The following is a 144,179-nucleotide window of genomic DNA, read 5'->3' as shown; positions in this document are numbered from 1 at the left end:
GAGGTGTTCAGTGAATGCCATTTAGCTGGAAAAGTAGATAGCCAGATATCTTGGGAGCAGAAAATGGGCGGATTAGGGTAGGGCTACTTATCAGATTACCTTAACTGGATAAATGCCGATATTCTGACTTATCCAGTTAAGTCAACCGAACAAGTTAGACCTGCTTGATGGCAAGTCTAAAGTTAGCTGGCTATAACGTATCTAACTAACTAGAACGTATCCAGGTATATTCAGTGGCATAGATGTGCTGGCGAATATTCCTTCTAAGTTATTTATTTATTTATTTATTTTTAGTTTTTTTATACCGATTTTCCTGCACACGATAGAAAGGTCAGCATCAGAGCAGACTCCTCAGAAACTTCGCTGACGGCGAAAAGGTAAGGCCCCATATTGCCGCCAGTAGCACGCCCAATAGCACCACCTTTAATGATGGTGCTATTGGGTGCGAAAGCCAGCAGCGATAACAGCGCAGTGGTGTGATTGCTGATGGCTTTTGCAAGCCCACCCCCCGCTTCACCCCCCTGTCCCCCGTTACCGCCGGGATTCACAAAACATTGCAAAGAAAGAAAATCGAGGCCTAAGTTAGATCTGGCTAACTTAAACAGCCGGATATTTTTGAATATTGGGCCCAAAGTGTTTAATTTGTCCAAACACCAATACAAAGGTGACAAGAGGCAGATGGCAACTTATAGACTAACCAATTTTATTCAGGCATGAGCTTTTGAGGACAGTCTAATGAGTCAGATGCATGAAGTGAAGTATAAGAGGTGGACAAAATATATAGGGATGGGGGGAAGGATACAGAATAAAGAGAAGGCACTGAATTAGGCAGGCAGGGTGTGGAAACGGAGTGTTAAAAGCATTGCAGTCCAGCGTAATAAATCTATTACCACTCCGTTACCACACCCTGCCTGCCTATAGTAAATTTACATGTGGCCACATGCATGCATATATGCTGCTGTGCACAGCCGTGTGTGAAAGTTATCCTCCCTGCGAATTACAAAAATCTGATGCATTTTATAACATTTTTATGTGAATATCCTTGTGTCCATTTTAATTTGTCTTTCTTTCTTCACCAGTGAACTTACTCTATAAAGAAGAAATTTGCCTCCCACTGTTCATATGAACTGTTTTACATACTTTGCCAAGAAATTATATTGTGAAAAATAAACACACTTATCTTTCTCTTTGACTTGATCTTCAAAACCATTTCTTGAAGGAAAGCAATATCGGGTTGTTCCAACAAACATGCTTATCTTTTCCACTGACTTAATCTTCAAAACCTTTTCTTTGAAGAAAAGCAGAATCAAGTTGTTCCCATTACTACTACTACTACTTAACATTTCTATAGCGCTACACAACATACGCAGCACTGTACAGACATGCAAAAAGACAGTCCCTGCTCAATAGAGCTTACAATCTAATAAGACAAACATACAAGAGAAGAGACTTGGGGTATTTCATAAAGCAAGACAATATTTAAAAGGAAAAGAGAGTTAGTTAACAAGACTGAGAGCAGACAATCAGGCTCACTGAATGGAGCTGCTTCAGGGAACAAAACTTACGCCAAAGGAAAAATAAATTTAGTTTGAACTTGCAACAAATAGATCTCAACAATTCTATTGCATATAAGGGGTCATTTTCTATGCGGATCGCACGTGGTAAGGGACGTTTCGCACACGAAATGTCCCTTATCGCGTGCGATACCAAGTTCGGGGCGGCGTCAGCCCCGGAAGAGGAGGAGTCGGGGCGGCACCGGGTCCGACGCCGCTTCGTCCACAGCGAAAGGTACGCACCTTTATCGCTGCCAGTTTCACGCCGAATAGCTATACCTTTTATGGCGCAGGACCGCCCCCCCTGCTTCGCCCCACCGCCCCCGGTTACCGCGGGATTCAAAGAGCCCAGCGGTATTAGTAAATCCAGCCCAAAGTGACTAAAACACAGCCTACGGGGATTCTAATGGTCTTTCCTGCATCTTTTGTTAATGGATTCAAATTTCAAACTGGGCTATCCCAGCCAATCAGCTTTTATCAATCAGTCATGTCCTTATTAACATATTGAAACTTAATCAATGAACCTACAATGGATTAATGAATCATTCAGTTTAGTTTATTAATCATGATTAATCCTCTTTCTGACAAATAGATAATCCCAATTTATAAGGTAATTAAGAAAGGGCATAACCATTGATGTTCTAACTTAAAAGAATGCTCTCCAATCAGTTGAAAAATTAAGAACTAAAGATTCTGCAGACTTTAATTTAAAAAAAATCTGTTTTGGTTCTCTCTGTAGAAGCCCACGATTCCAGTCTCCCCCACATTGCCTGCTTCTACAAGGAGAACTTAAATAGAAAGCTGGGTTGTTGGTTTTTTTTGCCTATATCTAGTAAACATCAACCATTGCTTTGTCCACAAAATTAAAAAACTGTAGTGCAGGCTATGGTGTTATCATGCCTAGATTACTGTAATTCAGTCAATCTGGGTCTCCCAAAAAAATGTGCTGGGCAGGTTACCTATAGTTCAAAACATGGTGGCAAGATTTATTATGTGCCGCAAACAATGGGAAAGAGCTTCCCTGTTATTGGAAATAGGAAACCCTTCATTGACTTCCTATTTCCTCACTAATTCATTGGCTGGGATTGGTTCCAGCTATTTGATGGAAAAGATTCACTGGTATTTACCATCCTGATCATTAAGATCTAGTCAAGAGGTTACACTCCTTCAACGAGGATGATTTTGAATGCTAAGACTAGGGCTCGATCTTTCACAGGCATGGCGCCTGCTCTGTGAAACATGTTACATGTTTCTCTTCAGAATGTCTTCAAATTATTTGTGTTTTTTAGACAAAAAATTAAAATCTGGCTCTTTAGCAAATAATGCTAATGGTGATAACTGTGTGTGCTGTAGAAGTCAGATGTTTTGAATTGCGGTTATAGGGTGTTTTTATGCAATAGCAGCAGGGGAGGATGTGTTTTTAGTTTATGTTTGCTGGTGTTATTTTTGGGTTGGGTTTTTTTACTGTATTTTATTATGGTGTAATCTACTTTGAAGGGGACATCTTCTCCATGGGCAGGAAATTATAACTTTGTAAATTAAATTACGCCAATGAGAAAAATAAGTAGGTTTGTTTTTTGCAACAGTGAAAGTATGTAAAATATTTTTTTGGACTAAAATGCATGAAATAGTCCATATCGACCGCTGCTTTTTAGAGTAAGTTCTTTGTCGAAGAAAGAAAGACAAATGAGATGGACACAAGAATTTTCATCTATAAATGTTGCGATCCCCCCTGTTGCTGCACTACAGGAGGTATCTTACCTTCCTCCCGGAGGCCGCTGCGAAGCCAGGGCCTCTCCTGTGCACCATCCAGGACTTGCTCCAGGGCTTGGGAGGCCTAGCTGTTCCTGTGGCCTGCCTGTGGCTTGCATGCGTGCGTTTGGACTTCCTGTTTGGCAACGCCCTTCTCCTAGGGGCCGGCCCGCAGCTCTCTACCCCACTTATAGGGCCAGCGAGGGGCAGTCCTGGCAAACTCCTCCCAGGGAGTTGCCTACAACCTCCAGTATATAAGGACTTTCTTGTCACTTGCAACTTGCCTTTGGATTGAGTGCTACAGTTGCCTGTACCTCTTCCTCGATCCAGGTCTTCCGTGGTCTGCCTTGTATTGATGGCTCCTTGTCCTGTCTCTGTCCGGATGTTTGCTTCCTGATGTTACTGACGTCTGCCTTGATGTGTTCCTGATGTCCTGATCCAGTTCAGGATATCAGGAACACATCAGGAGCATCAGGAGCCAGACAGCCCTACGTCCTGTCTGGCTCCTGAGCCTTCTGGCCTGTTGGGCCCTGGAGTGGCCAACAGGTGGGATTCTTCCCTGTGCTCTGGAGCTTCCCTGCCTGCCAGCCAAAGGGGCTTCGGATGTCAGTATCCCAGCATCGGAGTTCCTGCTCGCCTGGATCTTCCCTGCGCTCTCCTGTTCTCAACGTGGTCCACGACCAGCCTTCCTGGGCTGTGTAGGGCGCGTATGGGACGGGGTGGTCCGCGACTCAGTCCTGTGGGTGGGCTGAGTAGGGTGCCCTCAGGGACGGTGCCCGTGTCTCCTTCCAGCCCTCATCTTCGATGTCTGCACTAGCCTTTGTCTACGATGTCTGCACCTGCCTTGTCTACGATGTCTTCAGTGTAAAGGACACTGTCTGCCCTCGCCTCTGTCCGGCCTGCTGCCCATTGCCGTTCCCAGCGGCAGGTCCGAAAGGGCCGGGAACAGTCGGAGGAGCGTTCATCAGTCAACTTCCCAGTGTTGGCTACCATGGGCATGCAGGTCCGGCTGAGGGTCGGACTCCCTGCTTTTGTACCCGCCTGGCTCCCCATGCCTGCTCAGCTCACCTCCCTCGGTGTGGCTTTGGGCTCCTCCTTGAGTCCTGCCGTGGCCCAAGGGCTCACCACCCGCTGGAGACGACCGCGCCCGCGCGCGCTCGTAACAATAAAACTTTATAAAGTTTATAAATTTTTTGCAGTTCAAGAAGTTTTTTGAAAAGGTGTAAAGGATATTCGCTTTTTTTATGTAATACAGAAAAGTTGTTTTTTTTTACAATGATGACAAGCGCAATGACAGTTAATATTGTGTTGGTGTTGGGACAACTTAAATACCTTGTTTGTTTGAAGTTTTTCACTTTCTGATAAATCATAAAACATTTTTTTAAGACAAATGAGAAAAAAGTCTTCATTCCTGTTGATCATCTTACTAAGACCTCTTGTTTATAAAATGTAATAATTGGGTGAAAATGGTTTTGATTCTTTCATAAGATTTATTTTCACTAATATTCCCATTTTGCTCTGAATGTTCTTATTACCATATATACACAGCGTGCAGCTACTTTAGATATAAAATATATTTTATGATGCATGAATTAAAATGATTGAAGCATCTGGAAAACATTAAGCAAATCAGTTTTTTTTGTAACTAAATGCATCATGATTAAAACATAAAGCAAGCTGTTAACTTGCTATTAATGCTTGCATCAAAGTCCAATTTTTCCACAAAGGGATAGATACAATGCATACTAAGGGTCTACATAATAAATATCAAGAAATAAACTGATGACACTATTCCATATGAATCTTATTTCTAGAATTTATCAGGAAATAATTCTGCTGATACTAGTTTCTGCATTGCAGAATCTTATGGATATAAATTCTATGTGTAATGGGGTAAAAGGTGAGGGTATACTACCATCCACCTAGCCAGAATGAACAGACAGATAAATAAATGCTTTCAGAAATGAGAGAATCTAACAAATTTGTCAACACAATAATAGTGAGAGATTTCAATTATTCCAATATTGACTGGATAAATGTCACATCAGGGCATGTTAGGGAGGTTACGTTTCTAAATTTTTTATTTACTTATTTATTTGACGAGTTTTATATACCGTCGTTCGGTTTCGCCATCACAACGGTTTACAAATCCAAATGTTAAAACATGATGAAACATAAGTTAAGAGACTGCTTCCTAAGCTGGTCCAGAAACCAGGGAGAGGGGGAATTATCTTAGACCTAATCCTTAGTGAAATGTAGGGTTTGGAGCAAGAGGTAACAGTAGGGAGGCCACTTGGCAACAGTGATCATAATTTAATCAAATTTGACTTAATAAGTGGAAGGAGGACATTAAGGAAAACTACTACACTAGTATTTAACTTTCAAAAGGGAGACTATGATAAACAAGGAAAAGAATTAGAAAAGAATGAAAGGGTACAGCTGCAAAGATTAAGAGTTTACATCAAGCATGGACATTGTTAAAAAATACCATCTTGGAAGCCCAGACCAGATGTCTTTCATGCATTAAAAAGGTGGAAGGAAGGCCAGATAACTTCTGGCATAGTTAAAAGGAGAGGTGAAAGAGGCTAATATAGCCAAAATAATATCTATTAAAAATGGAAAGAAAATCCAAATGAAGAAAATAGGAAAAAGCATAAGCACTGGCAAGTTAAATGCAAAACTTTGATATGGCAGGCAGGAAGAGAATTTGAAAAGAAGCTTGTTGTAGAGTCAAAAACTCATAATAAAATTATTTTCAAATATCACCGAAGTAGGAAGCCTTTGAGGGAGTCAGCTGGACCATTAGACGGTCAAGGAGTAGAAGGGGCAAAGAAGACAAGGCCATACCGGAAAGACTACACAAATTCTTTGCTTCAGCGTTTACCAAGGAGGATGTGGGGGAGATATCTATCCTGGAAATGGCAGTTAATGGTCTTGATTCACAGGAAATGAAACAAATCAAAGTGAACCTGGAAGATGTAATTGGGTAAATTGACAAATTAAAGAGTAGTAAATCACCCCAGAGTACTGAAAGAACTAAAAAAAAAATGAAATTGCAGACCTATTACTATTAATTTGTAACCTATCATTAAATAGGCCCTGAAGATCGGAGGGTGGTTAATGTAACACCATCTTTAAAAAGGAAACTATAGACTAGAGAGCCTGATACCAGTGCCAGTAAAAATGGTAGAAACTATTCTAAAGTCCAAAATTGCTGAATATATAGATAGATATGGTTTAATGGGCAGGGCCAACATGGATCTATCCAAGGGAAGTCTTGCCTCACAAATCTGCTTCATTTTTTGAAAGGATTAATAAACATGTGGACAAAAGGTGAGCTGGTGGAAATAGTCTATCTGGATTTTCAGAAGGCATTTGTCAAAGTCCCTCATGAGAGGCTGCTAAGAAAATTAAAAAGTCACAGGATAGGAGGCGATGTCCTTTTGTGGATCGTAAACAGTTTAAAAGGTAGGAAACAGAGAGTAGGACTAAATGCTCAGTTTTCTCAGTGGAGAAAGAGTGAAGTGCTCCAGGGATTTGTACTGGGAGCAATGCATTTTAATATGTTTTATTTTATTTAAAAAATGCATTACACACTCATGTCCATGGTTTAAGGCTGGGTACAGGTTAAAGAAGCTTATCACATAAAACTCATACAAAAGACATAGAACTGCATAAAAGTAACAAAGATGGATCAAGTTATACCTCCCGCTCACCAATTGTTAATTGTGAACAAAGAAATACAGTTTAATGAAACACAAACTGCCCTCCTAACTGATTGTTTGTTAAGGCAAGTGCCGTAAACACATATCAATCAATCAAAGACAGCATAGTTTTAAACCTTAAAAAACTGGGGTGACATCCACAAATACCTCCCAATCTAGTTGCCAATCTCAAATGCTTGCTGAAATAGATATGTTTTAGGGTGTTTTCTGTCGCTTGAGTACCAGCCAGTCAGCACGATTGTTCGGGCAAAGTGTTCCAAAATCAGTGGCCTGTGACTGAAAAGGCATTCTCTGTGGCCTCTGTGAGATGCGCCTTGCGTGGAGATGGAATGTCCAAAAGAGAGCTCCATGGGCAGGCCTCAGTGTTCGAGGTGGCGTGTAAATGTGCAGCATCGCACCTACCCTTGGTAATGAAGAGCCTCGCACCAGCTTGTGTATTAACAGGGCTAGTTTACATTTGATCCACCACTGGATTGGCAGCCAGTGGAGAGAGGACAAAATGAGTGTTATATATTCGCAACACCTAGTGCCTGGTAGAAATCCTGCTGCTGCGTTTTGCACAAGCTGCAAAGCCCTTAGTACAAAGCCCTTAGCCCAACATACAAAGAATTATAGTAATCCAGCCCTGTCCCTGCAAAGGCCTGGAGTACGGTCTGAAAAGCAGGAGGAGGTAGCAATGGCTTTAACCGGCATAAGATCCATAATTTATAGAATGCTGATCTTACCACAGATTTAGCCTGGCCTCGCAATGACCAATTGATTTCCATAATAACTTCAAAGTTTCCCACCTGACATCATGCCCTTCAAAATGAAAAACAGCGAGATCATTTTTAGATGGAAGTCTTTTCAAGATGATTACCTTGGTTTTATTCAGGTTAAGGGCAAATCTATTAGGAAGTAGCCAAACCTTTATCACTGAAAGGCAGTCAGAAACCATGCCCAATGTTAATCCTATAATATTTTAAAGGGCACAAAGAACTGAATATCATCGGTGTGAAGGTAACAGCCAACCTCAAGGCCAGATATAGATGTTGAATAAGGCAGCTGACAAAGCCGATCCCTGTGGCACCCTCATTTTAAATGAGCACCATGATGAAGTGAATGTTCCTTTAGTTATATGTAAACCAGCATGATGTACCCACGAATGTCGGTATAAAAAAGCTAATAAATAAATAAATGTTCATTTCTCTCCTGGAAAGAGCGTCAAAGATAATGAAAACCAGCCAAAAACGGTGCCAGAGATATCTATGGCCTTCTATCAAGATAATAATAATTAATGATTGGGAGTGTCGAATGCTGCCAATATGTCCACTAAGACCAGGACATAACTTTGCTCTCTGTCAAATCCTCACTGGAATAGACCAAAACCTAACAACAGGATCTTTGTGCTAAGATTTGCATGAAACCCAAATTGGTATTAATCGAAAAGTGAATGCTCCTCAATAGATTCGTCCAATTGCCACAGATTATCTTTTTCGATAATCTTTGCATGAAAAGGCAAGGATTAATTTTAGAGACATGCAGCATCCAGGGTAGGTTTTCTACAAACTGGACGCGTGGAGACACTCTTCAGATTGACAGGTAGAATGCCTTCCTCGAGTGAAAAATTAATAATTGGGCTGCTGAGGCTTTTAAGAAGAGCCTTGATTAGGCTGGTTCCACAGGAATCTAAAGGACAAAGGTGAGCGTTAACTGCGGTTACGATATTAGCAACTTCCGGACTGAATACAGGAGAAAACTGGTCCCATTTTGATGATAGTTATTCAGATGGAAAGATCAGACCAGAAGCATTAGGGCCCTGCTAAAATCTGTCAGAGATTTATTTTTTAAACTTTATCAGTAAAAAAAAAGTCTGCAAATTCATCACAATTAGCAGGACACAGAATGCTGTGGTTTTCCTGTGTGCCAGGTGTTTGAGTTAGCGCATGTGGGTTTTTTCCGGCTAATTGAATCTTATTGATAAAATAAGCTTACTTGGCATTGTCCGTTGCCGTTCTATATTTGCCAATTCTAGGTTATATACTTCCAAATCACATGAAGATTGAGATTTATGTCAGTGTCGCCCTGAGCGCCGTAGTCTGGACATCCTTGCACCAGCATTGCGTGATGTAAAGAGACAAGTGTAAGTCCCGGGGCTTGAAAAAATGGGCGGTCTGGGGGTGGGGCGGGGCATGGCCAGAGGCCTCTCCACGGCCGCTGGGCCTAGGCATTGCGTGCCAGCTCTTGGCTGGCAGGAGTAACTTCTGGGATAAAGGTATGGGGGTATTTTTTTTTTCGGGCTGGGGGGCAGGACAGGTAGGGGAAGGGAGAGAAAGGTGGGGGGAAAGCCATCAGGGCTCCCCTAGGGCTCGGCCATGCAAGGTGCACTAGTGCAGGAAGGGCTCCCTAGAATGGGTTGGCCCCTAGAGTGGAGCACGAGCCTTCAAAGTGTGGCGAGTTGATGTGGAGGAGGTTTCCATGTGAACAGCGGTTCAACATGGGTGGGCGGGTACTAAGAGATAGGCTGGCTACACCCGGGGAGAGTTCCCTTTCCTTTGCGCAGGAAAAGGCAACCTGGAATGAGTTTGCCCTGAAAGTGTGGTGGTTCCATTGGTGTCTAGTGAATACCCAGAAGCTATTAACTGCTTATGCACTGCAGCTGATGACAAAGGAACTTGAAGAACTCTCAGAAATAAGAAAACTGCTACTCAAGTCCAAATCTACAATATCAACCTATGTTGACTTTGTACCCTAACAGTGCCTCCGTAAACTATGGGAACACAGAGGATGAACTAGAGTGCAACTACCACCAATTTTCTATAGTACTAGAAACATTAATGTTGGCACCTAAGAAAGATTTAGGGAAAATGGCCCATATTACGAAGGTCATGAAAACTATTGAGCATATGAAATATGCAAGCTCCAAACAAACATCTTAAGTCAGCTTTTTATGTTCTTACATTCCAAATGTTGCAAAACAGGAAAAAGAATATTCTGTAAAGAAGTGATGCACAAATACATGAAACTGAAATTAGAAATACTAGAACTAAACTCAGACAGGTACAGTGTTTGAGGTCAGGCCCTTGTGTCGTAAGGGCTGGACAGTGGACAGACAGGCACAGCATTTGAGGTCAGACCCTTGTAGTGACATAAGGGCTGGACAGTGGACACTGCAGACAGGCACAGCGTTTGAGGTCAGGCCCTTGTAGTGTCATAAGGCCTGGACAGTGGACATTGCAGACAGGCACAGCATTTGAGGTCAGGCCCTTGTAGTGACGTAAGGGCTGGACAGACAGGCACAGCGTTTGGGGTCAGGCTCTTGTAGTGACGTAAGGGCTGGACAGTGGACACTGCAGACAGGCACAGAGTTTGAGGTCAGGCCCTTGTAGTGACGTAAGGATTGGACGGGCAGGCACAGCATTTGAGCTCAGGCCCTTGTAGTGACGTAAGGGCTGGACAGTGGACACTGCAGACAGGCACAGCGTTTGAGGTCAGGCCCTTGTAGTGATGTAAGGGCTGGACAGACAGGCACAGCGTTTGAGCTCAGGCCCTTGTAGTGTCATAAGGCCTGGACAGTGGACATTGCAGACAGGCACAGCATTTGAGCTCAGGCCCTTGTAGTGATGTAAGGGCTGGACAGACAGGCACAGCGTTTGGGGTCAGGCTCTTGTAGTGTCGTAAGGGCTGGACAGTGGACACTGCAGACAGGCACAGCGTTTGAGGTCAGGCCCTTGTAATGTCGTAAGGGCTGGACAGTGGACACTGCAAACAGGCACAGCGTTTGAGGTCAGGCCCTTGTAGTGTCGTAAGGGCTGGACAGTGGACACTGCAGACAGGCACAGCGTTTGAGGTCAGGCCCTTGTAGTGACGTAAGGGCTGGACAGTGGACACTGCAGACAGGCACAGTGTTTCAGGTCAGGCCCTTGTAGTGATGTAAGGACTGGATGGGCAGGCACAGCATTTGAGGTCAGGCCCTTGTAGTGTCATAAGGGCTGGACAGTGGACACTGCAGACAGGCACAGTGTTTTAGGTCAGGCCCTTGTAGTGATGTAAGGGCTGGACGGGCAGGCACAGTGTTTGAGGTCAGGCCCTTGGAGTGACGTAAGGGCTGGACAGTGGACAGACAGGCACAGCGGTTGAGGTCAGGTACATGTGCTGATATTATCTGGAGCATATGAGGCAATTGGAGCTGCTGCAAGGCTTTAAATTGCTTTTATTCATCTTGCCATTCACAGGGAAAATTTGGAAACCCAAGCAAAGACATGTTTATTTTCAAAAACACTAGCATTTCCATCAACTCTGGTGCCAGCCTTGAACAGTGAGGGCTCATGATATCCCCTGTCATTGAAAATACATGTTCACTGGGCACACTGGTGGGTGGACATGACAGATATCACTGAGACACTTTGGATAGGTGTGGCCAGACAGTAGACTTGTGTGCCCAATATGCCAGTGGATCTGCCTGCATGTCCTCTATAGGCTCTGTGAAATACCGTGTCACTAACATTTGTGCTGGTGTCTCCTTTGCTTGGGTGGGCTGAGAGTCATTCTTGCCAGCTGCTTTCGCTCTAGCCCATTCCAGAACAGATGTTTGTTTATGGGCAACATGGCTTTGGCGTACTGAAGTGGAGGAGGAAGTTCTAGCTGTCGCTGACAGAGTGCTGCTCCTGCTTGGGCTTGCACTACTCTCTGAAGTGCCCGCTGTTTCCTCCTCTGCTTCATGCCTAATCTGTCTCTACCTATGGCGCTCCTGTTCACGGACATTTACTTACAGCAGGTCCTTCACAAATGTGAGACAATCGGACTGTAGTGCGAGTTTCCCTTTCATACGGGGATCACAGACTGTGGTGAGCATGTATGGTCTTTTGTTAAAGGTCTTAATCTCTCTTGCACCTGCTTCTGCAAAATGTCCACACAATGCAGCACCTCTGCTGTCATTCCCTCTTCCTGTTTAAAGCCCTCCAAATTTTCCTCCAGAAAATTAACTATAGGGATGATGTCAGCCAAGGTGGCACTTCTGGAACTCAGCTCCTCTGTGGCATCCTTGAAGGGCTGCAGGATTTTTACCAGCTGACTCATGACTAACCAATCATGATGCCCTAGGGGACTCTGCACACCTATGTCCATTGCCACAGAAAGTTCATTAAGGGGTGTCTGCTGCTCCACTAACCTCTGAGGCATCTCCAAACCAGTCTGCTTTTGTCGGAGAACCTGCCCTGCCTTCACACTTCTGTGAAAGTGCGCTGCTATGTTCCTGTACTTGTGTATTAACATATGCAGGTATTCATTCTCTTGGTGATTGGACTCCAACCCCAACGCTGACTTCAGTACCAGGTGCAGAGTGTGTGCAAAACATCGGATGTTCTGAAAGCACCCGTCGCATATTGCCTTTACCATGTTTGCACCATTGTCTGTGACAAAGAACCCTGCCTGAAGATTCCTGTCTCGCATCTGTCTGATGCATGCTATAATATTGGCTGAGGTATGGGCCTCGTTCGTCAGGTGGGTGTGCAGTAAAGCCCACCTCCACCCTGATACTTGTTCACTAATAGAGCTGCTGCCTGCCCCTGCCTCAGCCAGGTCCCACCAGTGTGTTGTCAGGGAGAGGTAAGAGTATGCAGCATTCATGGTGGTCCAGATATCACCGGAGAAATGCACACTCCCCTGTGCCTTAGCTAGCAGCACTTGGATGCGACTGTGACACTGGTTGTACAGGCTGGGGATGACTTTTCTGCTAAATGTAGTTCTGGAGGGGACTTTGTAATTTGGAACTAAGACCTTCAGCAAATGTTCGAAACCCACATTCTGTACTACCTGCAAGGGCTGGTCATCAAGGGCAATCATTTCCTCGATGCTCCTGGATACAACTTTTGAGGCTGCCTGCCTCCTTCCCCGGGATAGCATTACCAAACACCACCCCATTTCCTCCATGGTGGGTTGTTGCTTCTGACACATGGCAAGGGGCTGCTGGCCTGCCACCTGACTGCTAGAAGGGGCTGAGGGCGTGGAGTGAATCTGATCCTTTTTAACCACTTTACGCTGCCTGGAAAAAGGGGTCCCCTGACTAGTACTGCCACCATCCCCAGATGGCAGTACTGTTGGGTGTTGCTTCTGCATATGATGCATCATGCCAAAATTAGTTAGATGTCCCATTTGCTTGCCTCTGCTAATAGCCCTGTCACAATAATTACACTAGGCAAAATGCGGGTCCTCCGTCACTTTAAAGTGGCTCCAGATCACAAATTTATTTCTTGATCCCTTCTCTATAGCCTTCGGGATGGATGCTGGCACTGGAGTTGAAGTAGTGGGTGCACCCTGAGAAGCAATGCCAGGGGCATCAGTCACACTCTGTGCCTGCGCTGACTGCTCTTCCTCCTCATCATCATCAGTTTCATCTCTCCTCTGCAGCACTGAAGTGGAGGCTAAGACAGAACTAACTAATCCTCCTAAACTTCTTCAGCTGTTATTTCTTCCATTTCTGATGATGAGAATCCCACACAAGATGATTCTTCATTGGAATCAGAAGCAAACAGTGTCTGCGCTACATTTTCAGCACCAAGTCGAGTCTGCTGTCGCACTGCTGCTTTTGGGTCTCGCCCTTTTATCTTGTATGATTCAGCCTCCCCTTCCCTCACCTCCAAAACTACAGGGTCAGAAACAGGTGGTGGCGGTGCATCATCTTTAAATTTCAGTTTTTTCCAGATGGAACTGCCTGCCCCTCCAGAGATTTTAGATTGGAAAAGTTCCCTTTTTAACTTTAATGGGGGACTGGCACTGCCTTTTGAAGTGCCTCCTCTGCAAGTCCCAATCACTCGACCACGTCTACCTTTCCCTGACATCATGGATTTAATGTCACTGCTTACTAGGGATTTCAAGAATTATTTCTTTATTGGTGAATGAACACCTCTGTATCAATATATGTGAGTCTGGAAAACTGCCCACAGACGCACGGTGCAGTGCCTTGATGTACACTACAACTGAGACCGCTGTATGTGCACACAACAAACTTTTAATTACAAAAGTGGCCTACTGGGGATTTGGCTTAAAAGAGCACTGCTGTACCAATATAAGTGAGTCTGGAAAACGTCCCACAGATGCAATGCAGTGCCTTGATGTACACTACAACTGAGTCTGCTCTTTGTGCACAAAAAAATGAAACAGCAGAGAAAAGACTTGATTGGAAGCCTGAGCAAGCACAATTCCTAGTGATGCTGCTTCTTGTTTGAAAATACCAACCCACACTATCGCCCACCCACACCCTGCCTGTGCCTGCACCAACCTACCCCAGGGGGGTAAGATAAGCAGCAAAATTCCATTGCTGGCAGCTTGTCTCAGTGAGAGAGATAGAGAGACCATCTGAGTTCAATAAAAAAAAGTGAGGTAAAAAAAAGCCTGGCTGGCACTGCAGCAAAAACGAACAAATATCTTTTTCAATGGAAAATTCTATCAAAATAGCTAGCAATTGAATTTGAGACTCTCAGACTAGCTCTGAGTAAAGCCACTTCCCCCAACAACACCTGCAAAGAAAGAGCGTGGCACACCGCATGCTTAAGGTATAAATAGTACAGCGTCATCAGGAACAGCGTCACAGAGCACTGAGTGAGAGCGGCGATTGGCTGCATTAGAAAAATGCTTAGCTCTGATAGGTTGCATTCTCGTCTCCTTGCCAACCTGTCTGACCCACTCTATGACAGGGCTTGAGGTCACTTATGACTCACAGGAAAGGGCTGGTTTTTGCTATGGATACTCCCACATGGCCTTCTCCTATTTCAAACAACTGCTAAGAAATCACTGCGAACCAAAAGAATGAAACTAATATAATATGTTTTATTTGTGGGGATCGCCATGTGTTTTGCGAACCCACAAATCAAACGAACAGGGACTTATGGGTTGTGGATTGCACATTCGTTGAAAACGAATGCACATCCCTAGTATATCTATGCTTTTGATTTTATTGTTTATTATATGTTTACTGAATGATCTTGAAACCATATATCATTGACAGTTTAGGGTGGGGTGCTTTATAAAGGAAATAAATAAATAAATATGTTAAACTGCACATGTGGCAGGCAGATCCCTGTGGTGTTCCAATGATCTTTTTTTTTCCATTCCCTGTCTTTTAGCCAGTTACCAATCCACAACAGGACACTGCCCCCAATTCCATGACTTTTTAATTTCCTGAGGTGTGTCTCATGGGGGACTTTGTCCAATGCCTTCTGAAAATCCAAATACACTATTACCAATCAACTCCCTTTTATCTACATGTTTATTTACACCTTAAAAAAAAAAATCTAGTAGATTTGTAAGGCTAGACTTCCCTTTGATAAAATCATGTTGGCTCTTCTCCATTAAACCATGTCTGTCTGTCTATATGCCCAATATTTTGTTTTTAAGAATAGCTTCAATCATTTTAGCCAGTCCTGACATCAGGCTCAACAAGCTATAGTTTTCTGGAAAAAAAATCTGGAGCCCTTTTCAAAAATCAACCTTACACTGGCCATCGTCCGCACTTCAGATATTGCAATAATAGGCTTGAGTTCTTTCAGAACTCCGGGGTGAATGCCATCCACTCCTGGTAATTTGTTATTCTTTAGTCTGTCAATTTGATCTATTGTATCTTCTGTTATCAGACTTTTATTTTAGTTGTTCAGAATCATCACCATCAAAGAACATGTGCGCCCCACCCGAGGTTGGATGCGTCTGTTGTTAAGATAATTTGAGGATCTGGAGCCTGAAATGGAAGGCCTTGAATGAGATTGGAGTGGTGCATCCATCAGGCTAGTGACAGACAGAGCTGTTTGGTAACCTGGATAATGCTGGACATTGGCTGACAAGCTTGAATCCACTGGCATTTTAAGGTCCACTGCATTACTCTCATGGCGAGGCGAGGCATCGGAGTGACTTGCACCGAGGCCATGTGACCCAGCAGTATGAGGAAGTGACAAGCAGTTGAAGATACTCGAGTCTGTAGTTGATGCACTAGAGATGTTATGGTGAAAGCGCGATCCTGGGGGAGGAAGGCTTTCGCCTGTATAGTGTTTAGGTTGGCCCCTGTAAAGGATATGGTTTGGGATGGAACTATCTTGGATTTGGGATAGTTGATTAGAAACCCTAAGGAAATCAGGGTATTGATAGTGAGACGCAGGGAGATTAGTGCGCCCTGAGTTGTAGCTCTTATCAACCAATCGTCGAGATAAGGGTAGACATGCACACCCTGATTCCTAAGGAAGGTTGCGACCACCACCATGCACTTGGTGAATACTCGTGGAGCAGACGCCAAGCCAAATGGTAGTACAGGGTACTGGAAATGATGGGGGCTGACCAGAAATCGCAGATACTTGCGATGAGATGGGGTAATTGAGATGTGTGTGTAAGCATCTTGGAGAACTAGAGAGCATAGCCAATCTCCTCTTTGTAGAAGAGGAAGTAGAGAGCCCAAGGTTACCATTTTGACTTTTTCTCTGTGCAAAAATTTGTTTAGGGTGCAGAGGTCCAGTATCAGGCGTACGGCACCTGACTTTTTTGGTATTAGAAAATACCAGGAACCTAATCATCTTCGCCCTGGACGGTCATTAGTAGAGGCCTATATCCTACATAGCAATTTCCTTAAAGGCTCCATTTCTAAACTATATCAGCTATTTTTTCTACAAGGGCTAGAACAATGCTCCTTTATAAAACGCTAGGAAGCAGATTTGCATATACAGCTGGGTGCTAGAGCGTGGGGGAACATTATGTGTAAGGCCAGAACATGCTCTATTTCTGCCACACTGCAAGAGAATTGCTATAAAATGATTTATCGATGGTACCTCACCCCGGATAGGCTTGACAGGATCTAAGCTCAGGTTGAAGATGCCTGTTGGCATCAGTGTGGAGCCAAGGGTACCTATATGCATATTTGGTGGGACTGCCCCAAGATAGAACCTTATTGGAAAGCTATTTTTGCTTGGTTAAGTGACCTCTTGAAGGTGGAAATCATACCATTGGCCGCTATGGCATTATTAAACGTTTTCCCTGACACAATATCCAAGTTACATCATCGATTCTGTGCTCAGCTTTTTATCGCTGCTCGCAGCTATGTGGCTTTACGATGGAAATCAGAGAATATCCCTAAGCTCTCAGAGGTCAAGGAACGTCTACATTATTACCATAGATCGGCTTCCTTGACAGCCACCAAGTATAACAGAATGGTGTCCTTTCACAAAACCTGGAAACCTTTTGTGGATTATGTCACGGATAACTTCTAGCTATGACTTGGGGCTTTCTATTTCCTTCATATTCTTTACTTATATTGTTGAGTTGAACAATGCTGGACATGCTCCTGGCTTTATGTGTGTGACCTTTTCAAATTTTATGGCAATATAGTGGAGTAATGGGATATGGAATGCATATCTACTTTAGTGGTTTACTCTTTTTTGTGTTTTGAACTTTAATGGACTAAGAGGCACAAGTTACTGCATCTCTGTAAACCTGCATTTGTGAGTACGTGACTTGGACATGGAAGGGGAGGGGGGTACCCATGTACCTATTTGTTTATAAGCCTATGTTCGTATGGGTACTACTGTACTATTTCAGTTGCATATGTTATGACTGTTTCTGATTATGTTTATGATGCTGAAAAACTGAATAAAAACTTTAAATTGTAAAAAAGAAAAAAAGAAAATACCAGGAATAAAAAACCCTTGCCCCTGCTGGGAGAGGGGCACTGGTTCTATTGCTCGGGATTTGAGGAGGGATGAGAACTCCTGTTCGAGCAAGGGAGAGTGGTTGGATGATCCCCATAGCAGCAGAGATGGAGAGTCCGCTGGAACAGTCAGGAAATTTAGGTGGTAATGCTGAGTGACTACTGCCAGTACCCACTGGTCTGTGGTGACCGTATGCCAAGCGCTGTTGAAGTGGCAGAGCCGACCGCCATGGAAGGAAGAGGAGGTTGGCTTACACTCTCTAGGAAGGAGTCAAAACCCTGAAGCTGGTCCAGGCTGAGAAGCTGGCTGAGACTTTTGAGTCCGAGTCTGCCTGGATTGACCTTTTTGGTAAGGTCTGGAAGGTTGTCCTCTAGAAGCCGGAGGATAAAACTTCCTTGGCTTGTAGGCTGGCCACTTAGAGTCACGTCTGAAAGTTCTCTTAGGGGCAGATGGGAGCTCAGACGGCACAGAAGAAAGCTGGCGCAGAGTTTCATGGTGATCCTTCAACTGCGCCACAGTCTCTCAGATCTTTTCCCCGAAGAGATTATCGCCCACACAGGGTAGATCTGCTAACCTGTCTTGGACTTCTGGTCTTAAGTCTGATGATTTGCGCCAGGCCCATCTTCTGGCACTAATTCCCGCTGCAGACACTCTAGAGGCAGTGTCAAAGATATCATAAGCAGAGCGGACCTCGTGCCTTCCAGCATCTAGACCTTTCTGAGCCAGAGTATGAATTTGAATCTGGAATTGCTCTGGTAAAGAATCAGAGAAGTCCTGGATCCTTTTAAAAAGGTATCTGTTATACTGTGTCATGTATAACTGGTAAGAGGCAATGCGAGATATGAGCATGGAGCCATGGAAGACACGCCTGCCAAAGGCATCCAGGGATTTTTGTTTCTTCCCTGGAGGTATGGAGAAATAAGGTTTTGAACGTCATGCCTTCTTCTGGGCTGATTCAACCACAGAGTGATGATCCAATTGTGATTTTTGGAACCCAGGAGCCGACTGCACCAGATAGGTGGCATCTGTCATGCGGTTAACCGGTGGAACCGAACATGGGTGTTCCCAGTTTCTCTTCAGGAGATCAAGCAGGATTTCATGGATAGGTATAGACATGATTTCCTTAGGAGCATCTAGAGATTGGACTACTTCCAGCATCTTGTGCCTAGAGTCCTCTTCCATCTGAAGCTGAAAGGGAATGGTTTCAGACATTTCCTTGATGAAATTAATAAAAGACAGATCTTCTGGTGGAGAGCATTGTCTTTCATCTGGGGGAGAGGGCTCTGATGGTAAATCATCTGAATCCTGGGACGAATCATTTATTTATTTATTATTTTTGTTATACCGAGTTTCATGACAGATATCACATCAACCCGGTTTACAATTAACAATGTGTGTAAAGCATAGCGTAACGTAATAAACAATATTCCCAATAAACTGTGAAACTTTAAATACAGTGAATCAATACAGTGTGTGAGAATCATCGGTCCAAGGATTATAGGGCTGGTCTCCAGCAGGGAGAAATGGTGCTAATCCTGAAGGACCAGACTAGGCATCGATGGAGGCACAGAAGGGACCGGTGATATCGATGGATGAGTCTGTGGTAAAATCCCAGACGGTGGAATGGGCAACGGTGTTTCCTCATCATCCAATGATAATAGAATCGGTGTGGAAGGTACAGGACCCACCGGTGCTCTTGGTTTCATCAGAGGCAGGGCACCGATCAACGCATCCAGTCTACCCAGCAGCGGTGCAAGCGCTATGGGAATCGGATCGGTGACCGGCTCAGGGACCTGTACTGGCGTCGATGGAGGTTGGAAGCCCTGAAGTGCTTTACTGATGGCCTCTTGGATCATCCGATCCAATTCTTTGCGGAAGCCCGGGGCATGGAACCCCGGCACTGGAGTAGGAGGCAGCACTGGCATAGCCAGAGGGTCCACCGGTGAAGGTGGAATCGCGGATCCCGGCACCTCTGAAGGTGGGGGAACGACTTGGTGACCCAGTCACAGAAGAGGATGGAGCCTTTTCTGGACGGGGTTTTTTTGTCGGTGGCTCTGTCGACTTCGATGCCGAGGACGTGTCTAGATCGATGGACTGAGCCTTCCGATGCCGGCGTTGACGCTTTTCATGATGTTCTCCTCGATCCTTTTCTTGAGGAGGCAATCGACACCTTTAGAATTGTCGACACCGGTCGAACAGCAGCGGTGTACCGGTGCTGGCGAGAAGTCAATGGTACCGGCTCGGACGACATCGAGGCTATCGATGGAGTCGGGGTTTTTAACTAAAAGAGAAAGTCCATTTTCTCTAACCGAGCCTTTGGTGTCATTTGAGCACATTTGGTGCAAGTTAGGACATCGTGGCCGGACCCCAAACACATACCACAAACCCCATGCGGGTCAGTGATGGACATTGTTCGAGTACAGTTGGGGCACCGACGAAAACCCGACACCATGACTCAGACAAAAATTTAGCTACAGTGTAGTCACTGGCCGGTAGGCCCCGAAGGGATAACTCGAAGGGAATCGACCGCAATAAGGGTAAAACCTTACCTTTTGACCGTAGAGTATGGATATCGATAGGGGGATCCCTCTGGGGTAGAAATTTTTGAAAATTTTAACAGAAGTTCCATGAGGAAAATTCCTGTCAGGAATCTCCAGATCTCCTTAACCTGCATGGCTACTGCTGCGTGGAAAAAAGAAGACTGAAGGGGAACCCCTGCTGGATGCAGGGTCAGTGCATTGCTGGGCATGCCCAGTAGGTGCCAGTCAAAGTTCTAGAAACTTTGTCAAAAGTTTTCTGTGATTGGGCTCCATCCTGATGATGTCACCCATATGTGAGGACTACCATTCTGCTTGTCCTGTGAGAAAATAAGATCCTATGACATGAACTGCAAACATATGCGGATGGTATAGCAAATGTTGCTTACCTGATGTAACAGGTGTTCTCACAGGACAGCAGGATGTTAGTCCTCACGAATGGGTGACATCGAGGATGGAGCCCACCACGGAAAACTTCTGTCAAAGTTTAATAGAACTTTGACTGGCCCCTACTGGGCATGCCCAGCAAGGCACTGACCCTGCAGCCAGCAGGGGTCTCCCTTCAGTCTGATTTTCAAAGCTACAGGCAGTGCCTAAAAAAGTAAAAACTAAAACGAACCCAACACCGCGGGGTGGCGGGCGGGTTTCGTGAGGACTAACATCCTGCTGTCCTGTGAGAACACCTGTTACCTCAGATAAGCAACATTTGCTTTCTCACAGGACAAGCAGGATTGTTGTCCTCACAAATGGGTGAGTACCGAGCTGAGGATGTCCTGGCTTGCACCAAATGCACCCAATGACGTGCAACAGGCACAACAACTGGGGTGGAATTTGGGAAAGGGCATCCGCACCCTACTGGGAAGGTGGAAGGGTGTTGGTACATCATGTTGGAAAAAGGTTACGCAAGACAGATTGGCCGAAGATGGAGTCCTGTCTTCCAGCTTTGTCCAAACAATAGTGGGCTGCAAAGGTATGGAGAGAACTCCAGGTTGCAGCCCTGCAGATGTCAGGAAGCGGCACCGATCGAAGGTGTGCTACTGAAGTCACCATGGCCCTCACAGAGTGTGCTTTTACACGGTCTTGAAAAGGAATGCCAGCTTGCTGATAGCAAAAAGAAATGCAGTCCGCCAACCAGGAGGAAAGAGCCTGCTTACCCACAGGTTGTCCCAACTTGTTAGAATGGAAGGAGACAAACAATTGAGTGCTCTTCCTGTGAGCAACTGTACGGTCTAGATAAAACGCTAGAGCTCGTTTACAGTCTAGGGTATGCAGAGTCTGTTCCCCAGAGTTGGAATGGGGCCTGGGAAAAAAGATAGGTAGTATGATGGATTGATTGATATGAAACTCCGAAACTACCTTAGGTAAAAATTTAGGGTGAGTGTGGAGCACCGCCCTGTCTTGCAGGAGTTTAGTGTAAGGCGGATAGGTGACTAAGGCCTGTAACTCACTAACCCTGCGAGCTGAAGTGATAGCCAATAGGAATAATACTTTCCATGTGAGATACTTCAATTCACAGGAGTGCAGAGGTTCGAAAGGTGGTTTCATTAGACGACCAAGAACCAGATTAAGGTCCCAAGATGGGGCCGGAGGACGTAAGGGTGGCTTCAGATGGAGCAAGCCTTTAAGAAAGCGTGTCACCAGGGGTTGTACTGAAATAGGGACACCTGCTATACCTTTATGGAAGGCGGCTACCGCACTGACATGCATCCTAATGGAAGAGGTCTTTAGACCGGATTCTGATAGGTGCCATAAATAGTCCAAGAACTTAGAGATTGGACAGTAAAGGGGATCAAGGGACTGAGAAGTGCACCATGATGTGTACCTTTTCCATTTATATGAATAGGATCTTCTGGTGGAGGGCTTTCGTGAAGCTATCAGGACACGAGAAACCGAATCCGAAAGGTTAAAAGGCTGAAGGACTAACCTTTCAACATCCATGCCGTCAGGGACAAGGCTTGGAGGTTGGGATGGAGGAGGCATCCGTCGTTTTGAGTGAGCAGATGCGGATCCGTTCCCAGAGGGATGTGCCTGCGGATGGAGAGATCCTGGAGTATGGGAAACCACACTTGGCGTGGCCAGTGGGGAGCTATCAGGATCATGGTTCCCCTGTCCTGGCGTAGCTTCACGAGAGTCCTTGACAGAAGAGGAAGTGGAGGGAATGCATAAAGCAGACCTGTCGTCCACTTGAGGGAGAAGGCATCCCTCGGCTGAGAGTGTTGGCTCCGAATGAGAGAGCAATAATTGTCCACTTTGTGGTTCTGAGGGGACGCAAAGAGGTCTATGTGGGGAAAACCCCACTTGTGAAACAGAGAGGTCACTACCAGAGGATCGAGTGACCACTCGTGTGGCTTGAAGACACGGCTCAGCTGGTCTGCCAATACATTGTCTACTCCCGGCAAGTAAGTGGCCTTGAGGTACATGGAATGGGAGAGGGCTTCTGCCCAAATCTGCGCAGCTTCCTGACACAGAAGGAAGGAGCCTGTGCCTCCCTGCTTGTTTATGTACCACATGGCCACCTGGTTGTCTGTCTGGATTAAGATTATCTGATCTGATAGATGATCTTTGAAAGTTCTGAGCGCGTAGCGAATTGCTCGAAGTTCCAAGAAATTGATCTGGTGTTCGGCTTCCTCTGGCGACCACAACCCTTGGGTTTGTAATTCGTCCACATGGGCCCCCCAACCGATGTGGGAAGCACCTGTGGATCTGGGAGGAGAAAGGGTAAGCCCTGAAGGAGATTGACTTGAGTCGTCCACCAGGTTAAAGACAGGCGTAGCGCTTGAGTAACTGTGACGATGTAGGACAGAGGCTGGAAAGCTTGAAGCCATTGGTGTCGCAGAGTCCATTGCGTTACTCTCATGGCTAGTCGGGTCAAGGGAGTAACTTGAACCAAGGATGCCATGTGTCCTAGGAGGATGAGGAATTGGCGAGCTGTGGCAGTGTGTTGAGACTGGAGCTGGCGAGCTAGAGACATGAGAGTTTGGACTCGTTGAAGTGGAAGGTAGGCTTTTGCCTGTAAGGTGTCCAAGTCTGCTCCAATGAAGGATAAGGTCTGAGATGGGACCAAGCAAGATTTCTCGTAATTGACAAGAAACCCTAAGGAGAGGAGTGTGTGAATTGTCAACTTTAGGGAGGATTGCGCAATTTGAGGGGTGGAGGCCCTGATTAGCCAATCGTCCAGATAGGGGTAGACGTGGACACCTTCCTTCCTGAGAAATGCTGCTACTACTACGAGACATTTGGTAAAGACTCGTGGAGCAGATGCCAGCCCGAAAGGTAGTACCCGGTATTGATAATGGTCGTGGCCTATCAGAAAACGCAGATACTTGCGATGAGATTGTGTTATCGCAATGTGGGTATAAGCGTCCTTGAGGTCGAGAGAGCACAGCCAATCCCCCTTTTGCAACAGAGGGAGCAAGGCGCCCAGGGTTACCATCTTGAACTTCTCTTTTTGCAGATACTTGTTGAGGGCCCGAAGGTCCAGAATTGGACGTAACCCCCCTGATTTCTTTGGTATTAGGAAGTATCTGGAATAGAATCCTTTCCCTTGTTGACAAGGAGGGACGGGTTCTATAGCATTTGATTGTAGAAGAAGGGATACTTCTTGATGTAATTGAGTCAAATGGCTGGTTAGACTCCATGCCTGAAGGGGCGGGGAGTCTGGCGGAAGTGTTATGAAGTTGAGGTGGTAACCCTGTGCGATAATTGCTAGCACCCACTGATCTGAGGTAATCTGTTTCCAACGGGGTAAGAAGTGGTACAGCCCACCTCCCACAGGGATGTGTGGAAGAGGGAGTTGGCATGTGCTCAATACAGGGAAGTCAAAGGCCCGCCGCAGGCCCAGGAGGTGGGGCTACAGTAGGTCTTTGCTTTCTCGGCTGACGAGGCTGAGGCCTGTTAGAGGACCGTGCAGGACGAGCCCTAGTTGACTGAGGGTAGTAGCGGCGTGGTCGAAAGAACGACTTCTTAGAGTCCTTCTTTTGCGGTTGCTTGGAGGTCACCTCAGGTGGGACAGATGAGAGTTGTTTCAACGTCTCATGGTGGTCTTTTAACTCCGCCACAATCTGTTGAATTTGCTCTCCAAACAAATTGTCGCCTAAGCAGGGCAAATCAGCAAGACGATCTTGGACCTCTGGGCGAAGGTTGGATGACTTTAACCAAGCCCAACGTCTGGCTGAGATGGCTGTGGCTGAAACCTTCGTGGAAGCATCGAAAATGTCGTAGGCAGTCCTAATCTCGTGCTTCCCTGCCTCAAATCCCTTGTGAAGAAGGGCTTGAAGCTGCGGTTGGTATTGGTCCGGCAACGTGTCAGCATAGTCTTGCATCTGCTTAAGGATGGCTCTGTTGTATTGAATCAATTAATTGCAAAGTGAGAACTAGACGTTTGTAGTTTTAACTGTATCGGAAATAACAACGTCACTAAGATAGCCAATACTAGTTCACCATACCCATTATTTTAGACGCTTCAAGTAGTGTATTTAATTCTCACACAAGTAAATTTTGACCTTCATAATAGGCATCATCGTTTTTGCTTGCGCGTTTTCCAACTCTGCCTTATATTTAATCATATGGTCAATTCAGTTCATTTTTGAAAATTTTTTCTTCTATTTTTCAAGATCTTTTCTTATGCATTTAAAAATTAGCTTCATAAAAATCTTGTGCATAAATTAGCACTTATCTGAAATGTACTCGATCCACATCCTTTGCTGTCTTGCTATGATAAGCAAGAACCAATGACCCGACACTGGACCGTGTTTCGGACTGCTGGCAAGATTTGTCAGTCCTTTCTCAAGGGTTACCAATTCTGCGTCAAAAGAATTAAATTTAATCAGTCAATTATTAACTTTCAAAATAATGAGTTCATTTGTAGGACTTACAGTTATTCCATAATAACAAGCGATATTGGTGTATACCCACTGTTCGATCTTGCTCCATATTGCTATAATCACACAATGGCGACTCGGCGTTTCTTTAGCTTTTTACATCCGGCACCAAACCGGAACCCTCCTATATACTTCCACAACCCAAGTTCCGCCCCATCTTAAGTTGACGCTACGTACAGCTGCGTGCATTATATCAATGAGTACCACTCAATGCAGGCGTTTAATCCATTGGGATTGACAGTGTCAAGCCTGAATATCCACTGTTGTTCTTTAAAATTCAAAATTTTGTTAATGTCTCCTCCTCTCGGGTGCATCAATACTTTATCCAAAATCCTCCATCGTAATTCTCCAAATGTATGATTATATTGCTTACAATGCACCACTAGAGGGGCTGTGATCTTTTCCGTAGTTATGCAGCTTTTGTGTTCAATGAGTCGTGTTCTAATCATCCGTTTTGTTCTTCCCACGTAGTGTAGCTTACATGGGCACTCAATCAGATAAATTACATGCGTGGATTTGCAATCAGTATGCACCTGTAGTCGATGTATTCGTCCTCCTACATTCGTCCAAGTCTCACCTTCCAACACTTGCTGACACATAGCACATCCCTTGCATGGCCAACATCCATTCACTACTGTAGAATTTTCTAGCTGTGGTTCTTGTAAAAAGGAATGTACAATATTGTCCCCTATGTTACGTCCACTACTTGAAGCGTCTAAAATAATGGGTATGGTGAACTAGTATTGGCTATCTTAGTGACGTTGTTATTTCCGATACAGTTAAAACTACAAACGTCTAGTTCTCACTTTGCAATTAATTGATTTACAAGGTTGTGACAGAGGGGAACTAAAAAAGATAAATAATGTGGACTAATGTATACAGTTATTCGGAACAGCAGATTGCGGCAGCACTGCAGGGTACTTTACTTTTAGATGAAGAGAATGACGTACCGGAGAAATATACTTGGGAACAGTTGTTGGAGTTACAAAAAAGAGTTATTAGGTCTGAGCTACATTCTGCCACATTATTACAATATATTAAAAATGAAAGGATACCTCGGGGCTTAAGGGTGAATTTGGAGCCCTCTATTTATCCAGACAATGAGGAGTTCATTCAAAAATGGATATCCATTTTGAATAAATGTGCCTTAGATCTTATGTTGCTATTGGTAGAGACAACTAGCCAATTAGCAGATAAGTTACGTCCGGAATGTGATTTGATGAAGTCCACGTTACAACAACAGGATACTATGGAAGAATATGATAAACAACTACATGAATTCAATGTGAATGTTGAAAAATTTAGAAAAGAGTTAAAGAACAGTAAAATAGGTAAACTGAAGCGTGATGAAAAAGATTATCACACTGGAGCAATTTATCCGTGGCAAAGAAGAGCTTACAATCCACCAAGGAGGGTAGCGTTTGCGGGTTCTTCAGAAGACTCGTCTGGATCCGAGGAAGAAGTACCTCAGGCAAGTAATAATATACAACAGCAGCGTGGCAGAGGAAACTTTCGGTCTTCAAGACCACAACAAAGGCGGTTTTTTCGCCAGTCACGTCAACCTATGGCACCAGATTTAGATCAGAGACCTCAGACACGTTCCCAGAATCGGAATACAACATCATAAATCTGTCACACATGCAACTAACATCAGAACATCTAAATTTATTGCAGAAAGGATTATCATTTATCCCGTTTCACCGGCATGATTCTTTTCATTGTAGAATTGCCCTATACCGGTTTTTTCGGAAAATTCAACTTCAATTGTATTTTTCTCAAAATGTTCCTGTATTAGATTGTTCAATATTACACCCGAAATCAAGTTGGCTACCTGGTGGTCCTGTGGATCCCATAATTAAAACATATATTGAGTTAGTTTTGTTGGATGTTGGGGAGATAGAATCAAGAAGCATAGCACCGAAGTTTAATCTTACCTATGGTGAATTTCAAGCCCTACTATCCTTCAAGAATGCGCATTCAATTGTGATAAAAAAGGCTGATAAGGGTGGTGCTGTAGTATTGCAAGACAAGCAAAGATATATAACACAAGTCTTATCTCATATCCAGGATCCCACCAAGTATCTAATGTTGAATTCAGACCCTACAGATGAATTAAAAACTCACATTGCGAATTTGGTTAACCACCAGCTGACATTAGGAACCTTAACATCAAGAGAAGCTCGATATTTGTGTGTTGAATATCCTAAGGCACCAACCATATATTTTGTACCCAAAGTACATAAAGATCGTGAAAATCCACCTGGACGCCCCATTATTACCACAATTGGTTCTATTTTGGAGCCGCTATCCACTTTTGTTGATTATTTTTTGCAGCCTTTTGTATCGAAAAGTAAATCCAATTGCAAAGATACAAAGCATATGTTAGTCATTTTGGAAGAAATTGATGATGTGGCAGATTCATTGTTGGTCACAATGGATATACAATCTCTGTATACTTCCATACCGCAATTCGAGGCACTAAATATTATTGAAAATACTCTAAATTTACGTGAACGTCCACAAAAAATTCCTACAGAGTTTTTAATGCAACTTACAGAATTGGCATTATGCCAAAATTTCTTTCTTTTTCAAGAACATTGGTACAAGCAAATACATGGAACTGCGATGGGGGCCACTATGGCCCCCAGCTTAGCCAATCTATATGTTGCAAATTTTGAAAATGTTTATATATATAATGCGGTTCAGTTCCAAAATATTACCCATTATACCCGTTATATTGATGACATTTTTTTCTTGTGGCACGGTAGCATAGAACAGTTATTGGAGTTTCATAGTTGGATTAATACTCTGGATAGCAACTTACAGTTTACCATCGAATACCATAACTCTCATATTCATTTTTTAGATATTTTTTTGGAATTAGAAGGCAGTAGAATTGTGACGACTTTGTTTCGAAAACCTTGTGAAAGTAATAGTCTCCTTCACTATTCGAGTTTCCATCCGCACCACTTGCGAAAAAACCTACCAATCGGACAATTTTTGAGGTTAAAAAGGATATGTAGTGATCAGCACCGTTTTCAAGTACAAGCAGAAATTTTAGCAAAACGGTTATTGCAAAGAGGATATCCCAGTTATTATATCAAAAAAGCGTGGAAGAGAGCCGCAAATGTGGCACGATGCTGGCTGCTGTTGGATAAACCATCAGACAATAAGCCCCCTTTAGTATGTTCTATTCCTTTTTCAGATAAAGCTGCACAAATTGCATCGTCTATTCATCAGCATTGGACAGTGCTGAGACCTCATGCAGAAGTATTTATGGATCGGCCGATAGTGGCATATAGTCGAGGACGTAACATAGGGGACAATATTGTACATTCCTTTTTACAAGAACCACAGCTAGAAAATTCTACAGTAGTGAATGGATGTTGGCCATGCAAGGGATGTGCTATGTGTCAGCAAGTGTTGGAAGGTGAGACTTGGACGGATGTAGGAGGACGAATACATCGACTACAGGTGCATACTGATTGCAAATCCACGCATGTAATTTATCTGATTGAGTGCCCATGTAAGCTACACTACGTGGGAAGAACAAAACGGATGATTAGAACACGACTCATTGAACACAAAAGCTGCATAACTACGGAAAAGATCACAGCCCCTCTAGTGGTGCATTGTAAGCAATATAATCATACATTTGGAGAATTACGATGGAGGATTTTGGATAAAGTATTGATGCACCCGAGAGGAGGAGACATTAACAAAATTTTGAATTTTAAAGAACAACAGTGGATATTCAGGCTTGACACTGTCAATCCCAATGGATTAAACGCCTGCATTGAGTGGTACTCATTGATATAATGCACGCAGCTGTACGTAGCGTCAACTTAAGATGGGGCGGAACTTGGGTTGTGGAAGTATATAGGAGGGTTCCGGTTTGGTGCCGGATGTAAAAAGCTAAAGAAACGCCGAGTCGCCATTGTGTGATTATAGCAATATGGAGCAAGATCGAACAGTGGGTATACACCAATATCGCTTGTTATTATGGAATAACTGTAAGTCCTACAAATGAACTCATTATTTTGAAAGTTAATAATTGACTGATTAAATTTAATTCTTTTGACGCAGAATTGGTAACCCTTGAGAAAGGACTGACAAATCTTGCCAGCAGTCCGAAACACGGTCCAGTGTCGGGTCATTGGTTCTTGCTTATCATAGCAAGACAGCAAAGGATGTGGATCGAGTACATTTCAGATAAGTGCTAATTTATGCACAAGATTTTTATGAAGCTAATTTTTAAATGCATAAGAAAAGATCTTGAAAAATAGAAGAAAAAATTTTCAAAAATGAACTGAATTGACCATATGATTAAATATAAGGCAGAGTTGGAAAACGCGCAAGCAAAAACGATGATGCCTATTATGAAGGTCAAAATTTACTTGTGTGAGAATTAAATACACTACTTGAAGCGTCTAAAATAATGGGTCTGTTGTATTGAGTCATGTAAAGTTGATATGAAGCTATGCGTGAAATCAACATAGCTCCATGATACACTTTCCGTCCCACACTATCCAGGAACTTGTTGTCCCTGGTAGGTGGGGTAGAAGAGTGCGGCTTAAGACGCTTGGCCTTCTTCTGCGCGGACTCAACCACAACAGAGCGATGATCCAGTTGAGGTTTTTGGAAACCTGGTGCTGACTGGACAAAGTATGTGGAGTCAGCTTTCTTGTTAACTGGTGACACCGATGAAGGAGATTCCCAGTTTTTCTTGAGCAGATCCAAAAACACCTGGTGTATAGGGATGGAAGCGATGATTTTTGGAGCATCCAGAAATTGAAGTAGTTCCATCATCTGGTGTCTGTCATCAGCTTCAGATTGTAGTTGAAAAGGTACAACTTCTGACATCTCTTTCACAAAATTAATGAAAGATAGATCCTCAGGAGGAGATCTTTTTCTACTCTCTGTAGGAGATGGTGGCGAAGGCAAATCTGTGTCAGAAGAGGTATCATCATCATCACCCCAGGTATCGTAGGGATCATGTGGGGCTTGTAGCCCTGATGGACCTGGCTGAGGCTCTGAAGGCATCGATGGAAACCGAGGTGGAATCGGTGCGGTAGGTGGAACCAGAAATGGCATCGATGGCTTCGGTGCTGCCGATGGAATCGGTGCCTGGCGCGGAATCGATGGAGCCGAAGGATAAATCGGTGGAGATATACCAGAAGGTACCGATGGAACTACCCCGGAAGGGGGAATTCGAAACGGTGTTTCTCCTGCCGATGAGAAACCAGTCGGAGACGGTGGTGTTGTCGATGGCACTGGAATCACTGATGGAAGGGCCGTCATGAGTGCCTCCATGCGGCTCAGTAGCGGTGCTAGCGCTTGTATCAACGGCTCGGTGGTCGGTTCTCTCCTCGGTGGCGAAGCCGGTGCCGGCGTCGGTGCCGGGGGCGGCACTGGAACCGGTGCCGGAGACGGTACCGATGGAGGTTGTAATTTCTTCATCGCTTTCTCGATGGCCTCCTGGACCAGCCGGTCCAGTTCTGCCCGGAGACCAGGGGTAACCATACCCGGCTCGACGGGAGAGGGAGGCTGAGGCAGGGCCGGAGGGACCACCGTAACCGGTGGGATCACGGCCCCCACACCCCGAGAGGGTGAGGGTTTCCTCGATGCCGGCGAACGAGACGTGGAGGGCGTCCGGTCTGTTCGCGGCTTCTTCGTCGGTGGCTCGGCTTGAGCAGAGGTCGATGGCTGTGGATCCTCGACAGGCCGAGACTTGTGCCGTCGATGGCGGTGCTTTTCCTTCCGATCCCCTCGCCCATCCGGGGAAGGGACGGGAGTCGACGGCCGAGAAGCGATCGATGGCGGACGGTCACCGGAGGGTTGACGATGATGGTACAACTTCGACGGTGCCGGTTCCGATGACGTCGATGCTATCGATGGCGTTGGGGTGGGTGCATGGAAGAGGAGCCCCATCTTCTCCATCCTGGCTTTGCGACCCTTGGGTGTCATTAAGGCACATTTGGTGCAAGTCAGGACATCATGCTCACTACCCAAACACATTACACAAACCCTGTGGGGGTCTGTGATGGACATAGTCCGGGTACAATCCGGACAACGACGGAACCCCGTTGCCATGGCTGGAAGCCAAAATTTAGGCTGGGGATCGGTAAGTGCCAACAGGCCTCGAGGGCCAAATTCGACGGCAGTCGATGGAAGAAGGCAAAAAACTTACCGGGTTCCGTAAGATGACTAAAAAATTTGTCGAAGGGAGACCCCTGAGGGGCAAATTTTCTTAGGAAATTAATTTCCAAATTCCTGTCAGGAACGTGGTTAGAGAGCTCCTTTCACCGCGTGGCAACTGCTGCGCGGAAAAAAGAAGACTGAAGGGAGACCCCTGCTGGCTGCAGGGTCAGTGCCTTGCTGGGCATGCCCAGTAGGGGCCAGTCAAAGTTCTATTAAACTTTGACAGAAGTTTTCCGTGGTGGGCTCCATCCTCGATGTCACCCATTTGTGAGGACAACCATCCTGCTTGTCCTGTGAGAACCAGCTGTATGTGTCAGTTGGAAATACAGTTAAAAAAAATGCTGTTAGTAAATGTATTAAGGGAATAGAAATGTGGATGTTAGATTAACAGCTTACTTGTTCTCCAACAAAACAGAAGTTTCTTGGACAAGTAAACAGGTTAATCCCTTGCTATAGCCATATGCAGCTAAGGTTTGGAATTTGGGCTCTTATTGATTCAGTTTTTTTCTTATATTCTCGGATTAAACTAGTATGAAAAAGGGCTTTTGTAAGTTAAGACTTTTATGTAGACTAAAACAAATGTTCTTTTAAAAGAAGATTTTCAATTAGTAGTACAGGCACTGGTGTTGAATCTGCTGGATTAATGTGCTTTATGTAGGGCTCCCCAAGGGACAAGTGCACATTTTGCAACCGATACAGAATGCGGCAGCCCATTCGATCACAGATTTCCAACGTAGCGAACATGTACCTCTCTGAGGAAGTTGCAGTAGTTTACAATAGCCTCAAGAATGCACTACAAAATATTGTTGGTTTATAAACCATTGTATGAGGGAGCAGCAGTCTACCTGAAGGAACTCCTGTAAAGTTATGAACCCCCCCCCTGTTCTATGGAGCACGTCTGCTCAGGCTGCCTCCTCCCTCCTAGGGCCTAGCACTGGTCAAAGAATAAGGAGCTGTGCCTTTTCAGTCAATGGGCCTTATAACTGAGAGATGCAAGACTCGCTCTCCTCCTTCATCTTTTCTCTCCTCTGGATTCCTCCCTCTTCCTTCGTATTTAATTTTCCCAAAAATACTCGGACATCTTTGCTTGGGTAATAAAGGCCGCAGTTTATTATAAGACCCGAGCCCTCCAAAATTAACACAGTACAACAATTTTACCCCCCCCCCCCCCCCCCATCATCTCGGCACCTATAGGGCCTTCCACCGCTTCCAGTGGTAAAGCTCCAGGTGTCGTAACCTATGAGCATCAGCCCCCCTCTTGCTCATTGTCCATCTCATGTAACAGCCCCCCCGCGTTACACTAGATTCCCCTTTTTCTGATTTTCACCAAACAATCCAATACAAAACATTTTCTGGGCTCGGGTTTTCCCGCTCACTGCGACAAGTACAACAGATTCAACAGAACATTATCAACATCAAATGGGAGGGTGGGCGGGAAAGCTCCACTTGCTGCCTGTGCCGCTCCTCACCCACTGCTCCCCTAACGGTCACAACATCCCATAATAACCCCATCACCCTGCCTCCTTTGAATTTCCCTCTCCTATTGGGTAACCTATACTTCAACTTTCTTGCCTCTTCCCTTACCCCCCCCCCTCCCCCCCCAGCCAACGTTCCACTCGCTTGCCTCCAGTTAAAGTCGCAGCGCGAGACTAGCTCGCGCTGCTTCCACTAACTGAGAGATGCAAGACTCGCTCTCCTCCTTCATCTTTTCTCTCCTCTGGATTCCTCCCTCTTCCTTCGTATTTAATTTTCCCAAAAATACTCGGACATCTTTGCTTGGGTAATAAAGGCCGCAGTTTATTATAAGACCCGAGCCCTCCAAAATTAACACAGTACAACAATTTTACCCCCCCCCCCCCCCCCCCCCCCCCCATCATCTCGGCACCTATAGGGCCTTCCACCGCTTCCAGTGGTAAAGCTCCAGGTGTCGTAACCTATGAGCATCAGCCCCCCTCTTGCTCATTGTCCATCTCATGTAACAGCCCCCCCGCGTTACACTAGATTCCCCTTTTTCTGATTTTCACCAAACAATCCAATACAAAACATTTTCTGGGCTCGGGTTTTCCCGCCATAGAACAATAACAACTCCGTTGTCATTGTTCCCCCCCACTGCGGTCCTTGACAGGAACAATGATTCTCTCCAAGCTTTCCTGAATTGTGTTGTTGAACAAGTCAATACCAACATCGGATAGATGTATCCCATCTGATCTAAAATATCCTGGAATGACTTCCCAAGCCCACTCGTGCGTAACCCAGAAACCTCCCTGTCCTTCCAACCACTTCCCTATTTGTTTGTTTAACTTCTTCACCCCTGTTCGCCATAGTGTCCATTCCACAAATTTCAAACGCAGTATGATATCCGACCATCCTAACCGGGTCCCCGGCAGTACATTCAGCAGCCTGCTGAAATCCTTTTTTATTTTCAACAGCAACTCTTTACAAGAACCTTCCCCGACATCATTCCCCCCCAAATGAATCAATAAAACTTTAGGTAGTCCATTCTCCAAAACACATGTCTGCAGAAAAGGCATCAGATTGTCCCATTTCATCCCACGATGACTCAACCATCTGATGGTCCAATTATGTACATCCAGTCCGAGATTCAGCCCATAAGGCCTGTGTTCCGCTCTGATCACCGCCCAATGTATAAAAGAATGGCCCGTTACCCAGACACATTCCTGCTCCCTTTGCAACACTCCCGGTTCTGCAAAATAAACAACAATTAACAACAGCACCCCCTTCTATGTTTAATTTTTTTTTTTTTTTTTTTTTTGTATTAGGGTTAAGATTTTTTTTTTTTTTTTTTTTTAATCTTCTCACATAACCTAAGAATGCCTTTGACTTCCACCTCCCTATATGTTGAATCTCGCTGCTCGACATACCCCTCTCTACCGCCGACGTCGCCGCCCCGATTCTGAAGGAATGGGAAGTAAAACGTTGAACATCCCAACCCAATAACCACACCACTTTTTTCAAAACCTGAACAAACTGGTACACGGTCAAAGGCGACCCGTCGCTGTGTAACAAGAATAAACCTCCTAACCGAGGCCTCCATTCAACAAAGCGCTGTACAGTTCGTACCGGGCATACCTCTGGGTCGCGTGCCCGCACCAGCCGCACGTAGTGTCCTTTGCCCATCTGATCCACCTTGGAGCGATGTATGCAGATTGTCACAGCCCCACTGCCGATCCATACATTCTCCGCCTTTAATCCTGAACCTGCCGCATTTACCTTAGAAGAAGCTATCAGCTCTCTGACCCTCATTGCACCGAAAAAAGCTAGTACGAACGCCGTCCGAAACAAAAGTGCTTCATAATCAGACCAGCATACCCGAGGTAAACCTATAACGAGCATCCGCAGGTCTTCATAACGGATCGGCAGCCTTCTATCAGGTGATAAACCGTTATCTCTCCGCCATCCCCCAAGGATTCGTTTAACTAGAAAACTGGAAACCGCAGAACCCCATCCCTCTAGTTTTTGAAAGAAGGAAAATCCGGCAAGATGCGCCCGCACTGCTGTAAGCGAATACCCCGTACTCCTTGCCCACAGGATGAAACTTACAATTCCGTCGGCGTTAACTTCACCACCCCTCCAACCCTCCCCCTCCAAATACGTGACAACGACTCTATGACCTCGAACATAAGCGTTCCAAGTGGATGGAGCCACCGATTTTCTGATCAACGACCACGCTTCCCCCGACCCAGCTGCCACAGGTGCTTCGGAAACTGCTCTCCTTCCAAATTCGCTTCCGGCGCCACTTCTCGGAATTCCCGCCACTTGAAACGAGAAAGAGCGTCCGCGATTATATTCAGTTCCCCCGGCACGTGCCGTGCTCTAATGGTCACATTCAGCCCCAAACACCTAAAAACCAGGTCCCTCAACAACTCCGACACCCGTGGACATTTAGCAGATTGTCTGTTAATGACTTGCACCACTCCTAAGTTATCACACCAAAACAATACTTTCTTATTCTCTAACTGTCTCCCCCATAAGTACAACGCCACAACTATTGGGAATAATTCCAAGAAATTAATGTTCTTAGTTAACCCTTCCAATTCCCAATCCTCCGGCCACCGTTCTGCGCACCACTTCCCCTGAAAGTACACTCCGAAACCCAGACCCCCAGCCGCATCCGTATATAATTCCAACTCCCGATTGGACACCTCCACCGATTGCATGATACATACCCCATTAAATGACTCCAAGAATGCCTCCCAAACTCCCAACTCTTCCTTTACTCTATGAGTCACGCGAATGAAATGATGCCTGGCCCGCACCCTCACCGTCGTGCTGGACAACCTCCTGATGAAAGCACGCCCCATTGGAATTACCCTACACGCGAAGTTCAGGGCTCCTATGAGGGACTGCATCTGGCGCAACGTCACTTTAACCGCCTGCCGAACGGTCCGCACCAACACCCGCAACTGTCCCACCTTCTCCGCAGGTAAACGCGCTTCTAGGGTTACTGAATCTAGTTCTATCCCTAGAAATACCAGCCTGGATACTGGTCCTTCCGTTTTTTGCGCCGCAACTGGGACCCCAAAAATATCTGCCACCCTCAAAAATCCATCTAATTGCCTTTGACATAAATCGGATGCCGCCGGCCCTACAAACAAAAAATCGTCCAAGTAATGTAAAATCCCTGAACCCCCTGTACCTTGCTCCACTACCCAATGTAAAAAGGTGCTGAATGTCTCAAAAAAGGCGCACGATACTGCACACCCCATCGGTAAACACTTGTCAATATAAAACCCTCCATCGAACGAGAAACCCAATAACGGAAAACACTTCGGATGAATGGGCAATAACCGAAAAGCTGATTCAATATCTGCTTTTGCTAATAAAGCCCCCCGGCCCGCCAACTGCACTAAGCGTACTGCGTCGTCAAAAGAAGCATAGCGAACAGAACAAAATTCTCGCGGTATGTAGTCGTTCACCGACCTACCCCTGGGATGTGATAAATTAAGAATGAAGCGAAACTTACCCGGTTCTTTCTTGGGAATTATTGCAATTGGGGACAAGTGCATACATCCGTACGGCTGAGACGCGAAGGGTCCCGCCACCCTCCCTAATCTGACTTCGGCCCCGATTTTTTCCCGAGCAATAACCTCATAGTCCCTTACCGAACTTGCATTTCTCCCCTTCTCCCCACCTCCCGGTCCCTTATAAGGGATAACAAAACCATCCCTGAACCCCTCAAATAAAAATTGGGCGTCCCTTCTCCTAGGGTACCGTTCTAACCAAGTGATCATTGCTTCAAGCGACACTGGGGTCTCCGCTAACCCCAACATCTCACTGTGATTTCCCCCCTCTACCTTGTTGTCCACTGGCTCCTTGCCCACATTTAAGGGCTGCATGCGCTCCTCCGCATATGGTACAGGCGTGTCTGAACTTGCAAATCCGGGAACAAACATACTGCCTTATTAAATCGCCAGCAGGTGTCGGTTCCTCCCACCCGAGTCTTCCCACCCTGCATGGGCTTACCCAACTGACCTCCCGTCCGAAAGGAATGACCCCCACCACCACTAGTACCTAGCCCCCCTCCCATCCCTGAAGCCCCGCTACCAACCCCGGTCGCTTTTGTCCCACTCAGCCCTTTATACGTCATTTGTGTTAACCACAAATTAATATCCTGACCCCCCCATGACATCCCTTTATTCCCAGCCATCTTGTCTCGGAATTTCTCGTCGTAGTTGAGCCAAGCCCAACCCTCGTAATCCCGAAACGCCCCCAAGATGCTGTCCGCATAGGACAACAACGCCCCGTACTGGGATGAATCATAATGCCCCACGACACTAGCTAATCTTAAAAATCCCCGTACCCAGTTAACAATATTCTTAGCAACCTTAGGACTCCCTGATGTCATGTGTTTCTTCCTATCCTTCTTTTTGCCCTTCTTGACACGTCTCCTCCCTTCCAACAAGCTAAAAATGTTAACGTACCGTCGCTTACGAATTTTTCTTCGCAGCTTTCGTGGCACCCCTTCCCATAGCTCGGCTAATATAGCACTGGCGGAATGTCCCGCCCCATGCAATGGACCGACCCCCAACCCGGACTTGTACCTAGGGCTGGACGTCGATGAATCCGACGATGAATCTGACCCACTAGATGAAGAACTAGAAGATGTACCCCGCTTCCTCTTCTTTGCCTTATGTGCACTACCCCCTTTCGTTAGAACTTTCTCACCTGGACCAATCGAAACTTTAAGCCCCTGATCCACAGCCACCTTCCGACCACCGTCATTCCTTCCCACGCGTTCCTGACTATCCATCTCCTCCGTGACCTCCCTCTCTCTCCATGCTTCTTGTGTCGACGTACCGGGACCATCGTCTTCATCGTCATCTGCAAAGCAAGAAACCTCCCTACCTCCGCTGTACAACTTAAGTTGTCCCCTGTTATCCAGATACTTACCAGTAGGTCGTGACGCCCCCTCTAAATCTTCCCATGTAGGCTGATCCCGGAGTGTGAATACAGCCATATCCTGCTCCGCACCAAAACCTACCCCCATGCTAGAAGCCCTGTTCCGCCCCAGCGAACGCCCACTCAGCCCCTCACGCTCTGCCCATGGGTACTTCCCCTCACCGGCCATCCCTACCAGCTGCCTAGGACCCTCGCTGCTAAACTGCCCTGCCCCCTTTAAGCTGACCCCGCCGCTATTCGGCAATGCAGGAGGCTTTCTGGGCATAGCTGATAAGGACCGTACTCGCTGGGTCCTACCTCCCCTAGATAAAGCAGACCTATGCTGTCCTACCCCACACCCTGCACCATCCACCCTAGCTGCTCTGCCAAAAGTTTTTAATTGAGCAGGGGGCGCAGGGGGGAGGGCGGGGGCAGGGGGAGGAACCCTCCCCCCCGAAACGACCCGGGATCCGCGGCTCCTTGCTGAGCCGGCTAGGGATGGGGTCCGGGATCCCCTTCCAACAACAGGGAAGGAACCTAAGGCGGCAGGCTTGCCGCTGGAGAACGAGCGGCGGGCCCCGGGGGGGGGGGGGCCGAGATGGCACGGCAAGGAGCGCTGGGAAGGGCGAGATCGCGGGGGGGGAGGAGCCGCTATCATCCAAGAAGCTGAAGGAGAGGGCGGACGCATTGAGGGAAATCTCGGCCGCATCCGCTACACTCGCCGAGGCGCTGCCGGAGGGGGAGGGGACCTGCAGGGCAGCACAGTCCTCAGGTTCGGGGCCGCTCTCACCAGACTCTTCCCGCACATCGACGGAGGAAGGCTGGACCTGGGGGCAGGCCGGGGCGGAACGCATGGAGGGCGGGGAAGGCGCGAAATGGACACAAGGGAGGGGGGGGGCCCGAGGAGCAGCGCGCGCGCGTTGGCGAGGAGAAACAGCAGGCTCGGCAGGAGCAGACGAGCCCCGGGGGGAGCCCGGGAGCCCGAAGGAACGTCCCATGGGGGCACGGGAACGCCCGCTCCCCTTCTTAGGCATAGCCTGTGGGAAGGCAACGAATAAGGTATGACAAACTAGGAAATTATCTATTATTACTTGGATTATATTTATTTAGTATATATATATTTTTTTTTGTATCGGACACCCACCCTACTGATTAAAGTTAAGAATTAGACCCGGGGGATACCAAAATTATTTAAAGCTATGTAACTGACCTCCAATCCCACATAACCAAAAGCTCCACTTGCTGCCTGTGCTGCTCCTCACCCACTGCTCCCCTAACGGTCACAACATCCCATAATAACCCCATCACCCTGCCTCCTTTGAATTTCCCTCTCCTATTGGGTAACCTATACTTCAACTTTCTTGCCTCTTCCCTTACCCCCCCCTCCCCCCCCAGCCAACGTTCCACTCGCTTGCCTCCAGTTAAAGTCGCAGCGCGAGACTAGCTCGCGCTGCTTCCACTAATCTGATGTGAGCTTCCACTGGCTAGTAAGAGAGAAATATTTTAATATTTTTTTTAAAAAGGTAAAGATTTTTTATTTCAGCAGGCATTTTCTAATGATATTTCTTAGAACTACTGGTGTTACTGTCCACTAATTACAGAATTACTGTGCTATTTTACATACTGTATATGTGATGGTATGTCCAGTTAGGAAGGCGTGATGTGGTTTGTAAAATATTATGCATATTTTAAAAGTAACCTGCTTTGGACAGCTTTTCTTGAAAAGGCAGGCTATAAAAGTTTTTAGCACAAGAATAAAGAAAATATGCATTCAAGTTTGGTGCCCATTTTTTACTCATTTTATTACACTGGGCCCTATGTTTGACAGTTATGTAGAACACATCTGCTCAGCTTAGGATGTTGTGCTACTCACATGTGTGCAGTAGTTTTGATTATTACAAGTTATAAAAACGGCTCAGATGAAACAAGCAGCATTGTTTGTTAAATGTGAGCACATGACTATATAGGGTCATAACTCTTTTGCTCAAAGCTGTAAAGCCAACCTAAAGAGAATTAATTTAAGTTTTGTGGTTTTTTGTTTTTTTTTACACCCTTTTTCACAAACTTTGTTCATTGGCGAGTTGCTCTTATCTGTGTCCTTCTCCACCACCAACTCCCCACCTCTTTGGTTCCTGCTTTGCTACACCATATGATTAGAACAGATTTCCTGATTCAGTGCGTCATGTTCCCTTTCTGGCCTGATTGAAATCCAGTCTGAAAACTCATCTTTTGTGGCTACTTTCAAATCCTAATCACTTCTCTATAATAAATCGTTGCCCATAAACGTACATGCCAAACAAGAGTCTTCTGTCTTGACTAGCCTGCAAGCTCCATGGAACAGGGACTGTTGCTTCTGTGTGTCTGTATAGCACCGCATGGATCTAGCAGCGTAGGTTTTCTCAATCACTGGTCCATAGACCAGCAGCATTTTTCCACTCCGGAGTGGCAGTCATTGTAGGAGGAAGCAGAGTAATGTTGCAGCAGCACAGGTACTGGCTTCCACCCTGTCACCTACAGCCATAGGTAGGGCATTCTCTGCTGCCATAAACCAATAGGCCAAAACATCTTGGTACTAGATTCACCCCAAGCCCCACAACACTGCACACTGCTGCTGCTTCCAGGTGTAGGGACAGACTGCTGGCAGTCTCTGGCTCTGAACAGCTGATCGGGCTCAGCTGAGCCCAACTGCCCCATTCTGGCTCTGTAAATAAACAAAACCAACAGGTCTGTTTCCCTGACTATGCAGACATGAAGGCCACTGGAAGCAGCAAGCCTCTTAAAGGGGCAGCATCTACCTCTACTGTCACCCATGTGAATGTTTTTAGGCCCTGGCTACACTGGCCTCTGAAATAAGGAGACTGGAATGTTTTTCTTCTCCTGCTCTAGGTGCAAGAATCAGTGTTCTTTTGTCATAATTCTTGTAATTAAAACCCCAGATGGTAGATTAGTTGAGACTCCTAAAGTGTGTGTGTGTGTGTGTATTTATGATAGGAACCCCATGATCTTCAACCATAAGAGAGAACTCCTTCCCCACTTTTCAGGAACCTCCCCCCAAGTCTACCAACCAGCTGGTCCACATCAATTTAGCTGGTCAGCCAATAGGTCCCCAGCATCAAACAATTTGGGAAACACTGCAATAGCACTTTAGAAGTGATGAGTAGTAGCAGCAGTAGCAGTAGCAGCAGCAGTAGCAGCAGTATGTAGTAGTAGTATATTTAATGAAAAGCAGACTCTACCAAGCAATTACTACAAAGTGGTAAACAAAACATTTTATTGACTGGACATTGTATTTATACAGCTTGGATTTATACAGTGCCTTTAGTTTTATCAAACAAGATTACCACACATTTCAGGAGCATTTTCATTACTGCACGTGGCTACCTCTGAGGCAGACGGCATATTTTTGGTACTTGAATTAGATGGCAGTGATAAACTAGAAAAACGAAAGCATCTGGTTTATCAAGTACACATACCGTAAAAGAAATGCTAGACAAATCAGGCCCAATGTTATTATCAAGGTTACCTAAAAAACAAGAAGTTCCAGACAGACCTAAATAGAGCCTATTTTCTGGAACGCATGCGTGTACACATGTCCAGGCATATCTCTAGATAAAAAAAAAATATATAGCCATCAGTTTCCCCTAATACTCTGAAAATTTGTGTGAATAGGGCACTAAACACAAAAATTAGTTGGAGTGGGGGAAGGGCAGATGGGAGAGGAAAGGAAGGACACACTGATCTCATAAGCCTCCTTTCTCTTGGAAACTAGGCTAAAAAAAAAGTGGCAGCGGTGGGATTACAACTTGTGGTTCCACAGGACTTTATTTGAAGTGCTTTACTTTAAGCCCTGGCCCACACCTGTAAACCACAGAAAGCTGCAACAGCCTTTAATAATTCAATCACCATGAGGGCATGGTTCATGACGGTGTAATTGCTGGGCCATATAAGTGGTCAAATCTCTCTAGATATTTTGCCCATGCCATTTCTTCACATATTAAAAAATAGATATTTGGGCCAGCTCAGAAACCACTAGCTCAGTCCTGCCCAAATTTAGTCCTATGCACAAATTTTTGCCGGAAAGAGACCATATGTGGGAACTGTCTGCAGTGCCTACATAGCACCTGCACCAGATTTTCTACTGCTCCTTGTATGGTCACATCTCAGAGTCCTTAGGCTGAATACAGAAGTGATTTCCCGACAAGGTACTACTTACATATTTAAAAAAAAAAAAAAAAAGTTAATTCCAGAAATAAAGCAAGTGTAACTTGCCCAACCACGCAACACAGCTTGAAAAGATGGAAATAAATCTAGCAATCGGTATTATCAGCTGCAATGAAAATGCTTGTGTACTACAACAGCAGTTTGAAACAGGATAACCACCACCCCCTAGGGGTGAATATCACTCAGCACAGTATCTTCTAGAAATAAAGGATCAAGCCAAATAAAAGGGACAAACAACTTGGACGTCAGTTTTAAAAGCAGCATCACTCTAACCAACGCTTTCATTTCCGGAAATTTCTCACTGACAGAGGGAAAACTGTGCAAGAGAAATTCTATGCAAAAAAAAACACAAAGTCAGAATGGTTAAAGGTCAGGCACAAGTGATGCAGGACTTTTTCATGATAGTTTCTGTTTGTTGCATTTTTTTCCCTCCCAGAGGTTGCCCGAGATTTGAGCTTTAGCCAAAAGCTGCACAATTTCAAAACTCTGGGCACAAACTAACTTGCAGGCTTTTTTGCGCAATCCATCAATTTGGCTCTTAGGCCTCTGTCTGCATGGATACTACCGGAGAGGCAGAATGAGCAAACACCTTGGCTGAGTAGGACCCTTAAGGGTCACAGTCATGAAACAGGCATCAAATATTGCAAACATCAAAGGCTTTCTTGTCAATGGCTGGGGCTCAGGAGAAATTCAAGTGGGTCACTAATCCACACTGTAATCTAAAAAACAAAACTGTCTTAAGAAATACCTGCTGAGAAAATAACTGTACGCAATAAAGTTCGGTTCGTTCCAGTCAGGTTTTCTGGCCAGAAATACAATCCCCTGGAAAGCCAATTCAAGTACTCCAGAAAAGGATTAGAATAAATAGTGTGAAAAACTGGTAGCTCTGCCAGTTTTAATCCAGGCCAACATCATCTTTTCTTGACAACCAAATCATGTGATTTTGGTTTACCACGGCACACAAGTCAAGAAAACATGACGTGATTAACATCTCTCAGGATGCCCACTTCGCAAAAACTGGAATGTTTCCAGGGGCTATCAGCATCTCTTTTCATTTTAAGATTTGTTTTATTTGACACCATATCTAACATTAAAGCTTGACTTCAAATAAAACGCATCAGATACGTTTTTAAACTTATTGAATTGGCACATTTTGTATCAGTCTGTCAAGCAGTGACTATAACTCATAAGTGACAGCTCATACCCAGTTTAATATTCAGGAAAGGAAGCACTGCACTCCAGGTTATTTTGCTACTCCACACAGCACACTATCAGAAATCAGCTCAATGGATTTCCATCATTATGTCTGCTTTGTAATGAAGAATGCTAAAATTATATAGGTGGCATATGCTGAGCCTTTTCGAAGATGTAAACATTTAGCAAATGATAAGTAAAAAAAAAAAAAAAGAAATGAGGCCTGGCAAAGTTGTGTATTTCTTATTAAATGACAATAAGTGGTATTCTCCGTCCCAGCCGTCTTCCAGTCGGAAGGCCACACATGTGGAATGTTACAGCAGACCTCTGCAGTATCATCTGCACCTGCCATTTTACACAGGAGCTAATGCTTCCAATATAAATACGAAAAGGATATAATCCTAGAAAAATAAAGTACCAATCTGTGGCTCTTGAAAGTTCAACCGTAAAAGATGACTGTGGATAACTTTTTTAGACAATTGCATACTGTTCATATAAAAGGTCTCTTATTTTATAGAAGTCTTCGGAGAGACAGCCCTCCAATCCAATACGTCCCGTTTCAGTCTGAGGAAGAAAAGACATTGAGATTTTGTTTTAAAAGTTGAGATTAGGACTGTTTTAACAATACAACCCACTGAAGATGTTAAACTTGTTGCGATTATTTCTATAAATATTAAAAGACTTACCCTACGAACAGCCACCACATTATTGCAGACAAGCACCCCTCCTACGAACTCAGCTTGAATTCCTTCCCGAAGAAGGACCTGCTTGAAATCAGACAACCTTGGCTCGTTCATGAAAACTGACTGATGTCCAGGGACCTGCAGGGCAAGTCAAAAGGATGAAGTGGTCATTGTGCCTCTTTACTTTGACAAGCTCAGTGCAAACCTCTATTCTGCACAAATGACATAAAAACTGAAGTTTGTTCCCCTGAACTTTCACATTTGTTAACAACTATAAGGAAAGAACTAGAAACTGTTTCGCAATGCCTCAAACCGCCACAGTGGCCTCGTGAAGGGGAGGGATCTGGACCACCAGATTTATACCCCATGGAAGTAAGGACCGAGCCTACTAAAGGGCCACCAACCCACAGCTCGTCCACCTCAACCAAGGGGGATGGTCCCACCAGGACCTAATAACCCCCCCCCTGGGAGCAAGGCTGTCTCTCAAAAGAAATATATTTCTCCGACTGCAGAACTGCTGGAGCAGAGAAATACTGAGGAACTGCAGGTGGCATTCAGGGTTATGTAGCAGGGTCAGTAAAACTCTCTCTGTCTCCATCTGCTGGCAGGGTTGCAAAACCCAGGAGTCTGGACTGATCTGGGTACATACCAGGAACTAGAGATTTCATGCTGACATTCATTATGATCCAATGAACAATTCAAACTACCAATTTCATGCCATAGCAAATAGTAAACATCCTTGGGAAAAACATTCAAATAAAAATGGCATTTGTGGTAGAATGCTAAAATGTAAAATCTGATATTTTGCCAGAAAGGTTCTCTCATTAGAGTAAACAGAAAGGCTTCTTGATAGGATTAATGGTTCAACTGATGCTAAATTAATAACTTAGTGCACTAAGAGGTGCCATGGAAGTCTAATTGGTTCACGCAATGAGCTCCTGGATAAGACAAGATTGGAAAATTTATGTATTCCATTGAGTACATCTTTCCAAAGGTGTTCTTTAGGTTGCCCTTTCCGTGCCCCTCTCTGTTCCTGCTGGAGCCCCACCTCCATCCCTACTTCCCAAGGGCTCCTTGTTGGTGAATCTCTCTCTCTTCGTTCCTGCTGCTGCTTCCCAGGCCTCAATCGTGGCCAAAGTGCCTCCTCCTCCTGTCCCCCATGGTTGTCGTCTCCAGAGGCCAAAGATCCTTCTCCTGTTCTTTGGCTAACATGGCCTGGAGAATCCCGTCAAGTCTACTCCCTCTTCTTATCTCCAGGCCATGGCTAATTCAGCCTGCTTATCGACAGAAAATTGGTGTAATATTGGCCACCCTCTAATCCCTCAGGTACCGTAGCTGATTTGAATGAGAAGTTAGAGATGATTAGTGATAAGTCTGCAATTACATTTCTTAATTCTTTAAAAAATCGGGGGTGTATTCTATATGATCCAAGTGATTTGTTAACTCGTTTGTTGATTTGCTCTATTACATCTTCCTGGTTCACTTCAATTTGATTCAGCTTCTCTGAGTCATCACTCTCAAAGAATGTTACTGGCATAGGTATCTCCTTGATACCCCCTGAGCAAAGGCTGAAGCAAAGAATTAATTTAGTTTTTCTGCTATGGCCTTGTCTTCCTTGAGCATCCCTTTTACCCCTCGGTCATCCAACTACCTCACTGGCATCTTGCTTTGAATATACTTGAAAAAGTTTCTATTTTAGGTTTTTGCCTTTCTGGCAATTTTCAAATGTAATGCTTTACATCTAACTTGCCAGTCCTTATGCTATTTTCTATTTTCTTTACTTGAATCAAATTTCCAGTTTTTGAAAGATGTCCTTTCGGATTTAATAGCCTTTTTCACCTCATCATCTAATCATGCTGGTGGTCATCTTCCTACCTATTTCTAATGCATGAAATACATTAGTCTGGGCTTCTACAATGATATTTTTAAACGATGTCCATGCCACATGCAAACTTTTAATCTTTGCAACTAGTACTTTTCTTTTTTTCTAATTTCTTCATTTTCTCATAGTCTCTCTTTTTAAAGTTTAATGCTACTGCTGTAATTTTCCTTAATGTCCTCTCTTCAATGATCACGCTAAATTTGATTACATTATGATCACTATTGCCCATCGACCCCACCACTCTGACCTCTTGCACCAGATCCTGCATCTCAGTGAGGATTAGATTTAGAGTAATTCCCCCTCTCTTATCAGTTCTATGAAAGCTGCTCTATGAAGCAGTCATTTATGGCATCTAGAAATTTAACCTTCTTAGCATATTGGGGTAATTGAAATCTACCATCATTACTATGTGGCCTGATTTGTTAGCTTTTTTAATTTCTGTTAGTATTTCCCTGTCTGTATTTCATTCTCAACCCCCACCACTGCATTCTTCCCCCATTACAAATGCAATTTCTATCCATAGAGATTCCAGAGTGCATTTGATTTTTTGCAGAACTTTTATCCTGTTCGATTCATAAGAACATATAATTTGCCATACTGGGTCAGGCCAAATGTCCATTAAGCCCAGTATCCTGTTTCCAACAGTGGCCAAACTAGGTCACAAGTACCTGGTAGGATCCTAGAAGGCTGATAGATTCCATGCTGCTTATCCCATAGGGATAAGCAGTGGATTTCCCCAAGTCCACCTTAATAATGGCTTATGGACTTTTCTTCCAGGAACTTGTCTAAACCTTTTTTAAATCCAGCTACACTAACAGTTTTCAACATATGCTCCAGCAACAAATTCCAGAGTTTAATTACATATGAGTAAAAAAATTTCTTCTTTCTTAAATGAATCACCTAGTTACTTCTTTGAATGTTCCCCTAGTTTTTGTACTTTTTAAAAGAGTGAACAACCAATTCGCGTTTACTCATTCCACTCCAATTTTATAGGCCTTTATCATATCTCCCCTCATTCGTCTCTTCTCAAAACTGAAGAACCATAACCGCTTTAGCCTTTGCTCATAGGGGAATCGTTCCATCCCCTTTATCATTTTTTGTAGCCATTCTCTGTTCCTTTTCTAATTCTGCTATGTCTTTTTTTGAGATGTGGTGACTAAAACTGCACACAGTACTTAAGATGAGGTCGCACCATGGAAGGATACAGAAGCATCATGATATTCTGTTTTATTCTTCATTCCTTTTCTAATAATTCCTAGCATTCTATTTGCTTTCTTGGCCGCCACCACACACTGTGCAGAGGATTTCAACATATTGTCTAAATCCTTTTCCTGGGTGGTGACTCCCAAAGTGAAATATTGCATTGTGCAGCTATAATTTCAGTTGCACTTCCCTACATGCATCACTTTGCACTTCTCCACATTAAATGTCATCTATCATTAGGATGCATGGTCTTGCAAGCTCCTCTTGCAATTTCTCACAATCCTCTTGTAATTTAACACCTTTGAATAATTTTGTATCATTTATTTTTATTGTTTATCTATCTGATTTATATTCCACCTTTCAAATACTTCAAAGCAGATTATATTCGGGTATGGTAGGTATTTCCCTATCCCAGAGGGCTCACAATCTAAATTTGTATCAGAGCAATGGAGGGTGAAGTGACTTGCCCAAGGTCACAAGGAATGATCATCTCACTCATTGTTCCCATATCTAGGTCATTTATGAATATGTTTAAAAGGAGTAATCCTAATACAGATCCCTGGGGCCCTCCACTATTCACCTTTCTCCACTGAGAAAATTGACCATTTATCCCTGAGCTTCATTTTCTCTTTCAACCAATTCTCAATCCACAGCAGAACATTGCCTTCTATCCCATGACTTTTTAATTTCCTCAAGAGTCACTCATGAGGTACTTTGCCAAACACTTTCTGAAAATCTAGATATTCTATATCAACTGGCTCACCTTTTTCCATATATTTATTCATTCCTTCAGAATAAAAGGTAGCAAATTGGTAAGGCAACACTTCCCTTGGCTAAATCCATGTTGACTTTATCCCATTAAACTATGACCATCTATATTTTCAATAAGTTCATTCTTTAGAATACTTTCAACTGTTTTTCCCGGCACTGATGTCAGGCTCACTGGTCTGTAGTTTCCTGATTTACCCCTGGAACCATTTTTAAAAACCTGCATTTCATTGGCCATCCTCCAATCTTCAGGTACCATAGCTGATTTTAATAATAATTTACAGATTACCAACAGTAGGTTTGCAATTTCATTTCTCAGTTCTTTCAGCACTCTGGGATGTATACCTGGCCCAGGTGATTTGCTAATTCTTTAGTTTGTCAATTTATCTTAGTACATCTTCCAGGTTCACACAGATTTATTTCATTTCCCCTGAATCATCACATTTAAATATCACTTCCGGCATGGGTATCTGCCTTACATCTTCCTCAATAAAGACTGAAGCAAAGAATTCATTCAATCTCTATGCTATGGCCTCATCCTCCCTTAGCACCCCTTTTACCTCTCAATCATCTAATGGTCCAACTGACTCCCTTGCAAGCTTTTTGCTTTGAATGTACCTGAAAAAGTTTTTATTAAGAGTGTTTGCTTCCACAGCAAGCTTCTTTTAAACTTTCGTGTTTGCCTTCCTTATCAATGCTTTGTATCTAACTTGCCAGTTCTTATGCTGTTTCCAGTTTTCTTTATTCGGATCCCTTTTCCATTTTTTGAAGGATGCTCTTTGGCTAGAATAGTCTCTCTCAGCTCATCTTTTAACCATGCTGATAGTCATTTAACCTTCCTTCTACCTTTTCTAATGTGTTGAATACATCTGGCCTGGGCTTCCAAGATGGTATTTTTAAACAACGTCCATACCTGATGTAAACTCTTGACCTTTGCAGCTGCTCCTTTCAGTTTTTTCCTATTTTTCTCATTTTCTCATAATCGCCCTTTGAAAGTTAAATGCTATCTCAGTAGATTTCCTTAGTGTCCTTTCTCCAGTTATCAAGTCAAATTTGATCATGTTATCATCACTATTGCCAAGTGGCCCTAATACCATCATCTCTTTTACCAAATTGTTTTTTTTAAACTAAGGATTTGGTCTAAACTAGGGGTCAGGAACCTATGGCTCGCAAGCCAGATGTGGCTCTTTTGATGGCTGCATCTGGCTCGCAGACAAATCTTTAATAAAAAAGTAAAAATCTAACAAAACCCCCCACCCTCTTGACGTCCCCCCAAGACCTCCAAAATTAATTTACTACAACCCCCCCCCCCAAGACCTGCCAAAAGTCCCTGGTGGTCCAGCGGGGGTCCAGGAGCGGTCTCCTGGACTGGGGCTGTCGGCTGCCAGTAGTCAAAATGGCGCCGACGGCCCTTTGCCCTCACTATGTCACTGGGGTCGACCAATGGCAGCGGTAGCCCCTGTGACATAGTAAGGGCAAAGGGCTGTCGGCTGCCAGTAGTCAAAATTTATTTATTTATTTATTTATTTATTTATTTAAAGGCTTTTATATACCGGAGTTCATGCACTAGTGCATACCACTTCGGTTTACACAGAACAAGGAACAGAAAATTACATCAAACAGATTGAACAATTAAACAAATATACAATTACATCCAACAATTGGGTATAAATAACATGGCTAACTTAGTAGGAACTTAGAGTTTGAGGTAAAGGAGAGAAATAGTACCAAGTGGTAACAGAACAATGTTAATGGCTAAATAATAAATATAAATAGTAAATACAAATTCTTATAATACAGGTGTTTACAGATTACAGTCTTCATGAAAAGTTGAAAATGTTTACATTTTCAACTTTTTCATGAAAAGTTGAAAATGGCAAGAAGGAGCAAGTAGATGCTAGGAGCATCACATATATCCTTGTCTATACCAGTTCAATTCCTGCATGCAATTCACAGATTGTAAATTCAAAAGCTTTCATTACCAAGAAAATCCCTGTTTAATGCTACAACAGTAATGACCCCTGCAGAGAAAAAAACAAACCCTACATATCCTGTTACAGTATAGCCCAGAATGACTGTCTAGCTACCTCTTGTGGTGGCAATGGCTCCAGAGTAGGAATGACCTCACTCTCCTCAGAAAGGTCCTTCTCATCATCTCCAAAAAGGCTCTTTATGGCTTTTTGCTGTGCTATGGCATTGGGATCTGCATCGGAGACATCCACTTGCATTTCTGAGTCTTCACCATCCTCTCTCAGTTCTCCCTCTTCCAGGATGACTCCTGTGTCCACCTTAGACACCCTCATATCGAGGACGCCATCGATCCATGCCAACTCAGCATCTTTAGCTTTGCAAAACTGAAGCGAGCTCACGAGAGAATCTTTCAGCCTGACCTAAACATAAACAAATGGCAAACAGTCATGAAGAAACCAGTCACAGAAGAATGAATAAGTGTTTACTGATTTTAAAACAGTTGCATGCCCATGAAATAGACCTATTAGAAGGCATGACAACTCCATTTTTAAAGCTAGACTTTCCATGTGGTGCCTGCCACAATATTCCTATATCTAAAATTAATCAGTGAAAGTTGTCAGAAATCAAGGACATGAGATGCTGCTCTGTGGTAGAAAGTCTCAAAAAGAAAATTATGTTCCTGGTCTAATATGTTCACACTGCACATCACCTGGCATCATAATAAGATTAGTACTTTCTGCAAGGCTGCACAGGCGTCATTTTAATTTTTTATTGAGAGGCATTTCAACACTGCTAACAAAGTCAGTGAAACTGAGGTTTTATAACACTTAATACCCTTACATCGAAGAGTGAATCTGATTGGTTCTTGCAGTGTGGGTGATGTCCTGAGGTTATTTATGACTTTCTTACTAAATGGACTGTTCCCAGAAATTTGGGACAAATGCTTATGGAATATTTCAGTGTCTACTCAAAATGTCTGAAGCCATTATACTTTTCCAAGGTTTAGTCGTCATTAACTTTTCATCCTGTTGAGTCCTCTCAGTGAACTGCTGCACTGCAACGAATTTTGGGGCTTGATGAACACCCACTTGCTTTTTCCCTGAAGCCCCTCCAACAGCTCCCTGAAAATACTCCAGGGAGTATTAGCAGGGTGCATCAGGGATTGAGCAGATGAGATTCTCTGCACTCTTTAGTAAAATATGACAGCAAATAAGAACCATAAAGCACATCTAATCCACCCAATTTCATTCCTGGTGCAATGCTAGAGACCTTAATCAATCTCTGGCATACCCCTCACTTTTTCACAAGTAGAAATTCTATGGGTTTGTCCCATCCTTTCCTGAATTCTGTTTCTCTCTCTACCACTTCCACTGAGTGTCTGCTCCATTGACTTTCTGTAAAAGAAATATTTTACAATGTTGCTCAGGTCTATCCCCCAATTCCTCACTCTACCCCTAACTCCCACTCAGGGTAATCCTATGGATACTTAGAGAGTCCTGCCTGCACACTGCCCAGGCCTGCCTGCACACATGCTCCTACACTGGCAACCTCCCACCCGTCAACTGGGTTCCTGCTTGCCCCTGGGCAAGTGCCCTGCCCACAAGCTATAGGAAATTTGGTTCTTACCTGCTAAGTTTTGTTCCTGGAATACCACAGATCAGTCCAGACAAGTGGGTTTTGCAACCCTACCAGCAGATGGAGACAGAGAACTAAACACTTTTCAGGTACTGCTACCTATACTTAACAGAGTGCCACCTGCAGTCCCTCAGTATTGATCTGCACCCAAGCCAATGAAGAGCCCCATATAAAAAAACAACTCCTTCCTCGGTCGAAAATTTTATTCCGGGTTGGAAATCTTGGAACTGGAGCTCACACGCCCAACATTTGTTGGTCCAAATTTGGGTTCTGCTTTCACTCTCCAAAACAAAGCAGTCTTTTGGAATTAAGGGGTGGGTCTCTGGACTGATCTGTGGTATTCCAGGAACGAAAATTAGCAGGTAAGAACCAATTTTCCTTTCCTGGTCACACCCCAGTCCAGTCAAGTGGGATGTATCCAAGCTCCCCTACACTAGGCAGGAACCCAAAAGACCTGCTCGCAGAACACTCTCTCCAAAACTCGCCTCCGCCTGCACATCCAACCGGTACTGCCTGGTGAAAGTGTGAAGACCATGTGGTCATGCTACAGATCTCCTGTGGTGATACCAACCAATACTCCGCCCAAGAGAAGTATCTAATTGCTCTAGTCGAATGTGCCCGCAACCCCTCTGGGGCTGTTTCCCCTTACTGAGATAGATGGAAAAAGTAGCCTCTTTAACCACCGAGCAATCATAGACTTAGATGCTTTAGTCTCTTTCTTTGCACCCCTGAACAAGACAAACAGATGATCTGACTGCCAGAAACTGTTAGTGACCTAAAGATAATGCAAGAGTCTGACACATGTCTAATAAGTGAAGCTCCCTTGCATGCTCTCCCTCCCCAGACAAATTTGGAAAGGCTAGAAGCTCTACTGACTGACCGAGGTGAAATGAACAACCTTCAGCAAGAAGAAGGGGAACCGTAAGCAAAGAAAATTAGCAGGTAAGAACCAATTTTCCTTTCCTGGTCATACCCCAGTCCAGACAAGTGGGATGTACCCAAGCTTCCCTACACTGGGCAGGAACCCAAAAGACCCGCTCGCAGAACATTCTCTCCAAAACTTGCCTTTTCTGGCACCTGCACATCCAACCGGTACTCTACAGGATAAAGCCTGAAGCTCTGAAATTCTTCTGGCTGAACAAATCGCCACCAAAAACACTGCTTTCAGAGTGAGGTCCTTCAAATAAGCCTTCCTCAAAGGCTCAAACAGGGGACCACAAAGACCTTGTAAGACCAAATTAAGGTTCCAAGAGGGACATATACCTTAGATCAGAGGGTGCAAATGTTTGGTCCCCTTGAAAAAATGCACAATATCCAAATAAGAGGCCAATGGCTATCCCTAAAACCTCCCTTGAAGGGATCCTGTACCCAAAGTGAATTATTTATTTATTTTTTATTTTTATATACCGATGTTCCTGTAAAGTATACATATCACACCGGTTTACAAGGAAGAAACTGTCGCCTCGTTGGCGGTTTACATTGAAACATTTAACAATTAACAACAACATGAAGACGCAAAGAGGAACTTAGTGGAGCTTACAGTGAACATTCATGATTATATAAACATCAATGACTTCAGGAACTTATGTACAGAAAGGGCTGGGGGACAACGACTATGCTGATAATGTCATTCTTCCTGCTCTTAGCTCTCCGGGAATGCTTGTGTGAAGAACCAAGTCTTAAGTTTCTTTTTGAAAGTACTATGGCAAGGTTCAAGTCGAAGGTCTGGGGGTATCGAGTTCCAGAGTGTAGGGCCCGCTGTGGATAGTGCGCGTTTCCTCAGGGAGGTTTTTGCCGGCTGGGTGATTAGCATGTTCTTGTATGCACTTCTAGTCGGTTTCTTGGAGGTGTGTAGCTGCAGTTGAAAAGTTAAGTTGAGAGGAGAGATGTTATGTAGGGCCTTGTGTATCATCATAATAGTTTTAAAGTGAATCCTGTGTTTAATCGGAAGCCAATGGAGATGCTGGAGGATTGGGGTGATATGATCCCTTTTTTTGGCGTTTGTGAGTATTCTGGCCGTGGCGTTCAGGACCATCTGAAGTGGTTTGGTGGTGCAAGCGGGAAGGCCCAGAAGGAGAGAATTGCAGTAGTCCAGTTTCGGGAGTATGATTGATTGTAGCACCATGCGGAAGTCTCTGTAGAGTAGAAGAGGCTTTAGTTTCTTTAATACTTGTAATTTAAAGAAACATTTTTTTGTGGTGTTATTTATGAACTTGTTGAGGCTGAGTCTGTTGTCTAGAAGTACACCCAGGTCTCTTACTTGAGGCGAAGTTAGGTTTATAGAGGTGTCATGACTTTGGCTGGCAGTTGGAGAGGTGGGTGGGACATAATTTTCAGGAGCAATAAGGAGGATTTCGGTTTTGTTTGTGTTTAAAACCAAGTTGAGGCTGGCGAGTAGGTTGTTGATTGCTGAGAGGCAATTATTCCAATATGACAGTTTTGTGTAGAGATTCCGCTATAGGGATGAGAATTTGTATGTCATCCGCGTATAGGAAGTGTATAAGCTTGAGGTTGGTAAGTAAATGACAGAGCGGGAGAAGATAGATATTGAAAAGAGTGGGTGAAAGGGATGATCCTTGCGGTACCCCCATCTTGGATTCAATGGAGTGGGACTCTTTACTGTTTATCTTGACCTTATAATATCTAATATAATATATTATATATATTATATATATATATATATATATATATATATATATATATAATATATATAATATATTATATATAATATAATATATGATAGGCAAGACCCTTTGTCAAACCCTGTTGCAAAAGGGCCAAGACATGTGGAATATCCACCCATGCACCAGGACTCAAACATACTCCACACCCTGACATAAGCCAGAGAAGTGGCTGGTCTCCTGGCATGAAGCAAAGTAGCAATAACTGTGACCGCGTAGCCTTTCGATCTTAAACATCGCCACTCAAAAGCCAAACCACATGACAAAAACGATCCACCCAATCCTAGAAAATAGGTCCTTGCCCGAGCAGATTTTGCAGATGAGTGAACCTGATGGGTTAGTCTATAGCGAGATCGTAAACCATGGATGCCATGGCCACTCCAGCACCACTAACACCACCCTGCCTAGATATTACTCCATGCACCTCAACGCTTGACCCATGGGTGGCCACGGTCGACGCCATTTTGATTACTGGCAGACGACGGCACTTTGCCCTTACTATGTCACAGGGGCTACTGCCGCCGCCAGGGACTTTTGGCAGGTCTTGGGGGGGGGGGGGGGTCAGGAGGGTGGGGGGTTGTAGTAAATTAATTTTGGAGGTCTTGGGGGGCATCAGGAGGGTGGGGGGTTTTATTAGATTTTTACTTTTTTATTAAAGATTTGTCTGCGAGCCAGATGCAGCCATCAAAAGAGCCACATCTGGCTCGCGAGCCATTGGTTCCCGACCCCTGGGCTATGTCAACACAAGGGGCGAAGCCCCCCTAAGCCCTGCAAGAGCGTGGAGACAGTGCTGTCTCCTGAGAAACTAAAACAGAGCCAATATTTTTTTTTTTATACCCGAACAAATTAACAGTACTTGCTTGATCCTTTGAGAAAAAGTACCCCAACTGGGAAAAGGCTAACTAGCCAAGATCAGGGAACCACAGACAAATACTGAAGGGCTGCAGGGTAGGCTCTGTCCTGATATAGGATACCCTTTTCAGTTTTAGTCTGTCTCCATCTGCTGGACAGGAGGCTCAACCCACGGTCTGGACTGATCCGGGTACGTACAGGGAACTGGTCGTTTTGGTACTGCTGCGTGACGCCATCAGATCCAGCTGGAGATTGCTCCACCTTGATATACACCACTGTTGTTGCATTGTCTAAAAACACTCTCACCATTTGTCCCCGAATCTGAGGGAGGAATTCTATCAATGCCTTGCGAACTGCTCTCATTTCCAATCAATTGATAGACCAGGATGCTTCTGCTGATGGCCATAGTCCTTGGGCCGTTTCCTCCTAGCAAACCGCCCCCCAACCTCAGAAGCTGGTATCTGTGGTCACCACCACTCAGTCTGGAACCTCCTGATCAGTCCCCCTCTCCAAATTGGGTCACGATAGCCACCATGAGAAACTGGATCTGGAGACCCCCTGCAGCAGTAAAGGCCGATGAAACTCCTCTGACCAAGGATCTCAATGGGACAGTATCGCCCTTTGGAGCAGATGCATGTGAGCAAAGGCCCATGGCACCACATATAGGGAAGACACCAAGGAACCCAGAACTTGTAGATAGTCCCAGGCCCTGGGCACCAGTATTTGTAGTAGCCGAAGCACCTGCGACTGTAGTTTCAGTATCCTCTCTGAAATAAACACCTTGCCTATTTAGGTATCTAATCTCACCCCAAATATTTCAAGGACTAGGCTGATGTCAGATTACTCTTTGCTAGTTTACCACCCAGCCCAGAGGCTGCAACATCTCCAGGACCTCTGAACTCACTGAGAATATTCTCTCTCCATCTTTGCTCAAATAAATAGCCGCCACCACAACCATCACTTTCATGAAAGTCCATGGAGCTATCACCAACTCAAAAGGAACAGCCCAAAACTGGAAATGCTGCCCCAGCACCATGAGAAGAAACTTCTGAAGGTACACACATTTGGGGATGTGCAAATAGACCTCTGTCAAATTCAATGAGGCCAGAAACTCCCCCTGCCAGACTGCTGCTATCACAGTTCGCAACGTCTCCATCCAGAAGCGTGGAAAGCAGATTTGCTTCCCTGTATAACAGGTGTTCTCCTAGAACAGCAGGCTGTTAGTCCTCACACATGGGTGACATCATCAAATAGAACCCAGCACAGAAAACTTATGCCCAGCATGCCTATACCATGAGTTCACGTGGGGTCCCTCTTCAGTCTTGTAACATACAATTACGATAAAAATAAAATAAAAAAATAGGACAAACCCAACTCCACGGGGTGGCAGGTGGGTTTCGTGAGGACTAACATCCTGCTGTCCTAGGAGAACACCTGTTACAGGTAAACAACTCTGCTTTCTCCTAGGACAAGCAGGATAGTAGTCCTCACACATGGGTGAATCCCTAGCTACAGGCTGCTCCCCAAAACAAAAGAGGACCAACAGGTACCAACCAGGTGCCAACAGGCTGTTGGTGACAGAGGGGGAGACAACCTGAACCCACACAATGGGCCCTAGGCAGGAAGAGCTGGGTTCTACATCTCGAAAAGATTCCTAAGGACAGACTAGCTGAACCTACTGTCATGTCGGCCATCCCTATCCAGATAGTAGTGGGAAGCAAATGAATGGAGAGAACTCCATGTCGCAGCCTTGCAGATCTCCTCCACAGGAACTGCTTGCAAGTGGGCCACCGATGTTGCCATGGCTCTGACAGAATAAGCCTTGACATGACCTCCAAGATGCAGTTCTGTCTAGGCATAACAGGAGGAGATGCAATCTGCTAGCCAATTAGACAGTGTCTGTTTGGCAACAGCATCTCTCAACCTATTCCTATCAAAAGAAATGGGAAAACTGTTTATGGGCTTCCGTACACTCCAGATAGAAGGCTAAGGCTCTCTTGCAGTCCAAACTGTGTAGTGCTCATTCGCTTTGGTGCGATTGGGGCCCTAGAAAGAATGTTTGACTGGTTAAGATGGAAACCTGTCACCACCCTAGGCAGGAACTTAGGATGCGTACCTAAGACCACCCTGTCATGAAAAACCTTAGTGTAAAGGTGGATAAGTCACTAAGGCCTGGAGCTCGCTGATCTTGCGAGCTGAGGTGACCACCACCAAAAATATGACCTTCCAGGTCAGGTACTTCAGGTCACAGGAATGCAGCAGCTCAAAAGGAAGTTTCATCAGCTAAGTGAGCACCTTGTTGAGGTCCCAGTACACAGCGGGAGGCCTTAGGGGAGGCTTCAATTGAAGAAGGACCCGCAAGAAACGTATAACTATAGGCTGTACAGAAATGGGCGTAACATCTATACCATCATGGTATGCATCAACTGCACTTAGATGAACTCTAACGGAGTTGGTTTTCAAGCCTCTGATAGGTGTAGAAGGTAATCAAGCAGCTTTTGTGTGGGTCAGAATAACGGATCTAATGCCTTCTACTTATCCCACAAGGAAAACTTCCACTTCAATCCGAAGGACTTTCTAATGGAAGGCTTTCTGGAAGCCATCAGGATCAGAGACACATCCTTTGAGAGATCGAGTGGTTGCAGAATTAACCTCTCAACATCCAGGCTGTGAGCAACAGAGACTGGAGATTGGGATGCTGCAACCCGTCTCGGTCTTGAGTGATGAGCTCTGGGGAAGTCCCCAGACTGATCAGTTTCCAGATGGACAACTTCCGAAGGAGTAGAAACCAAACCTGTCTTGGCCAATGAGGGGCTATGAGAATCATAATCCCTTTGTCCTTGTGAAGCTTAAGAGAGTCTCGCCACTAAGGGTATTGGAGGATATGCGTACAGAAGACCCTTGCCCCAATGGCAGGCAAAGGCATCCAAGGCTGGTTTGCTGTCTATTCTATACAGCAGGGGTCAGGAACCTTTTTGGCTGAGAGAGCCATAAACGCCACATATTTTAAAATGTAATTCCATGAGAGCCATACAATATGTTTAAAACTAAATACAAGTAAATGTGTGCATTTTATGTAAGATCCCACTTTTAATGTACAATAAGTCTCTGAAAATATTACACCAGGCCTTAAGACACCAATACATCTCCTATTAGGAAAACGGACCAAGTCAGGCTGCTATAGAGTCCTACACAGAAACTACACGCCAGCAGAAAACCTCACCTGAATCACGTGCTGTCCCTCACCTAACATAGAATAAAGAGACCAAAACGCATAACAAGAAGCATGCAGAAAAAACTGAATTGGAAACTGCAACAAGCCAGAGTCTCTGTATGCAGTGTAACAAAGGAAAAAAGAAACATCACCCATCCTTATAAAACAAATCAAGAAATATAAAATCATCAGCAGTAAAACTGTACTAACAAAAAGAACATATTTCGAAACAGCTGATGAGAGGAATATCCAATAATTAAAACTCATATAAAACATTTCCAGATACCAACAAAATATTTCAAAATAGCAGACACAAAGATCCAGTAATGAAAAATAATAAGGATACAAAAATTTTTTTGCTCTGCATACCTGGGAACGTTTGATATCCAGGTGTCCTGAGATTGTTCTGAATTAGCAGGAGGTGGGGTGGTTTGCTTGGACCTTTCTCCTCTCTCAGTCACATACCAGCGCTCTCTCTCACACTGGCTCTCAATGACACACCTGCTCTCAGTACTCACATATACACATGTTTTTTCTCACTCACTTATATAGGCTCTTAATTACACATTTACACACATGCTGTCTATCTTTTCACACTTACACACACACACAGGCTTTCAATCACATAAATACATGCTGTCTTTTTCTCTCACACACAGACTCTCATTCACATGCTTACAAACATGTCCTCTCTTTCTCTCATTTACACACAGGCTCTCAATCACATACTCACATGCTCCCTCACCTAAATCAGCTCTCAATCACACACAGACACACATGGTCTCTCTCTCTCATTTAAACACAGGCTCTCAATCACATACTCACATGCTCCATCACCTAAACCAGCTGTCAATCAGACACAGACACACATGATCTCTCTCTTACTTATACACACAGGCTCTTAATCATACATACACATGATTTCTCTCACACACAAAGGATCTCAATCATACACACATACTCTTTCACACAAACAGGTTTTCAATCACAAACTTACACATACAGGTTCCCAATGGTAAACTTACATTCATGCTCTCTCTCTCACAGGCAGGCTCTCAATCACAGACATACTCTCTTTCACATACACAGGCTCTCAATCATTCACATACATGCAATCTCACTCACACACACACAGGATCTCAAACACACACGCTTGCTCGCTCATTCACTCTCTCTCTCCCCCACCCGCACCCCAGGAACTCGCGGCAGCAGCAGCCTCCTCCCAACACTAACCTCCTTCATTTTCAGCCCTCGCGGAGGCGGAGTCCCATCGGCCGCGGTTGAAACTCTTCATTTTCCTCCGAGCCGCGCTGCAGTCTTCTTCCCACAAGCGTGGCCTCTTCTTCTCGCGCAGGCACCCGATGCTCATCACTTCCTCTTCCGGGCCGCGGGAAGAAGAGAGCACGCCGGTGCCGCTCAGCACCGGCGTGCTCTCTTCTTCCCGCGGCCCGGAAGAGGAAGTGGTGAGCATCGGGTGCCTGCGCGGGAAGACTCCCGCGCAGGCACCCGATGACTCCAGCGCTGGCACCCGGCTGACTCCAGTCGTGCCGCTGCCGGCGTGCTCTCTCCTCCTCCTCCCCCCCCCCCGCGGCCCGGAAGAGGAAGTGGAGAGCATCGGGTGCCTGCGCGGGAAGAAGAGACCACACTAGCGTGGTCTCTTCTTCCGCGCAGGCACCCGATGCTCACCACTTCCTCTTCCGGGCTGCGGGGGGGGGGAGGAGGAGAAGAGAGCACGCCGGTGCCGCTGACTCCAGCTGTCCCGCCGCGTTCCGTCCGGGCTGACAGCATTTTAAGCCCGGGCGGCGGAGGACCGGGGAGCAGCTGGGTCAGCGGGGAACCGCGAAGTGTGGCGACACTTGTCTGCGAGCCAGATGCAGCCCTCAAAAGAGCCATATCTGGCTCGCGAGCCATGGGTTCCCGACCCCTGCTATACAGGGAGCAGAACTGAATCTTTCTGTTGCAGGACTACGCAAACAGATTCACATCTGGGCTCCCCCAGAGGTGCAAGATCTGGTTTGCTACCTCCTGGTCCAAAGACCATGTGAGGGGTCTGAAGACATGACTCAATCTGTCTGCTATCACGTTCTCCATTCCTGCCAGATACATGGCCCTGAGAACCATCCCGTGGGACAGGGCCCAGGACCAGATCTGGACCACTTCCTGACATAGGAGGTACAATCCCGTGCCTCCCTGCTTGTTGACATATCACAGTTACCTAGTTGTCTGTTTGGATCAGGACAACTTTGTTGGACAGCGGATCTCTGAAAGCCCATAGCGTGTACCTGATCACTCAGAGCTCCAAGAAATTGGTTTGACAACATGCTTCCGGGGCAGACCAGAGGCCTTGGGTGTGGAGCCTCTCTACATGAGCTCCACACCCTAGGTTGGATGCATCCGTGTAAGGACAATTTGGGTAAGGGGACTCTGGAAGGATATCCCCTGTTCAAAATTTGAAAGTACCTGCCACCAAGACAAAGAGTCCCGGAGAATCTGGGTGATTTGGATGCAATCCTGGAGGCTCTGCACGGCCTGGCGCAATTGCAACCTCAGGGTCCATTGGGCAGGGTGATTCTGGTGGCACCCGAGTGGCTATGCCGGCTGTCATTTGTGGACCTTCTTCGTCTAGTGGTGGACGGTTCCGTTCGCTTGGCCCATCTGTCAGTGCTGTTGTGACAGGGGCCCATATTTTCCGACCGGATCACTTCTGTCTAGCAGCTTGACTTTTGAGAGGTGGAGGCTCCGCTTTGCTTCAGGCAAGGAGGCCTTCCACATCATTGACTTATGTCCGAGTGTGGCGAGTGTTCAAATCGTGGTGTTTTACACAACACAGTGAAACCTTTGAAGGTGGACTTTATGCAAATTTTGGCTTTTTTGCAAAACAGCTTGGCTAAGGGTTTGGCCTATAATTCCCTTAGGGTTCAGGTGGAAACCTTAGAGTCTCTTTAAGGTAGGAAGCAGGGAAGATCTTTAGCGTCTCATCCGGATGTGGTTCGTTTCCTCAGGGGGGCAAAAAACCTGCGTCCTCCAGTTCGGAAGATTTGTCCAGCACGGAATCTTAATATGGTTCTTCGGGTGCTGTGTGGTCCTTCCTTTGAACCAGAGGGCTTCTTTAAAGGACTTAACCCTGAAGGCTGTTGTCCGTGTGGCTATCTATTCAGCTAGATGGATATTTGAGCTGCAAGCATTGTTGTGTATGGACCCTATCTTCCGTTTTTCGGAGGAAGGGATTTCTTTATGGACTATTCCTTCCTTTTTGCCTATGGTAGTTTCATCTTTTCACCTTAACCAGGTGATCGAGCTATTGGTCTTTCTGATTTTGGCAGCAGATGTTCCTATGGTGAGGGAGCTTCACTTACTGGATGTGCAGCAAAATTCTTTTGCGATATTTTAAGGTGACAAATGATCATCTGTTTGTTCTGTTCAGTGGGGCCAAGAAGGGAAAGGAAAATTGGTTCTTACCTGCTAATTTTTGTTCCTGTAGTACCACGGATCAGTCCAGACTGCTGGGTTTTGCCTCCCTTCCAGCAGATGGAGACAGAGGAAAACATGAAGAGCACCCCCTGTTAAACCGGTGTGCCACCTGCGTCTCTTCAGTATTAACATTACCAAATAATAATTTTTTACCAACAGGCAGATCAAGCAAGGACAAGAAGAAACCAAAGAAACTATGTACATACGAGAAATAATCTGTAATTTTCCTCTGCAGCAATTAATAGAAAATTTTGTGAATAGAAATCAACGAGCGGACTCCCCCAGAAAATAACACTCCCCCAATGGGCGGGCTTCTGGTCTGATCCGCGATACTACAGGAACGAAAATTAGCAGATAAGAACCAATTTTCCTTTCCCTGTACGTACCCGGATCAGTCCAGAATCCAAACAATAGTGCCTAGCAAAAGTATGCAGAGATTTCCAAGTCACCGCTCTGCAGATTTCTTGTGGCGATACCAACTGGCTCTCTGCCCAGGAAGCAGCTTATGACTGAACTGAATGAGCTTTTAAACCATCTGGAACTGGTCGCCCGTGGCAAATATAAGCGGAAGAGATAGCCTCATTCAACCAACGGGCAATGGTAGTCTTAGACGCTTTATGACCTTTCCTAGGCCCACTCCACAGAACAAATAGATGATCAGAAACCCGAAAAGCATTGGTGACCTTGAGGTAATGCAAAAGAACTCTTCTGACATCCAAACGCTTCAATTCTCTGGTGTGATGAGTATCCCGATCGAAAACCGGGAAGGCCGGAAGCTCCACAGACTGATTTAAGTGGAAAGCCGAAACAGCCTTCGGGAGAAAGGATGGAACCATTCTGAGCGACACTCCGGATTCAGAAATTCATAGAAAAGGCTCCCTACAGGAGAGAGCCTGAATCTCAGAGATCCTCCTAACGGAGCAGATAGCCACCAAAAGCACCGTCTTGAGAGTCAAATCCTTTAAGGTGGCCTTCTTTAGGGGCTCAAAGGGCGGTTCACATAATACCCGAAGCATCAAATTCAGGCTCCACGAAAGACAAATGAGATGGACCGGAGGGTTCAAGTATTTTGCCTCTAAGAAATCGTACCACATCAGGGTGCGCTGCCAGAGATGTACCCTTGACTTTGCCTCGAAGACAACCCAAAGCTACTACTTGCACTCGGAGGGAACTAAAGGATAACCCCTTGCTAAGACCTTTCTGTAGAAAAGCAAGAATCTGTGCCACAGAGGCCTGACGAGGAAGGACCCCTTGCTCGATACACCAAGAGTCGAAGACCTTCCATATCCTCACATAAGTTAGAGAAGTACAGGTCTTCCGCGCCTGTAGGAGAGTGGAAATGACATCCTCAGGATACCCTTTCTTCCTCAACTGCCTCCCTCTCATAAGCCAGGCCACTAGACAAAAGCGATCCACCTGGGCAAAAAATACCGGACCCTGACTCAGTAGGTTTAGAAGATGACTTAGTCGCAGCAGACCGTCCAAAGCCAGATTGACAAGGTCCGCGAACCATGGTCTCCGAGGCCATTCTGGAACTACTAGGATAACCGTTTCAGGGTGAGCTTCTATTCACCTCAGAACCTTGCCCACCAGAGGCCATGGAGGAAACAGAGCAGAAAGTCGTCGGGTCAAGGAAGTACTAGGGCATCCACTCCTTCTGCCCCGTGCTCTTCTGCGGCTGAAAAAGCGCAAGGCCTTTGCATTTGAGTCGCCATTAAGTCCAAATGAGGAGTACCCATCGGCAAGAAATGGATGTCATTGCTTCCCAGGACAGCTCCCATTCTCCAGGGTCCAGTTGTTGATGGCTGAGAAAAATCCACCTGTACATTGTTGACCCCCGCTATGTGAGAGGCCGCCAATAGGGCTAGATGCCGTTCTGCCCAGGCCATTAGCTTTTCCTCTTCTAAGGCTACAGGACGACTCTTGACTCCCCCTTGACGGTTGAAGTAGGCTAATGTCGTCGCATGGTCGGACAAGACTCGTACCACCAACTGCGGATGAGGGGGAGAAACCTCTGCAATGCCAAGCGCACTGCTCTCATTTCCAGGCGATTGATGGACCATTATTTATTTATTTATTTTCATATACCAACATTCGATCTGAGATATCACATCGGTTTACATTCAGGTACTGTAGGTATTTCTCTATCCCCAGAGGGCTTACAATCTAAGTTTGTACCTGAGGCAATGGAGGGTAAAGTGACTTGCCCAAGGTCACAAGGAGCGACAGCGGGACTTGAACCCTGGTCTCCTGGTTTGTAGCCCACTGCTCTAACTACTAGGCTATTCCATTGCGCCTCCTCCTGCGACCACTGGCCCTGGGCAGACTGAGATTGGCACATGGCTCCCCAACTGGAGAGACTGGCAACCGTGGTTACTATTACCCACTGAGGCACCTCGAGATCCACACCGCACCTCAAGTGGTCGAGGACAAGCCACCAACCAAGACTGGACCTGGCGGATTCCGTGAGAGGTAAGGGAATCTGGAATTCCTCAGACATCGGATCCCAGCGGGAAAGCAATGCTCTCTGTAAAGGCCGCATATGAGCAAACGCCCACAGGACCACCTCCAGAGTGGATGCCATGGATCCAAGAACCTGCAAGTAATCCCAGACTCTGGGAACTGGCACTGACAGGAGTTGTTGAACTTGTGACGTCTCGCCTGAGAGCTGCCACCGCCGCTGCCACCACCACCATTACCTTGGTGAAGGAGCGGGGCGCTGTTGCCAAATCAAATGGTAGGGCATGGAACTGAAAATGCCTCCCGAGGATCATGAACCAGAGGAATCTTTGATGCTCCTTGCGGATCCCGATGTGTAGATATGCTTCCATGAGATCCAGGGAAGCCAAAAACTCATTGCTGCGCACCGCTGCAATGACCGAGCACAGGGTTTCCATCTGAAAATGTGGCACTTTGAGAGCTTTGTTCACCTTCTTGAGATCCAGAATCGAACAGAAGAAACCTTCCTTTTTGAGCACCACAAAATAGATGTTGTATCTTCCGGTCCTGCACTCATCTGGAGGAACCGGAACGATGGCACCAAAACCACAATGTACAGTCGGCACAGGGTCTGATTCATGATCTGCTTCTTTATCGGTGATCCGCAGAGAGAGATCAGGAACAGGTCTCGTAGAGGCCGAGCAAATTCTAAAGTGTAGCCGTGTTCTATGATGTTTAGAACCCACTGGTTCGACGTTATTTTGACCCACTCCTCATAAAACAGGGACAGCTGTTCCCCTATGACTGGAAGCGAGAAATTGGCCAGCGTTGTCTCACTGAGAGGACTTGGGTCCCGAAGACCCCTGATTGAATCCATTGTGGTTCGGTCTATGTGCTCGAAAGGAGTCAGACAAAGATTGAGATCTCCCCGCCGACTGTCTCTGTCCCGGGGAGGGGGGGGGGGGGCACCCTACTCTGGCGGAAACGCCTCTGACCCTGAAAGCAAGAGCGAGGAGGGAGAAAACTTTTAGGACCCCTAGGCTTGTCCTCACAGAGCTTATACACTTTGGGGCGGATTTTAAAAGGCGTGCGAATAGCCTACTTTTGTTTGCGCTCCAGGCGCAAACAAAAGTACGCTGGATTTTAGTAGATACGCGCGGAGCCGTGCGTATCTGCTAAAAACCTGGATCGGCGCGCGCAAGGCTATGGATTTTGTATAGCCGGCGCGCGCCGAGCCGCGCAGCCTACCCCCGTTCCCTCCAAGGCCGCTCCGAAATCGGAGCGGCCTTGGAGGGAACTTTCCTTTGCCCTCCCCTCACCTTCCCCTCCCTTCCCCTACCTAACCCACCCACCCGGCCCTGTCTAAAACCCCCCCCCTTACCTTTGTTGGGGGATTTACGCCTCCCTCCGGGAGGCGTAAATCCCCACGCGCGAGCGGGCCTCCTGCGCGCCGGGCCGCGACCTGGGGGCGGGTACGGAGGGCGCGGCCCCACCCCCGGACCGCCCCGGGCCATAGCCCCGCCCCCGTACCCGCCCCCAAAACGCTGCCGACACGCCCCCGAAACGCCGCGACGACCGGGCCCGCCCCCCGACACGTCCCCCTCGGAGAACCCCGGGACTTACGCGAGTCCCGGGGCTCTGCGCGCGCCGGGAGGCCTATGTAAAATAGGCTTCCCGGCGAGCAGGGCTCTGAAAATCCGCCCCTTTGTTCTCCCCTAAGGACTTTATCAGTTGCTCCAGATCTTCCCCAAACAGGAACTTGCCCTTGAAGGGAAGTGCCCCCAGCTGAGACTTGGACGAAACATTGGCAGACCAGTTGCATAGCCACAAAAGCCATCTGGCCGAAACCGCGGAAACCATCGTCCTGGACAAGGTATGAAGGAGGTCATATAAGACATTAATGCCATATGCCACAGCTGTCTCTAAATGCTCCGCTTGCTCCGACTCCTAAGGAGAGAGATCTTTCGCACTGAGGAGTTGCTGAACTCACCTCAGGCTTGCTCGCTGCATGAGACTGCTGCTGACAGCAGCTCTAATACCCAGTGCAGACACCTCAAATATTCTCTTAAGATGGACCTCAAGCTTTCTGTCGAAGTTCCTGCCACCGGAATAGTTGTCCTCTTGAAAACAGCTGACACCGAAGCATTTACCTTACCTTCAGGAGTTCTAAGGAGTCCTCAGGCAGCGGATAGAGCTTGTCCATAGCTCGTCCCACTCGCAAGCTGGATTCCGGAGTATCCCACTCACGGAGCATAGGATGAAAAGGGAATGTCGTCGCCAGACCCCGCAACCCAGCCAGTACAGAGTCTACTGTGTCCTGACCTGGGAGCTCCTGAGGTAGCAAAATTCCCAACTAGGCTAGGACCTGTGGGATTAGTGGGTCGAGTTCATCCCTCTGAAATAAGCGGACGACCCTCTGGTCGTCACCATCCAATGGCAAGGGCTTCTCTGTTTCCTTACCCTGATCCACCATGGTGGAGGGTGGGGGATGCGCGGAAGTATCGGTTCCTGGATGCTCTACAGAGCCAGAGTTCCCCCGAGGAGGTTCACCGGGATTTCCTAAGCCTAACTGCCCCCTGCGGCTCCAGCCACTTGGGGACCTTCGGGCATGGAGGACCATCCTTCGGCCTGCGTACTGATGCCTCACCTTACTGAGACTGGCTCGCCAGATAAGCTTTGTGCATTAAAAGCACAAATTCTGCAGTAAAGGCCGGCTGACCCCTAACATCCCCTACCAGGGGCGCGGGGTCATTATCAAAGCCATCCAAACACAAGCCCTAAGGGCTCCCAGGGCTTGAATCAGCAGGGGAAAGGGAGGGCAGGAGATCCCCTTCCCCAGCCACTTTATCCAATGCCAAAATGGCTGCTGTTCCCGTGCTCAGCAGGAACAGGGCAGCTGCAGTATCTCGCCTGTCAGGCTGTTTGCCTGCTCCACGGGACTTAGCCTCTGTTCCCGTCATTGTCCAATGTCCCCTCCCCACCGGGGAGGCACTGGAAACAAAGGCCTGTGCGGGAGAGCCGCGAAGCTGACTCTCCGCAGGCCGAGCACTGTGAAGCACGTGGCATGGCCAGAAAAAAGTAAGCACCAAGGAAGCAAGCAACACCGGATGGTCGGGCGGCGAAAACGCAGGCACTGCTGCTGAGTGCACGGTCGCCGCGGCAGAAGGAAAAAAGCAAGGGCCCGGCTTTTTTTTTTTTTTTTTTTTAAGCTGAATCCTCCCAAAAACAGTTATCACAGTAAGTTACAGTAAGTTGCAGTGCTGGTGCCTCCGGGTCCGGGAACAGGGAGGGGGAGGGACCGGACCACCGATATTCACCCCTACTGCCTCACGGAAAGAAGGAGCAGGCAGGGTATCCAACCTCAGCTCCAGGTACCTGATACCAGGGGGGATGGTCCCACCGGGACCTGCCAAAACCCTGGGAGGATTAACCTTGTTGTCCTGCCTGATCGACGGCTTAACCTTGTTATCCTGCTGATCTGCCAAGGAAATTAAAGGGAAAAAAAAGTGGGATAAGAGAATTTTTTTTTTTTTTTTTTTTAAAGTCCATCTGCTGGAGACAGAGAAATACTGAAGAGACGCAGGTGGCACACCAGTTTAAGAGGGGGTGTGCTCTTCAAGTTTTTCTCTGTCTCCATCTGCAGGAAGGGAGGCAAAACCCAGCAGTCTGGACCGATCCAGGTACGTACTGGGAAATAAGGTTTTGAAGGACAATATTGCATGATGGATAAAAGAAATAATAGCCTTGGCTTACATTTGTAAGGGACGGCTGGTGCCGGAGAGGTTGAGAACGCATTCCACTAGGGCGCAGGCAACCTTGTGGGCAGTGTGTCAACTGCTTTCTCTGCAGGAGATTTGTCGTGCGGCGACGTGGTCTTCTCTTTACATTTCTACCAAACATTACCGCTTGGATGTGTGGGCGCCGAGTCTTTTGGGGAAAGTGTGTTTCGCGCAGGTCTTTTGCGTTCCCTCCCAGAATAGAGGGGCTTGGGTACATCCCACTTGTCTGGACTGATCTGGGGTACGAACAGGAAAGGAAAATTGGTTCTTACCTGCTAATTTTCATTCCTGAAGTACCATGGATCAGTCCAGAGACCCGTCCCTGTCTTTTGAAAGACTTCCTTGCTTCTGGATGTTGCTGAGCTGGTTTGTGATATATTCAGAGTAGTGAGAAGTGTACATAGTTTGGTATGTGCTTTGTGTTAAATCAAGGGAGCCTTGTTTTCAAGGGGCTCCAACGTTAAGTCTCTGTTCGCTCAAGGTTTCTTGGGGTTTGTTAAGGCACGATTCTTGGCTTGGGTACAGGTCAATACTGAGGGACTACAGGTGGCACTCTCGGTTATGTAGCAGTACCTCAAAGTTTTGTTCTCTGTCTCCATCTGCTGGTAGGGATGCATAAACTCACTTGTCTGGACTGATCTGTGGTACTTCAGGAACAAAAATTAGCAGGTAAGAACCAATTTTCCTCTTTCTGACCAAAGGTGTTCTGGCCAATGGCACCAGGATGTTTCAGTTTTACATTTCCTCGGGGATGCGTATGCCATCCAAGCTTCCTTCTGAATCAAAGCAGCATCCAAAGCCTCTATATGAACTACTATGCAGAGGTCAAACACCACCTGCAGGCCAGCACAGAGGAAATAAGCTCGCTGGGGGAAAGTGTCACAGGGTAGAACAATAAACTACAGAGCATGCAAAACCCGTTTCGTCACACCATAACATTCTTTCCTCTAAAAATCACAAAACGTTTACTGCCTGTGCCCAATCTAAAACTTTCAGAAATGTGAATGTCTATTATTTCCTCCATCTCTATTGTCTAGGATATACATATTTAGGATCTCACATCTCACAAGGCTTTTGGTATTGACCCTGCACCATTTTGGTAGACTCTCTCTCCTGACTGCCTCCAGCCTGTCTATTTCCCTTTGAAGGTACTAGCTAATAAAGCAAGCCCTTCATAATTTTCCTTCTGGTAATCCACGTGTGTATTTGGTATTTATTACTCACCTGGTAGATGTGTGTTTCGCTGGTTGCATCAATAGTCTCATGCAATTTTGGTGTGTAAACTTTAATATCCTTGCCGCCAAATGCCCTACAAGACTCAGCCAGGTCCTGACAAGCTTCTGGAGGGCCATGAACAATGATGAGCTGACGTGGCTTCATCTGATTAATGATCTTTTTAATGGAATCACCATCTGAGCGCCCCTCGTAGTCTATATAGGTAACTCGGGCCCTAAAATATGAAGCACTTGTTGAGAAAACACTTTTAAAACAGGCCAACATGAAGATATCTCCCAATGAATCTAAAACAAAGAATTCTACCACCAGTGGTGTGTATCAAAACATTACTTAAAAAATTCCACTTGCAAAATAGGTCATTTTTAGGAAATTGTCTTCCACTGAAAAAAAACAAACAAAAAAAAACTCTAGGAGGGCTCACGTATGCAAAACTAGATTGAAGTTGTGTTTCCCCATCTGCATGGCTCCAAAAACACATTCAAGTTGCAAAGGGCAGCTATAATGAAAGTATCTTGGTCACTGAAGACAGTGATAAATCGAATACCAGGGAAGAGACTATGCAATTCTCTAGGACTGATATGCTTGGCACGTCAACCACTGCAGGAAGAGTAGAGAAAGGAGAAGTTCACATTTGAACATCTGAGGAATCTTTGCAGAAAAATACATACTTTATTTCCATGGACTCTGTTGCTGAGACACACTTGGTAGGAACATCTGACAAGTCTTGATCCATTGGTTCATCTCCATTTGTGAGCCCTGATTCCAGTTTGCTTTTTTCTTCTTCTGTTGCTTGGAGCTCAGGAACCAGAAAATCCTCAGGCCTAAAGAATAAAAGTTTATTATACACCATTACTACCCTGCTATCTCATAAATAAATGCTGTTTTATAAAGCTTTGAGATATATGTTCAGTCATTATAATTACATATAAAACTAGGATTGCCCTGAACTATGATCACAAAATAAACAATTGTATTTTTTCACATACTTTATAATTTCTCCATATTCATCCCATTTGATTCTTTCCTCTGGAGCTGGGAACATGGGGTAGGACTTCTTTGCCTGTTTGAAGAAACCTCCTTTCCGGCCTCCTTCGCCTTTCATCATCAGGTCATGTTTGGCCTTGTGTACTGATGGCTGATCAATATCCTCTTCTGCATCGCTCTCATCACTAGAATCAATGTCTGCCCTGAGACAGTACCCCACAACATAATTAATTTCTGGAACAAGCGTAGCACATAGAATAAATGACAAAAGCTCTGCACCAATACATTTCTCAAATCAAAGAACTAGCAAAGTATTTGCTCAGTATGGAAAACGTTCCTCAAATCATAAAATACAACGTGTTAAAATACAACTTAATATCATTCAATGGACATGGGTAACATTTATTTATTTAAGGCTTTTCTTTACCGACATTCATCAGGGACATCATGCCGGTTTACATCAAACAGGGGAGAACAACCATAGAGAAATCAGTTACAAAAAAACAGGGAGAAGCAAACTGGGAGATGCGAACATAATAATATGCATAATAGAAAGGAGTAGAGGCATAAGTAAGTTATCGTAAAACTAATGCAGAGACAATAAACTGAAAAATATGACAGGTCATATATCAATGTCTTAAGTAGCTTAAAGCAGAGGCATGCGACATGGTTAAGCGGGCGTTCCATATACATGGAGAGAATCTAATTGGGGAGGGGGGGAGGTTGGAGAGGAGAGGTTAGGAAGTTAGTTTAAATGCCTGTAGGAAGAGCCAGATCTTTAATCGTTTTTTGAACATATGTGAGTTTGGTTCCAAACATAAAGTAGGAGGCATTGAGTTCCAAATTATGGGTTCTGCAATGGACAGTGCCCGATCTTTTGTGGAGCCAAGGTGTGTGAGTTTGGGTGCAGGAGTGTGTATGGTCCCTTTGTAGGCAGATCTGGATTCAATCTACATAATATTGATTCCTCTTAAAGTACAGTGAGCCCAGAGACACAGAAATCATTAGAAAGGGCCATTTTATTTAAACAGATTTGCAATTTTTGTAAAGGCACTCAGTAGTTTCCTCCTGCCACTCCAGTTCAAATCAGAACCAGAGCTAAGGTCTGGCACCATGACCCTTTGTTTACAGCAGGGGTGGCCAACTTTGGTGCTCAAGAGCTATCTGGTTTTCAAGATATCCACAATGAATACAACAGAGGCAGTGCATGCAAATCTGTCTCATGCACATTCCTTATGGATATCCTGAAAACCAAGCCAGTGTGTGGCTCCTAAGGTCAGGGGTGGCCACCCCTGATTTACAGCTACCTGGGAATTTTTTTTTTTATTCCTTTCACCTCACTCACTAGTCATTGCAGCAACAGTCCTTGGCAGGGGCACATGCACTGGATTCTGGAAGAATCCTGCAATCATGGGACCTAAATGCAGTCATTCTCTGTCACCATTACAGGGTGACTGGAACTTTTGCCCCCTACGGGTTGTGAATGCTGCCTCCACAGCACCCCTAGCCAAAATGGGAAGTGGAAGGCCCCCTGCATGGTGAGGCCTAGCACTGTCACTGAAGCAACTAGGCTGGCTGCAGACATTTATTTCTTGTCCTATTCATCTGCCCCTCTGCAATGTCTTGTATTTCCACAAGACAACTTGCTTACACAAAGCTGGTAGAAACATAAAAGTTAAGCCTAAATCCTCTCAGACATATTATAAGACGATTTACAATATAACACTGCCTTATATTTGGGAAGGATAATTCTGCGTCACGTTCCATGCTCCTTTTAAAGGCAAAAAAAGAGATGCTCTCTTGGGTTAAGACAATTTTTAAGGTTTTATACAGGTACTGAACTTGGAATGTAAGAAACACAAGAATGTGCATGAGATCAACCTTATTAGCCTAAGAGTGACTCTGAAAAATATCTACAGTACTTGAACGCAATCTGCTTTGAAGTGTCTGAAAGGCAAAATATAAATTGAAAAATAATAAATAAAATAAAAAATGTATTAAGTAACTTAAAAATATCACCTATTTTTATAGCGCTACTACACATATACAGTGCTGAATATTGTGGTACAATAAGTCACCACCCAAAGAGTTTACAATCTAAGTGGGGACCTCAGGCAACGGGAGATAAAGTGACTTGCCCAAGGTCACAAGGAGTATCAGTGGAGGCAGGGGAAGTAGGATTTGAACCCTGGTTTTCCTAGCTCTCAGCCCTGACCATTAATCCATGCCTTCTCCCTGGAAAGGAAAGATCAAAATTATTCACATTTGATCATTCTTGGAAAGGAAAGATCAAAATTATTCACAATGGAAAGCACGTGCAACGTAACTGCTACTTTTTACATATAACATCCCTTTATAACATTATTTGGCAAGTTCAACTCCTAAAAATCAAATCTCATGAACCAGCTAACAAAACTGTATCTCATTAACTGAGGCTTTTAGCATGATTTGAAGCTGAAAACAGAGCGCTAGTGCACTCTAAGACAGTATGGTGGTAAACTTATGGTGGCAGATTTTAATGCGGACAACCCTCTTTTCTGGCAATGCTAACCTCTAATACTAAGCTGTTTAGAACCTTTCAAAAAGCCTACCATAGCATTCACTCAACAGAACAGAACATGCAGGTTGTATGCATGCTATTGTGATCCAGGAGATCCGCTGCAACAGAAAACTATTAAGATGCTACTGTCACGCAGACGTTTCTAAGCAACAGAATCAGTAAGATGAGTAAGCTTTTTCATACCCCGCTTCCACATACATGCAACACTGCGTCCAAAGCATTTTGAACTATTTCTACTATTTTGGGAAAACAATCCCTTTGATCAACTGGAGTACAACAGACTTACTCTTTGGACTGCTCTAACTTTTTTGCTGCTTCTTTCTTCAGTTTCTCTTTTTCTAGGTATTCTTCAAGCTCCTTCCCTTCTAGTTTCACTCGTTTCCTCAACTAAAAGAATTAAAACGATGAGAAATGTGAAAAAATAGCTCATACAAAAAACAGAAATATAGACGCATGATGGCAGTATGCATAGCTTATCTAGCCTGCCCATCCACACCAACTAATCAGTTTTACAATACCTCTCACTCCCTCAAAGATCCTGTATTTTTCCCACACTTTTTTGAATTAAGATACTGTCCTTGCCTCCAGATGTCTTCCTTGAGATTGAATGCATTCACTATGCTAGCAGCCTCAGTAAACAGAGTATGAAATCTGAATATATTTTTTCATAACAAGTGTAAAAAAAAATTGTATTCAAAATTAATATTGCTCTTCGTCTTTACAGATCAGCTGGACTTTAGATCTACCTGTAGGTTGATAATATTGCTGTGTGCACTGCATAGTTTGCATTATCATTTTGGCTTTTACAGGAGTTGAAGTGCTCCGTTTTATCCACAGTTTGTGTTTTAAATGAGTTACAGATCCTTGTCTACACTACATATTATACAGTATAGGAAAATTTGTTCTTACCTATAGTAACACAGATAAGTTAAGACAAGTAGGTTTTGCATCCCTACCAGCAGATGGCGGTAGAGAACAAAAACATTGAGGCACTGCTACATATCCGAGAGTGCCACCTGTAGACCCTCAGTATTGACATGTACCCAAGCCAAGATGATCAAACTACCAGACCAATAAACTAACAAACCCCAATGAACAATGGGCGAGCAGAGAACAAGTTGGAGCCACTTAGAACTAGGAACCCTTGATGAACATCCAGAATAAACAAATTGTATACTCTCTTTGCTCTGCATACGACTATATTTTGCCTCAACCACATCCAGAAGCGAGGAAGTCTTTTGATTGAAAGGAGAAGGTCTCTGGACTGTTCTGTGGTACTACAGGATTGAAAATTATCAGGTAAGACAGATTTTCCTTTCCTGTTCATACCCCAGATCAGTCCAGATAAGCGGGATGTACCCAAGCTCCCCTTAAACTGGGCGGGAACCCAAAAGACCTATGCGCCACACACTTTCCCCAAACGTTGCCGCCTCCGGCGCCCGCACATCCAGGTGGTAATGTTTGGAGAAAGTGTGTAGAGAAGACCATGTCGCTGCTCGACAAATCTCAATATCAATCGACACTCCGCTCAAGACGTTGCTTACGCCCTAGTAGAATGCGCCCGCAACTCCTCCGGAACTGACCGACCCTTACAGAAGTAAACTCTAGTGATTGCAATCATGGGCTTGGAAGCCTTATTTGCCCTTCTTCACCCAAAAAGGATTTGTAACCTTAAGGTACCACAAAAGAATCCGTCACACATCCAACCAGTGCAATACCTGAGCCACAGGAGCTTTGCGAGTCAACTTCAGAAATGCCGTAAGTTCCACCATCTGGTTAAGATGAAAAGACGAAACCACTTTAGGCAGAAAGGAAGGCACCTTATACAATGACACCCCCTGCTCTGAAAGCCTTAAAAAACTCTCTCTGCACAACAAAGCTTGCAGTTCCGAAAATCTTCTAATGGAACAGATAGCCACCAGGAAAACAGACTTCAAAGTTAGGTCCTTCAAGGAAGCCCACCTAAGCGGTTCAAAAGGAGGACCACACAGAACTCTTAAGCACCAGGTTAAGGTTCCACGTTGGACATACCTTCTGGATCAGAGGATGCAGATGCTTAGTCCCTCTCAAGAAACGCATTACATTCAGATGGGCTACCAGTGTCCTTCCCTGTACCTTACCTCGAAAACAACCTAAGCTGCACCTGAACCCAAAGGCCAAACCCTTAGTCAAACTGCTCTGCAAGAAGGATAACCCCTACAGAACATCTACCTGAAAGGATTGCAAGTTATTTTGAAAATACCAGGACTCAAAAGTTTTCCCTACTCGGACATAAGCCAGCGGAGTGGAAGACTTTCTCACACGAAGCAAAGTAGCAACAACAGGTTCAAAGTATCCCTTCTTGCAGAGCCACCGCCTTTCAAAGTCAGGCCGCTAGACTGAAGCGATCTGCCCGAACTGACAATATGGGTCCCTGCCGCAAAAGCCTGGCAGATGAGCCAAGTGTACAGGCCCATCCACCGCCAGAGAAATCAAATCCCCAAACCACAAGTGATGCAGCCACTCGGAAGCCAAAAGAATTACCCTGCATGGATGAATCTCGATGCAGCGCAACACTCTCCCTAAGGGACCACGAGGGGGACACAACAGCAAAAGGTGTATTGGCCATGTCTGAACAAGAGCGTCGATACCCTCAGAGCCAATCTCTCGCTGGCGAGTGAAGAATTGGACCATCTTCACATTCCCGGGCAGTGCTATGAGGTCTACCTCCGGCCTGCCCCACTTAGACTGGATTAGGGTCAAGGCCTCCACTAACTGTTCCCACTTTCCAAAATCTAATCGCTGTCTGCTGAGATAATCGGCCTGTACATTGTCCACCGCAGCTATGTGCGATGCAGCTATTCTTGCCAGATGACTCTCTGCCCAAAGGAACAGATCTCCTGTGCTTCCTGCGCTACCTGACAACTCTTCGTGCCGCCCTTATGACAGATGCATGCCACCTTCGTGGCACTGTCTGAAAACACTCGCACAGATTGTCTTTGAATGAGCGGGAGAAAAAAAAAAACAAACACCCTGCAAACAGCTCTGGTCTCCAAACAATTGATGGACCTGGTTGCCTCTTTAGTGAACACAGCTCCTGAGCTGATCTGCTTGACAAATCGCCCCCATCCTTTGAGGCTGGCATCCTTGGTCACCACCACCCAAATGGGTAGCTCCAAGTCCATTCCTCCTTCCAGATTGCTTCGAGACAGCCACCAAGAGAGACTGGACCTAGCACTCCCCTCAAGTGGCAAAGGAAACTGAAATTTCTCTGAAAGCGGATTCCACCGGTATAAAAGAGCCCTCCGCAACGGCTGCATATGAGCAAAGGCCCATGGAACTAACTCCAGCGAGGAAGCCATAGAACCCAGGACCTGCAAGTAGTCCCAGACCCTGGGCACCACAAGCTGCAGGAGACGAAGTACCTGATTCTGCAACCTGACCACTCTCTCCGTGGTTAGAAATACCCTCCCTAACTGGGTATTGAATCGAGGCCCCAGATTCTCCAAAGACTGTTCCAAATCACTCTTCATCAGGTTTGTCACCCAGCCCAACGAGTCCAGGAGCTGCCTCACATTTCGAACCGACCGATGACACTCCATTTCCAACTTTGATGGAGCCAATCGTTCAGGTAAGGATTGACCAGGATTCCCTCTCTCCTGAGAGCAGCCACCACCACTACCACCATCACCTTGGTGAACATCCACGGAGCAGTTGCCAACCCAAAGGGAAGGGACCAAATGCTCCCTCAGAACCGTGAACCTCAGGAATCTCTGGTATCTGGTCTTTATGGGAATATGGAGGTAGGCCTCTGTCAGATCCAATGACGCCAGAAACTCCCTTTTGTGAATCACCATTATCACAGTTTGCAATGTTTCCATCTGAAAACATGGCACCTGGAGGGCAACATTGACCTTCTGGAGGTCAAGGATGGAGCGAAAAGTCCCCTCCTTCTTGGGCACCACAAAATAAATGGATTATCTTCCCTGCCCCTGCTCAGGCACCAGAACAATTGCTTCATCAGTTGCTCTAGGTCCTCTGAAACAAAACATGTCCTTAAAAGGAGGGCAACTCAGCTGGATTTTGACCACACATCCGCAGAACAATTTTGCAACCACAGACGTCCCCGCGCTGCCACAGCCTTACCATATTCCTGGCTGATGTGCGAACCACGTCAACAGGGCATCTGCCTTGTAGGCAAATCCTGCTTCCAAATGGGCAGCCTGAGTGGCCTCACTAGATGCCCCCATCATCTTCTTGTGAGCCTTCCGGGCCCAGGACAAAAAGGCCCTTTGCATCAAGCTTCCACAAACAGCCGCACAGAGGCTTGAGGCCGAAACTCAAACAACCTTCTCAGCAGAATTTCCACCTTCCAATCCTGCATCTCCTTCAGCATGGCTGCGCCTGCCACCGGGATGGTCGTTTTCCTGGTCACTGCTAACACGGCCACATCTTAGGAATTTTCCATGACTCTGAGGTCTATTCCGTTAAGGGACATAGCTTAGCCATCGCCCAGGCAAGCTTAAGCGTCGCCTTGAGAGATCCCACACCTGATCTCCAGAAGACAATGTTTGGCTGACAGACAGAAGACAATGTGTGATGGTAAATGGAACCTTCTCTGAAGAGAGAGCGGTTTTAAGTGGGTGTACCGCAAGGATCGGTGGTTGGGACCGGTCCTGTTCAATATCTTTGTGAGCGACATTGCGGATGGGATAGAAGGTAAGGTTTGTCTTTTTGCGGATGACACGAAGATCAGCAACAGAGTGGACACGCCGGAAGGAGTGGAGAGAATGAGACGGGATCTAAGGAAACTGGAAGAGTGGTCGAAGATATGGCAGCTCAGATTCAATGCCAAGAAGTGCAAAGTCATGCATATGGGGAGTGGAAATCCGAATGAACTGTATTCGATGGGGGGGGGGAAAAGCTGATGTGCACGGAGCAGGAGAGGGACCTTGGGGTGATAGTGTCTAACGATATGAAGTCTGCGAAACAATTCGACAAGGCGATAGCAAAAGCCAGAAGAATGCTGGGCTGCATAGAGAGAGGAATATCGAGTAAGAAAAGGGAAGTGATTATTCCCTTGTACAGGTCCTTGGTGAGGCCTCACCTGGAGTACTGTGTTCAGTTCTGGAGACCGTATCTACAAAAAGACAAAGACAAGATGGAAGCGGTACAGAGAAGGGCGACCAGGAGGTGGAGGATCTTCATCACATGACGTACGAGGAGAGATTGAAGAATCTAAATATGTACACCCTGGAGGAAAGGAGGAGCAGAGGTGATATGATACAGACTTTCAGATACTTGAAAGGTTTTAATGATCCAAAGGCAACGACAAACCTGTTCCGTAGGAAAAAAATCAGCAGAACCAGGGGTCACGATTTGAAGCTCCAGGGAGGAAGATTCAGAACCAATGTCAGGAAGTATTTCTTCACGGAGAGGGTGGTGGACGCCTGGAATGCCCTTCCGGAGGATGTGGTGAAGACCAGAACTGTGAAGGACTTCAAAGGGGCGTGGGATAAACACTGTGGATCCATAAAGTCAAGAGGCCGCCAATGAAGAGTGGGTGACTCACCAGAATGACAGCTACTGCCTGGAGACATACCCTTATTCAATAACATACACATGCTTACTGTGACTCCAACATCACTCTAAGCTTCAACAGCAAGAGGAAATGTGGAAAAATAGGATTACACTCACAAAGAGAGGAGTACTGGCTTGTTACGGCGGTTACTACCCCAAACCAAATAAGCCTGATACTTCACCTTCAATGCATATACAGCATAGTTCTCTGCTTCAACGACAGGGGAGAAGAAAAAAGGGTTCGCACTCACAAAGCGGGGTAGTAGCTGGCTTGTTACGGCGGTTACTACCCCAACCAAATGTGTCTGATACTTCACTTTCGATGCATATCCAGCATGGCTCTCTGCTTCAACGGCATGGGAGAAGACTGATACATCACGCATTTCCAGCATAGCTCCCTGCTTCAACAGCAGGGGAGAAGAAAAACAACCAATAAGGACTGTATAACATAGTCTGGGTAAAAACAAATAAGCATGGGTGTAGCTTGCTTATTGCGGCGGTTACTACCCCTACTACCCCTAACTAATCAAGCTAGATATTTCAATGGTGGGGGAGGAAGGTAAATAGAACCAAGAGCTAAGAGAAACAGATAAGTATGAGAGAAAAAATGTGTGAAGCTTGCTGGGCAGACTGGATGGGCTGTTTGGTCTTCTTCTGCCGTCATTTCTATGTTTCTATGATCCACTAACTTCTTCACCTTCTTCGGCAATGGAAAAGTCTTAAGTGGACCTCGCAGACCTGGGTTCACCCCCCTCATTGTCAGACTCTTCCTCCGCAACCTTTATCCCCAACTCCTCCAGAACCCGAGGAATGAGAAGATGCAGCTCCTCCTTATAAAAGCCTGACCACCCAAGGATCAACCCCCTCAGCCACTGGTATGTCCTCGGAATCCTGCATTGGGTTCCCCAACGCGGCAACTGGATCCTTATCTGGGTCCCCCGGACCTCCCTGAAGTTGCTCAGAGTCGACCGTGGTGTCAGACATGTCCCCAGCACCCTCCGTGGACCTTCTGAGCCCCAGCAGCCGCATAATGCCACCGGACCCCTTAAACTTCTCCTCCCTAGGTTTCTTAGGCTCCCGAGCCTTTTTAGAGAGCGGATGCTTGGAACCTGCCTCCTTTTTGGCCAGAAAGGCTCTGTGGAGGAGCAAGACAAATCAGCGGAGAACCCCTCCAAAATCAGTCAAACACTGATCAGGGTATGCGTCCCCCTCGGCACAGGCAGGGGTCTGAATTGCAGGAAAATGGGGGAGGAGTATCCTGAGGCTCCAGAGCATAGCTTCCGCTCTGGACGAGGAACTAAGATGCCTGCTGTTCCTTCAGACACCCCCCAGGGCTTCCTACTACTGCACCCAAGGCTCCAAACTCCCCAGCGATCCCCTCAAAGGTTCCTACTTCCTCCCTTGGAAAAATCCTCTGTGCAAAACATGGTTGTGCTGAGACGCGACTGCTCCTCCCCACAGCCGAGGCAAACTTTCCTATGCTGAGCGGGAGGCACCATGACACGAGACTGGGTCTAAAAATAGCCCCTGCCTGCAACGTGGTCGGTAGCGCTGTCCCTGTGCTGACACCCAGCCCCGATAAAAGTCGGCAATCTGGCCCCGCTCACCTCAGACTGCCTCCCGGCAGGACACTGCAATCAGCCGCCAGAGCCCTGCTTCTGCCTGAACTGAAACTCCTTCCCTTCACTGTTTCTCTCTCTCTCTCTCTTTTTTTTTTTTTTTTTTAAAGAAACGGACACCAGCCAAAAAAAAAAAAAAATCAAAGGGAATAAACAAAATACTTCCCTGCTTCTGGCTGGAAGGGGCTAATCACTAGGATAGGCAAGGACCCAGAGGGGGTGAGGGCACCAGGATCCCTGGCTGTCATTCCCCCTTACAGACAAGGGCCATGCTAGGACAGGGATAACCAACCCCCCCCCCCACCTTGCCCTGCTCTACCCAAGGGATGGCTCACGAAGAGACCTAACACCTCGGGGAGCCGTCCTCTACGAATCTTCCTCCTCCATCATCTCCCTAGGACTGTAGGCTGCAGGTTTGCACTTCTACCATCTGCTGGAGACAGAAAAATACTGAGGGACTGTAGGTGGCACTCTCGAATATGTAGCAGTGACTCAAAATGTTTGTTCTCTGCCTCCATCTGCTGGAGGGGAGGCAAAACCCAGGAATCTGGACTGATCCAGGGACATACAGGGAAAAATAGGTTTACAAGTACATATTGCAAACTACAAAATCAACTGCTGTTGCTTCGTATCCATTCAAAATCACTTAGTTAAAAAAACAGCAGCATTTGCTCTAATACAAGCCTGCAACTACATAACTGCAAAAAATAAATCTGCACTGAATAGCCACTTTCCACTTGTATTCACTTTGAGGTCCATTTTCAGAAGCATTTAGACGAAAAACTCAGAAGTTATCCAGCTAAATGAATATTTGGGCACTTAGCTTGCTATATTGTAGCTGGATAATTAAGTTAACTGGCTAAGTTAAGGGCGTTCCAGGGACATAACTGGGAGGAGCTGAATTAGCCGGATAAGTTAGGGCCTGATTCATCAAGGTATTTTCCCATAGACACAGAATGGGAGAAAAGCCTTAGTGAATCAGGCAGTTAGCCAGTTAAGTCTGGTTGGGCCCATGAACAACCCTAAAGTTTGCTGGATAAAGTTAACCGGCTTTAATCAATAGAATGGCTGCACTATTGAATATACCTCCAAAGTCAGCCGGATAAGTTTATCTGGCTAACTTTACTATCCAGACAGTGACTGACTATGGACCTCTATGATCCTTATATGATAACATTTATCTTCACTGATATCTAAATATGTTGTTTCTTTATTAGTTTTATTTCCAATGTTATTAACATGGGGGAAATTTTCAAAGGGATTTCTGCAGGTAAACAGGCATTTAACTTGGGGAGGTGTTGGGGGACTGAACCTTTGAAAACAGATTTGGAGGCCTGCAGTTTCAAAGCTACCCCATAAGTGCCTCTCACAGATGTAAAACCAGGTAGAACAGCTCTTATTGAAGCGAGGAAGAATAACCTCCGGCATCTCTCTTCTAAAGCAGTTTTAGGTTACCAACTCCCAACTGAACCTGCAAACCCAGGTTAAATCCGTGGCCAGAAATGCCTTCTTTAAATTAAAGACCATAAGATCAGTGAAGCGCTATCTTACTAACTACGATATGTGAGCAGTTGTACAGGCGTCTCTGCTGAGTTGTATAAATCACTGTAATGTTCTTTATCTGGGCCTGCCAAAAACCTTGTTAAGAGTGCTGCAACCAGTACAAAATGCTGCCACCAGATCAGTGCTGGGAGTTCCGTATACAAAACATATCTCTCCGCATCTACAGAAGTTACACTGGCTGTTACTACAGAATAGGATTTATTTCAAGGTGCTAACCATGATGTACAAGATACAGAGAAATGAAATTTTGCAAGGTTTTTCAGAGAAATTTAAGAGCTATGTACCAATTTATGCACTACAATCCTCACAGAATTTATTGGAAATTCCATAATTAAAGATTTGCGAACTGCAAGAAACACGAAAGAAGGCATTATTGGTAGTGGGCCCAACGCTATCCCGTACGAGTTACACTGTGAATAAAAGACTAATTAAACTTCTGGAAGGGTCTTAAAACCTACTTTTTTTTAAAACAAGTTTATGATTGCTGATACTAACATAGTGCATGTTAATTTATATTTTATATTAAGTATGTGAAGGTGTGGATTTTATGTATGTCCCAAATTTCAGAATATAAGTGAAATAAAATAAACTAAACAAACTTGTTCTCATTTTATAAACTAAGAGCTGAGAATACATCCAGCAAACCTCCCTTTTTTTCATAATGCCCTCAGCACCCACTAGAGGAGGCAGCCAGTGGGTGACTGGGGGCATAATGAGATGGAAGAGAGTGACTGAGGGATGGCCATTTACTCAGCCCTTAGTTAAACATAAGTCATAGAACTATTTTCCTTGGAGGCGGCAACACTGTTTGCTTTATAGAAGAAATCAAGACCTTGCTGTTTTGCAAAAGTTTCCTCAGAGAGCCAAGGCTACTGGCTGCTCATTTCATATCCACTTTTTCTTTAATAACTGAGGATTTTAAGATTGGCAGTCAAAGAATATTAATAAAAACAACCAACCAACCAACCAACCAATTAACCACATTCAAGGACTCTGTCATTTTAAAAAGCAAACTTGAATAAGCTGTTACACATGTGCACGATATGCTAAAATATGCACATTATCATTGTCATGGTCTGTTTTGTCTGAAGGTAAGCTTACCGCTATGTCGATGACTTTTTCACTAGGGTTGTCAATCAGGAATCTAGTCAGCGTACCAGGTGTGGTTCTGTAAGTTAAGATGATGGAGTTTTTGGGATCCTGACACCACTGAATAAAAAGTTCTCTTGAAAACCCACATTCCAAATCTGGTTGGCTAGCAAGAACAACTTTAGGGCTTGGCACCCGAGATAGATCGGAAAATCCATGACACAGGGAGAGATGCCGAAACTGAAAAGGGTTATTCCTCTTATCTTCAAAGCATCTCATCAACTTGTCACTCATCCACTCCACCTAACAGAGAAAAATAATTTTACACTGCATAAAAATACTGCAGGGCATTAGATACACCAAAGAGTTTGTAAACGAAACAGTAAGCATGTTAAGCGAATTCACTACCATGGGAACAAACCTGTGATTTAGAGAATTCCACTACATTGTAGCTGACGTTATTTAGCAGAGCTAAGGAATAAACCCCTAGCCCAGCATCTTTAGTTCTCCAGATCTGGTCCAGAAGCTGAGCAAGTTCTAGCACTCTGCCTGCAGTATCCACTGCAATTAAAACATTCCCATCACCTCGCAGAGTTTCCAAGACATTTGCTGGAAAAAGAGTTTAAATGTTCATTGGTATTGGAAAAAAATATTTTAGGAGAAAAGATTTCATATTTAAACCATAGAGAATCATTTACTATTGTAAACTAAAAGCCTTAACTTTCACTACCACTGAACAAATGAAAAAGATAAAAAATGTTGATACTATTTAGAAACTGCTTCTGTAACCTACTGCATTACTTTATTAATAAATTAGTATCAACTCTGGCTTCTCTTTAATATGCAATAACCAATTTCCAAACTAAAGTTCTCTACCACTTTGTGGAAATAAGGATCAACATCTGTTTCTGTCCGATATGTAGGAAAGATTTTCTAAAAATATTGAGAAAAACTTTCCATTTATGTTTTGCCTTAATGTCATGTGAAAGTGCGATCATGGGTAGTACGTGTCATTGAAAAGATGTGATTTTGAGCCTGTCAGATGGCTTAGTGGCAGTGCAAGATCATACAAAGAACCTGGGTTCAATTTCTGAGCTGGGTCTTCTGCTCCCCTGGCTGAGGATACTGCAGGGGCAGGCAGCATCCACAGCCTTTGGTTGTAGGGGAGATGGAGAGAGCATCTTAATCATTGCTCAATGATTATACTTACTGTCAAGATTTAAGATGCAAACACACCAGGCTGCAGAGGGAGCCATGGTCTATGGTCCTTAGCCAAGAACCATCACTGCAATGGCCATGCTTTGTAAAGGTTTAGAAACAAAGAAAAAACCCCAAAAAACAAAACACTGGTACTGAAGCCTAATAGAAGCTGGTTCCAATTGAGTCAGAAGCCCTAAAAGAGCAGAAGGAAACTGCTGGGCCAAAAATACAAAGATCAAGTTTCAAAACAAGATTTAGAAAACTATAAATTAAAACAAGACTAAATCAGCTGTCTCACAACTGCACAGTGCCAACTGGCTACCACTGTAGCCTCAGGACACTGCTTCAGCAAACAGAATCCCAGCAACTTCAATCTGCTAGGCACCAACAGTAACTTCCAAAACACTTAAAAACTGTGTTGAAACCCCTAACATAATATGGCACATACATATTCTATCTGCTTTGATAGGACAAAATTCATACTTAGCAGCTGTTCGTCCCTTTGTTTTCTTCTAGGCTGCACGTAAGTAGCATTAAAGCAGTCTGTGATGAGCAAGGAAGGCCTGCTTAACATCTCTAAAGAGCATCCATTCAAGTGGCTGAAATGAAGACAATAGAAATTAAAATATCATAGAACTGAACAATACAAACCAATCTCAAAGATCTTGTGCTCATTGTACACTTCAATTTAAGAACATAAGAAATACCATGTTGGGTCAGACCAAGGTGCATCAAATCCAGCATCCTGTCTCCGACAGTGGCCAGTTTGGGTCACAAGTAACCTGCAGATTCCATGACGTTAATCTAATTCCTGTTACTCCTAGGGATACCATTAGCTTTCTGGCTAAACAATGTATTATGGACTTTTCCTCCAGGAACTTGTCCAAATCTCTTTTAAACCTTGTTATGCTAGTCGCCTTGACCACATTCTCTGGCAACAAATTCCACAGTATGATTGCTTGCTGATTTAAAAAGTACTTTTATAGAAACATAGAAATGACGGCAGAAGAAGACCAAATGGCCCATCTAGTCTGCCCAGCAAGCTTCACACATTTTTTCTCTCATACTTATCTGTTTCTCTTAGCTCTTGGTTCTATTTCCCTTCCACCCCCAGTTTTAATGTAGAGAGCAGTGATGGAGCTGCATCCAAGTGAAATATCTAGCTTGATTCGTTAGGGGTAGTAGCCGCCGCAATAAGCAAGCTGCACCCATGCTTATTTGTTTTACCCAGACTATGTTATTAGCCCTTATTGGTTGTTTTTCTTCTCCCCTGCCGTTGAAGCAGGGAGCTATGCTGGATATGCGTGACGTATAAGTCTTCTCCCATGCCGTTGAAGCAGAGAGCCATGCTGGATGTGCATCGAAAGTGAAGTATCAGGCACATTTGGTTTGGGGTAGTAACCGCCGTAACAAGCCAGCTACTCCCTGCTTTGTGAGTGCGAACCCTCTTTTCTTCTCCCCTGCCGTTGAAGCAGAGAGCTCTGCTGTATATGCATTGAAAGTGAAGTATCAGGCTTATTTGATTTGGGGTAGTAACCGCCGTAACAAGCCAGCTACTCCCCTCTTTGTGAGTGTGAATCCTTTTTTCCACATTTCCTCTTGCTGTTGAAGCTTAGAGCGATGTTGGAGTCACCGTAAGCCTGTGTATGTTTATTTAATAAGGGTATTGACTCCAGGCAGTAGCCATCATTCTGGCGAGTCACCCACTCTTCATTGGCAGCCTCTTGACTTTATGGATCCACAGTGTTTATCCCACGCCCCTTTGAAGTCCTTCACAGTTCTGGTCTTCACCACATCCTCCGGAAGGGCATTAACCTGCTGGTTGTTAGTTTCATGGCATGTCCCCCTGTTTTAGTATTATTTGAAAGGTTAATAAGTGTCTTATTACCTGTTCCCCACCATTCATGATTTTATACATTTCTATCATTTCCCCTCTTAGCTGTCTCTTTTCAAAGCTGAAGAGACCTATCTTGTGTAGCCTCTTGTCATATGGGAGTCATGCTATTTACTTCATCATTTTTGTTGCCCTCCTCTGCTCCTTTTCTAGTAACGCTATGTCTATTTTGAGATGTGGCGAAGAGAAATGCACCCACAATATCAAGTTGCGGTCACACCTTGACTGATATAGAGGTAATATGATATTTTCTGTTTTATTCTCTATTCCATACCTAACATTCTATTTGCTTTTTTGTATGTCAAGCTTAAAAGAAATAGAATGCATGGCTATAATCAGGAATCCAGACAAAGATTGCCAAATAGCACGAACACCCTTTCTCTGAATCAATTTAACTGCTCCGGCAACTTCATATCTATACACCCTACATATATATATATATGCATGGATGCACATACATTAGCCTGTACTCAGGGTAAGGCCATTTTATAACATATGCGCACGTTAATAAAATAGTCTGGCTGAGTGCACACGTATGCCAAATCAGGGGATTTTAAAAGGGGTGCATACTGCCTTTCCCAGTTTTACTAGTTCGTCCCCAGTTCAGAGATAGGTCTTCTAAACCCCCCCCGGTTTAATACCCTTCACTATCCCCAGTTAGCCCTGATCCTTAAAACACCACAGATCTGCCTAGTTTTATTTTTTAATTTACATATCATCCCGTCATCCGTAGCAGAAGTAAAGTGACATGGCAGGGGATTTGGTTTATGACTTGAAACACCCTGTCTCTTTTTGAAATCTTTGACGATGTGCATGCTACGGGAGATACACACATATCCAGGTGGCTTTTAAAATCTGCTCTGCATGCTCAAGCCCAACTTATTCATACATCTCCTTATTAATGTTCACCTCATAATGTTCCATCAAAAAGTGCAAGTCAGCAGGCCACTATCCTGACAACTGCTAAGTACCATTTGCAACCCATGTGCTAGAAAAATACATAACAACTTACATTGGATTATACTGATTGCATTCTCTTTCTTTTAAACTTGACATAAAAGAGTATGGGCATTTGTATTCTCTTATATTTTATTTAACTATTTTTGATTATAAAGACCTGTTTACATAATTCAATTAAAAAATGGAACTCTATTTGCTTTTTTGACTGCTGCCGCACACTGAGCTTAGGATTTCAGTGTATTGTGGACAAGAATTTCAAGGTCCTTTTCCTATGTGATGACATCAGCCTTACCAGTCTATAGTTTCCTAGATCACTCTTGGAGTCCTTTTTTTTTTGTTGTTTTTAATATTTTTTTATTGACCAACTTGAAGTTAATAGCAGAACAAAAGAACATATAGTCACATTTTGTATTAACAAGCTAGTCGCTCGCTTAGTAGATACAAATGAAACGAATGGTTGTATACAAAAATAAAATTCAGACATTAGAAAGAATGGCCCCCAGAAGTGGTTCTGCTTTCTGGTAGGGCCTAAATAAGAACAACATGAAAGAAACTTCAGGCAGACTAGCATTCCCTCCCTCCCCCACCCACAATAATCAAGAATTCGAGTCATAAGTGAAATCATATATAGATGAATCCAGTTATATACCGTAAGCACCAAAAAGCACCTTAATTCTGAAGAGCAACACATCACGAGTCTCAGGAGATAGAAAAGGAGTACAAGTTCACCCTGTAGACAAGTCATTAAGTATGAGACCCTGCACCCTAGGTGAAAGTGAGGAAAGATACAGCTCCCAACGTTTCAGAAACAATCGTTTAGGTTGAAACCATTCTATTTTCGCAATAACTGTCTAGTATACGTGTGTGGTGAACCATGTTACGTAATTGCGTAAGGGTGGGAGAATCTTGTAAAAGCCATTTCTGTAAAATACATTTTTTTGCTAAAATAATCACTATGTGGAACCACCATTTAACATATGTACTACGAAAGGGGATGCCCCTATCATCATCCCTGAGGAAAACATTGATATGGTATGCAAAATGGATACCGCACTGAGTTTGGAGATATCCATGAACCTGTCGCCAAAACTATGCTATACGTGGGCAGGTCCAGAATTGATGCCCCAGCGTACTGCGAGGGGTTGCACATTTAGGACAACAACCAGCTCCCCCGGGGCCCAATTTACTAGCCTGTGCCGAAGCCATATAAAAACGATGTAAAAATTTAAATTGCAGTTCTTGGAGAAGGGTCAGCAAAGATAGACTATGCCCTGGCAAAACTCTGCTTATAATAAGGCAAAGTCATAGAGGTTCCCAAATCCCTATTCAATCCCGCCACCGTAGTATCCCAACTCGGGGGAGATTGATATTTACCGAGCAACTTATACCAAAAAGAGAGCCTATGACGAGTTGGGTCATCCATATCTAAATAATCTGACAAGAGTACCCAAGCATGGTCGTGTGGGTCGAGCAAAGATAAAGAGCGGATATAGTAGCAGGCCTGTAAATATGCATAAAAATGTTGAGACTGAAGGGCATATTTTTCCTGCAAACTGTGAAAAGAGTAAACTACATTATCGTCATCAACTAGATGTACCAAAGATTTGATACCTTTTGCATACCATTCCCTAAAAATGCGATTGTGTCATCCCGGTGCAAAATCTTTATTATCTAGAAAATGCAAAAAATGGGTTACATTCCTCGAGAATTGTAGGCGACAGCATGCCAAGCGCCAAGCCAGATATGTCGGCATAAGCAGCACACTATGGCGAAGATGAAAAGGGAGTACCAGGGGCATTTTGTGAAAGAGATAAAGCCGTAGCGACCTAATCTGGAGGTGTTCTATCCGCAGGGAGGTATAATACATAGTGTCCATAAGCCAATCTGCAGCATGTCGTAACTGACAGGCCACATTATAAGTTTTTATGTCGTGTAAGCTCCAACCCCCTTGTTTCTTCGGCAAACGAAGCAATTTAAGAGCTATATGGGTTTTTTTAACCTGCCAGAGAAGCTTACGCATTTGGACATCTGTGTCCCATAATTCACACTTTGACCTGAAGACTGGAAGCAGCTGCATCACATATAACCATTGGGGGAGAATCATCATTTGGTAAAGTGCAATTCTACCCACTAGGGTCAGTGGTAAAGCTTGCCAGCGTTGAACCAAAATATTTGTTTTCCGAAGAATGGCTTTAAAATTAAGGGATTGTGTCAAGGCCGGTATACAAGGTAAAAGAACCCCAAGATATTGGACATAGTGATTGGCTTGTGGGACAGGGAAATCCGGGGGATTCCAAGTCTGGGAGTTCGGCATAGTGAACAAAGCAGCCGATTTCCCCAAATTTAATTTAAAACCCGTCAAGGAGCCGTAGGTATGTATTTCTTGTATCAAAGCCTCCCAAGAAGTCTGCGGGGAACTCAAGTGTACGAGTAGATCATCTGCAAAAGCCACCAGTTTATACAGTGTTGGTTCACCGGGCTGGGGGGATATCCCTGTAATTAAACTACTGGAGTGGATATGAGTCAATAAAGGCTCTAGAGTGAGGAAAAAAGGAGAGGGGAAAGCGGGCAACCTTGACGAGTTCCCCTATTGATGGGAAAAGGCGCCGTTAAAGTGCCATTGACCATAACAGAGGCAGTTGGGTAACAACAAAGGGCTTGAATGACCGAAAGGAAGTATCCATTTATACCCAATGATTCCAGGACAGTGAACATAAATGGCCACCCGACTCTATCGAAGGCTTTTTCAGCGTCAAAGCTGATAAGCACAGAGGGTATGTCTTGCCAGTGACACGTTTCCAAAGATGACAAGATTTTTCGTACATTGGTGGAAGAACTGCAATCTTTAACAAAACCAACTTGATCTTCTCCAATCAGGGCTGGCAAGAAACGAGATAACCTATTCGCCATTATTTTAGCTAGCAATTTGATGTCAAAATTTAAAAGAGAAATTGGTCTATAAGAGTCAGGTAAAGTAGGGTCCTTATTTGCCTTGGGTATAACTGTGATATAGGTCAGATTACGATACAAGGGAGAATGAGGACGAGCAATAAAGTAATCAAGCATATCTCTTAATGGCACCACTAAGAACATAAGAAATTGCCATGCTGGGTCAGACCAAGGGTCCATCAAGCCCAGCATCCTGTTTCCAACAGAGGCCAAAACCAGGCCACAAGAACCTGGCAATTACCTAAACACTAAGAAGATCCCATGCTACTGATGCAATTAATGCAGTGGCTATTCCCCAAGTAAAATTGATTAACAGCCATTAACGGACTTCTCCTCCAAGAACTTATCCAAACCGTTTTTGAACCCAGCTACACTAACTGTACTAACCACATCCTCTGGCAACAAATTCCAGAGCTTTATTGTGTGTTGAGTGAAAAAGAATTTTCTCCGATTAGTCTTAAATGCGTTACTTGTTAACTTCATGGAATGCCTTCTAGTCCTTCTATTATTCGAAAGTGTAAATAACCGAGTCACATCTACTCGTTCAAGACCTCTCATGATCTTAAAGACCTCTATCATATCCCCCCCCTCAGCTGTCTCTTCTCCAAGCTGAACAGCCCTAACCTCTTCAGCCTTTCCTCATAGGGGAGCTGTTCAATCCCCTTTATCATTTTGGTTGCCCTTCTCTGTACCTTCTCCATCACAACTATATCTTTTTTGAGATGTGGCGACCAGAATTGTACACAGTATTCAAGGTGCGGTCTCACCATGGAGCGATACAGAGGCATTATGACATTTTCTGTTCTATTAACCATTCCCTTCCTAATAATTCCTAACATTCTATTTGCTTTTTTGACTGCTGCAACACACTGAGCCGACGATTTTAAAGTATTATCCACTATGATGCCTAGATCTTTTTCCTGGGTGGTAACTCCTAATATGGAACCTAACAACGTGTAACTACAGCAAGGGTTATTTTTCCCTATATGCAACATCTTGCACTTGTCCACATTAAATTTCATCTGCCATTTGGATGCCAAATCTTCCAGTCTTGCAAGGTCCTCCTGTAATATATCACAGTCTGCTTGTGATTTAACTACTCTGAATAATTTTGTATCATCCGCAAATTTGATAACTTCACTCGTCGAATTCCTTTCCAGATCATATATATATATATATATATTGAAAAGCACCAGTCCAAGTACAGATCCCTGAGGCCCTCCACTGTTTACCCTTTTCCACTGAGAAAATTGACCAGTTAATCCTACTCTCTGTTTCCTGTCTTTTAACCAGTTTGTAATCCACGAAAGGACATTGCCTCCTATCCCATCACATTTTAGTTTTCGTAGAAGCCTCTCATGAGGGACTTTGTCAAACGCCTTCTGAAAATCCAAATATACTACATCTACCGGTTCACCTTTATCCACATGTTTATTAACCCCTTCAAAAAAATGGAGCAGATTTGTTAAGCAAGGCTTCCCTTGGGTAAATCCATGTTCACTGTGTCCATTAAATCATGTCTTTCTATATGCTCTACGATTTTGATCTTGAGAATAGTTTCCACTATTTTTCCCGGCACTGAAGTCAGGCTCACTGGTCTATAGTTACCCGGATCGCCCCTGGAGCCTTTTTTACATATTGGGGTTACATTGGCCACCCTCCAGTCTTCAGGTACAATGGATGATTTTAATGATAGGTTACAAATTTTAACTAATAGATCAGAAATTTCATTTTCTAGTTCCTTCAGAACCCTAGGATGCATACCATCTGGTCCAGGTGATTTGCTACTCTTTAGTTTGTCAATCTGGCCTACTACATCTTTCAGGTTCACAGTGATTTCGTTCAGTCTGTCCTACTCATCACCCCTGAAAACCATCTCCGGAACTGGTATCTCCCCAACATCCTCATTAGTTAACACGGAGGCAAAGAATTCATTTAGTCTTTCTGCAATGGCCTTATCTTCCCTAAGAGCCCCTTTAACCTCTGTCATCTAATGGGCCAACCGACTCCCTCACAGGTTTCTTGCTATATGGGGCAGGAGGATTTTATAGAACTCAGCCGTGTACCCGTCAGGGCCCGGGGCCTTTAAAGGTTTAGCGGCTTTGAGTACTGCCCGGATTTCCGAGACATGGATCGGCTGGTTAAGGTGGTCTAATTGATCTGGAGATAAGCAAGGTAGCCCAGTATGAGCCAGGTAATCTTCTATAGCCGCCTGGTCCACCGGTTCAGCTTGATAGAGCCATTGATAGTAATCACAAAACACCTTCCCCATGTCTCGGTCATCAGTGACAAGGGTACCCGCAGAAGATCTCATCATTGCACTGTGCGTCTTACCCCCCCCCCCCAATTTTTTGTCATGTTAGCTAACAGGCATCCTGGCTTACTACCATAATGATAATATTTTGATTTGAAATAGAGTTCGGACTTTTTCGCCCTCACATGTAATAGAGAATTGAGTTCATACATAACAGCATTAAGGGCGGATCTATTTGCCCCAGAGGGCATCTTTTCAAAACGATGCTTAGCGTCGCGCAATTGAGTCTCGAGATGATGGATCTGTCTCAGTTGTCCCTTATTTTTGTTAGCCGTATAAGCTATAATGTCTCCCCTAAGGACAGCTTTCGCGGTTTCCCAAAACAGCAAAGGTTGAGATTTGTGCTGTGCGTTATTGTCAGTGTATGCCTCCCATTTCTGAGCAAGAAAATTGCGGAAGTGGACATTGCCATACAAACGGCGAGCGAATCGCCAAAGTATGGGAGTAAGTGTTGAGTTGCCCACCTGAAAATCTGCCATCACTAAGGCATGATCCGTGATCTCTAAAGGACCCAAGTCAGTATGAAGTATACGTGCAAAATCAGTGTCCTGAGTGAGAATGTAATCAATGCGAGACCCCGTGTCATGCACTCGAGAAATGTGAGTGTATTCAATATCATGGGGGTGAAGCTTCCTCCACACATCGCTCATACCTAGCGTGTGACATACCCAGGAGACCCCCTTATCGGGGGAGTCACCGGGTCCCGCACGTTTGGTGGTTCTATCTTGTGCAGGGTCTAATACACAATTGAAATCCCCTCCAATCAAAAGATGGCCCTTGGCTTGATTGGCAAGTAAAGTGACCAGATGCGTAAAAAAACCATGGGAATATACATTAGGGGCATATATATTGCAAATAGTTAAAGTGATCCCATGGATCTGCCCAATTAAAATAAAATATCGACCATCATCATCAGACAAGAAATGTTCTAGCTGGAAGGGGAGTTGTTTACCAAGATAGCTACCCCAGCCGTCTTAGTTGATGTTTGCACATAATAAACTTGATTAACCCACATGCGGCGGAGCTTCAGGTGTTCGACCGCATCTAGTTTTGTCTCTTGCAAGAGAGCGATCTGTATGCGGTGACGTTGTAGAGATTGCAAAATCTTATACCTTTTGAATATAGAACCAATTCCTGAGACATTCCAGGAACCAAAGCGTATTACATTTTGTGACATGTTATTACTAGAAAAACAAGGAAAAATACAGCGAGAGTAATACCCATGGCCAAAGCTCGGATTCCCCAGCCTGAACCCAAGCCCTTGGTGCTACGGTCATAAGTCGTCAAATTCTCAGCTAGTAAATAGACAACACAATCCCTCAACCCATTCCCATCCCCTCCCCCCCAACCTTGAACCTACATTAACATCCCTTCCTCTATACATAGAGAAATAAACCACCTTATATCATGAAGCACTCCCTCCCTCCAGGACCGGAGGAGAAAAAAAGAAAAAAAAAAAAAAAGGGGGAATAGCAAGAAGCAGAACAAAAGAACAAGAGATCTTTTCCAAAACCGTCCAATTTGGGGCAACAGCACTGTGTAAAGAGCACGAGGTATAGAAAGTTAAATCAAAAGGCCAGAAATGAAGTGATGTCATTAATCTTATCACATCGCAGCTGGCAAAAAAACAAAAGCTGTCCAACCCCAAAGCCAAGCAACTGTCAAGTACGTGCGGAGTGCCCCCTGAGAAAAGAAAAATAAACCAACAGACGTCAGATGAAAAAATATAAATATATATATATGTCCAGTTGCCTGTCCTCAACAATAGATAAAAGAGGAGTCAGTAATTCTAAGAGCCAGTTTGTGATGACCAAGAGCCTGGTCATCAAACATGTAGAGGTAGAAAAAAAAGAAAATTGTGTTCTTAGAAAGCAAGTCATTCGCCAGATTGCAGATCCAGATTATCCACAAATTGTGTCACAGTTTCCACCAATTCAAAAAATTGAGTTTCATTGTGCCAAGTGATCCGGAGTCTGGCTGGGAATTGGAGCATGAAGGCTACTTTATGTTGAATCAGCTTTGTGCACCGCTGGGTAAAGGCCTTGCGTTGTGCCACCACCAGCTTGGAGTAATCTTGAAAGATTAATATAGAGGCTCCCTTGTAGTCCACGGTGCGTTTTTTCCCATATGCTAGCAGCACTTCCATCTTGTGTGCAGAGTTTAAGAACTTTGCTATAACTGGTCGGGGGTCGAAGCATATTGGCTTGCTTTTGACCCAGACGATGCGCCCATTCTATTCTCAGCGCGCCATGTTTTGTGATGAGATCGAGGGCCTGCATAAGCCAGGCTTCCAAAACACCTGCCAGGTCCACGTCCCAAACGGTTTCCGGGAAGCCGATGAACCGCAAGTTGCCTCGTCTGCTTCTATTCTCGAGGTCATCTATTTTTTTTTATTTGCTTTTCATTGTCAGCTTTCAATTCTAGGACATGCTCCTCCAGCTGGGTGACCCGGCCTTCTACCGTAGAGATCCGCGATTCCGCTTCGTGGATGCGGGTCGTAGAATCAGCCAACAGTTGGCTCATTGCTTCAAATTTTTGATAAAGTTTATCAAATTGAATGTCCAATGCGGATACTACTGCCTCTACTAGCTCTGTTATCTTCCTGTCTCACTCCGGAGAGGAAGGTGAGCCGGCCGCTGGCGCCATCTTGAGCTCTGTCTGCCAGTATTTGTCAGGGCCTCGTCACTGGGGTTTCGCCGCCATTCACAGTGTAATAGAATCGCAGAGTTCCCCAAATGTAAAGGACCCGGCACGACAGGTTCTTACATTTGGCATGAAGTCGAAAAAAAAAGTGGGAAGTGCAAAAAATTACTCAGAAATAAAGCGGGAGGGAGGGCGGAGCTGAGTAGGAATGCGTCCTACCCATCCACCATGACACCGGAAGTCCTTTCTTGGAGCCCTTTTCAAAAAAAAAAAAAAAAAAAGATCGGCATCACACTGGCCATCTTCCAGACTTTAGGTATCGTGGCTGTTTTGAATGTTACAGATTGCTAGTAACAAGTTTTCAATCTCATTTTTTAAGTTTTAGAACTCTGGTGGATGCCATCCAGTCATGGTGATTTGTTAACTCTACAGTTTGTCATTCTGATCTACTACAGTCTCCATTATCACAGATATTTGTTTTAGTTGCTCAGAATCTTCACTACTAAAAGCCTGTTTTCAGGTATGGGTATGTTCCCAAACATCCTCCTCAGTAAAGACAGAGGCAAGAATTCAGTTTTCCTGCTATTTCCTTATCCTCCCTGAGCACCCCTTTAACCCAATCGGTCACCTAGAGTTCCAAATGACTCCATCACAGCTTTTTACTTCAAATGTACTTATTAACGTTTGACTCTCTGCAAGCTCCTTCTCAAATTGTGTCTTGGCCTGTCTTACTATGGTTTTACATTTAACTTGCCAGTACTTATGCTCTTCCTTATTTTCATCATTTGGGTCCCTTTTCCATTTTTTGAACAATGCCCTTTTAGCTTTAACTGCCTCAGCATTAAATCATGCTGGCCGTTATTTGGTCTTCCTTCAACCTTTTTTTAATGCATGGAATACATTTTATCTAGGCTTCCACAATGTTATTTTTAAACAAGGTCCAGGCCTCATACAAACTTTTTACAACTGCTGCAGTAATCTAAAATGAGCAAATTAAATTTGCTTCTTACTTTTAAAAGTAAGTGGTTTCAGTGGCTGTAAAATGTTTGTCTCTTCTTAAGATCTCTGCTCTCTTCCTAGAGGACTGCCAATTAAAAAAATAACTGCATTGCAACTTCACTAATTTTGGTTTCGGTGGGTGAGATATCAATTATTGTTCAAGTTGTAGTTATCTTCTTAAAACAAATTAACATTGTAGAAAAATAACGCATATTATAAACTAAAAACTTACATTTCTCTCTTGTGGTTGAAATCAACGGCATAAACAATTTCTTCTTCGCCATCTTTTACAATCTTCCAAATTGTGCCCCCTATCATGTGACCAGCTGGCAGCGGTGTGATAGACAAGCCATGCCCTTTTCCTAAAGAAACAGAAGTTAAAGAATGGCCACACCCATTACCTCGCCTCCACATAAAATGCAATTCATTCACACTCCCTATGCATTCCTAATTTTGCAACCTAATCACTGTACATCACACAAAAGCAGCAGTATCCCACTTTATTGCTTTGTCCTTGCAATCTCCTTATCTGTAAAATGAATTTCATCATCTCTTTGGACTGGCTTTTCCTTAATTCACCTCACTTCTTCAGTGTTTCTCTGGTTCACCTTTCTATTACTACACAACCGTTGAGTTTACCTAACTCAGGTGGTATTTTTACTTCTTGTCAGGATAAATAAATCCTTTTCCATCCTTGCTGATTTCAGAGCACTACACAAATTTTTGCAGCAAACTACTTAAATCATGGTTCAAATTTACCATACCAAATTTCATTCAACCATTCCTCAACCCCAAAATTTAAAATCGATTATAGTTTTGTAAAATAACTTCTTTAACCAAGCCTAAAGCTGTGACAAGTCAAATCCTACAAGTCACTAATATAAATCTTGGGATAAAGCAAATGTTGCTTACCTATAACAGGTGTTCTCACAGGACAGCAGGATGTTAGTCCTCCCATATTGGTGACATCACAGGATGGAGCCCAATCATGGAACACTTTTATCAAAGTTTCCAGAACTTTGACTGGCCCCTACTGGGCATGCCCAGCATGGCACTAACCCTACAGCCAGCATGGGTCCCCCTTCAGTCTTGTTAAAAAGCTACAGGTAGTGCCGAAAATAAAATAAGAAAAATATGAACCCAACACCGTGGGGCGGCGGGCGGGTTTCGTGAGGACTAACATCCTGCTGTCCTGTGAGAACACCTGTTACAGGTAAGCAACATTTGCTTTCTCACAGGACAAGCAGGATGGTAGTCCTCACATATGGGTGAATACCGAGCTGAGGATGTCCGAACATGCACCAAATGTACGCAGGCGTGCAAGGCACTAGGCATGGGATGAAATTTGGCCGAGGGCATCCTGAACCACACCGGGCAGGCGGAAGGGTGTTGGTACATCACGTTGTAAATAGGTTGTGCAAGACAGACTGGCCAAAGATGGAATCTTATCTTCCGGCTTTGTCTAAGCAATAATGGGCTGTAAAGGTATGGAGAGAACTCCAGGTGGCAGCCCTGCAAATGTCAGGAAGCGGCACCAATCGTAGGTGTGCTACTGAAGTTGCCATGGCCCTCACAGAGTGTGCTTTAACACTGTCTTGAAGTGGAATGCCCGCTTGCTGACAGCAAAAGGATATGCAGTCCGCCAACCAGGAGTAGAGAGTCTGCTTAACCACAGGCTGTCCCAATTTGATGGAATGGAAAGAGACAAACAATTGAGTGCTTTTCCTGTGGGCAGCTGTACGGTCTAGGTAGAACGCTAGAGCCCGTTTGCAGTCAAGGGTATGCAAGCCTGCTCTCCTGGATTGGAATGGGGCCTGGGAAAAAAGGTAGGTAGTATAATGGATTGATGGAGATGAAACTCCGAAACTACCTTAGGCAAGAATTTAGGGTGAGTGCGGAGTACTGCCTGGTCCTGCAGAAGTTTAGTGTAAGGTGGATAGGTAACTAGAGCCTGTAATTCACTAACTCTGCGAGCGGAAATGATTGCCAAAAGGAAAATCACTTTCCATGTGAGATATCGAAGGTCACAGGATTAAAGAGGCTCGAATGGTGGTTTCATGAGGCGACCCAAAACTAGGTTGAGGTCCCAAGAAGGGGCCGGACGCAAAGGAGGCTTGAGGTGAAGCAAGCCCTTCAAGAAGCGTGTTACAAGGGGTTGTACTGATATGGGAACATCCGCGATACCTTTATGGAAGGCTGCTACCGTACTGACATGCATTCTGATGGAGGAAGTTTTTAGACCTGACTGACAAGTGCCAGAGATAGTCCAGAAACCTCGTGATTGGACAGGTAAAGGGGTCAAGGGACTGAGAAGAGCACCATGACGTAAACCTGGTCCATTTGTAAGAATAAGATTTTCTCGTGGAAGGCTTCCGTGAAGCAATCAGGACACGGGAAACTGGTTCAGAAAGGTTAAGTGGTTGAAGGATTAACCTTTCAACATCCATGCCGTCAAGGACAAGGCTTGAAGGTTGGCGTGACTTAGGCACCCTTTGTTTTGAGTGATTAGAAGCGGGTCCTTTCCCAAGGGAATGTGCCTGCGAATGGAGAGATCCTGAAATATTGGAAACCACACTTGGCGCGGCCAGTGAGGTGCTACCAGGATCATGGTTCCCTTTCCCGATGTAACTTCACGAGAGTCTTCAAAAGAAGTGGAAGTGGAGGGAATGCATATAGGAGACCGGTTGGCCATTATAGGGAGAACGTGTCTCTTGGCTGATGGTGTTGGCTGCGAGTGAGAGAGCAGAATGCGTCTACTTTGCGATTTTGAGGTGACGCAAAGAGGTCTAATTTGAGGATAACCCCATTGTTGGAAGATCGAGTTCACTACTGAGGGGTTGAGAGACCACTCGTGCGGTTGAAAGGTGCGACTCAGCTTGTCTGCAAACACATTGTCCACTCCCGGCAAGTAGGTGGCCCTGAGGTACATCGAGTGGGAGAGGACCTCCGCCCATATCTGTGCAGCTTCCTGACACAGAAGGTAGGAGCCCGTCCCTCCCTGTTTGTTGATGTACCACATGGCTATCTGGTTGTCTGTCTGGATCAGGATGACTTGATTGGAGAGGCGATCCTGAAATACCCTGAGAGCATATCAGGTTGCTCAAAGCTCCAGGAAATTTACCTGTTTGGCTTCCTCTGGAGACCAAGATCCTTGTGTCTGCAGATCAGCCACGGGGGCTCCCCAAGCAAGGTTGGAAGCATCGGTGGTGAGAGTTATTTGAGGGTCTGGAGCCTGGAAGGGTAAAGCCTTGGAGGAGATTGACCTGATGTCTCCACCAGGCGAGAGACTGACGGAGTAAGTCGGTTACGTAGACAATGGTCGACAAGGGCTGAATGGATTGAGTCCATTGTGACCTTAGAGTTCACTGCATGACTCTCATGGCCAAGCGGGCCATTGGGGTGACCTGAACTGAGGACGCCATGTGTCCCAGGAGGATGAGAAAGTGGTGTGCAGTCGTGGAATGCTGAGCCTGCAGCTGGTGTGCAAGAGACACGAGAGTGAGAGCTCGCTGTCAAGGCAGAAAAGCCTTTGCCTGCAAGGTGTCCAAGTCTGCCCCAATGAATGACAAGGTTTGAGATGGTACTAAGCAGGATTTGTTGTAGTTGATGAGAAATCCAAGCGAAATTAGAGTGTGCAAGGTAAAATGTAGGGATGAGAGAGCAGCTTGCTGAGTGGGAGCCCTGATTAACCAATCGTCTAGATAGGGGTAGACGTGAACACCTTGAGTCCTGAGGAAGGCTGCAACTACGATGAGGCATTTTGTGAAGAATCGTGGTGCAGACGCGAGGCCGAATGGAAGCACTCGGTACTGTTAGTGCTGGGGGCCTACTAGAAACCTCAGGTATTTGCGATGGGATGGAATGATCGTGATATGAGTGTATGCGTCCTGGAGGTCTAGAGAGCATAGCCAGTCTCCTCTTTGTAGAAGAGGAAGAAGAGAGCCCAAGGTTACCATTTTGAACTTCTCTCGCTGGAGGTACTTGAGGGCACGTAGATCCAGAATTGGACGAATGCTTCCCGATTTTTTGGGGATTAGAAAGTACCGGGAATAGAACCCTAGGTCGTGCTGAGAGTAGGGTACTGGTTCTATTGCCTTGGACTGGAGAAGGAGGGAGACCTCCTGTTCCAGAACGATGGAGTGATCGTATGTTCTCCACGTCAGTAGAGGTGGGGAGTCCGGTGGAATGGAGAGAAAGTTCAGATGATAACCCTGAGAAATTATCGCCAGGACCCACTGGTCTGAGGTGATGGAGTGCCACCTGTTGTTGAAATGGCACAATTGACCTCCCACTGGTATGTGGGGCAATGGAATCTGGCTGCTGCTCTCTATGCAGGAGTCAAAAACCAGAAGCAGGGCCCGGCTTAGGAGCTGCTTGCGGTTTTTGTGTCTGACAAGACTGGGCTTTTTGAAACGGTCTCGTAGAACGGGTTCTAGATGGTGGCGGGTAGGATTTCTTCGGGCGGAAGAATGACTTCTTAGAGTCCTTCCGGAAGGTTTGTTTTGAAGAGTACTCAGAAGGTATCAGGAGAGCTGTCTTAAGGTCTCATGATGATCCTCGAGTTCCGCCACTGTTCGTTGAATCTGCTCGCCAAATAGATTATCTCCTACACAAGGCAGGTCGGATAGTCTGTCTTGTACTTCAGGGCGTAGGTCGGAAGACTTGAGCCAGGGCCATCGTCTTGCCGAGATAGCAGCTGCAGATACCCTGGTAGCAGTGTCAAAGATGTCGTAAGATGATCTGATCTCATGCTTGCCAACCTCAAAACCCTTGTTTACTAGGGTTTGGAGCTGATCTTGAAATTACTGAGGCAGGGAGTCTTAAGTCTTGTATCTGCTTAAATAAGACCCTATTATATTGGGTCATACAGAGCTGATAAGAGGTAATTCTAGAGATGAGCATTGCTCCCTGGAAGACACTGCGAACAATGGCATCTAGAGATTTCTGTTCCTTGCCTGGGGGGAAGGAAGTGTGAGGTTTTGATCTCCTTGCTCTTTTCTGGGCAGATTCTACAACCACAGATTGGTGATCCAATTGAGCTTTGTGAAAACCTGGAGCTGACTGGACGAGATAGGTGGTGTCAGCTTTTCTGTGGACTAGGGCCACAGAGCCAGGATGTTCCCAGTTCTTTTTGAGGAGATCCAGAAGAACCTGGTGGATAGGGATGGAGGTTATTTCCTTGGGAGCATCCAGGAATTGTAACAGCTCCATCATTTGATGCCTGTCATCTTGTTCAGTCTGCAATTGGAAGGGAACCAATTCAGACATCTCCTTCACAAAATTTATAAAGGAAAGGTCCTCTGGAGGAGAATGCTTTCTGCTTTCAGTAGGTGAAGGTGGTGAAGGCGAATCATTGGTGTCTGGTGAAGAATCATCAGTCCAGGTATCGTAGGGATCAGCACCTTTTCCTCTAGGAGCTAGAGGAAGACAGGGCGGTGGGATCCCTGAAGATCCTGATCTAGGCTCTGAAGGACTGAGTAGAGGCACCGATGAAGGCATCTAAGGCACCGGCGAAGGCATCGAGGGCATTGATGGATAGCTTGGTGGCGCCGACGGACATATCGGCACCAATGGGTGGATCGGTGGCATCGAAGGACGTGTCGGCATCGATGGCTGAGGCATCGGCAGAACTCCCGATGGAGGGATGCGAAATGGTGTTTTCTCCTCCCGATGACAAAGCAATCGGGGAAGGCACTGGAGCCATTGGTGACCTAGGGTCCATCGGTGGAAAAGCGGCCATGAGCGCTTCCATCCTCGAGAGCAGCGGTGCCAACGCTGCTGGAATCGGGTCGGTGGTCGGTTCCGCAATCGGTACCGGTGTCTGTGCCGGAGGAACCTGGAATCGATGCATCGCCTTGTCGATGGCCTCCTGAACCATCCGGTCCAGTTCTTCTCGGAGACCTGGAGCAAGAAGCCCCTGCTCCAGAACAGAAGAAGGAGGCAGAGGCATAGCCGGAGGGACCACCGTTAAAGGCGGAGTCGCGGCTCCCGATACCCTGTTGGGTGAGGGTTGCCTCGGTGACCCGATCACCAAAAAGGTCGGTGCCTTTTCTGGACGGGGTTTTTTCAACAGCGGCTCAGACGATGGCAAGGCCGATGATTTCGCTCCCTCGATGGTCCGAGACTTTCGATGCTGGTGGCAATGTTTATCTCTACGGTCCCCACGATCCTGAGGGGGAGTAGAGGGTGTTGAAGGCCGAGAAGTCGTCGATGCCGGACTGTCACCGGCCAAAGGTCGATGCTGGCGCGAAGTTGACGGTGCCGGTTCTGACGATGTCGATGCAATAGACGGCGTCGGGGTTTGAGCACGGAAGAGAAGTTCCATTTTCTCCATTCTAGCCTTTTGGTGTCATTAGGGCACATTTGGTGTAGGTTAGGACATCGTGCTCACATCAGACACACATTACACAGACTTTGTGAGGGTCTGTGATGGACATGGTGCGATTACATGGCGTCGGGGTTCCTTCGGTGCCCGGACTGTAATCCTTCCTTTGGTGCCCTACTGGCCATCGACTGTGGTACGGTCAATGGCCAGTAGGGCCAAACTCGACGGTAATCGACAGAAAACAGGTAAAACACTTACTGGAGTACCGCGGCTTGAAAAAGTTAAAGGAGGGAGCTCCTTAACCGCATGGCTACTGCTGCACGGAAAAAAGAAGACTGAAGGGGGACCCCTGCTGGCTGCAGGGTTAGTGCCATCCTGGGCATGCCCAGTAGTGGCCAGTCAAAGTTCTGGAAACTTTGACAAAAGTGTTCCGTGATTGGGCTCCATCCTGTGATGTCACCCTTGTGTGAGGACTACCATCCTGCTTGTTCTGTGAGAGTTATCAAAATTTAAATAAAATATTTTGGACAGAATTCAGAGAACATAAATTATTTTACCACAAAACAAAACCAGCAGATATTAGAATTATATAAGATACCACATGTCCTTTACCTAATCTTCTAAAGCAGCGATTCTCAACCAGCGTGTTGCCAAACAACGGCAGGTGCGTCACAGCGCCCGGTGTCTCACTGCCCCGCTTGCGCTTCCCATCTCCCTTTTTCCTGCCCCCGTGGGCAAATGGGAAACCTCTTCTTTTCTTCCTGCCCCCGTGCAGACCAATCTGAAGCCTCCTCCCTTTTACCTGCCAGTGGGCGTAAGAAGAAGGGAGGGGAACCTCTGATTGGCTAGTGAGGCAGGTAGAAGGGGTATTGAATAGCCTAGGGATGAGGTGGTTTGAAGGGGGCTGGGAAGAGTACCAATCTCAAAGCCCGACCCCAACCAAGCAAGGCCGCCATGGGAGCCCATCCCCTTGGCGATAAAAAAGAAGGCCCACCGGAGTAAAGCCTTGGCAGAACTGGAGCCCATCCCTGCAGCGAAGGGTTTGGCAGTGAGGCCCGGTGCATGCATGTGAGAATGGGTGCCTAGGTGAGAACTTGTGGGTGTGGGTGTGAATGGGTGCGAGAGCATTTGAGTGATACAGAGAGAGACAGAGTGTGAGTGAGAGTGTATGTGAGTGAGAGAGTGTATGTGTGTGTGAGTAGGGATAAAAGCTCTACACTTTCTCTCAGCAAACTATACTTATAACTGCTTCGGTCTTCCTAATTTTGAGTTATATCATAAAGTACCAAGTACACAGACAGCAAGATGGTTTTGAATAGAGTGGACTCAAACAGTAAATCACAAGCTGCAACTCTATAAACATTAAAATCCCCTTCTCCTCATCCTCCTCCCTATTTTACAAATAAATTACCTTCTTGCAAATTAAAACATCCATATGCTACAAAGTGGAAATTAGCAACAAAATTTCAATTTCATGTGCTGCCTATTCTGAATCAGTTTAATGGAATGATTCACAAATTTCACCAGATTTATACTTGTTGGACAAAATGATAAAGGGGATGGAACAGCTCCCCTATGAGGAAAGGCTGAAGAGGTTAGGGCTGTTCAGCTTGGAGAAGAGACGGCTGGGGGGGATATGATAGAGGTCTTTAAAATCATGAGAGGTCTTGAATGAGTATATGTGAATTGGTTATTTACACTTTCGAATAATAGAAGGACTAGGGGGCATTCCATGAAGTTAGCAAGTAGCACATTTAAGACTAATCGTAGAAAATTCTTTTTCACTCATCGCACAATAAAGCTCTGGAATTTGTTGCCAGAGGATGTGGTTAGTGCAGTTAGTGTAGCTGGGTTCAAAAAAGGTTTGGATAAGTTCTTGGTGGAGAAGTCCATTAACTGCTATTAATCAAGTTTACTTAGGGAATAGCCACTGCTATTAATTGCATCAGTAGCATGGGATCTTCTGAGTGTTTGGGTAATTGCCAGGTTCTTGTGGCCTGGTTTGGCCTCTGTTGGAAACAGGATGCTGGGCTTGATGGACCCTTGGTCTGTCCCAGCATGGCAATTTCTTATGTTCTATAAATAGTGCATTTAGTCTGAACCATTTATATGGAATTTATATGAAAATGACAGGTTTTGTGGTTCGCCAAGTGAGAAAGGTGCAATGTATGTTTGATGTTTTCTGCCTGAATCAGAAAAAGGATTATTTACAGTAAAAAAATGAACCTACCTTTTAAGTTCACAATCTGAGAGAACTTTAGCTGTTGGATTTTATCAAAAGCTGAATCAACATCATCCAGGGTAAACAGACTGAAATCTTCAGTATTATGACGTGACTAAAGAAAAAGGAAATAAAGAAAACAAAGAGAGGTTTTCATCTTGCATCAAAAAAGTCTGAAACCATGTCTGCACCAGCACAGAGTGAAATATACCTGATAAAGATCGTACATAAACATCTGGCCCATTTTATATACAGGGATAGTTGCATAAATAGCACAATTTAAGCCCAGCTTTCCAATGGCATACGGAAGAGCCCCGAGGTGCAAAGGATCCGGGTGAGAAAGCAGTACTGCATCAACCTGGTGAGCATATCTGAAACAGAAATGCACATTCCATTTTAAACCTGATACTAGACAAATTGGATCATGTATGCCAACACATTCAATATCAGATGGCATCCTATGACTCCCCCAAACACAAGTAATGTGGATGCATTACAAATTTTAGAAGCGTGTGACAATTTACACAGCAAAACAAGAAGCAAGAAATATCATCTGCCAAATAATTTGGGTTTCAGGAAATTATCACACTAAGAAAAATCCCATTCCTCAATACAAAAATATTAGAGCTGTCCTTTCATTTACATGGTGAACTATGCAAACAATTTTGTACCGTATGGTTTTACCAAAATTCTTAAACGGAAAAAGATGCCCAATAAGCTTTCATGTAAAACTTCTGCTTTTAGTAAAACCTGCAGTATACAGTTACTTACTTCCTAAGAGAGTCTATGATCTCCATAGAAAAGTTCTCATCCCAGCCACAGTCTAGTAGAAATCGAAATTCATCTACTTGTAGCAGATAACAGACAGCAGATTCCTCCTGCACCCCCGAGACTGTAGTTAGCTTGATAATGGACGTCATTTTTTTTTTTTTTTTTATCAGCTACCAGCTACAGCCACTTCTCTGCAGAAAAGTAAAAAAAAAAAAAAAAAAGTAAAATGGCAGCAAATTCTATTCTCATCAAGAAGACAAATACCATGACAATATCTAAAAAAATCTTCTCAAAAGTAAAGAATGTTAAAATAACTGAAAATGACTTTACATTTATATATATCAAACTACAACAGAATAAATTGGACACAACACTACATTTCTTTCAAAACATGTAATAAAGGCAGATACTTGGCATATTGGGGTATAAAGAGATAGAAAAAAACACCAGTTCATAATCTCTACCTTGTTAATAGTGCCCAGAGGCATACAAAAGGAGGTTTTTTAAATCACCACTGGCCAAAAAAATCTCATCCTGTCTTCTTCAATCAAAAATATCATGAGCTAAAAATGTCATACAGGTGAATGTGTAACAATCTGCATATGTGGTACCATTAACCCAAAATCTTTAAACAACCACAAATAAAGTGTTAACAAATAAGCTGGAAAATTGGCGAAATTACTTACCCGATTATTTCGTTTTCCTTAGTGTAGACGGATGGACTCAGGACCAATGGGTATAGTGTACTCCTGATAGCAGTTGTAGATGGATCAGATTTCAATCTGATGTCAGCCCTAGTACATATACCCCTGCAGGAAGTGCAGCTCTTCAGTATTCTCCTCGAAAAGCATTGTGGATATATGTAGGACTGAATAATTTGAATAACTTGATAAACTTTATAACTTGGTTAACTTGATTAATTTGAACTGGTTGAATTGGCTATAGCTGGAGACTGCCAGTGTCCTCAACCGAGAAACATCGACACCCCTAGGATGGGTGTCCTAGATGAAGGAAGGCATGGCTTACCCTTGTTTCACTTGCTCCTGGGGATGTCCCCAGAGAATTCCATGAGTAACGGCAGCCGTGGGTGGGATGCTGAGTCCATCTGTCTACACTATGAAAAACGAAATTATCAGGTAAGTAATTTCTCCATTTCCTAATGTGTAGCACATGGACTCAGGACCAATGGGATGTATAAAAGCTACTCCCGAACCGGATGGGAGGCTGCCCGTGACCCACTTAGTACTGCCCTTGCAAATGCTGTGTCTTCCCGAGCCTGAACATCCAGGCGGTAAAACCTGGAGAAGGTGTGGATGGAGGACCATGTCGCCGCCCTGCAAATCTCAGCGGTGACAGCATCTTGGTTTCCGCCCAGGACACTGCCTGGGCTCTAGTAGAATGGGCCTTGACTTGTAAAGGTGGTGGCTTGCCTGCTTCCACGTAGGCCGCCTTGATGACTTCTTTGATCCAGCGGGCTAAAGTTGCTCACGAGGCCGCTTCCCCCTGCTTCTTCCCGCTGTGAAGGACGAATAGATGGCCAGTCTTTCGTATGGATTCCGACCTTTCCAGGTATCGGACTAGGAGTCTGCCGACAATGAGATGGCGTAGACTTCGAGCCTCTTCCGAATTCTTATGCTCATCTGGTGATGGTAGCGAGATGGTTTGGTTGAGATGGACGCGAGACACCACTTTGGGGAGGAACGACGGAACTGTGTGTAACTGGATGGTTCCCGGGGTGAGTCTGAGGAACAGCTCTCGGCAGGATGGTGCTTGTAGCTCGGATATACGACGGGCTGAACAGACTGCCAGCAGGAAGGCTGTCTTCAATGTTTATAGTCGGAGAGACAGGCCGTGGAGAGGTCTGAAGGAGGTTCCTGCTAGGAAATCTAGGACTAGGTTGAGGTTCCAAAGAGGCACCGGCCAGTTTAGGGGTGGTCGGATGTGCTTGACTCCTTTCAGGAAGCGGGAGACATCCAGATGAGAGGCTATGCTGCCGCTCTGGCTCTTGGTTCCGTAGCATGACAAGGTAGTCACCTGTACCTTGATGGAGTTGAGGGACAATCCCTTCTGTAGACCGTTCTGCAGGAATTCCAAAATCTCAGGAATTTTGACTGAGCGTGGTATGATGTCATGGTCCTCGCACCAGGATTCGAATACCCTCCAAATCCTTATGTATGTTAGGGATGTGGAGAACTTGTGTGCTCAGAGTAGGGTGTCAGTTACTGCCCCCGAATAGCCTCTCCTCCTTAGATGAGTCCTCTCAATGGCCAGACCATAAGAGAGAATTGAGCTGGATCCTCGTGGAGGATCGGTCCGTGTTGGAGCAGGTCTCTGTGTGGAGGTAGCGGCAGGGGGTTCCCTATTAGTAGTCTTCGCATATCTGCATACCACGGTCTTCTTGGCAAGTCTGGGGCCACTAGAAGTACTGGACCCCTGTGGTGTTCTATCTTGTGGATGATTGCGCCCAATAGGGACCACGGTGGGAAGGCGTATAACAGTCTCCTGTGGCCAGATCTGTACCAGGGTATTGATTCCCTAGGACTGGGGCTCCCGCCTGCGGCTGAAGAAACTGGATACTTGGGCGTTGGACTGGTTTGCCAGGAGGTCCATGGTTGGTGTTCCCCAACGGTTTACTATCAATTGGAATGCTGTGGTCGACAGCTTCCATTCTCCTGGATCTAGACTTTCTCTGCTGAGATAGTCCGCTGTGACGTTGTCTTTCCCAGCAATGTGGACGGCAGAGATCTCTTGAAGATTCATTTCCGCCCATGACATTAGGAGGTCTATTTCCAGAGACACCTGTTGGCTTCTGGTTCTTCCCTGACGATTGATGTAGGCCATAGTTGTGGCGTTGTCCGATATTACTCTTACCGCTTTGTCTCGGAGTCTGTGAACGAACCTTAGGCAGGCTAGTCTGACTGCCTGGGCTTCTAGGCGATTGATGTTCCAACCCGACTCTTCTTCATTCCATTGCCCTTTGGCGGTTAGCTCCTGGCAGTGTGCACCCCAACCTCGTAGGCTGGCATCCGTGGTGAGTAGGATCCAGTTTGGTGAGGATAGTCTCGTTCCCTGGCTCAGATGGGCTTCTTGTAGCCACCATCGTAGTTGGGCCTGAACTCTGTCCGGAAGCTGAAGCCATACAGTGCAGTTCTGGGACAGTGGATTCCATCGTGATAGTAGTGAGCTTTGTAGGGGTCTCATGTGAGCTCGTGCCCATGGGAATACTTCCAGTGTGGATGCCATGAGGCCGAGAACTTGTAGGTAACTCCATGCTGTGGGGCAAAGTTCGCTCAACAGGGTTTGTAACTGGGTCATCAGTTTTGATCTCTTTGTCTGTGTCAGGATGACCTTGTCTTGTCTGGTGTCGAACTGGACTCCCAAGTGCAGGCAGCTCTTGTTTGTGTTGACCACCCACCCGAGGCTCTACAATAGAGTCTTGACTCTGTTGGTTGCCTGGTGACTTTCCTCTGGGGATTTCACTCTGATCAGCCAATCGTCTAGATAAGGGTACATGCGGATTCCTTCCTTCCTCAGTGTTGCTGCCACCACCACTATGATCTTGGTAAACGTCCGGGGTGCAGTGGCTAACTCGAAAGGTAGTGCTGGAACTGGTAGTGACGTCCAGGATCGAGAAGCGTAGAAAACACTGATGGTCTTGATGGATCGGGATGTGTAGGTAGGCTTCCGACAGATCCAGGGAGGTAAGAAACTCTCCCGGTTGTATCGCCCTTATTACCGAGCGTAGGGTTTCCATGCGGAAGCGAGGAATCTTCAGGTGACGGTTGACCGCCTTGAGGTCCAGAATAGTTCTGAACAATCCTTCTTTCTTGGGGACGATAAAATAGATGGAATAATGGCCAGTATTTATTTGTTGTGGAGGCACCAGTGTTATAGCCTCTAAGGCTAGTAATCTGGTCAGTGTAGCTTCCACTGCCATCCTCTTGGAAGGGTCGTGGCAGTGGCAGGGAGATTCCACAAACTTGTCCGGAGGGAAGTGGTGGAAATCCAGGTAATATACCTCTCGAATGATGGATAGGACCCACTTGTCCGCAGTTATCTCGACCCATCTTTGGTAGAATAGGGCAAGTCTGCCCCCTATGGCTTCTTCCTTTGGATGGATCGGCTGAATTTCATTGTGGGGTGCGGCTGGGTCCTGGGCCCAAGCTGGCTCCCCTTTTATTGTGCTTATTCCGAAAGGACTGGCTCCAGCCTGTGGGACGCGCCGCTTGATATGAGCTTCTATATGGGTTGAAGCGCTGTGATCCTTCCCCCCTGGAGGTCCAGGGGGGAAGGATCGCTGGTTTCTCTTCTTCCTGTCCTCCGGTAGCCGCGGCAGTGGGGACTCGCCCCATTTGTTGGCTAGTTTCTCTAGTTCGCTTCCGAACAGGAGTGTTCCCTTGAAAGGCATGCTCGTGAGTCTCGTTTTGGAGGATGCGTTGGCTGACCAGTATTCTTTCACTCAGCACATGGTTAAGCTCTGGAATTCATTGCCAGAGGATGTGGTTACAGCAGTTAGTGTAACTGGGGTTAAAAAAGGTTTTGATAAGTTCCTAAAGGAAAAATACATAAACTATTATGGTAATTAATAAGCAATTGTAGCTTGTGAGTTATTTAATGTTTGGCTGCTTGCCAGATACTTGTGACTTGGATTGGCCACTGTTGGAAACAGGATGCTGGGCTTGATGGACCATTGGTCTGACCCAGTATGGCATATCTTATGTTCTTATGGAGCCAGATTTGTCTTCTGGCTGCCACGGCGGATGAGACTCCTCTGGCTGCTGTGCGTACCAGATCTGAAGTGGCATCCGCGAGGAATGATACAGGACCTCCCCAGGAGTGTTGTTCCTGGTCTGTGCTAAGCAGGCGCGTGTCACCATGGCACATCAGGCCGCGATCTGTAAAAACATAGCGGAGACGTTAAAGGACTGTTTGAGGATAGATTCCAGATGTCTGTCCTGAGCGTCTTTGAGTGCTTCTCCTCCCTCCACCGGGATAGTAGTGCGCTTTGAGACCGCGCAGACCATGGCATCCACTTTCAGGCATTCCAGGAGATCTTTGGTGGCTGGGTCCAGAGGGTACATGGCTGCCAGAGCCCGGCCCCCTTTGAATGTAGTTTCTGGGGCATCCCATTCCAGATCAATTAGTTGCTGGACGGCTTGTAATAGTGGGAAATGGCGGGAGGTCTGACGGAGTCCCTCTAATAGTGGGTTCATCTTAGGTTCCCACGAGGCACTTGTGCCCGGGATGGAAAGCTCTTTTAAGCTGGGTGTGACCAGGTCTGGGAGCTCGTCCTTGGTGAAGAAGTATGTCATGGTTCAATGGGGTTCTGTCCCCGGATGGCGTTCCCCTTCCTCCAGGGGTTCTGACTCCTCATCTGAGATGTCCGTGTCCCTGAGGGTGGGGCTTCTGGGCAGTGGGATCACTTCCCTGGGCATAGAGGGTCCCAGCCTGTTGAGATCCTCTGGTGGAGCCTGTGGCCGCATTATAGGAGGCCCCAGTTGCATGTGGACGAAGGTATGCAGACCTTTAAAGAATTCCACCCAGGAGATAGAAGCTGGGTCTAGACTAGGGGGCACAGTGTCCCTGGGGAGCCCCGTTTCAGGGGGGGTCCCGCTGTGTGATGCTAGGTCCGGCGTACTGCTCGAGAGGCTGGGGTCCAGTACCGGCTGGGGAGGGCCATAAGTTGGGTCCCCTAGGGCCTCTTCGCACTGTATACACAGAGCCGTGGCCTCCTCATGCTGTGCAGCTCTAATGTGGCATGCTGGGCAAAGGCCCTGAGCTTTGAGCTTATTTTCATGTGGTGCCATAGCTTGTGCGCATACAATACAGTTGTGCGTGTACTGAAGTTGCGTGCGTAGGTTTGGTGCGCGTGTGCAGAGATATGCGCACGGGTTGAAATTATGCGCCCGGCACAGTAAGCGCGTGGCCATGCATTTCATTTGTAAGCCTGGTACTTATGCGTGCAATGTTGTGCGCACAAGGTATTTGTGCGCACGGCTCGCCTCTGTGCGCACGGATCGAGACGGCGGACAGGGCAGCGAACAGGGTCAAAATGGTAACGGCGACCACGCGGACAATATGGCGACCACCTCGGAGGGTCTCCACGTGGGAGGACCCTCGGATCTGACTGGGGTCTAGCCCTGCTAGGGCAGATCAACCCGGTGGCACTTGTCCCGGCTGGCGACCTGTGCGTCTCCTCGAGCTTCGGAGACCGGAGACTTTTAAATAGATTTCTACCTTACCTTGTCTCGGCGCTTCCCGGTTTCATTCTGGGCGATCTCTGGCTGGGGGGGGGGGGGGGGGAGGGAAAATACCTTCACCGCCACGCTCGAAGTTGCACCCGCTGCCTCTCAGTCTCACCCGATGTTGGGGGCTAGGTCCCCGCCGAGGGTTGGTCGCCGGACCGAGGTTTACCTCGGAGGGATCACGGAAATCACCTCGGGAATCTCAACTGGGGGAGGGACCCAACAGGTGTCACCGCAGGAGAGCGGGGCTCGTCTGTAGAGGTAAGATTTCTTCTTAATTTGGTTTTCTTTGGTAAATTTACTCTAACACTGTGCTAGCGTGCATAAAGTCTCTAACTGCTATGGAGACGGAAAATAATGAAGAGCTGCACTTCCTGAAGGGGTATATGTACTAGGGCTGACGTCAGATTGAAATCTGATCCGTCTCCAACTGCTATCAGGAGTACACTATACCCATTGGTCCTCAGTCCATCTGCTACACGCTAGGAAAATTAAGCTAATGTTCAGCCACTGAATTTCAAATACCTTCTTGAAGCATATCTTAAAAACAAACAAACAAAAAAAAAAACAAACCATCCAGAGCTTCCCATCAATCAAGAGATTGACCTTCTCATATGTAGTACTGCTATCAAAGCCTTGGAGATAGAAAATGCTATTATTTAATACTATTCACTCAGCAATCAATGGGGCTGATGTAATAAAACCCGTGCCAAAATTGGCACTAATTTTTTTGTGCCTATTTCTGACTGCATGTGTGGAAAAGAAACATCAGCGCTATGGGATGTAATAAAATAATGGTATGCAAATGAGACCTAAGATACAAATACTGCACTAGCAAAAATCCCATACAGAAACCCATGCTAAAAATCAGTGTTAATGAAAAAATGGCTGCAGAGTTCCTTATTGGCTGTTTAAAGTGACATGGGCCAAACTGAAGTGTAATCGGTGTGCATAAATGCCCATCAAATTTCTGGGACATGCCTTCTTGCAGGCCTATAAAAGCAGCTCCTTTCAGGGCTGTGTGTGTGTGTGTGTGTGGTGTTAGGAGTTGGTGGTAGTTCTATATTTCAATTGTTGAGTGTTGTTTTTGTTCTGCTTGTTTTTCCCTTTTGTCTGTGACTGAATCTTTGGAGCACATCTGCTTGTTGGTCTGTAATTGTCTGCCTGTCTTTTTTGTCTGCTTGTTTATTAGGTTCCTGAAAGAGCGGAGTGGGTGTTTGTGGCTGTGGTGAGAATGGAACGTGACAGATGTGGGGCGAGACAGGGAGAGGATGAGTGCAACAGGTGGGCGAGTGGTGACGGGCTGGATAGGATTGTGTTGAGTCAGCAGAGCATAGCCAGGGAGGGGGGATGGGCGGGAGGAGAGGTGTGTTTGGGAGGGGGGGAAGTGGAAAAGAAGACGCGTGGAGGTGCCATAACAGGGGGAGGGGGAGAGAGAGAGATGGGAGCTGGAAGTGGGAGCAGTGCCCAGAAGATAGGGACCCATACCACTCATCTGATAGCGATGAACAGGCAGGAACTAGCAGCCAACAGAAGGCTAAATAGCAGCAGGATGTGCTCTTTTTGAAAGAGGAGAAGGACCTTCTGGTGTGGCAGGCCTGTGAAAAGCACAATGCGCATTTTGGTCAGAAGGCATCCAAAGTGAAGAGGAAGATCTGGAAGAGCACTGCGAAGAATATCAGCAGCCTATCAGCGGCTGCAGGACATTGGAGCAGCTCAAGCACCATTAGCCCACCAGGTTGGTTGTCAAGGCCAAGTTGGCACAAATTGAGTGGTCCAAACGCCAGACAAGAAGGGGCCTACCATATGAGGTGCAGCTTATGCAGACAGAAGAAATGGTCCAGAAGTCCCTGCAGAGGAATGCATGCCCCATACTGGGGCATGCATTCAGACACTGTAGAAGGAGGTGGTCAGCAGAGGATGGAGACAGAGGTGCCTGTTGCAGAAGCGCCTACCACAAAGGGGCCTGTCACAGCCGAAGAGTCAGGCCCAAAGAAGAACCAACAAGTCTGCAGCTATTTAGCAAACCACCGGCAGCTACTCAAGACAGTTTGTTGAGCTCCATCTCACATGGCCAGACATCTTCCTTGCCTGAAATCTCAGATGTTCCAGTTACACCTAGCACCTGTGTGGGCAGCAGGTCTCCAGAAAAACAGTGACTGGTGGTGGGCCTGTGGACATTGGCAGTGTTTCATCAATACAAGCACCACTCTCCTCCATGGACATAATAGTGGATCAGCTGGCGGCAGAACTAACTGCAAGACAAGAACTCGTAGAATCCAGTGTGATGACAGAAATGAGGGCTATACATTGAGAGATAGAGCACATGTGAAGGGAAATGTGCCAGATGCAGAGAGGGGCCAGAATGTCAGCGAGGGAGAGCACATCTGCAGCCAATGTGATGTCAGATCGCATCCATACTTCATCTGATGACAATGCTAGTATTCTACGTGGTCTTGACTCCACTTTGCGGAATATCAATCAGACACTGAACCACCTGACCAGGCTCATGCTCCCCCAGGAGGCAAGCATATCCCCCTCCTCTGAAACCACAGAGTGCAGCGTCCCCCCATGCAGAGGCAGAGGTGGTCATGGTCAGAAGCAGTATCCTCAAGGCAAATTCCCACCATGCTGATCTTTGAGGCAGCTTCCCACCATGCTGACTCCCAACCAGACTTTTTCTGGACCTGACCCTACATCATGCCATTGTTAACTCCATCTAGTCCATCAATGACATCTGCCATGCCGGAACACCAATGAGTATTTTGCAGTCTGCTGCCATGCCAAACCATGTTGTTGCTCGTCACTGCATTGTGCAGAGACAGTGCTTGTGCTCCTGCTCTTCCTTCCAGTGCAGATGCTTCTCATACTTTGGTGCCTCATCTATACATGGATGCTTCTCTCACTCAAACACCTTGTCTCTTCCATCACCTAACTCGCCCACCAATGCTCATCTCTTCTCTTCTGTGAGTATTCATACTCTGATATAATATAGGTGCAACAACGGAAGGACAAAAAAACCAAACATACACCACCTTCCAAAGAAAGCAGAATATTTTCACCATCTATGTGGCCACTTTTTTTCTCTTTTCCCTTTCTTTGCAAGTGGTTGCATCATCACTGCAGTTTGCAGAGATGGTTGTTGTGCTCCATGTCTTCCTTTTGGCACAGATGCTTCTCCCACCTGGAAACCTCATCTTTGCCATCGCTTAATCCACCACCAATGCTCATCTCTTCCATTTACGCATGTTTTCACAATCCAAAATTCCACAGTACAGTACCATTCTTTCCCCGTGGGCAGAACAGCTTAATTTGTAGTTCCTCTCACTTTTTTTCTTTTACCTTTCTTTGCAGGTGGGTGTAACATCACATACTGTTTCTACAGACTACAGGTTCTAAAATGACTTAAACCACTCTTATTCTTCCATGACTTCAGGACAGTCCTCCAAGTGCTACTATTCGCCAAAATAGACTACTGCAGTGCCCTTTTCCTAGGCCTCCCCAAATCCACTACCAAACCACTGCAGATGATTCAAAATGCGGCAGCGAGATTGCTGACCAGTACCAGCCGCGGCGAACACATCTCACCCATCCTCAGGAACCTACATTGGTTACCAGTTAATTTCAGAATTCTATACAAATCAATCACCTTAATTCATAAAACCATCCATCATCATCTTCAACTCGACCTGGAAATCCCATTCAAACTCCACTCCTCCAACAGACCAACTAGGGATATTCTCAAAGGCACTCTGAAATTTCCCCCCACTAAAGCCTCACGCCTCTCTACAACCAAAGACAGAGCTTTTTCGATAGCTGGCCCATCTATCTGGAATAGCATCCCATCAAATCTCAGACTGGAGCCCTGCCTTTTAACTTTTAGAAAAAGACTTAAAACCTGGCTCTTTCTCCAAGCCTTCACCGATCCACCAGACATTCACTAGTTTGACCTTCACTCTTACCCAACCTTGCATTTACACTCAAGAATGGACTCTGACTCTTCCAGGTTAAAGCACCTATTAAGCTTTTAACTGTACACTCTACGGTAACACTTTATATTTCTCCTGCCTTATCTTCCTTCCAGCTTGTCGCAAGCTTCCAAGTTCTCTTTCCCTGTTGATTGTAACTTTGACTTATTCCCACCTATTGCTTAGCTCTCGTTTACTTGAATTGTTACTCCAGCTATTCCCTGTTAAATGTAAACAGATCCGATATGGTTATTACTATGAAGGTCGGTATAAAAAACTGTTAAATAAATAAATAAAATAAATACTGCAGCAGTGGAAATGGTCGCTCCTGGCCTGTCCTTTATCACTGCTGTTTGAATGAGACGGTGGATCATCTACAACTTTCTTCGGGTTGAGGATGCTTTGTCCATCTTGCTAGGCTTTCAACAAGGGTCTCAGTTTCTGGACCCATTGATGGAATTTGTAGACTTTTGCTTTATATGCGACCTTGAATTGTATGCACTCACTTTGAAGTACATTCTAAAAATAGTTGTACAATTGCTTTTAAAGTCAAGTAAACAATTTGAAAATTTTACAAGTCTTGTAGGAAATTTTTCTTTAGTCTGTCAAAGGGGTGAGGGGGATCTGCTGTGTGGTTTTGCAAGCTAGTACCCCCCCCCCCCCCCCGAGGTGGGTCTTGCTGCTGGTATTGTGTGAGCCTGCTGAGGAATCTATGCCTGGACCCTCGCAAAGGGATCTGACTGTTCCGCTGAACTGCTCCCCTGTATCACCCCAGGAAAATTCCTGAAGCTCACCTGGGATTTTCTCCCTCGATGAGTCTTGCTCAAAACCGCCTCCCTCCTCATAACACTCCCCGATGTTGCCACATGATACTCTGCTCCAGAATGAAGGCTGTGGGCCTGGAAGCTCCCGGTCATAATAATAGCCTAAAATCACCTGTATTCCTGTTCCTCCAAAGCTTTATGGAGGGGAAATCAATCACACAGGCAGAGAACTCAATCCCAATGAATATTCGGGTTGTGCGGCATGCCCTACACAAACGAGGCCTTCAGGATATGCGGGGGTTGTGAGGCATGCTCCTCTCCTATGGAACCTTTAAAAGCTGCAGAGATGTGCCAATGCAATAGAGCTGCCGCCAAAACACAGCCATCTTGTCCCACTGCAAACTCCGCAGGAACAATAGCTGAACCAGTCAGCTGAAGGCAAACGGAAGTCATGATCAAAGAGGGCAGGCAGCTTTGTGGGCTGAATATTTAAAAGGGACCGTGACATCATCAGGCTGAGACCATTGCTCTCCACCTCCCAGGATGTTACCACATTGGTGGCATAGCCACAAAGAAGAGAGAGGGGAAAAAAGGGGGGGATGGGGGAGGGCTGCAGCCAACCCGAGAAGCTGGAGGTGATGGGGAGCGGCAGAGGCAGGCCTACGGTGCATGGTAACACACAGGCTTCCAGCATTCCGCCTGGCCTTCACATTTCTTTACGGTGTGTCAGAGTTGGTCCAGATATTTGCAAGACCGGTCTTTTAAATCTCTGGACCAAGGACCTTGGGCCTCTGTTTTATGGATGTCACAGGCCCGGCATTCTTACTGCAGAGACTTCCGCAGCACTGTAGAAGTCTCTGCAGCAAACATGCTAGGGCCTGTGTTCATGGTTGTCCCAAGCCCAGCATCCTTGCTGTGGAAGTCTCTGGAACTAGGATGCTGGGCTGTTGTCACCCATGAAACACTCAGGACAGGCCCAGCATCTTTGTGGCAGAGACATCCATGGTGCTGTGCAAGTCTCTGCAGCAAAGGCACTGGGCCCATGACATCCTTGAAGCAGAGGCCCAGCATCTTTGCTCCAGAGACTTCCCACACCACTGTGGAAGTCTCTGGAGCAAAGATGCTGGACTTCTGTTTCACAGAGTCACAGGCCCCGCATTCACACCGATGAAGAATAGGACCAATGAAGACTAAGACCGTTCAAAAGTTTAAATTTATTAAAATTGCATTTAATTGGAAAATTATTAAACACACATTTCATTAAACAGGCACATTTCAACATTTTAAAAAACTGGAATAGTTACAATTTGAACATTTTGAAAAATGCTGCATTCTCCTGGCATTCATCTTCCCCAGGGCTGGCGCTGATCTGAGAAGAGAAAATTGTTGAAGTCAGAATCTCACTTCACACACAACTGATCAATCCATCCCGCCCCCACCAATATGCGTAAAATCATACCTCCGAAGTAGTCCGCAATGACCTTGTGACAGACTTCATGCCACCTTGCTGTGCTGTCTCCATCTGTGGCAGGTGCGTACATTTGAAGTATGGCTCTCAGGTCCAAATTCACATTTAGGTGAATGCCATGCTAGAAGGTGCAGTATGCAGCACATGACTAAAATGTCTGCGACTTTCTGCAGCAACTACTGCAGCACACCTCCAGAGTGGTCCAGGCAGCAGAACCTGCCTTTCAAAACCCTGAATGTATGTTCAATGACAGCTCTGATTTTTATGCGTGCCTCACTGTATCAGATTTCTGCTGGTATACATAGCACAGACCAGGGCATGGGCAGCCATGCTTTGCAGCCATAACCAGCATTTCCTGTTAAAAAAAAAATGGAGAGTTCTATTGTTTAGCAAACTGTATATTACTATTCAGCAAATTTCCTGCCTTTGGTACCCACCCCACAGAGCTGACATTTGCAGTGGATTAGTATGCACTTTGGCATCGTGTACCAGAAACCATATATTATTCTGCCTTTAGTACCCACCCCAGAGAGCGTACTTTTTAGCTAAACGTTTGGTACCTATCCCAATTCACTTGATTCTATAGTGGAATAGTACATACTTCTGAAACCATGCACCTCCCTCAAGTGCATGCTATTTTGCCTTTAGTACCCACCCCAGTGAACTAACATGTGCAATGGATTAGTATGTGCTTTGGAACCATGTACCAGAAACCATGTATTATTCTGCCTTTGGTACCCACCTAGAGAGCTCAATTTTTAACTAAACTTTTGTTTCTTTTGGTATCATCCCAAGCTGTTTGATTCGATAGCAGAACAGGATGCACTTCTGGAACCATGCACCTCACAGTACACACTATTCTGCTTTCACTACCCACCTGAGAGAGCTTACATCACAAATTTAAGTATGCGCTTTGTTTTGACTTCCATTTCAAACTCACCAAGCATCCAGTCTTCACTTTATTTCCTTTCAGTGAAATTCTGGGCCAGTGCTGACTGTGCAAGGTTGAAGCAGTCATGGCTGCTTCCTGCAAACTTGAAGACAACGCTTATAATCTTCATGTGTGCATTGCAGACAACTTGTACATTCAGGGAGTGGAACTGTTTCTTATTCCAGTATGCCATTTCTCGCTCATGTGACGGGGCGAGAGTGACATGGGTACAATCGATTGCACCTATTATATTCAGCATACCAGTTATGTCAAAGAACATGCACGTCATCTCCTGCTACTCTGTAAACTGTTGTGGATACTTAATGTACTACCTGATGCATTGCATCATAGCCCTCAGTACCTGGCTGAAATGCCTTGAAAATGTTGGCTGGTCCATACCAGCCACTGTGTTCTAGAATGAGCCTGTGGTGAGAAAATGCAAGGCATCGAGAAGCTTGACCAAGCCCAGAATGGCACAGCCATGCTGGATCAATATCATTCTTGATTTCTTCACTGAGAGCAAGAATATCCTGGAGCTCAATCTATAGGTACACACCACATCTGTCTGGCAAACCGTAGTATTGTCCTCAGGTGGAATATCTTCTGCCTGTGTGCCCTTCTGCAAATAGCTTTAGCCTAAACAACCTGCTCTTCTTGGGACTTCCTTTCTTCTTCAACAATAAATTGTATTCTTTCAGCCTGTTCCTTCTCTCTGCGACGCAGAATAGCTTCTGCTGCTGTTATTCTTTGGCTGATCCACAAAATGTACAGAAGCATCAGAAAAAAAGTGCATGAAAGAACATAAGAATTTGCCATACTGGGTCAGACCAAAGGTCCATCAAGACCAGCATCCTGTTTCCCACAGTGGCCAATCCAAGTCACAAGTACCCGGTAAGTACCCAAACACTAAGTAGATTCCATGCTACAAATGCCAGTAAAAGCACTGGCTATTCCATAAGTCTACTTGATTAATAGTAATTAATTGTCTACTCCTCCAAGAACTTATCCAAACCTTTTTTAAACCCAGCCACACTAACTGCACTAACCACATCCTCTGGCAACAAATTCCAGAGCTTAATTGCGCATTGAGTGAAAAAAGCAAGTTTGCTTACCTTAAATGGTGTTTCTGTAGATAGCAGGATGAATTAGCCATGCTGTCACGGGAACTGTCTATCAGGGCCCAGGAGGCGGAGCTTCTGAGTTCAGAGCTTTGCTCTGTTCAGCTGCGTATGCCTTCCCGCGAAGAAAAACAGTCTCTCCTCAGTCCGTGATTAAGCAGTTCATGAAATAAGTTCAGTATGTCGACTATCCAGGGAGGTGGGTGGGTCAGCATGGCTAATTCATCCTGCTATCTACGGAAACACCGTTTACGATAAGCAAACTTGCTTTTTTCCGTTGATAGCTGGGCTGAATTAGCCATGGGCTCCCGATCATGCTGTAATATGTGGTTTTATGTCTTTATGCATGATCCAATCACGGTGGATAGTCGATTGTGTAATCATGTGGACATAGATTGTAGGATGACTCGTCCCAGTTTGGCATCATCAGTTGTCTGATCTAAGCAGTAGTGGGACGTGAAAGTGTGCAAGGATGACCATGTCACCGCCTTGCATATGTCTATGGGTTGTACATGTCAAAGATGCGCCACTGAGGTCGCAACTGCTCGCATTTGATGTGCGTTTGGATACGAAGATAGTGTCAACTTTTTCTTTTGGTAGCAGAATTGAATGCATTGGGTAATCCAGCTGGATATAGTTCTCTTAGCTACAGAAGGCCTTGAGCGTTTGGGTTGAACGACACAAACAATTGTGACGCTCAGGACTCTGATTGTGTTCTTCTTTGGTAATAGGCTAATGCTCTTTTGCAGTCCAATGAGTGTAATAATCTTTCTCTATCATTCTGATGAGGCTTGGGAAAGAACGTTGGTAGATCAATGGATTGATTGAGGTGGAATTGGGATACCACTTTCGGAAGGAAAGATGGATGCGTTCAAAGTACAGCTTTGTGATGGTAAAATTGAAGATAAGGGCTATAATGCACTAATGCCTGGAGTTCGCTGACTCTTCACACAGAAGTCACTGCGATGAGGAAAACTACCTTCCATGTAAGGTATTTAATGTGTGCTGAATCTACTGGCTCAAAGGGTGACAGCATGAGCTGTTCCAAGACTAGGATGAGATTCCACGGAACCGGAAGTTTAGAAACCGGAGGTTGCAGATGGGAAAAGCCTTTAAGTAAACGAGATATGATAGGATGAACTGAGATGGGTTGTCCGCTATGGCACTGAGGTGTACTCTGATGGACGAGGTTGCAAGGCCTGTGGTATATAATGTATGTAGATAATCCAATAAACATTCCGGTGAACAGTCCAATGGGTGTATGTCCTTAGATGAGCACCAGGCTGAGTATCTTCTCCATTTAAATCCATAATTCCGTCTTGTATATGGTTTTCTGGATTCGATAATTATACTTTGCGCGGACAATGAGACGCCCTGTTCCACTAGGAGGAGCCGCTCAATCTCCACGCTGTTAAGTGAAGGGAGGCATGCATCAGGTGCAGTAGCACATCCCCCTCCTGTGACAACAGGTCCTTTCGATCTGGCAGCAAGATTGGATCTGCGATGGATAGATGTAGAAGGTGCATGTACCATGGTTGTCTGGGCCATGCCGGTGCTATCAATATTAATTGAGCCGCGTCTTGTATGCACTTTTGTAATGTTCTGGTTATGAGGGGTATCGGAGGAAAAGCACACATGAGGGTTCCGTCCACGGGACCAGGAACGCATCCTGCGCCGTTCGATGTTGGCTGGGCCAAATTGAGCAAAACAGAGGGACTTTTGCTTTGACCTCCATGGCAAAGAGGTCCATCATCGGTATTCCCTATTCAGAGAAAATACTGTGTATCACTTGTTGATTGAGCGACCACTCATGAGGGTATAATATGCGACTTAACCAATCTACCCAAGTGTTTATTTATTTATTTAAGTTATTTTAATATACCGATGCTTAAGACAAGTCTTATCGAACCGGTTTACAATGAACAAGGGGAGAACCAATTAACACAGCAGGCGTAAAAAGTTACAATAAAACAAGGAATGAAGAACTTTGTCATTAGAAAATGAGGGATGCTCCCGGCAGATAGGTCACTTGAAGGTGTATTGAATGAGTTACGTGATCTAGAATCTGTAGCGTTTCCTTGCAGAGGGACCATGAACTGGACCCTCCTTGTTTGTTGATGTAGAACATCGCTACTTGATTGTCTGTATAGACCATGACTCGATGACCTCGTTAAGTGCGGGAGGAATGCCTGAAGTGCATTCCATATCACTCTGAGTTCCAGAAGATTGATCCGAAGATGCTGTTCTTGTGCGGACCACTGACCTTGGGTTTGCAGTTGGTCCAAATGCGCTCCCCATCCCTTGCGGAATGCATCGGTAGAACTACATCATGTGGGGGAACACTGAACAATCATCCTTGGTGAGAGTCGTTTCCTTGAGCCACCACTCTAAATCTCTTAACATGGGGTGTGTCAAACCCACTTTTGTCATTAATGGTTTTGAGTGTTGTTTCCACTGTCGTTTGAACCCCCATTGTAGGCGACACATATGCAGTCTCGTGTTGGGAACAGTGTGAATGGCCGCTGCCATGTGACCCAATGCCGTGAGGATTTGATGCACTGAGGGCCGCTTCATTAATTTGAGGAAGTGAAATAGATGTTGCATTTCCAGCCTCCATTCCAAGGGTAGGAAGGCTCTGGTTTTGGTGGTGTCCAAACGAGCTCCTATGAATTGAAGAATTTGTGTTGGGATTAATATGGATTTTTGATAATTGACTACAATTCCCAAACTGTTCAAGTATTGAAACGTTTGGTGAAGGTAGTTGTTGAGAGTCTCTGGTTCTGACTCTACTAGGAGCCAGTCGTCGAGATACGGAAAGATTTGTATACTTCGTTACATAAGAACATATGAACATGCCATACTGGGTCAGACCAAGGGTCCATCAAGCCCAGCATCCTGTTTCCAACAGTGGCCAATCCAGGCCATAGGAACCTGGAAAGTACCCAAAAACTAAGTCTATTCCATGTTACTGTTGCTAGTAATAGCAGTGGCTATTTTCTAAGTCAACTTAATTAATAGCAGGTAATGGACTTCTCCTCCAAGAACTTATCCAATCCTTTTTTAAACACAGCTATACTAGCTGCACTAATCACATCCTCTGGCAACAAATTCCAGAGTTTAACTGGAGTTGAGTGAAAAAGAACTTTCTCAGATTAGTTTTAAATGTGCCACATGCTAACTTCATGGAGTGCCCCCTAGTCTTTCTATTATCTGAAAGAGTAAATATCCGATTCACATCTACCCGTTCTAGACCTCTAATGATTTTAAACCCCTCTATCATATCCCCCCTCAGCCGTCTCTTCTCCAAGCTGAAAAGTCCTAACCTCTTTAGTCTTTCCTCATAGGGGAGCTGTTCCATTCCCCTTATTTTGGACGCCCTTCTCTGTTCCTTCTCCATCGCAATTATATCTTGTTCTTTTGTTCTATTGTTCTATGTAAAGCCCCTACTCTTTTTGGCATTTCAATGTTGTATGTAAACCGGAGTGATTTGTAGTTCTTACAAGAACTTCGGTATATAAAAATTAAAAATAAATAAAATAAAATAAATAATATCTTTTTTTAGATGTGGCGACCAGAATTGTACACAGTATTCAAGGTGCGGTCTCACCATGGAGCGATACAGAGGCCTTATGACATTTTCCGTTTTATTCACCATTCCCCTTCTAATAATTCCCAACATTCTGTTTGCTTTTTTGACTGCCGCAGCAACTGAACCGACAATTTCAGTGTGTTATCCACTATGACGCCTAGATCTCTTTCTTGACGTAGATGCGCCACCACCACTGCCATACATTTGGTAAAAACCCTGGGGGCTGAGAGGCCAAATGGAAGGACTTTGTATTGATAATGCTTGTCCCAAAACTGGAAGGACAGGTACCTCCACGAGGCTTGGTGAATAGGAATATGGGTATAGGCATCCTTTAATCTATCCACATCCAATCGTTGGGTTGAAGAAGGGGTAGGATGGTTTTCATCGATACCATCTTAAATTTCTCCTTGACTAGGTGTTTGTTCAACTCGCGGAGATCCAAAATGGGACGGTGACCTCCTGTCTTCTTGGGAATTAGGAAATATGGTGAATAGAATCCCTTGTTGTGGGCATACGGTGGAACAGTTTGAATTGCTCGCTGTTGCAAAAGGGATGTTGTTTCCTTTGCCAATTGGTTCTGATGGCTTTGGGGTGTCTTTGCGAGTAGATGTGGAAGACAAGGTTTGGAGGTGAAGTGCAGTTGGTACCCTTGTTCGACAATTTCTAGAACCCACTGAGCTGTTATCGCCTTCCAGTGTTGCAGGCACGTTATTCTGCCTGGTGGGTTTTGTGGCAGTGGTGGTGGGTCCCAAAGTAAAAAGATGGTGTTTTCTTGGAAGTAGCTTGAGGTTGCTGTGTTTATGCATGTTGTGCTCTAGGCCTACCTCTCCTATTCTGTAGCGGCTGAAGGTGAGCTCACTGAGATGGATTGTACGTGATAGGTTTATAGGTCTGATATTGCCGGAAAGGACGTCGTTGATACTGCTGCCTGCGGTTTGTAGTGTAGTATCTTCGTCGTTTGGCGTATGAAGATGGTTGGGCCAATGACTGAACCGCTACCGCTTGTTGTTTTAAGTTGGCCACTGTCTCTTGGAAGCGGTCACCGAACAGGTTATCGCCCTTGCATGGCAAGTTCGCCAGCTTGTCGTGCAGATCTTCCCTTATCGCGCTGGAACGGAGGCAAACTATTCTCTGAGCTGCTATAGCAGATGCTGACGGATGGGACGAAGATTTGAAAGCCCCATACACAGTGCACAGGAGGTGCCGTATGCCCTCTTCCATGTCTTGTATAGGCTGGGTGATAGGCAATGTAGATTGATCAGCTGTAGGACGCGCAAGCTTTTACGGTCTGCAAGCACTCGTACAAATATTGTGCCAGATAGAACTGATGTTGATTTATCCGAGCCGAGAACATTGCTGACTGGTACGCCTTTTTCGTGAAGTCATCCAGGAAACAAATGTTCCTTCCCCGGAGGCATAGATGCATGCAATCTGGATTTTTTGGCACGTTGCATGGTCGATTCTACTACCAGTAACTAATGTAGGAGCTGTGGTGTGGAATAAAACAATGACTATTTCATCTTGAACTTTAAAGCAGTCTTTCTGGAGACTGGCGGGATGGTAAATGGCGTTTCCCACAATTTTTCTAGGACCAAATCCAGCACCTTGTGCGATGGTAACGAGGTGGGTTCAGCCGGTAAATCAAATATTTTGAGGAGACCCAACATCTCTGCCCGTGGATCCAGGATCTTCTGCACATCTAAATTGAGGACTGCACCCATTTTCTCCAAGAATTTGAGGCATGACAAATCTTCAGTGGGCGAGTATGGCTCAGGTGAATCCTCGGGAGGATCCGATGGGTATCCAGTGGATGATCCCGGAGATGATTGAGGGGAGACTGGATCTTCAGATAGAGTTGACTCCCATACGACGGGTTGTGTCACTGATTGGGGTGAAGGGACCCGCGGTGAAGGAGTTTATGGATGTTCCGGTGAAGATTGTGGCTGCGGTGATCCTGGTTTGCTACCTGTTGGAGAGGGAGGTAGAGTGAACGTGGACTGAAAGATTTCAAAGAAACCAGAGAGAGCTGATGACAACTGTGAAAAGGTTTGCTGAGTTTGTGGTGGCATACGTGTTTTTGAAGGTTTTACAGGACCTGTCGGGGAAAATGCCGCAAGCAAAACATATGTCTGGGGCCCCAGACTGGATCTGTCGGGGGTGCAGGTCCCCTGAGAATTTCCTTTTCTTTTGTAACGGCTCCTGGAGTCCCTTGTCAGAAGCTCGGTGTCCAGAGATGGAGGAGAGATCCGAAAACACCGGTCGTGGTGATGACGAGAAGATGAACGTGATTTTATTTGAATGTACTTTTCTTCAGACTGTATTGGAAAGTCATGAGTGTCCTCACCTCTGGGCGATGTGGATTGCTCTAAGAGATAAGGGCTAGAAATCATTATCCCCTGATGTCTCGAGGGGGTCCGATGTCCTTTTCCCTGAAGATGCTGAGGATTGACGACTTCCATGAGTTGATTTGCTAGAATGCTTTCCTTTGCTATGCTCCTGAGTCAAGTGGGACTCTTTCCGCGGATGATGCATCGATGTATGCACCGGTGTTTGTCGAGGCGTCATTATTTGCATCTCGATTGGTACTTGGGTTACTAGGTGCGCCGCGTGCATCGACGATGGCGCTCCATGCATTGACTTCGACGCGCCATGCATCAATGTTGATGCTCTCTGCGTTTCATGCGCAGATTCCGGCACTGCAGATATTGCTTTTGACTTTTTGTGCATTGATGATGGCGCCTGACGCGATGCTGACTTCTTCCCTGGCTTCTCCAGCCTTGACCTGTGCTTCAATTTGGACACAGAATGCGTCGGTTGGAGGGTTTGCGTCGGCGCCGATGACACTAACAGGGAGCGTTTCGACACGGAGAGTTGCGGCTCACCCCCACCATGCGCCGCAGACTCCTGGGATGAGCGGCGCATCGATTGCCAGTCCTCCCAGTGCGGCCTACTGCTTTGAGAGTCGCGAGCACTCTGGGCCTCCGGTCCCCTGGTGATTCCTCCAGTCCTGGAGGTTGTGGGTTCCATGGACGCCGCTCTCCTTACCTTCGGGGTTTTCTGCTTGGCTGGCGCCGGAGAGGAATAAGCCTCAGCTGGTGGGGGCAAACGAGCCCCCTGATGCCACTCAAAGTTCTTGGATCTTTAGAGCCAGTTGATGCTGGGCTCTCGGTGACATGCGGCCACAATGCGTGCATGTGGCCTGGATATAGTCTGGTCCCAGACAGTGGTAGCAACAATCATGTCAATCTGTAATAGACATGATCTTGCCGCAGTGACAAGGCTTAAAGCCTGACGGCCTTGGATCTAACTTTTTAGACATAAGTGGTGAAGAAAAATAATCAGTCTGAGGAGACGAAGTTCCACATGCGATTCTGCGCGCGGAAAAAACAGACTGAGGAGAGACTGTTTTTCTGGGCGGGAAGGCACACGCAGCCGTACAGAGCAAAGCTCTGAACTCTACTTGGAAGCTCCGCCTCCTGGGCCCTGATAAGACAGTTCCCACGACAGCATGGCTAATTCAGCCCTGCTATCAATGGGAAAATAATTTTCTCCAATTAGTTTAAATGTGCTACTTGCTAATTTCATAGATTGCCCCCTAGTCCTCTATCATCCGAAAGAGTAAAGAACAGACTCACATCTACCCGTTCTAGACCGCTCATGATTTTAAAGACTTCTATCATATCCCCCCCCCTCAGCTGTCTCTTCTCCAAACTGAACAGTCCTAACCTCTTTAGTCTTTCCTAATAGAGGAGCTGTTCCATCCCCTTTATCATTTTAGTCGCCCTTCTCTTACCATCTCCAGTGCAAGAATATCTTTTTTTAGATGCAGTGCCCAGAATTGTACACAGTACTCAAGGTGCAGTCTCACCATGGAGCGATACAGAGGCAGTATGGCATTTTCCGTTTTATTCACCATTTCATTCTTAATAATTCCTAACATTCTGTTTGCTTTTTTGACAGACATAGCACACTCAGCCGATGACCTCATTTAAATATTATATCGCGTGCCCAGGAGATGTGGCAGGGCGTGCAACACTGAACTCCTGTTTTCCGCACTTTATTGTATTGGCCTGTAGAAGTGCTGTCTCTATTTGATTTTTCTGAACTGTAATATACTATTATTTGACAACCATTTTGGTCTGAACTCTGCCTGATTTCCTTTGGAATTACAAAACACATTTTTTTATTTTGGAACCAACTAAAAGTGTGGGACTTTGCGCTTTTGGTAAGTCTTCCATTGGGCCTCCCAGAGACAGTCTGGTCCCCAACTGGTGATCCTTGGTGGACGCTGCATTAAACAGCCCTCACCTCCCTCTGCGGCTCTGAAGGTGACCTAATAGTTATACCTAATAGTTTTATTTACATGCCATTTGTTATGGGCCCCAAACTAAACCATCTGTGTGTTTTTCGCACAGGTTTGTTTTGGCGCTAAAACCTTTATTATACGAGTAAGGTTAGTGCCCCAAAATCCCGCACATGGCTTAGCACGGCCTTTTACATCAGCCCCTCTATTTTAAAAGTTGCTATGATCTGACATCACATCTATTACACACCAATATTGCTTACATATTCTGCAGAAAATGTAGAAAAACATTTCTTCCAACAAAAAAACGTTTTCTGAAATTCAAGGTCACTCTACATTTTGGAAGAGCACTTTTTTTTTAAATTTTAATTCAAACTTTTTGTTTTTACTGTGTATTCCCTTAATAAACAATACATCTCCAGGAACCCATATCCTGTCCGTATCCATTCACAATAGGGCCAGACCTAATAAAACTGGAAGATCGCTTTTAAACACACTTTCTGGGAAATGGAGCCATCAGAGCAGCCTAGGCTGCGAGCACTGGGCTTTTTCTCAGGCACAGAATGGGAAAAACCCTTCAATACGCCTGGCGCCCTCTTCTGCCAAGCAAGCAAAAGAGCGACACAATCACCGCATCAGCTACAACTTTAGAAAAAAAAAGCACACCATTCTTTTTTTTAATAACCTACCAACATTCTCCGTTTCCCTTTTAGTTCTTTTTTTTTTTTTTTTTAAATAACCTGCCAACATTTTCCGTTTCTCTTTTAGGTCTTTATTCTTTTTTTCCCCTTTAAGAACATAAGAAATTGCCATGCTGGGTCAGACCAAGGGTCCATCAAGCCCCAGCATCCTGTTTCCAACAGAGGCCAAAACAGGCCACAAAAACCTGGCAATTACCCAAACACTAAGAAGATCCCATGCTACTGATGCAATTAATAGCAGTGGCTATTCCCTAAGTAAAATTGATTAATAGCCGTTAATGGACTTCTCCTCCAAGAACTTATCCAAACCTTTTTTGAACCCAGCTACACTAACTGCACTAACCACATCCTCTGGCAACAAATTCCAGAGCTTTATTCACTAAAGGGGAAGGGAGAAAGAATGACAGGCAAAGACCTGGAATTCATTCAGTACTCTAAAGACCACTGAACAACCCGAACAGATGAAACGGTCTCACCAAAGAAGAACACGAGCCCCTAGCACCTCTCTCTTTTTAGCTTCCAGTATGCGCTCGGCCCTCCAGGTGATTGCGGCGGGGAGCAGGAGCCACGGCGACTCGTGGGGGGCCCCGTATCCCAAGTATCCCAGTCTCCATCAAAGCGCGCCGCAGTATAAACGGCCCGGCAAGGGCTGTGCACTGGGAGGGGGGAGAAGACGCTCGAGAAAGGGCTCAATGGGCGTTCAAAGGCAGGCGAGAACGTTAAAATGCGCGCGCGCCGGCGAGGCCTAGCGCAACCGCCCCAGCGCCCATCCCCCTCCATGGCCACCTACCCCGCCGCAGACCTTCGCCGAGCCCGCCGCACTTTCATCGAGGAGTCGCCGGCAAAATCCCCCGACCCGTCAACGCGGCGCCCGGGCCCCCGGAATCCATCCGGTTCCCCCTCATGCCGCCGCCATCTTCAGCGCTAGAGGTGAGGGGTGAGCGGCGCGTACCATCGCCGGGGGGGAGTCGTCGCCGCAAATGCTGCTGGAGGAGCCTACCGACTCGTTTGAAACGTAAGGAACACGGAGTCGCGCTAGCTGAAGGTACGGTGTGTTTTTTTTTTTTGTTTTTTTTTAAATAACCTGGGCGCTCGTGTGCTATTAAAAAGGGGCGCTCGTGTCCCGCCTGCCTCACTTCTTACTCCCGCCCCCCTGTAAATTGTGAGCGAATGGTGTCTCCCTCTCCTCTAAGTCTGGAGGTGAGCGCCAGGGCCTAACTCGCGCCAGTGGTCGGAGGTGAGTGCTGGGGGGGGATCCTAGGTTTACCCTTCCTTATTATCTATCTGGAAAGCGGGTGCCGGTGTGTGGTTGGGGAATCGCCCGAGACGTCCTATTGGGGTCGCTGGCTCTCGCTGAAATACGGCTTGGAGAATCCGTTTGGGGTCCCGTCCCTAAGTGCCCCAGAGAAAATGGAGCGGGCTGACCCTTTCCCCTCCACCCGAATGTGGCTGTGCATCCTCACAAGCCGGGGGGGGTGAGCCGAGCCGAGCCGATGCCTCGGAGAGATCACGGGAAGTCCGGGCCGATCACTCGGAGACTTTCGCATAGAAAGATGTCGGGTACTTGTGACCTTGCTTGGCCTGTGTTGGAAACAGGATGCTGAGCTCGTTTTCTTATGAACCCTTTGCTTAGAGGGGAGGTGAGCCGGAGACCTAGGGAGGTTCTGCCCTAGATCAGTGGCATTCAGTCTCTTTGGTTTTGGGAGCCAGTTTGGCGATTAGCGAAATCTGAAGACTGAGTCTAATGCTTTTGGTTTTGTTTGTATCCAAAATGTTGTGTGACTAGTAATTCCAGTTAACTTTGTCTAGGGCAGTTCAGGCCCTGCTATAGGGTAGTAGGAATCTTCTAGTAAGGGGAGTGGATTTAGTAAGTAAACGAAAGGTGGGTCCATCCTCCTAAGGCAGAGCTTCCCAGCTGTCACCCCAAATGGGTGACAAGATGCCCCTCTGGGATTCCAAGTGCCTCAGACAGCGAGCAGCGCTCATCAGGTGCCAGAAGCAACAGGCCTAAGAGCCAGAATGCACTCATAGTCCCTGCGGTGGCCCTGCGCTTGCATACGTTTTTGTGGTACAGCAGGCAGCCCCGAGCAAGGTCATGTTGACGGAGTGTGCCAGTGGCGTGATTGTTGGAGGGGAATTGCACCCGTGCTAATTGTCAGGTCAATACAGTAAAGTGCGGCCGCGGTTACCCTGCTTCTAACCCGCCTTCTACTCACAATTTGGCTGTGTTAGTCCAACCTGTGAGTCACTATCCCCTTTAACCCATTCTTACTGCCTCTTTAAATCAACGAGTAACCCCTTCCGCCCGCGGCATGTATATGAGATGTAAACGATCGGATTAGCTATTCCCCCCCCCCCCCCCATTCAGTAACACGTGCCCCGACTATCGCTTTTTTAACCTGCAGTTTAGCCGCACGTTTAACCTGCTAATTTACCGCCTACCCCTACCCCTGCATTAGAGGCAGGGGTAAGGGTAGACGGCAAACTTTCCCCCAAAAGAACCTAAAATCCCCTCCTCCAGAAGCGACTCGACATGTAAAATATGTGAATAAGTGTAACCAACTTACGTTTTGTTTTTTTCAGCCTTCTCTGCCGTCCTCAGGAGGGGGCAGCCGGCGGCGAAAGCGGCTTCCAGCGGCCCCCGCCGGCGAAGACGGACGAATGCACGCCCATAGTGCACGGGCGCTCAAGCCAATGAAAGCACATGGACGGGCGTGCGTGATGTACGCCGCAATGTCACGCATGCGCGTTCATGTGCTTTCATTGGCTTGAGTGCCCATCAATTTGGGCGCTCTAGCCAGCGAAGTGCATGACGACACGGCGTACGTCACGCACGCCCGTCCATGTGCTTTCATTGGCTTGAGCGCCCGTGCACTACGGGCGTGCGTTCGTCCGTCTTCGCCGGCGGGGGCCGCTTTAGCCGCTGGCTGCCCCCTCCGGAGGACGGCAGAGAAGGCTGAAAGGGCTGAAAAAGAAACAAAAAGTAAGTTGGTTACACTTATTCACATATTTTACATGTCGAGTCGCTTCTGGAGGAGGGGATTTTAGGTTTTCTTTGGTTAAAGTTGGGATCCACTTCTGGTGCCTGTCATTTGAAATGACAGGTACCAGTGCACCCAGGATACTGTATAGGCGCTGTATAAAGCGCCTATACAGTAAAATGGGTTGCGCGGGCCTAACACTTCACGGACGCTTCTTGGATGCGGCTTGCATTTGCAAGCTATTTACATACAGTATCGAGCGGTAGGTGAGCCGGACTGTGCGTGCGGCAAAGGCGGGTGCGCCCGGCCCTAACGCAGCTCTTCCTACCGCTCCGTACTGTATCGGTCTGTGTGTTTGTTTTCTGGAGTCATTTGAATTTTCAAGTGCTATTATATGGGGGGGGGGGGGGGGATTCAGGACTTGTTGCTGAAGGAGGTTGCGGAGAAGTTGTGCTGGGGTAGTATGGAGTCCGTGCCAGTTTTGGAATTCTAATACTAGATTGGGAAACTTCCAACCACCTGGAGAAGAGTTGTCCTGGGCCATTTCTGCAAGTCCTGTGTAAACAGAGGGAGTATGTGCTTCTCCCCCAGGGACTGGACAGTAAAGAGCTCTAGGAAAAAGTGTGGATGCCTTAGAACTCCAGCATAAGAATTGTGAAAGTAAACCTTGAGGTTTTGTTTTTTTTTTCTATTGTGTGCTGTTTTCTATAGCTCTATTTTGTATTGGCTTGAGCAAGAGAATATTTTCCCTGCCTATCATTGGGCTTTAACATTTTCTGTGAACTTTCTATTTTGGAACCTACATCTGTGTGGGCTGAGTACTTTTTGTATTGGGTTTTGTGTGGTGGTGAAATCCTCTGTGGCATTGTAGGAATTTCCTGCCCCCATTCCACAGAACTCGGAGGCTTTTTTTTTCTTCTTTTTCCCACCCTGTAAGGGATCCAGGGCTCTTCAGGAGTAGGAAGGTAGCCTCTTTTCTGAAGGGGGATTACATCTGTAACGTTCTAACAACCACACTAAGATGCCCTATGGAGGCTCATGTTACTCCTGATCCATAAGTTGGTATTTATTTTATTTATTTTTAGATTTTTATATACCGGTGTTCCTATATGAAATAAAGATCACATCGGTTTACATTGAAACAGAACATGAAAATTGCCAAAAGGCATTACATAGAACAAGGTTATGAAACTTGGAACAGAGTACATAAGTTCAAAATTTAACAATAACGTTGTAACATTGATGACCAAAAGATAAAGGAAAGAAAAAGACTTAAACAATTAAGTTGACAGGTCTTATTGAGCATAAAAATTATAACGTATAAGTGAGAAAGTCTCAAGTGTCCTGCAGCAAGAGATTAGATACCGAAGTAGGTAGTGGTATGGAAAATGGGGGTTTGTGAAGAAGATATGCTCTTGCTGGTTGGAGGGGAAAAAATGATGATCATGGTCCTGGAAAAGCTTGGCTAAAGAGCCAGGTTTTAAGTTTTTTTTTTTGAATGAAGAGTGGCAGAGCTCAAGCCGAATGTCTGGTGGGAGCGCATTCCATTGAATGGGGCCTGCTGTAGATATGGCACGTTTATAATGCGAGGATTTTGTTGAAGGTACATAGTGTGCCTTTATATGCTATCTCTGTGCAAGATAACAGAGCACTGCTGAGAGGACAATATTGACTGTTGTGAGCCATGTAGGAATACCTTTAGACTGCAGGACACACTGGCTGAGATATGCACATGTGAAAATAACCCCAGTTCTATGGACTGCATCGTCCCATTTATAGAAATGTGGTAGCCATGTTAGTCCAACTTTCTTACCATGTTCAAATTCAAGAGACGTTTCATATGATTAGACATCTGTTGCAGAGTATGAGGTCAGCTGGGTGCCTTAAAATAAAGGTGTTCTGAACTGAGAGACATGTGGGAAATGAAGAAAAGGGGTAACCTGTTCAGAGTGGCAGTTACTGACCTATAAAAATTAAATTTGTTGGGCAGACTGGAGGGGCTAGCTAGGCCTTTTTTTTTTTTTTGCCATCATTTAGCTATGTTACTATATGTTGAGGCAGAAACTTCTTTAGGTAATTTAAATATGCTTATTTCTGCACATATGCACTTCCAGTTCTGTACATCAACTGGGTTTCCTGTGGATGTCTGCTTGAGTTTTCTTAGGACCTTAGGATTTAATGATGTACACAAAACAGAAGGAAACATTCAGTGAATAGTTTACATAGGAAAACAAGAATTACTATACTGGATCAGACTGAGGGTCCATCAAGCCCAGCATCCTGTTTCCAGTAGTGGCTAATACAGGTCAGAAGTACCTGGCAGGATCCCAAATAGAAGATAGGTCCCAGGCTGCTTGGCTTTTCTCAAGTCTGTCTGGATAATAGTTTATGGACTTCCAAGAACTTGTCCTAACTTTTTATAAACCCAGCTATGCAAGCTGCCTTTCCCACATTTCTGGCAATAAATTCCAGTTTAATTGTGCGTTCGTGAGAGAATTTACTGATTTTTAGTAAGATGCACATTAAAACACTTTATGGCATGTCCCCTGATTTTTGTATTTGAAAGAGTAAGTAACTGATTCACACCCATTCTATTCCACTTATGATTTTATATAAATGTGACAGCAGGGGGAAAAACCCCATAAGGCCTGTGTAGACTACCCTTCCACACCAGCTGCTCTGCTGTACAATCCCTACCCTGCTCTGAGATCCTTGTCCTTGATAACACTGAAATGCTGGAGGATTTGGTAGAGAAATGGAAAAGAATACACAAGAATAAAATGTTCTGCTCTTGAAGCAGATTTTGTTTTTAATTGGCATGAAGTGCTACTACATTTTGTATTGTAAATTAAAATATATTCTTGAGAGTAAGAAATTAAATAGAACTAAAAATACTTTCTCTGAGAATCAAATTTTATTTTCTTGAATTACTGCTCCAATGAGTTTAGGGACACCTGGTTTACTTTTCAAGAGAGAGGGCCACACAGGGCATTTAAATCTCTGAGAAGGGATGAGGGGGAGTGGCAGCCTCAAGAGTTTGGTGAGCTGGGGGGGAGAGGAGAGCTCACCTGAGAGTTGTTTGCTGAGAAGGGGGTTTTGGGGTGGGGGAAGCTATGCCTGGCCCTTTTGGTGATTTGGAGTGCTAGGGAAGGCAAGGGGCAGGTTCCCAGGGATGCAGATAGTGTCAGTAATATTTATACACTTCCCCCCCCCCCCCCCCCCCGAGTTGGCAGCCCTGCCCCCTTGTCTCCCCAACCCTTCCTAATATGTGCCCAGCTAGGGAAGTGTGGGGTGGAGAGGGTGGATGGGAGTACATAAGAGCATAAGTTCTGTACATACCCAGATCAGTCCAGACCAGTGGGTTATGGAGTCAGAACAAAGCTTCAAGGCACTGGTATCCCAAGTGTGCCACCTGCAGCTCGGCAGTATTTCTCTGACTCCAGCAGATGGTGGTCATGTATACCTGCAGCTCTGTGTGAGACGGATTTTTCTTGCTCCCCGAGGTGCTAGGTTCAGTGTCTGGACCATCCCTCGGTGCGGAGGGTTGGTTACCCCTGGCGGTGCTAGCCCGTGTGATTCCAGGTCCCCTGATAGCCAGGAGACTGGCTCCCTCAGCGAGCCGAAGGCTCCCCTTAGTTTCTGCGGTACAGAGAAGTAGCTCCTTTGGGGATTTTTTTCTATTATTCTTCGCTTAGGCTTTATATTTTTCTGTTACTAGAAGTTTGTTTAAAAAAACAAACAAACAGTTCCAAGTTCCCTGTTCACCATGGCTCCTGGGGTAAATCAGTCTGCCTGGTGGTGCAGAGCCAGGCAGACCCCTGAAGACGAGGGGAGAGTGTTTCAGCCCTGGTAAAAACCTCCGAAGACATTTTAGGCTCCCTGCCTCATTTTTACCGCCGGCTCCGGAGCTATTTTTACCGTGGTGGCCATTTTGGTGGGTTTTTTTCTTTTCGACCTCCCATGCGGCTCCCCAGTGTTCCTGGGGCCGATTTTTGCTGCATTTTTGGTGGGGGTCACCAGGGCTGGGTGGCAGCACCTGTTTTCTTCCGGGGGGGGGGGGGGAGTTATATACCTTTTTTTTTTTTTTTTTGCAGGAGGAACATGGCAGAAACTCCTCTGGTGGAACCCTGTAAGGCTTGCAGGGGATGGTCAGATTATTTAGACCCCCCTGTCACTGTGCACTGGGTAGGGAAGGGGCCTCAGACAAGAGGACCAAACCTAAAAGGTCTGCATGTCAGGCTTGGCGGCTGGGCCTAACAGAAGGAGCCCAACCCACACTGCGCACCTTGTGGAAAAGGTCTCCCAGGATGACTCTCCCCTGCTGTCCCCCACTGCGTAGACTGAGACCAGAGGAATCGAGAGATACGGGACTGGGGGGATTTTCACTGGAATTTGTCCTGTTCATGCATGAAGCATTTCTGGCTCGCGAAGCACAGAGCCCACGATGGGAGCATGGGAGTTCCTAAGCGTCCCCATCTGCGAACTGACAGTCGTCCATCCAGGGCAACTTTGGCTCGGGAGGATCTAGCAGGTGCAGTTGACCAGCAGGGGAACAACTCCATTCTGCCCCCGAGGGACACTGCTACAGATCAGGGTGAGGTCCCTCCAGACATAGATGAGGGGGACGAACCCTGCGTGGTCCAGTTGTTTAAGAGGGAGGAATTGTGCCCCCTTATTCCCCAGGTGCTTGAGGAATTGGGGGTGAGACCCTTGCTAGAAGATTCCGACAGTGAGGGAGTGAACCCAGTCCTGGATGGTCTCTGGGGGTCCACCTAGTGCTTTTCCCATCCCAAAGAAGATTCAAAAGCTCATCAGCCAGGAGTGGAAATCCCCGGAGGCAGGGCTTGTCAGCCGGGCGATGCAAAAACTCTACCCGCTAATGGAGGAACATTTAGAACGCCTCAGGGTACCTAAGATGGATGCGGCTGTATCAGCGGTGACCAAGAAGACCAACCATTCCAGTGGCGGGAGCGGCTGCTCTCAGATGTGCACGACCGCAAGCTGGAGCTGCATCTGAAGCAGGTGTTTGAGGTCTCCTCCTTAGGATTTTGGGCGGCGGTTTGTGCCAGCATGATGCAAAGAGCATGTTTGTTGGATTCAAAAACCACAGGACCCATCGTCTTCTGGGACTTTGTCAGCTTCGGAGGCTGCGATAGCATATGTGGTGGATGCCTTATATGACTTTGCGTTCGGTGGCCCGGATTATGGTCTCCTCAGTGGCAGCTCGGCGGCTCCTATGGCTCCGCAGTTGGGCAGCGGATGCTTCTTCCAAGTCGCAACTGTGCAGTCTGCCTTTTTGAGGGAAGTTGCTGTTTGGAGAAGATTTGGATCAGCTGATGAAATCTCTAGGGGATTCCAAGGGCAATAAACTTCCGGAAGATAGAAAGCCCTACAGGAAATCATTTGGTCCTCTATCCTGTTTTCGGGATTTCCGAAAAAGCAGGTCGGGGAGGAGTGTTCCACCCTCTGGTTCCAGACAGACCTCTTCCCATACACAGTCCTTTCGCAGCTCCAGTCGTCCTGCCAGAGGTGGTTTCGGTCAGGGAATGACTGGGAAGCCTGCCCAATGAAATCAGGCCTGCCCACTCCTCAGACGGGATGATTGGGGGCAGGTTGTCCCAATTTTGAGGAGTGGGCCAGGATCACCTCCGATCGCTGGGTGTTGGAGGTGGTAAAAGAAGGTTATGCCTTAGAATTTTCTCGGCCTCTCGTGCCAGCCTTTGTGGAATCGCAATGCATTTCCAGCAACAAGCGAGCTGCAGTAGAAGACACTCTACAAAGATTGCTAGCCCTGAATGCTATTGTCTCCGTGGCGTCCGGGGGATGGCACTCCATTTATTTCGTGGTTCCCAAAAAAGAGGGCACTTTCCGACCCATCCTGGACCTACAGAAGGTGAATCGCTGCTTGAAGGTGCCCCGTTTTTTCAAATGGAAACACTTCGAACCGTCATCGCAACAGTTCAAAAGGGGAGAGTTCCTCGCCTCCTTGGATCTCACCAAGGCTTATCTACACATCCTGATTTGCAGCGCTCACCCAGAGATTCCTATGATTCAAGATCCTGGGTCAGCATTTTCAGTTCCAGGTGCTGCTGTTCGGACTGGCGACAGCCCCGTGCACCTTTACCAAGGTGATGGTCGTTGTGGCAGCAACCCTCTGGAAGGAAGACACAGTGGTCCATCCTTACCTCGAGATTGGCTGATTCGAGCCAAGTCGGAAGAAGAAGGCGAGCGGACGGTTCTTCGTGTGATCCATTGTCTCCAGTCCCTAGGCTGGGTAATCAACAAAGCGAAAAGTCATCTGAATCTGTCACAGTGTCTGGCGTATTTGGGAACTTGTTTAGACACACTCCAGGGCAGGGTGTTTTCTCACGAACGACAGGATGTACAAATTGCAGCAACAAGTGTGTTTCTTGTTACAGCTTCCAATCCCCAGAGTGTGGTATTACCTACAGTTTTGGGGTTCATTGTTTCGACGTTGGAATTGGTGCCTTGGGACTTCGCTCACCTGAGACCGTTGCAGAGAGATCTACTGTCGCGGTGGGACCCAGTGTCTGAGCAATACCAGTTGCCCCGCCTTTGTCGCAGCGAATCAGATCCAGCCTGCAATGGTGGCTGTCGGAAGACAACTTACAGAAGGAGATGCTTCTCGAAGTCCCAGATTGGGTGATCGTGACAACTGATGCGAGCCTTCAAGGCTGGGGAGCAGTGTGCCTCGGTCATGCAGCGCAAGGAACCTGGTCCTTACCTGAACGGCTGTGGTCTATCAATCACCTAGAGACAAGAGCAGTCCGCAAAGCATTGTTGGCATTCCAGTCCCTGGTGCAGGGGAGAATGCTTTCAGTCTTCTCGGACAACTATATCTCAATCGCCAGGGAGGAACCGGGTGTCTGGCCGTGGCACAGGATGCACACCTCCTCTTCGCTTGGGCCGAGCTTCATCTGGAAGGCATCTCAGCCTCTCATGTGGCAGGCGTGGACCAACATGCAGGCGGACTTCCTCAGTCGGACTCCCGGGGACTGGGAACTATCCCAGGAGGGTTGGAATCACATTTGTGCCCAATGGAGTTCCCCCCAACTGGACCTCTATGGCAACCCGTGTCAACGCCAAGATGGACCGGTTCTTCAGCTGAAAGAAGGAAATTGGGGCAGTAGGAGTAAACGCCCTAGTCTGCAAGTGGCCAACCGGAATCCTCCGGTATGTCTTTCCTCCATGGCCCCTGATTGGGCATATTCTCCTGCGCATAGAGGACCATCCTGGTTCGGTAATTCTGGTGGCACCAGAGTGGCTGCGGCGGCTGTGGCTTGCAGACCTGGTACGGTTGGTGACAGATGGCCCGCTACGCCTAGCTCATCTGCTGAACCTCCTGGAAAAGGGCCCATTTTTCGGATCGGGAGGATCACTTCTCTCTCGCAGCCTGGTGTTTGAGAGGCAGCGGTTACGGATGAAAAGTTATTCGGAACAGGTGATTTCCACCCTGCTTCAGTCTAGGCGCCCTCGACATCTGTGGCATACGCTAGAGTATGGAAGATGTTTGAAGTCTGGTGTGACCAGCAGGGTGTAGTGCCGTTGTTGGTGACTATTCCTCAGGTCTTGGGATTTTATGCAGCAGGGATTATCTAAAGGTTTGGCTTATAGTTCCCTGTGTGTTCAGGTTTTGGCCCTGGGTTGTTTCCTAGGGCGGGTAGGTGGCAGGCCTCTAGTCTGTCTGTTTCCTGAAAGGGGTGAAGCACCTTCATCTTCCTCTTCGTAAGTTTTATGCTTGGAGTGGAATCTCAATCTGGTGTTGAGGGCGCTTTGTGATCCCCCCCCCCCCTTTGAGCCTCTGAGACACGCTTCCTTAAAGGACCGCCCCTTGAAGATGGTGTTCTTGGTGGCCATCTGTTTCCTGTAGGGATCCCTTCCTTTGCATCTCGGCTGATAGGGTGTCCCTACACATGGCACCTTCTTTTTTTTTTTTGCCAAAAGTGGTGTCTGCCTTTTCATGTTAACGAGTCTGGAGTTACCCGGATTTCCTGATAGGGCTTGTGACCCCGCTATGGGAGGAGATCTTCATCTGTTAGATGTCCGCCAGATTCTCCTTCGATGTTTGAAGGTCACTAACTCTTTTTTTGAAAATTGGATCACCTTTTTTTTTTTTTGTGTGCTCTTTGTAGGTCCATAGAAAGGTGAAAAGGCACCCTTGGCTCACTGGCTGAAGGAAACAATTTGCTTGGCCTATATCAGGAAGGATTGCACTGCCCCGACCGCTTTAAAAGCGCACTCGACGAGAGCGCAAGTGGCTTCTTGGGTGGAGTGTCAGTTGTTGCCTGAGGAGATTTTGTAGAGCTGCAGTCTGGTCTTCCCTGCATACCTTCACAAGGCATTACCGTCTGGATGTCAGGGATCCAGACCAAGTGCTTTTTGGGGACATCGTTTTGCGGGCAGGTCTTTTGGGTTCCCGCCCAGTGTAATGTGGCTTTGGTACATCCCACTGATCTGGGTATGTACAAGAAAGGAAAATTGGTTCTTACCTGCTAATTTTCGTTCCTACCCTCCACAGCAGCCAAAAACTCCTCATGGCTGTGCTGCAGCCTGTCTCCATGTCTCTGGCCCAAGTGGATTCACCTGCATTACCTATGCTGCTGGTAGCAGCAGAATGTGCCCCCAACGTTGCTACTGCAGGCTGGATCAAGCTTCTACTGTTGCTGGGAGGGAAGGGGCATGACATTCAACCAAGGGGTGCATGTGGCTCTCCTTCTATAGGTTGGGGGGGGGGGCCTCTAGAGTCAAAGGTGGTCATTTTGTTCATAAAATGAATCTGAATTGATACTCCCTGCTTTAATAGCTTGGCTCTGAGCATCTTGCATGAGAAACTGAATGGAATAGGTCCTGCTGACTGGATAAGTTCTTGGAGAAGTCCATTAACTGCTATTAATCAAGTTTACTTAGGGAATAGCCACTGCTATTAATTGCGTCAGTAGCATGGGATCTTCTTGGTGTTTGGGTAATTTCCAGGTTCTTGTGGCCTGGTTTGGCCTCTGTTGGAAACAGGATGCTGGGCTTGATGGACCCTTAGTCTGACGCAACAAGGCAATTTAAGAACATGCCATACTGGGTCAGACCAAAGATCTATCAAGCCCAGCATCCTGTTTCCAACCGTGGCCAATCCAGGACATAAGAACCTGGCAAGTACCCAAAAACTAAGTCTATTCCATATGACCGTTGCTAGTAATAGCAGTGGCTATTTTCTAAGTCAACTTGATTAATAGCAGGTAATTGACTTCTCCTCCTCCAAGAACTTAACCAATCCTTTTTTAAACACATATATACTAACTGCACTAATCACATCCTCTGGCAACAAATTCCAGAGTCTAATTGTGCGTTGAGTGAAAGAACTTTCTCAGATTAGTTTTAAATGTGCCCCATGCTAACTTCATGGAGTACCCCCTAGTCCTTCTTTTATCAGAAAGAGTAAATAACAGATTCACATCTACTCATTCTAGACCTCTCATGATTTTAAACATCTCTATCATATCTCCCCTCAGTCGTCTCTTCTCCAAGCTGAAAAGTCCTAACCTATTTAGTCTTTTCTCCTAGGGGGAGCTGTTCCATTCCCCTTATCATTTTGGATGCCCTTCTCTGTTCCTTCTCCATCGCAATTATATCTTTTTTGAGATGTGGCGACCAGAATTGTACACAGTATTCAAGGTGCGGTCTCACCTTGGAGCGATACAGAGGCATTATGATATTTTCTGTTTTATTCACCATTCTGTTTGCTTTTTTGACTGCTGCAGCACACTGAACCGACGATTTCAATGTATTATCCACTATGACGCCTAGATCTCTTTCTTGGGTGGTAGCTCCTAATATGGAACCTAACATTGTGTAACTATAGCAAGGGTTATTTTTCCCTATATGCATCACCTTGCACTTATGTTCCAGTAATGAATTGCATGTCCCTTGTTTAGTGTTAACATAGATTCCATCCATTGGGTTTAATGTGGTAAAGATTTTTTTTCTGTGGGGGTGGAAATGCTTGGTACATGTGGCTCATTGATAGAAATGTTCTCACCCCCCCCCCCCCCACACACACAAGCTCCAGTCTGTCCCTCTGCCACATGTGTGGGGGGTCTCAAGATGCATATGTTCAGGGGTAGAAATATATTTTAAAGTCAGGCACAACATTTAGGAGTCTGGGAAATGTTACATTTTTCTCACTCTTGTTCGTTTTTTTTTTTTTTGTGTGTGTGCTTTTCCTCTTTGTGTTGGTTTTCTGAATTTTAGGTAGCAGGTGGCCTAGTTCTGGACTATTTCCAGCCCTGCATGCATTTTAGGTAGAACATATCATTGTTGGAGTCAGCTTGTCCTTCTTTCCGCCTCTATAACTTCTTTGTTTCTTTCCCTCTAGCCACCATGGTGAACATAGTGAGTTTCGTGCGGGAGCACTGGGTAAACGTTTTGGTCCCTCTCGGATTTGTGATTGGCTGGTATTGGGACAAAAAGAATGATGAAGGCCTGACTGCCTTTAGAAACAAAAGCGTATTGTACAAGAGGTAAGTGCATGCCTGCTTCAGAATGGCCAGTGGCCACCAGTTCTTACCAGTTAGTTATGTCATTACTTTTGTCTCTGATTTTACAAAGAGTAAATGAATGGACATTTCTGCAAGTTAGCCCACAATAAAAGGATACAGTCCTCTAAAGCTGTTTACAATTTTTATTTAACTTTTAGTTTGGTTTCATGCTGTCGTTTTGCCCTAATGGGTGACTTGGGTGAAAGCAGGGTTTTCTTGATCTATAGGCTCTGGTGATAGAAGAGGATCACCCCAAGCCAAAAATAGCAATTTCTTTTCCCCAATGGCTATGTAAATCATCTAAATACCAACTTGCTTGTTGCTTCCTAGTTTGGTGGTTTTGATCTCCTTCCTCTTTTGTTAGAAATAAATCTTATTTCTGATTTGGACCCTATTTTGGTAAAAGGTGTGCACCTTTTTCATGACAGCCACACTCTCTTGTCTTTTTTTTAAAAATCTCTGTCCTTGCGTGCATGCTTCAGTGGATCATGCTGTGCCCATAATTTGCATATTTGAGGTTTTGATGAGAATTGACATAGCAGCATCCGAATGTACTTATTCATAATGGTGTATGACCCTAAATACAGGGAACTTTTCAAAGTAAAAATTGTGGCAATGTGTTGAGGCTTTCCTGTTCCCTAGTGTTTTGAGTGGATGGGATTACAATATAAAGGATTTAACAGTGAAGAGGGTAACTTTTTTTTTTTTTTTTTTTTTATGGCAGTTTTTATTGTAAACCACTGTTTTTTCTTATGGTGTGGCATGTACATTTTTTTTAAACCAGTGATTTTACTGTTCTCAATATGAATAAAAAGCTGGTTTAATCTTCCTCTATGTAGAAGTGTAATAACTTTTCCTAAATTGGAAAGGGGAAGGTCTAGCATGGCCCTACAATTTACTTCAGTGAAAATAACCTGAATTTCTTCAAATTCCTGTTTTTTTCACTAGGGTAAAAGTACCAGAAAGTCCATGCATGGTTTTGATGTCCTCTGTTTTTCATTTCAAATTTGATTCATTTTTTTGTTTGGCTATTGTGATTGCTGTTACTTCACTTGAATATGTAGCAATAAGGGTCAGCAAATGAGCTGTAGGTGAGCCTGTTTTTATTGGCTAACTGAAACAATCTGTGACTAGCTTTTAAGAGTTATCAGTAACCAGATGAAAGCTAGCATCAGGTTCTTATTCAGAGAACACTGAAACTCCAGTGTATGGATAACACTATATATGCAAGTTCCTCACCCCTTGAGCATGCATAAGTTTAATCAGCAATCAGGTACTCGCCACAGGTCCAGTTCCAGGGTCATCTACTCCAGGCTCTATTCCGGTATGCGCACTTAGTGCCAAGTATCCAGTACGTCACATTAAGCATCACGGAGCTCACCAGGTCCAACAGCCATCTATACCCTGCCCCTCTTCTAGTTCTGAGGACGAACCCAGTCCCCGGGGTAGGATCAGTTCAAGCACAATGGCTAATGGTTTCTGGACTTTCTCCAGGAACTTGTCTAAACTCTCTGCTATGCTGTTTGCCTTGATCATGTCCTCTGGCAACAGATTCCACACCTTAATTATGTGCTGAGTGAAAAAGTGCTTTCTCAAATTTGTTTTAAACTTGCTATTGTGTTTTGTTTTGTTTTTTTTGTTTTTTTTTTATTTAGAAGACAGCATGTTAACTATATTACACTGTACAAAAGAGTATAGCTTCAACAACCACATAACCTTATTCAGGCATAAGTTCAATACAATGCTGTCAATTTCACCACATACACAGTAACCCCTTATAAAATAGAACTACCTCCCTTTACAACTTCAAATGTCTTATTCCCACAATGCAAAATATCCCAATTTCTTCAGGAACTCCCCCCACATACACACTTTAGGTAAAAAAAAAAAAAAAATCATGAAAAGCTTTCCAGGCTTGTACTCCAATTTTATCCACCTTGTTTTCCAGTTTGACATCTAATATTTCCAATTGCGTTAATTCTACCATCTTCTCACAAAGGTGGCAGGAGCTGTTATGACACTTCCGTGCTCTGAGAACCATTTTTATAAACTTCAGAGGGAGAAGAGAGAGTTTAAAAGAAATAACTTGCCCAGTAACAGGGGAGCTCCAGTCCTCCTTGGGATTCCCATGCTAATACTTGCTACTGATGAGTGTCCCCTTGTCCTAGTACTATCTGAAAGGGTAAATAACATTCCCGGTTTACCCATATCTTCTCCAGGCTGAAGAGCTGTAATGCATTTAGCCTTCCCTATAGTGGAGCTGGTCCATCCCCTTTCTCGTTTTGGTCACCCTTCATATTTTTTTTTTTTTTTCCCTTAAGAGTTCTGCTCGGTGTTTATTGCCACACCTTGTTAGGGTAATAATAGGAATTTAAATATGCTGCATATAGGCACATCTACCAATATTTTAACTTTCTTCTCTTCTTCCAGGGATTTGAAACCAGGTGAAGAAGTTACATGGCGTTGATGCCCTCAAGTGACATGGGATGTATTATTTTTAATTAAACTGTCTAATGTAACTTTTGCAAATGTTGCTTATTTGTCTTTTATATGAAAGAGGAGTTGTGGTCTGACCATCAAGCTTACTGATATGGAAGTATACGGGCCCTGAAAAGAATACAGCTTTTATTTATCTTCTGAAGTTGGTGCCCCTTTAATTGCCTCTTGTGGCTTTTATGACACACTTTTGAACACGTGCCCAGCAAACTTATTCTGAATGATACATTTTTTTTTTTTTTGCAGTAAACAGCAAAATATGTAAAGCTCAGAAAAGACTGAATTTTTTTTTCACTTTGCGATTTAGTCTGTGCAGAGGCAAATGGTGAAAATGAGCTTGTTTAAACTAACTAGTGCAGATAAATCACTTGTATACTCACAGGGGAAGGGTTTTTATAGTGAAATGTGCACACATGGACTGGGGAGCAAGGTGTACACTTGATTGGGTGTGGGGTGTCGTTCCCCCCCCCCCTGTTAT

At 45.6% G+C, this 144,179-nt stretch overlaps 2 protein-coding genes across 6 annotated transcripts; one reads left to right on the top strand and one right to left on the bottom strand.

The window, feature by feature from the left end:
- Positions 1–40,962: 40,962 nt before the first annotated feature.
- Positions 40,963–128,601, bottom strand: CPSF2 (cleavage and polyadenylation specific factor 2). Of its 4 annotated transcripts, none has more exons than XM_029597818.1 (17): positions 128,465–128,601; positions 117,024–117,387; positions 116,869–116,933; positions 104,588–104,778; positions 104,028–104,187; positions 103,826–103,931; positions 95,503–95,632; positions 83,995–84,110; positions 82,733–82,920; positions 82,324–82,614; positions 72,768–72,868; positions 69,924–70,124; positions 69,606–69,758; positions 68,926–69,151; positions 49,747–50,049; positions 43,810–43,944; positions 40,963–43,687 (listed from the first exon to the last, which is right to left on the bottom strand). In XM_029597818.1, exons 4-17 carry the CDS (start codon positions 104,734–104,736, stop codon positions 43,595–43,597), a joined length of 2,352 nt encoding a protein of 783 aa, XP_029453678.1. In that variant the 5' UTR covers positions 104,737–104,778; positions 116,869–116,933; positions 117,024–117,387; positions 128,465–128,601; the 3' UTR covers positions 40,963–43,594. The 4 variants fall into 4 exon arrangements, with proteins under 4 accessions (XP_029453678.1, XP_029453680.1, XP_029453679.1 ...); XM_029597820.1 differs by lacking the exon at positions 128,465–128,601 and adding an exon at positions 117,973–118,178; XM_029597819.1 differs by lacking the exons at positions 116,869–116,933; positions 117,024–117,387 and having other exon boundaries at positions 128,465–128,596.
- Positions 128,563–143,734, top strand: NDUFB1 (NADH:ubiquinone oxidoreductase subunit B1). Of its 2 annotated transcripts, none has more exons than XM_029597823.1 (3): positions 128,563–128,719; positions 141,043–141,187; positions 143,636–143,734. In XM_029597823.1, the coding sequence occupies exons 1-3, from the start codon at positions 128,578–128,580 to the stop codon at positions 143,670–143,672; spliced, it is 324 nt and encodes a 107-aa protein (XP_029453683.1). In that variant the 5' UTR covers positions 128,563–128,577; the 3' UTR covers positions 143,673–143,734. The 2 variants fall into 2 exon arrangements, with proteins under 2 accessions (XP_029453683.1, XP_029453684.1); XM_029597824.1 differs by lacking the exon at positions 128,563–128,719 and adding an exon at positions 128,772–128,911.
- The last annotated feature ends 445 nt before the right edge of the window (positions 143,735–144,179 follow it).

This window comes from Rhinatrema bivittatum, chromosome 4 (assembly GCF_901001135.1).
Source record: "Rhinatrema bivittatum chromosome 4, aRhiBiv1.1, whole genome shotgun sequence".
Taxonomy (NCBI): domain Eukaryota; kingdom Metazoa; phylum Chordata; class Amphibia; order Gymnophiona; family Rhinatrematidae; genus Rhinatrema; species Rhinatrema bivittatum.
This window is presented reverse-complemented; position numbering and strand designations above follow the sequence as displayed.

What these genes read in the sequence shown, in the direction of transcription:
- CPSF2 (XM_029597818.1), bottom strand. Translation starts at nt 104,736, where the DNA reads ATGACGTCCATTATCAAGCTAACTACAGTCTCGGGGGTGCAGGAGGAA. An exon ending in TGGAATTCTCTAAATCACAG is followed by an intron (nt 82,615 to 82,732) that starts GTTTGTTCCCAT and finishes TTTCTCTGTTAG; the next exon opens with GTGGAGTGGATGAGTGACAA. An exon ending in AGCCATTGCCACCACAAGAG is followed by an intron (nt 43,945 to 49,746) that starts GTAGCTAGACAG and finishes CTTGCCCTGCAG; the next exon opens with GTCCCTGGACATCAGTCAGT.
- NDUFB1 (XM_029597823.1), top strand. Translation starts at nt 128,578, where the DNA reads ATGCCGCCGCCATCTTCAGCGCTAGAGGTGAGGGGTGAGCGGCGCGTA. An exon ending in CGGAGTCGCGCTAGCTGAAG is followed by an intron (nt 128,720 to 141,042) that starts GTACGGTGTGTT and finishes CTTTCCCTCTAG; the next exon opens with CCACCATGGTGAACATAGTG. An exon ending in AAAAGCGTATTGTACAAGAG is followed by an intron (nt 141,188 to 143,635) that starts GTAAGTGCATGC and finishes CTCTTCTTCCAG; the next exon opens with GGATTTGAAACCAGGTGAAG.